This window comes from Galleria mellonella, unplaced genomic scaffold, assembly GCF_026898425.1.
Source record: "Galleria mellonella isolate WM207_F2 unplaced genomic scaffold, CSIRO_AGI_GalMel_v1 utg33, whole genome shotgun sequence".
NCBI lineage: Eukaryota > Metazoa > Arthropoda > Insecta > Lepidoptera > Pyralidae > Galleria > Galleria mellonella.
The window spans coordinates 7,483,486-7,627,664 of NW_026442079.1; the positions used below are offsets into that span (position 1 = coordinate 7,483,486).

General features: G+C 32.3%; 4 protein-coding genes across 4 annotated transcripts; 1 reads left to right on the forward strand and 3 right to left on the reverse strand.

Annotated features, from left to right (window-relative positions):
- The first annotated feature begins 1,962 nt into the window (after positions 1–1,962).
- LOC113518174 (trypsin delta-like) lies at positions 1,963–13,150 on the forward strand. Its single transcript, XM_031911333.2, has 8 exons — positions 1,963–2,031; positions 6,151–6,278; positions 6,974–7,107; positions 7,610–7,771; positions 8,159–8,252; positions 9,545–9,667; positions 11,485–11,681; positions 12,700–13,150. Exons 1-8 carry the CDS (start codon positions 1,989–1,991, stop codon positions 13,148–13,150), a joined length of 1,332 nt encoding a protein of 443 aa, XP_031767193.2. The 5' UTR covers positions 1,963–1,988.
- Positions 13,151–13,939: 789 nt separating this feature from the next.
- LOC128201066 (uncharacterized protein K02A2.6-like) lies at positions 13,940–18,212 on the reverse strand. Its single transcript, XM_052896666.1, has 3 exons — positions 17,644–18,212; positions 14,656–17,013; positions 13,940–14,186 (listed from the first exon to the last, which is right to left on the reverse strand). Exons 1-3 carry the CDS (start codon positions 18,210–18,212, stop codon positions 13,940–13,942), a joined length of 3,174 nt encoding a protein of 1,057 aa, XP_052752626.1.
- A 1,268-nt stretch (positions 18,213–19,480) lies between these two features.
- Positions 19,481–71,516, reverse strand: LOC113520293 (protein scabrous). The gene is made up of 6 exons (XM_026905582.3): positions 71,266–71,516; positions 50,926–51,091; positions 46,890–47,057; positions 23,627–24,088; positions 22,765–22,965; positions 19,481–21,745 (listed from the first exon to the last, which is right to left on the reverse strand). The coding sequence occupies exons 1-6, from the start codon at positions 71,433–71,435 to the stop codon at positions 21,029–21,031; spliced, it is 1,884 nt and encodes a 627-aa protein (XP_026761383.1). The 5' UTR covers positions 71,436–71,516; the 3' UTR covers positions 19,481–21,028.
- A 24,237-nt stretch (positions 71,517–95,753) lies between these two features.
- Positions 95,754–123,914, reverse strand: LOC113518178 (intraflagellar transport protein 122 homolog). The gene is made up of 23 exons (XM_052896643.1): positions 122,870–123,914; positions 120,989–121,219; positions 112,222–112,432; positions 111,912–112,059; positions 111,376–111,530; positions 110,850–111,047; positions 110,110–110,247; positions 109,281–109,409; positions 108,322–108,486; positions 107,875–108,015; positions 107,312–107,409; positions 106,594–106,747; positions 105,659–105,817; positions 104,456–104,616; positions 103,385–103,513; positions 103,146–103,291; positions 102,607–102,760; positions 101,977–102,165; positions 101,659–101,767; positions 100,680–100,848; positions 99,581–99,762; positions 98,585–98,740; positions 95,754–98,006 (listed from the first exon to the last, which is right to left on the reverse strand). Exons 1-23 carry the CDS (start codon positions 122,929–122,931, stop codon positions 97,833–97,835), a joined length of 3,558 nt encoding a protein of 1,185 aa, XP_052752603.1. The 5' UTR covers positions 122,932–123,914; the 3' UTR covers positions 95,754–97,832.
- Positions 123,915–144,179: the final 20,265 nt, after the last annotated feature.

Genomic DNA, 144,179 nt, shown 5'->3' on the forward strand with positions numbered 1-144,179 from the left:
CCCCATAGATTGTCATAAGAAACGGTCCTGAGCCACCTGCATCCACTCCCTGCAATGCATTTGAGGTCGTCACTCCATTTAATGGAGAGAGGAGGGGTCGTCTTACACTGCGTTTGCCCGTACGGGGTCACCACTCAAGAAACTTTCTTCCCGTCGGTGATCTATATGACCAGCTCATACTTTAGCTTTGCTTATTTTATAATCAATTATTTTAAATTTTAAACAGTAATAATTGGTTTTGATATATAGATATAATTTAATTATTTATATACTAAATTGACAACTAAGGGGACACAATGTGAGTAATGTAGGCAGTTAATCTTAAGAATGAAGAATGTTTTGGAAATGATAGAAATCTGAAAAAGGAACGGTAACGGGTAGACCCGCCTACGTTATTGGTTTTCGCTGGCAGGGTAACCAGTGAGGGATAATAGGTAAGGATGAAGGTCAATTGGCCCATCGCATCGAATTCACTGTGATGAGAATTAACTACAATATTTTCCAGTGGGGTCGTGTGGAGCCCTATTGGTAGCAATATACCAGATAGGGTATTTTGCTGATAGGCCAGTATTTTCCTGTATAGTTCCCTTTACATTATAGTGCTCCGAATTTTTTCAGTATTTGAAGCACTAGTTCTATTATACAGTGCTATTACTAGAATGGACGTGCAGTACCGGCATAGAAAAGAAACACTTCGTCTGCCAATTTCTCTGCCAAGCATTGCAACTACTGGCAAAACCCCCTAAGGGGAGGCTTATTTTCAGCAATAGACAGTTAAAGGCTAATATGATAATGATGAATACTAAGAATGATTGTCAAATCATTTGTATGAATACTGTCTGTACAATCTAATATTGATTCGAACAGGTATCTTTTAAAATACGTGCTAGTACGACAATCTTATTAAACAACTAACCACGTTCTCGACTAGGAAAGACTGTTATAAATCAGTTGTATTTGCGTGATGTGTACACCGATACGGTCTATTTATGTATAGTATTATTATTTGAATTAGTATATGCAATTTATTTGGTGTATGTTATTTTCAATATAACAAACAAAAGAATGAAGACAAGCTTGTCATTGTATCAGGTAAATTATGTATACCCTTATTTGTGACAATTCTGTCTCACTAGGTACTTAATTACCAAGTACAAAAGCGTAGGTACATATGTCTTTGGCATAAAATAAAATATATTATGACTACGAGAATAATATTTTATCTCTGTTAGAAGCAAACTTCTAAATTAATTATTTATTTAATTAATGTTTTGCAGCAAAAGTACTTGTATTTTTGTGTATAGAAAATTAAAAGTTTATATGATCTTAAGACAGCGATATATGCGGAAAAGGGGGATGGTCGGATTGGTGACGACCGCAGCTAAATCACAGGCTAAGTACCGATAATTCGAAGCGTTGTGTTCCTATTAAGATGAACAATATTACCGAAGCTCTTGGGTATTAGGGAAGATAACAGATCGGCTATACACAGCTGAGACCTCTATTGTTGTTAAGGGATAATCGCTTACTATAATAATGTGGAATACAACCTCAATATAAATTAATATATACTAATATAAAATACAAGTACTTATCTACAAACAATTATTATATACACAGATACTTACACGCACGTAGACGTCTGTTCGAGGTTTAAACTTTTAAAGGATGTGTTCACTTTGTTCATGCGAACTCCAGTACACACAGGAATTTAATTACTCCACCTTCAATTGGAATCAAACGATTTTCTGTACAATTCTCTTACTTAGTTTATTTGTAAAGTTAAATTTCAAAAAATCCTAGTAAGTTTTTTAATATCTGTTACTAACATGTTAGTAGGTAGTTACTAAAACAATTCGATATGTAATATGTACTATGAGTACCTGGAATATATATGTATAATATTAAAAATCAGTATATATAGGTCGTAGCCACATTGATTTTTGATTTTTTAAAACGTACTGATACTGCATTCATAAGTTTGAATTATGAAATTTGGATCCACAATGAAGTCAATAATTTTTATATTATGTAAGTATTATAGTATTATATAGTATTTATTTATATAAGTATTGATTTTTATAGACATTTACATGCTTAATATTACCTGATTTTCTGGATTCAATATCTAGTCATTTCAGCCGTTACTTATTACATTATTATTTTATAATAAATAATAATGTAATAAGTAATTGGTAATTGAATTAACAGAAATTTTGACCAATATAGAATTGTTTTTTCCATTCTTTAGAAATCTTAAACGAATTAGGTACTACGTACACGAAAGAAAAATAAAACAAATTGTTCCAGTTGTTTCTACGTGATATCTTTACCGACCAACTAAATATGTAGTTATTTTATTGTTAGAAAATATATTATCAAGTAGAAAATAGAGATATACTTTTTAGATTACGTAGATCCTTACTAGTAGTAAGAATGACAGCACTAAACAATTGTTTCACCACTCACCAGAGGGAGATTTTCTACAAAAGTCATTTGCTTGGGCACCTCTGTCCCATTCGTTTTTCTACCGTGAAGCGGTTGTGTTTGCATGGCTGTGTTTTGATTTGAAATGGTTGGCATATAACACATGAGTCCTCAGGAATGGCAACGCATCATCATCAAGGGGGGTATCATGGGTGAAACAGTGTATTATGTTATGTCCATGGTACTACTCATGTCTTTAGGCGAGGGTTACTACTTTCCAACAGGTGGACCGTTAGCTTGTTTGCCATTCTAAATTGCATGAAAAAAAATTTGATATGAATAGTATAAGAAGATAATCTGATGATATTATTAATTATTATTGTATCGAGGAGTAATGATACAGTCAGATGCAAAATAGTCACACAAGTCATTTATAGACTAAGTGGAGTGTAGGATAGCATTACCAGATTGGGTATATTTTCTCAATTCTGTATAACAATTTTTTTTTTCGCGAAATTTTGGAAAAATTAATTTGCAAGAAAAATGTTTGGAAAGAAATAAAATAGGTGTGTAGATATTTGGATATTTTTTTTTTATAGTTTTGGTATGTATAAACCGTATAGCAATATAACGAATAACAATAGCAATTAGTAAATTTGAGGTCATATTTAGTATTAAGGAAGAGAGACAAATTAGAAAAACTATTGAAGTGAGAAGGGAGAAAATGCTATTACTTGATACGATACGACGAACTTATAAACTTTATAATAGAAGGTATGATAGAAGAAAGGAGGGAAATAGGGAGACCAAGGCATAGTTATATCAGGTAAATTAAGGAAAAAGTTAATGTCGTGTCATATGAAGAAGTGAAGAGAAACACTGAAAATTGTAGTAATGTATATATATATATATATATATATATATATATATATATATATATATATATATATATATATATATATATATATATAATTGCACGCCAAAAGAACTTTTTGGTAGAGGTAGGTTTAGTAGTAACCATAATTATGTGACTTCGAAAAAGCGAATCAGTTTAATTTACTTAGGGCCTTTCATTTTAAGATAGGGCATAGGGTCTTTCAAAGTGGGGCATTGCTCTCAATTCCCTCCCTCCCTCTTCTCAACTACGGCTATGTGGTTGGATATTATTCTTTTAAACAAAAATTACAAATCGGATTATGTAACATATTTATATTTCTGAAAATATATTTTATGTTATTTGGTACTTATTTTTATTAAATACTCTTTTTACTTTATGACTAACTTGTAGGTTATGTAATTGTGTTAAAAACTTACGACTAAATAAATATTTCGAATAAAATAAATAAACAAAAATCGTACAGAGTAGCATTATAACATTTATTTTATTTATGAACGCTTACATTTAGTTGAGCTTTTAAAATAATCATCCTCGTTAAAATGTTTACTACATATTCGTGCATTATTCATCAAGTTCCAATTTCATTTTGTAGCTAAAAATAAGATCTATCCATTTCTATTTTTAAAAAATCTTTTTTAAGAAATCTGAAAATAAGTATATAATTTATTTTTTACGTTAAAATGTAACGGAAAAAATAAAATGTTTACAAAAATATTATAGATAATTAAATAATATACCTAGTCGAATGGTGCAACACAGCACCATATCGAACAAATTTTACATAACTAAATTCTTTTGTCGATCTTGTTTATGCAAAAAGTATGCAAACAGCTTATATTTGAATTTGGTAGGGTTATACAGTCAACAAAACCAAGTTGGATATATGGTGATGAATTTGACTGTTCTGCCTATTCAAAAGGCAGATGCATTTTTATATTGCACTATTACATCGGCAATGTCATAAACACAATGAGCAAGACACTATATGAATTATGCATTCCATATGTTCTATTTCGAAATGTTTGATAAAATCAACAGAATATACCAAAGATTTTTATAATCCTGTTAGTGGTTACGCGGTAAAACCGTATAATAGTGAAAACTAATACAAGTTTGTGACCAATGCAAGCGAATGAAATCGTATCAATTTTGAAAAAAAAATTGACAATAGTTATAAATAAAAACAGTATTTGATAGATAATAAGATAAATCAATCAAAATAGTGGGGTAATCAAGTATTAATTATTTCGCTCCTTATATATCTACATATTAGTTATTTCGTTCATTTTCATAAATATGTCTCAAGTATGCTTGTTGATTTTGACCCATGAGAAATTAATATCTCAAGAGTCTTCCTGCTTACTATTATTATTTTTAGTGCGCTATCATTTTATAGGTTTATCCTAGTAGTTATATAATATACAAAACACTTTAATAGTAAATTATCTAGTGAATTGACTAAAACTATATTTTATGTTAGAACCGTTGATATATAATACGAGTTTACCAAATTTTATAGTGATTGGTTAAGTTAAGGCGTGCACTTTTACTTTTATAATACATACATACATATATATATATATATATATATATATATATATATATATAATATTATAAAGAGAAAAGATTTGATTGTTTGTTTATAATAGATAAACTCTAAAACTACATAACCGATTTTAAAAATTCATTTACAAATAAAAAGCTATATTATCAGCGAATAACATAAGTTAGGTATATGTAATATTATATCAAAGTATAAAAAATTTGCCAATTAAAGTCATTATTTGGCGTACGCTGCGAGAGCTGTTTGTAATACATAAAAAATTGTACTACATGTTTATAATACTCATCATTACTCACAAAAAGGCCTGCGTGGCTATATATATCCAACTATTATAACCGATTTTTTGTTTAAAGTCTATCAAAATGACTCTTATTTTGTTTTAGAATCAGAAATTAATAACATTCTTATTATGATATTAATCCTTATTCAATTAAATAGTTTGTAATCAAGTTTATTTATGTACATGTAAACTTTTTTTTTTTAATTATTCGAATTAGACCCTTTATTTTGATGTTACAATGGGTATAATTTTTATAAATAATTTTATAAATAATTAGCTAAAAGTAAAAAACTGCCACGGTGTAAGTAAACAGCCTCACTTTTATTATTTATTAGTGTTATCCAATGTCCAAGTACCAGCTTAAAACACTAATATGTATATCTTTCAATCAATCTACTTGTGCAAGGTTGGGGTAGTCAGTAATAATAAAATAACTAAAAAAATTAAAACGATAATATGGCATTTCTGTTATTCTCTTTAGAAGAGTAGAGAAACTATTTATAATAAAAATTATATAAATCTGATTAATTCATCTGAAATTCGCCGAAAATCTAATAACTCTGAGAGACGGATGTGTTTGCTTTTGAAATGTTGATGCCAAAGACTAAAGTTTATTTAAATTCACGAAATGAACACAATTGTTAAAATTATTACTTTTTCTGGTGATGAAACTAGTCACATTTTTATTTATAAGTTTTTTATATAGAGTTTGCGTTAAATATGAGAGGACAATAAATAATAGGAATCGAGTGATGTTTTTAGCAGCAAGATAATTTTATTAAGATGACAATTCAATAACAGATAGGTATAATAAAAAAACGAACTACCAAGAACTATTTACACTATATCAGTAAGTAAGCTAAAAAAAGTAAACAAGCGTAGAGCCCACGATATGGTTATCGATTAAATTCATAGATACTCTACCAGCAAACAAAACATATAATCTTAGATCATATAATTAAATTTATAATGTGCTTACAGTTGTAACAACTTTAGGATGTCTAAATCAAAACATATTATCACCGGAGGCAGATCCAGAATTTGAAGCTGAAACATTTCAGGGAGTTGGATATCCAAAAATTGGAGATATACCATTGCTTAATCGTAAGGTATTATTATATTAAAACTAGTCTTGAAAATTATATAAAAAAGAGCTATATCTATCCTATCTTTTTCAAGAGATGTGTTGTCAACAATTTTTATTCATCTATATTTTTTTATACCACTGCGGTGACAACAAGCATACGGCCCATCTGATGGTAAGCGGTTACCATAGCCTATGAATACCTGCAATACCATATATATTTTACTAGTTTTCCGTTCCGGCTTTGCACAGGTATACAAATGAAGATGATAAGACCAATTTTTCCCTCTTATTTACTCACTCTTTTATGTCGAGGTCTTTTAACAAAAAATTTTACATTTCCGTACTATTTATCAAATATTTTATTTCATATTAACGTTTTTCTGACAGTTACATGTATAACAAAAAAGAATTGGCCAAATAGGTGCAACCGTTAAGAAGTGACACGGTTATGCAAGTACATACATTCGACAATAGATTTTATTTAATATTTATATTATAATAATATAAATATTATAATAAATGTTTAGATTATAATAATATTTATCAATATTTATAATATTGGTAAGTATTATTAGTAGGCTTAGTTCTTTCCGGCATCAAAATAGCTACTGTTTTGATATTTACCAAATTGTGTCTAAAATTCACACAGTCAATATTTGAAATTAGCAAAATAGTTTATATCCTGGATATTGATGATTTAAATAACAATCTTTACAGGTATTCAAAGGTAGTCGAGTAACAATAAGGGAACACCCTTACATTGTCAGCATTCGCAGGAAATATGCTCACTACTTGACGGGCACCTTACTCACGAGGAACCTTGTCATATCCGTGGCACATCCTTTGCATCTGTGAGTTACCGGAGATTGTCACTTATATATGTCATATTTAACACATATACGATGAATAGTTGTAATCAGCTGCTTTGCCTCCATTAATTAGCATAAAATATATCATGTGCTCATCATTTTGGATTAACATATCTACAGACGGACTATATCGTTATAGTCTATCTTTGTCACCAAAGCGCGTTTAAGCGTGATTGAGTAAAAAACAAATCTTTATAAATTTTCTAATATTATTATATTATATATTCAAGTATTATAAATACTGGTAGGATAGTAGAATTACTGAACGATAATTTTAGCCTGTAAAGGTAATAAAAGCAATGTCAGTAGTGACTTCGAACCAAAAATTATGGGGAATTATTATTATTAAATTTAATGAATCCGGGAAATGTAGATGATAAAAGTTCTAATATAGAGTGTTTTGTTCATCATAACAACAAATGTCTGTCTATTCCAGTAAGTACATATATATACCTAATATTGTAAATATTATTTTTGGCTTCAGAGTACCAGTAACCGAGCTAGGAGTTGTATCTGGACAGAATTATGCGGATCGCGGTACAAACATTATGACGGTACTGTTTGTCATCATCCACGAAAACTTCGATCCCAATACTCTGGCCGCTGATATCGCACTGCTAAGATTATATGAGGATATACCACTTAAGTAAACAAAATAATTATAAGCGCTTTTTTCATTCTTCTGTTTGAGATAATGTAAGAATGTGTTATCATTTCAGATCTTTTTTATAACTAGAATATCGAAGTTAATAGTTTAATTTAAAATATAGATCGATCTGAAGAGTACAAGACTAGGGCATAATCTCCAAAGGCACAAGCATGAACGATATGCATCAAAATATATTCTGTAAGCCGATGATGTAAACATTATCTGTATTGTCTATAGGCAACGGAATTGAAAACGTTTTCTTTTCGAGTCGATGAATAAAAATACGGCTCTTTTGAATTCAGTATTGGTTATCAAATACGGAAAGAAATCTCAAAGATATTGCGATAGGTTTAATAATATTTAATCAACATTGAATCGTTTCAGGATAGCTATAAAAGCTATTATGTTGGTATCACCTTTAACAAAACTGGAAGGATTTCGAGCCTTCGTTACCGGGTGGGGCCGATGTGATCTAACGGTTAATATAATTTTGTCCAATCATTTTACAATTTACCCAATATGTTATGTGTAGTGATCACAAATAGAATATATGTTTTTGTTAATTAAAATTGAAACATGGAATAGTATTACATTCCAATATTGAATTTAGAGGTTCTATTTAGAAATGATATCGTTCTCAATAAATTGTATATGAATCGTTTGAATTTCATGTTCGCATTCAATATTATTTCCTAGAAGAGATTCTTTGAGTGATTGTCGATCTCTGTAAGTAGGTATGAGATACTGGTATGCTATACGGATACGTAGTATATGTCGTTTGAAATCCCATGGGCACCGTAAAGTTAACGTATAAGTATAAAAATGGTCTATTCTTTTTCTTGAGATACTCAAAATTTTATGGCATGGACTGATAACTATTTTTAGAAGGCAAAGATTCTTCAGAAAATACTCTTAATATAATTTAATTTTTATTATACAGAACTTTTTATATTTAATTATTTGAAAGAAATATAAATATTTATATTTGTGTAGGGGTACCTACTCATACAATCGTGATTCGAGAGGCGCTAATGGACGTCACACTATAATTTGTGACGTTCATCTCTTTGGCATTCATGTATTCCTGTCTTCTCTATTATGCACCAAACAAATCCTATTAAAGTTCTCACCTATTAGCGACGTGTGGATTGACAGTCTCAGAGAAAGACCATATAGTAGGGAACTATAAGACTGGCTACGTTAGCAAAACTTTCAAACAAAATTAAACATTTACCTCAATTATTACTTATATACAATTGGCTCCGTAATACATTAAAACGTTAATCACGTGCCTAATGAGATTCTTATAAAGTAATTGCTGAAATTTTAACGTTTAATGAGAAGTAAATTCGGAAATTTCAAAATTAAAATGTGATGTGAATATTTAATTTGAACGGCTATTCTTTTATTTATTTATTATATTCTCTGAACAGCGCTTTAGTGTAAATGTAAAAGTATTTAATAATTTAAAAGTACGTACATTTCAGAAATAATAATTGTCTTTTGAAGGTTGTAACTTTGAACCTGACTGACACTAATAGCTGTGTTTCAATTCAAATTATCTAGTTACTAATTTTCCGATGACGGTAAAGACCTTTGATAACACCAATTTAATTATAGTGATAGCGTCGGACGCTTTGAATCTAATAAGCAATGTGGATATATCGAGTATTATATTCATAAACACTGTATTAGGCGAAAAATGCCTCCAACTACTTTATCAGGGATTATCAGAGGATATTTATTTATTGTATTTAATTTTTATTACAGGGAAGAGAGCTGTGTTTGCCACGGTCGAGCATATATTTCCCGGACGAGAAGTTAGATCCAATGTTGAGGACAGTAAACTTCATGGTATCGTCGACGAAAGTACATTGCGACACATACGAACGTGTAAGCGATTTACATATTGTTCCCAAACTATTCCTTAGAGACCGACTTTGCGTCGTACGCTATCCACCCAAATAGGTTGTCAAGATTGTTGGTATCACAATCACGTTGAACAATTTCGATTAAGCATGTTTAAAAGGGATGTTACACATATTCCAATAACTCGTATGTTACTTTTGAGAACTATCGTGGGCACTATAAGAAATTAGCATCTTCTTATTACGTTCCTTATATATATATCTGAGTAAGTAGTTAGTTACTAAGAAAATATTTCTCAAAATTCTCATGTTAACGAAAAAGAAGTGTATATATATATTGTGAGGTTGCATGTCGTAGAAATGAAATAAAAACTGATGAATTCATGAGGAACATTTTTATTTTTTATCCATGTTTTTTACCTCTAAGTATGTATTCTTTTATCGGTTGGTATTTACTATAAGTTTAAATATACCCATAGAATTAATATAACGTACTTTATAATCCAAGAATATAGTTAATAACTTTCAACTTTGGTAACAGTACTAAAGACTAATATTTATATTATTATGTATTTAATATTTAACTAGTAGTAATTGTACTTATAACTTAGTTGACGTTGTAGGTACAACTACCTTGGTGTAAGAGATTTAATAGGAGGTGACTGCCTAAATGTTACGACTGAATTATAGGGCTGTCTTTTTCTTGATTCTGTCATCATTACCTTGTCTTTATTCTGTATTGTTCGGGATCGGCGGAGTATATATAATTCTTCTTACAATTTTCCTTTCTGTTTGTCCTGCATTGATAAATATAACATTGTTTATGATAGAAATACCTAGAACTGTGGTTAATGAACTCCTTTATAACAATTCCTTTATATTTTAGAAGATAAAATAGCTATTATAAAGGATCTATTCCTCTTATTTATTATTACTTTACTTAAATGTATTTTCATACAAATAAATATCCTATACTTATAGTCATACACTATAAGTACAGGATATTCACTCAAAAATGAATGAGTTAGTAATAGGATTAATTATTGTTCCCTTTTAAAGATTACATAATATACGACAAAGAAAAGGTTTCTTACAACAATAATAAATAATTTTTGTTTTGTTAGGGTATTTAATAATTTTTGTTTTGATGGTTTCCAGGGGGAACCACGTGGAGGTCGACCTAATAGGGCATATTGCTAGCAATGGGGCTGTCAAACTCCATTGTTAACAATCCCTTTCCCCCCAGTAAATTAGGTTAGGTTAGGTTAGGACTTTTTAAGAGTTTTAACTAACCATTCAAAACTACTTTTGACGGAATCACTTAGTCAAAAGTACTTTTAAATGATTTTGCTAGTCAATAGTACTTTTGACTGGTTTAGAGTTTTGACTGCCACATATATATAAAAATGAATTGCTGTTCGTTAGTCTCGCAAAAACACAAAAAACAGCTTGATTGATTTCAATATTTCTTTTTTGTTGGTACACGGGTGCTTTAAAAAAATCTGAAAAATCCTAAAGTTCAACTAAAAAATCGGAAATGAAAAATAGATAATTTTGTACGGAAATCGCTGCTTCGGTTATTTTTAATAGATGGCGTTGTAAGTTGTAAGTAATAAGAAGCTCACTGGGTCATCTAGTAATTTATATTTTATTAGCGGCCTCCTACAGCTTTCGTTGTGTAAATTAGGTCAAATATGTATTACATGTTAGCCCTTAATAATCTGTAAGTGTTAAATTGAATTCAAATTCGTTTATGCGTGATTGAGTAACAAACTTCTTTATACATTTTCATATTTGTAATATTAGAAGTATTTCTTATCTATACAATTTATATGTTAATAGCATCAAACATATATTCGGCAAGGCATGCTGTGCCTGGGACAATCTCGGCGCGAGGATCCCATGTGCCCTTGCTTAGCAGTGCCGGGCGCTCCGCTCGTCGTGAACTCTCGCTTGGCAGGTCTACAGTCTTGGGGATTTGGATGCGGTTATAAACACGACCTGCCTCTCGTCTATACTGACATACGATATTACTTATCGTTAGTATTTTATATAAATAAACGCAAATTTTGTTTGTAAAATTATAAAACCTATCTTAATGAAGTAGATATTAATGGTTTTTTTTAACTAAATTCTAATTTGAAAAATATTGTAATAGTAAAAAACAGGTTTGAAAAGGTTTTATTTTGTATCAGCCAGCGGGTTAGTCGGTAAGAGGATACCGGAGGTATACCCGAGAGATAGTATTCATGAAATTGAACAAAATTCCCTAAGGAAAGTTATCGATATACCTATAAATATAATTTTTGTACAAACCGCGAAAGTGTTTTCGACTATATATATCCCTTGGGGAAAGTTGTTTGTTTTTAAGCAAACTATAATGGAGGAGGTTCTTAATTCGACTATATTTATTGTATGTTAATAATTATTCTGAATCTATTTTAGTTTATTTTGAAATCAATACGGTTTACTTCCTTTTTACTATTTTTTCACAATTTAAACCTTTATTTTATTTGTCATAAAATCTTAAATTTATTATAGACATATACTACGTTGACATTATAAAGACAGAATTACCGTCATAATTGGGACGTTCCGTGTATTAATTAATGTATCATGTAACAACGTCTCCTATTTTACGTGTCAAGTGCTATACCCTACTTAGTATTACAAACCACACACATTTAATTAAAAAAATATATTTATTTATTTATATTTTATTGTACATAAAGATTATATTGTTATAATTTATTCTGAATAAAGAAGAAGTCTCTTTCTGAAAATTTACAATGGAAGTGGAGAGCACTTATTTATCACCAGCGAGTAGCATGTATGGTTAATAAAAAACATTATAAGGGTTCCTTTCTACTTTTTTCGTACGGAACTCTAAAAAAATAATGTAATAACATTATCTCCAATATCATTACCTAATTATATACTAATTTATATTCAATTTACAATTGTATATAACATATATATATAATTTATATATAACAATTTAATTTGACTACTCGAATATACTCGTATATGAAATAATCATAAAATCTTTTTTCATAGATGGTTACTAACCAATATTCCAATTCTACGGAAAATAACCAGATCAGATTTGACTCCATTTTTTGAAGCTACTAAAGGTTATATTTTCATACAGTGGTTGGAACAAGCGAGGTACTCGAAAACGTTAAACTTCGAATTGACCCATAATGATTTGCAACCCCGGGAAATCGATAAGTTACTTGCGAACATGAAAGGTACAATTTTCGAGATCAGAGACTTCATAAACAATGGTACATTTCGTGAATCAAAACAGAAAATGTACATGTTGCTTAGGAACTCCTCTGAAAGGATCAGGAGAATAGAAACACTGAAATTGACTACAAACGTCGCTGAACCGTTTATTAGTAACAATACACTGAACAAAATTGGACTGTATTTGAATCACGGCTTATTGGGCGATGTACACGACAACAATCCCGATTCAAGTACTGCTTTCGACGATTATGAATAATAATTATTATAGTATAAATATAATAAAATATGTAAAATATAATTACAAGTGTTTTATCGCACTACCTTACTCGATAGTGTATTATTATTCAATAAGTATCTATTGTTTCGAATAATAAATATGCTACCTATCAGAGCCTAGATTTTACAATCGTCGCTACGTCGCGTCGTTCAAACGTTGTATGAGTATTTCACAATAACGAGGTATGTGGATATAATATTACATTATAGTAGCTGTATTCCACAGTTTCATTCACCTGAATCAGTATATAACGTATAATATCTTCCAAGTTAGGATAGCTTTGGTTAGTTATCCTAGATTACTTTATATACCTATCCGTGAGTATTCATATAAATCATTTCAATAGTTTTTTTGTGAAATAATAACAAATATCCATCCATCCAAGCATCCTTACAAACTTTTATGTTTATAGTAGTAGTAGAATTTTTTTATAACACAGGACAAACGAGCATGCGGCCCACCTGATGGTAAATGACTACCACTGCCCATGATCACCCGCAACACCAGAGGTATTGCAAAAGTGCTGTCGGCCTTTAAAAAAGGAATATGCTCTATTGTTGAAGGTTACGATTTCGTATCGCTTCGGAAATACTGCTGCTGGAAGTTGATTCCAATAAGTGGTTGTTCGTGGAAAAAAGCATTGAAACGCACGGCGCAGGATTATAAATAATATAACAAAACATATAGGTATTGTTGTGTTTGTGGGTTTCTATATTGGGTGTAGTATTTAAATGCTATTATTATAAACAACAGATTTATTATATGTAATTAATTTTGTAAAAGCAAGCGATAGCAGACAGCGCAAATCTGACAGAACATTTTGACATTTCGTGTTGAGGTGCGTTCCGAGCGTACGTAACACTCCCCCACGTTGTAACTTAAAGGTTCAATCTGTTTGTAGGTTTTCTGATTCTCGTACTTCGGCGAAGCACAACTGGTTGCTCGACACCACTCGGAGATGCCGGCGTAGCTACTGGTGCGAGCTGTGGCTGTGTCACATTCTCTGTAATAGAACCTGGAACAAATAAAGATTTTCTTTTCGAAACAGGCTTATTATTCTCCGTTCCTGTTTCATGGCAGGGTGAAGTTTCCAGTACAGGTGAGTCAGGTAAGTATTCTCTCCCATCAGGTGTATAATTCAATCTTCTTTCTTTTTCAGGTGATGATACAGATGTCGCAGCTGGCGTGGCTATCAACTTAGGTAAGTAAGGTAAGTATGTAACATCATTTCCTTGAGTACACATAGTTCTTCTTATCTGATCTATATTTGCCTTGTATGTATTTTTCCATCCACTTCCACATTGTAGTGTAGTTTTCCTTTCTTTTGTATTACTTTCCCAATTTTCCATTTATTACTGTCATAGAATCTAATCTGCACTCTGTCTCCTTCTCTATATATTTTATTAAATCCTTCTGTATTTTGTTTCATATTCATTTCTGTAGTTAGATCTCTTTTTACTAAGTCTATTTTTGTTCTATATAACCTTTTAAACATCATTTCCGCTGGACTTAATCCTGTAGTATTATTAGGAGTTTTTCTGTACATCATTAAAAATCTTGATAACTTTTCCATTAATGTGCCTTTCTCATGGATCATGCTTTTAATTTTATTTTTAAAAGTTTGTACATATCTTTCAGCCTGTCCATTTGTAGATGGATGAAACGGTGCTGTAAACTTGGACTGAATTCCATTTTCTTTCAGAAATGTCATCATTTCTTCTGAACGGAACTGTCTTCCATTATCTGATACTATAGTTATAGGTAGTCCAAATGTAGTAAATAAGTTTTTTAATATTTTAATAGTAGCTGTAGTTGTTATGTATGTAGTAGGTATTATTTCTAGCCATTTGGTGTATGCATCCACAACAATCAGAAAATATTGATCAAAAAATGGTCCTGCATAATCAATGTGAATTCTACTCCATGGTTCTTTTGGGTATTCCCAACTGTGTATAGGTATTTTTGTAGGATTTTTCTGTAATAAACAACATGGTTTACATTCATTTACCATTCTTTCTATATCTGCATCTATATTTTTCCACCAGACATAGCTTCTTGCTAGTGCCTTCATTTTTACAATACCAGTATGAGCTGTATGTAATTCTTGTAGAATTGCAGGTTGTAATTGTTTTGGAATGACTATTCTTATTCCATAGAAAATGCAGTTACTTTGTATAGAAAATTCATGTAGTCCTTTTGTATAATTTGTACCTGATTGAATATCCTGATATAATTTCTGTAATTCTAAATCTTTAGCTGTAGCTTCTTTAATTTTCTGGAATGTAACTGGTAGTACTGTAAGTTGATTCAAGTAGAATACATCATCATCTGTTAGTTGGTTATATTTTACTGTAGGGTGTTCTAACCTTGAGAAATAATCTGCATTTGCATGTTCCATAGATTTCCGTACTTTTATATTGTAGTCAAATCCAGCAAGAAAATTTGCATAGTGTAATAGTCTTACAGCGGTAGTTGTAGGCATAGGCTTTTCCGGATGAAGTATTCTTGCTAGTGGTTGATTGTCAATTATTAATGTAATCTTGCGTCCATAGCAATAATGAAAGAACTTTTTCAAACCCCATATCAATGCTGCTGCTTCTTTATCCAGCTGGCTGTAGCCTTTTTCTGCACTGGTAAGTGATCTCGATGCAAATGCTATCGGTCTCTCCTTATTATCTGGCATAATGTGTGACAACACTGCACCAAATCCAACAGGTGATGCATCAGTAGCTAATGTAATTGGTAAGTGTGTATGAAAGGGTGTAAGTACCTTTTCGCTACATATTTCCTTCTTTAATTCTTGAAATGAAGTTTCACATTCTTTTGACCATATAAATTTTATATTTTTCTGTAGAAGTGTATATAGAGGATTTAGTTTTGAAGCTAGATTAGGAATGAATTGTTGGTAATAATTAACCATTCCCAGAAATGTTCTTAATGTAGATACATCAGTGGGACGTGGACTATTCTTAATATCATTTACTTTTTCTTCAGTAGGATGCAAGCCGTTCTCATTTATTTTATGTCCCAAGTATGTAATAGATTTCTTCAAGAATTGGCATTTATTTTTATTTAAATGTAGTCCACACTCTTTTAACTTTTGAAAGATAGTTTGTATTCTTTTTAATAATTCTATGTATGTCTGTCCTTGAATAGCTATATCATCGAAGAAACAGGCTGTACCTGGTAGTCCCTGGAGGGTCTGATCCATGTATCTTTGCCATTGATTTGGAGCGACTTTGACACCAAACATTAGTCTATTGACTTTAAATGTACCTTTGCATGTACTGATGGCTTGCATTTCAGCTGTGGCTGGGTCAGTTTTCATGTGTAAATATGCCTGATTTATATCCAAGGTACAGAAATATCTACCACCACTTAGTTTGGAGAAAACTTCTTCCACTCTTGGGATTGGGTACTTATCATCAAGTAAATTTTTATTTAATGTGGCTCTGTAATCAGCACACAACCGTACACTGCCATTCTGCTTCACGACTGGTACTACAGGCGTTCCCCATTGTGAATATGTAACTTTCTCTAATATCCCAGCCTTCTCTAATCGATCAATTTCGTTTTCAACTTTTTCTTTTAGTGCAAACGGTACTGGTCTTGCCTTGATGAAAATTGGTGTAACATTTTCTTTTAAACTGAATTTCACTGTGTAGTTCCTTATTTCTCCAATTTCTTCTGAAAATATCTCTCTATATTGATCTATTAATTTTTCTAAATTTTTCTTGTATTGTTCTTCAGTTATATCATTTCTCCCTATCTCTATTTTATTTATTTCCAAACGTACTCCTAATTTTCTTAACCATTCTCTTCCCACTACTGGGTCGACTTTCCTATTAAGAACAAATAATCTTCCTGTAATTTTCTTATTTTTGTATTGTATTTTTATGTTACAAATTCCTATTGGGTTTATAATTTCACCAGTATAAGTTCTCAATTTTATTTTTGAATTTTCAAGTTTTAAATCACTGAAATATTTATTATAATATTCTGTAGAACAGGTGGTGACTGCGGCTCCTGTATCCAATTCCCATATATGTCTCTCTTTGCTATGTAATTGTAATGTAATTTTAAACTTTTCATCCTTTTCGCTGTTTTCTATTTTATGTATTTCATAAATTTCATCTTGACTTGAATATTCTTCATCTTCAATTGTTGTAATTTGTTTTTGCGACTTAAAGCAAACTGATTGGATGTGTCCTTTTCGGTTGCACTTTTTACAATATAATTTATTCTTCAAGTAACATTTATTTGCCTTGTGGTTTGATTTTCCACATCTATAACAGCTGCCTTTCTTACCTGTATTTTTGTAAATTTTTGGTATAGGTTTTTGTGAAATTTTATTAATATTGGGCATATGAACATCTGGCCCCATTTGTTGGGTTTCACTTTTGGATGTTTCGATTGCCATTGCAATCCTTATTATTTCATCAAATGATGTTTGTGATGATTCTTGTAATAACCTTTCTTTAATTTCTGAACTGCGAAGACCTCGTATGAATTGTACACGTAAATGTGTATCAAATGTTGTAGATTTACATGAATTGCAGATAAAATTGCATTTTCCTCCTATTTCCTTTAGTCCCGCTACGTAGTTAGCGATAGATTCATTTTCATTTTGAATCCTTAAACAGAATTTGTGTTGTTGAGCAACTTCTCCTGGTTCTGGCGCAATATGGTTCTTTAATATCTCAACAAGTTGTTCATATGTTTTATTTTCCAGTGTATCTGGAGCAGTAATATTTTTGAGGACTTGGTAATATTTAGCACCAATACAATTTAAGAAGATTTGCAACTTTGTAACAGGGCTTGTAACCCCTTTAAGATTAATATAATTGTTCAATCTTTGTATGTATGATCCAAAAGATTCGTGGAGTTCGTCATAAGGTTGTAAAACAATACCACTTACTGTGTTATTACTTGTAGTTTGCTGTTGCTGCATAAACATGGTTTGCATCTGTGCTTGTTGGTTCTGCACCGTACGTAGTGTCTCGGCGAGTGACGCCATAAGTTGCGTAAATTGTACTTCCATTGTAATGGATACAGGAATTTGTGAAGCGGGCTATCATCACAGGGAAAGGAGCCCCTGGATTGGAAGGAAGGGTATGTATGTAGGAACAATTGGGTTATTGAACACGTGGCTGTCCCGCCATTTCACTTTAGGTCTACCGATTAATGCTGCTGTACCAGTTAATCTTCGATCCTCGTCGCCAGTCTGTTGTGTTTGTGGGTTTCTATATTGGGTATAGTATTTAAATGCTATTATTATAAACAACAGATTTATTATATGTAATTAATTTTGTAAAAGCAAGCGATAGCAGACAGCGCAAATCTGACAGAACATTTTGACATTTCGTGTTGAGGTGCGTTCCGAGCGTACGTAACAGGTATTATTGTCTATCTCTCCCATTTGTGCTGGGCCAACCCTCATTAGATAACAGACGATGTTATCGTTCTCAATGTGCAGATTATCGAGCAAAGGTAATTAAAGAGAGTTAATCAATACAATTATTTAGTAGAGAAAGCCTATCTTTGGATGATAGAGGTAATAATAATTATATTAGAGGGAGACTGTAGGAATGTCGTTTGTTTCGGTACCTCTGTCCCATTCGTGTTTCTACTGTGATGCAGTTGTATTTGCGTGGCTATTTTTCGGTTTAAAGGGTTTGATATGGCAGTCAATTTACTGGGTACAGAAGAATTACACCTTAGCCTTCAGGAATGGCAACGGAAGGAGGATATCATGGGCGAAACAGTATACTCTGTTATGCCCATGGTACTGCTCATGTCTATAGGCGACGGTTACCACTTATACATCTAAACACTCATAACAATTTTGAAGCATATGTTTTTGGCTAATATATGTGTATTTTGTAGCTTATAATCATTTTGTGCCTTTAAAATATCAGATTTAATATTTTATTTTTATTATATGTATGTATATTAAGGTATTAAATACTACAATGGAAATTATAAACACATGGAAGTTATATTAAGCATTTACGAGTAACGAGAACTTGACCCTACGCCCTTTTGCAAACTCTATTGTAATGGAATAAGACATACAGAACCTATATAAATAAGTGCAAATGAGCGTCATATTCATTTCCTGTTAAATTGTCCTCTCGAATTGTTCAAAATTCCACACAGCAGATATTACAAAGTTAAGAACCTATTTACTCAACAAGAAAATATATGGTTGCTTCCTAATGTGCAGAGATAGTGCAGAGAATATGAAATTATGAACAATAAATATAATAAATAAATAATAGAGATAATAAATAAATGAAACAAGCGTAATCCATGCTTTTATAGATTTATTTGGTTTGAATCCATTGGTACAATGTTTTAAGACAGAGAACATTAACATTGATTGATTTGTGTAATTTCCTTACTGATTTTGACTTAAAATTACTAATCTGTAACACTGACGTTAGAAATAATTAAGAATGACAGCAACAACAAGTCTACGGAATATTATATGGATATAGCAATACAGAATAGATTTGCCTATTGAATTTACTTAATTTAATTTGAGAAAATCAACCTTAGTGGTGCCTCCAATCTCTTCTCAGATTTCCGGTAAAGGCTTTTATTTTGGTCTACTAAGAATACACGTAATTAGTAAAACCTTACTAGCTTAACGGACAAACAGTGACTAACATTATGACACAGTTACAACATTAAAATTAAAGTTATCAATTTTAAATTTAGAATATCTATTACTAATTTTGTAAGAAATTGATGCCACAGAAACTTTTTTTCACTACAACTGAATGCCATATTTTTATTTTAGTATTAAATTGATTGAAACACTTGGCGCAAACAGTCTTATATATTTTTGATACCTATACTAAAGTAAATTCTTTAAGTTATATGTTTTAATATTAACCTATATTAATAGTTACTAAATCACCAAAAATTATATATACACTATTAAGAACTATTGATGACACAAATTTTATATTAATATAAAGACAAATGGAATGTAATTGCATATTTAGACTGTAAATATTATATTAATTTATATGTTGAATGACTGAAAGTGACATTCCAAAATGCCGTGATAGGTAGATCGCATCTAATACGATTTACCTAAAATACTTATATTTAAAGTAAATAAAAACTATGGAAAAGCCAACAATTACAAATGACTCAAACATAAACCCAAATTGAGAAAAGAGCAAATTATAAATTATATATATAGCAAATTATATATTTGCTTAAAACTGTTAAGGGAAAATGGACAACATTATAATTTTTAATAGTCTATTAAATTTAAATTTCACCTTATCTTAAAATAGTACCTATCTAAAGAATAAAAGGTATACATATAGATGTTTATTATACCTAGAATAATAATCACGACATAGATACTAATAATGAACATTGACAAAGAATAAACTTGAAGTCAACAATATTATTATAGGATTGAATACCTTATTGGCAAGTCCCCAAATGAGCATTATAAAAACTCAGTCTGAAAAGGTTCTAAATAACAAATTACATAACTACAATACTTAGAAATTATATTCATGACTTATAGCAAGTCTAAGTTAACAAAACAAAATTATAAAAAAGCTGTAATTTTCAATTTTCATAAAATGTAATGTATATTATAGAAATATACTTATATCAGAAACTACATTGATATATACTACACAAATCAAATTACAATATCTACTACTAATACTACTGAACCCCGTCTATCCAAACAATATAAGTAAGTACCATAGCTTACTATTGTTATCTTTGGTATGATTAAAACATAATACAACTCTCAGGAATAATATGATTTTTATAAGCTATTAGACATATTTCAACATTTAGAGTAAATTAATTTTTAATTTAAGAACACCCTGGTCGGCGGAATACTCGCATTTCGCTGGTAGCGACTGCGATCCATTCATTCCTTGCCGAATCAAACCAGGTCAAACCGAGGGTGTATTTACCATTGATGTTTACGTGTTGGCAATGAGAGAACCACCATCCGCCTTCGTAATTCGCCGCACAGTGGGTGTTGGAAATGTCCCTGTCGCGATCGATAGCTGAAAACTCCATATGGTTCTGGTATTCGAAAGCATCACTAGCATTACCTTTAAATCCGCTGACTTCCAGCACATATCCGGTGTCGGCGCTTCCCACTGTAAAGTGTTCATATTGAGCATACCAGCCGCCTCCGTAGATGTCAGTCATGTCTATTCTCATTGAAGAGCAGTTGTCGGCAGTCAACAGATGCATGGACTCTAGACCGAGCCAGTACTCAGAGGTTGGATCACCGAAACCGTGAACGTACTCAGAAAACTTTCTGTTGAATTCGATGGAACCGTTGTAGCGGCGTTGTAATAGAGTGCTTCCGTTGACGCACCAGGTATCGAAAGGAGCCTGACCGGGCCGGATCAAATAAGTGCCCGCAGGGCCCGAAATGCTCGAGCAATCCCTAGGGAGTTGACTTACTAGGTCTTCGTACTCCCGCTGTACAGGTTGCAACTCCTTCACTTCACCCATCAATTCGGGAAGTGGGATAATCTCTGTTTGATTGGAGTCGTGACTATTGGCCTCGCTCTGTAACAATATACATTAATTACATACAATGCCTAATAACTATCTTTATCTTAATAATGCCATAATATTATAGAAAAATTAATACAGTGTATTTATCACAACGCTTACGCAAATTACCTGTCAAAAATCAGCAATCAAATTACTACCGACTGGTGGTGAAAGGTGATATTTTTTTATCTGTATGTTATGTTTCGTCACTGATTTTGATAATTATTTTTATAATCGATAAGGCTTACTTCAGTATTGGTCTCATACTAATTTTAAATCGTGTATATTAAATTTGGAATTTATTGCTTGATTTATATTTTATTAATTATATACCTACTTATGGAATTAAGAGCATAAATAAACTATATAGAGCAAATATATAATTTATTATCAACGGAAAAATGTTGAAATATTTAACCATTAAAATAGATATCATTCTGTATATAACAATAGCTTTTGCAAATAGTAAAAAATAGGTATATTCATAAAAAGACTGTAATAGACAAGAGATCGGCATCTTGTTGACATGAGTAATAAAAAGTGACACGAACTATTTTAAATAAAAAATGGACATAATATAAAGTAAAAAGAGATTGGAAATATTTCAGTTTTTCCTTTTGATCACTGTTTTAAACTGAATAAAATAATGGATTGATAAAATAATAAATCCGTATTATTTTACGTAACTTCACATATAGAATTCGTGGAATATTACCATTTTTTATATATTTAATGTTATTTATAACGTTAAAATTGTCGTGTGGTCTCGGCATAGACTAGACTACTCCTTTCATTCCTGTGGGAGTTGTAAGAGGCGGCTAAAGGAACTTAATGGTAGAGGCATGAGTAGCGACATCCCTCTTAGAACATCTCTAAAAGCCTAACTGCGGTTGCCAACCCGTCTGCCAAGCATGGCAACTACTAGCAAAGCTTCTCTTATGGGAAAGGCTTATGTTTAGCAGTGGACAGTTAACGGCTGAAATGATGATGACGTTAAAATTAATTAAGTAAGTAATTAATATATTTTTTACCTTAAGAATATGATCATTGAGACGGTAGAAATGCTGCTTAGACCTAGTTTCCAGGTCGCTGACAGAGTCATTGATCCTCTTCATCATGAGGCGGTCTAATTCCGCACGGTCTATGGTGTTGCTCACACTGACTGCGATAGCCTTCACCGATTGCCGCAAGTTCTCTTGGTCTTCTTTCAGATACGATGTTTGAGCATTCACCTAGAAAATAACATTCCGATTTTATTCAGATTCATTAATTACTTCGTATTTGTTTTCTTATTCTTATATAAGATAAACTTTGATTTATAACACAAAACAAGCCGATCAAGATAAAATAAAATTTTGTTTTAATTTATTTTCAACATTTCTACTGGCGATGTATCTAATATTTGTATTGGTATGTTATATTGGTATGTAAAATTATCATAATTATTATAGATTCTAAAACTTTTACTTTGTAATATCCAATTAAAGTATTTTTAGTTTTAGTCAATGTCTAATATGTATGTATAAAGAAACAAATATGAATATCGTAACTTATAGTGACAATTTTAGTATTTAAATAATATAATTGTATGAAAGTATATATCTGTATATACATATATATGTTAATTTACAAAAAGAGAACAAATTAACGATGATAATCATGAAAACGTCTTTTTCTATATAAGACCATTATTGTTCTTTTTTTTTTAAGTTAAAACCAAATTATTATATGCCTTCGAGGACAATTCAGATCACAAGTCAAACACAAGTGAATTTAGCCCGTGGGACCAATTTAGAAAAAAAATATTGCACTCAAAGTTATTGTCAGACATACTAACTTCACGAGTAACTTTTTAACTAAGTACCTACCTATATAAATTATTAAAATACTTACTTGAGCAAAACTGACATCTAATTTGGAAATTTCTTTTCTGAATTCCGGGATGGTCTTATCGACTTTATTCTCAATGCCCTCAACATCTTCTCTCAATTCTAACATTGAAGCGTGTACTTTGTCCAAGTCTGACACTTTATTAGAGATGTTTTTGAGCTCGTCCCGCAACACTTTTGTTTCAAGTTCAAGAAATTCCACTTTTGCCGATAGAAGGTTCCAGTTGGGCTCCTCGAAACGGTCCAGTCGTCTTTGCACGTCCAAAATCTGTGTCTGCAAGTTTTGCTGATACTCATCAAGCTGGTCTTGGCTACGAGCCAAACGTGATATTTGTGCGTGCACCATCTTATTATGTCTATATTTGTGATTGTGTTCAAACTTCAGATCTCCGGAACGGCTTTCATGTGGCTCTAACACTTCATTATAGCTATCAGGATTCAAATCGCCCAGCTGTTTCGTCTTTAGCTACAAAAAAATTTGTAATTTTAAGTAAAGTATTTATATAAAATTTGTTATACGGACAGACAGTTATTATAGTAACTAAAAGTATTATGTACTATCAGAAAAGACGATTGGGTGGATCACCTGCTGCTTTACTATTTCCAGTACCGCCTTAGGGATGACTCAGTGAGGGTTAGGGGAGACTCATACCTCACTGAGCTCATGCGATTAGTTATTTTCAGTAATATTATGCATAAACACTTTATTCGTAATGTATATGTTCATTAAAAATATTAATCAAATCGCTCATCTATAAAAACATCAGCTATTTAGTAATAGGGTCGGTTTACCGTAATTGGACAAGCACTTTGATTGGAATAGTTATGACTTATTTTAAAAATCCTTCGTTACGTTATAACGCTACATTACTCCCCCCATTTGGCAGCTACATCACATCACTATAGGCGCTAGATTTCGTAAAACAGTAAAGTACGTAGTTATGTTTTACTCAGCTAAAGCTTTACGAAGTTTAATATGCAAATATAAATCATATGTGTAGTAATAAAATATAAAGCAATTCTTTTGTGTCATAATATTTAAATATATGTTTTTTTAAACAAATATTCTAGTGAGATAGTATTAAATTGTTATCAAAGAACCAGTGCAAGGCTCTTTGATTGCATTGGATCAGTTATACTTTTTAGCTGTTATTTTCAGTATTTTTCTTTTTGTATTAGCGTGGCAAATAGAGGGTGACATTATTATTGGATTGGAATGAAACCAATGCAAAATGTGCCTTATGGGCTTAGGCACAAAAGAGGAATTATTGCAGAAATCTAAAAGTAAAAGGTGAAAAACAAATTGTTGTTCAGTAAAGGCGTCTAATCGTTATTTTTATTAAAGAAATTATTAAAAGGAGAAAAATATTTAACAAGGGGATTTTTATATTGTTTGATTTTTTTCATAAGTATTATCAGCAACTACAAGTGCCCAGTCTAAATAGAACAAAAACAATAATATATATATTAAATTTAAAAAATTAATTTAAATTAATAAAGAAACATAATTTTAACGAAATACTTAAATATTTTTGTTTAGAATTAAAGCTCAACCCTTGAACAACTAATTGTAAGCAACTGTCAAATTATACAAATCTGTCGACAATAATATAACGCGTCAATTGGTACCGACTTCAAACAGATTTTGTCCTTTAAATTAAAGTCTAATATTAGTTTATTTTAGATTTTTGATTTTTATTTCACCTTTTTTTGAAGTTGGTTTATAGTTAAAAAAAAACCCTTGAAGAGTTTTGTCACTTTCAAATAAAGCAAAAGAATAAGATAAAATAATGAAATAGCTAAAATAGGTTAAAGAAAGATTTGATGTTTTTATAATATTATAATTTTGTTATAATATTATCTATAGTATCTCCACGTCTGTTCCAAGATAGGTAGAGATTAAATAGTAGAATCCTTATGTTAACTATCAAACATATTATACTTTGATGTAACTACTTACTACAGCATAATACATGACATGAACTATCTACCTATTAAAATATATGATTTGGAGTGTGAAATTTTCTCGCAAGAGTAGGCGAGAACTATTTCAATACTAGTGCCTGACACTGTTGTTCATCGAATTGTCCAATATAAGTTTAAAGTCAGTATAATAGATACAGTTAGGTATAATTCAATATGCCTAATCATTATTGATTTCCGAATGTGTACGTTACGCCCAAATTTCGCATAAAGCTTATCATTTAATCATTATTGTGGTATACAAGTAGCAATTTTAAAAGCCAAAAAAAATTTGTTTGAATGATCACCAGTTATATAAACATACTGTGAGTATTAATGGAAAGAGATATTGCAGGCAACTGTAGAAATTAGTTTTCTCGATTTGCATGGAGCAAAAACTAATTTCTGCAGTATAGTATTATTTTCTACAGTTTCTGTATGTAACTTTATACAGAATTATTATAATTGACATTCAGGATAACACAAAAATGCCACATACTATATAATAAATATACAATACTATATTCAGTTTTAACGACGAATACCTGTATTGAGGTGACTAGTATTTATATTAAATAATATAAAATCAAAAACAGGTAAATATGTATAAATGATTGCACATATTAACCGAAACCTGAATATCTGTAACCCTTACCGCGAATACTCGAGCTTGTCTGGCTTTTGAGTTTTCTATATTAAACTTTTTATTGTATACAAATAGGGTTTAAAATCGTATACAGCTTATTAAGAGGGTTGGTAGTCCCCGTAAAGCGCGCTGTACAAAGATTTGCAGAAGAGATGCCATATGACAAGGTACAACGTACGTTTGTGCTTGAATAATGCAAGTTTTGCTCAGCTACTCCTATATTGGAAACAGAGACGCGACTTACGGATCCTGTTACTATTAATGATAACAAGTCTCACGTTACGACGTAATATCCGTTCTTACAATTATGTAAATTAATACTTAAACATAATTCTAGAATAGGACATCGTTAAGTGATTATAAAATTATAATTGATATTAGTTTATTAATTAGTGAGATTTTGTTATTATATTTAGAAGTTTATTAGTGTCTACATCTACATTAAAAGCAGGAAATTTAATAACTTATAACTAATAATAGATACAATATTGGATTTTAATCAATAAATGGTAACATCTCATGTTACCATTTTACTGGCAAATATATTATTATAATATTTTGACTTAGCGTGGAACGAAATAAAATTATCGAAACAAATTTCTTGAAATATTGATTACGTAAGGTATGCAATTGATTTATCTTATAAATTTGTTCTATGTTACTTGTATGCTTATATCTAATATCTTATTATTTTGATATCAGTACAAGACTTCTTGTTAGGTTGTATTCACACGAATTTATAATATATAAAAAACAAGATTTTGAAAAAAGTATCAACTAAATTACTTGCCTGATATTCTTAGCTGAAATTACATTCCAAATGGGCGGTAGAATTATAAAAAAAAAATACTATTTAAAAATGTTTAAATTTAAGTTTATTTGAATAAAAATTATTTCTTTCTTTCTTTCATGGGTAGTGTATTTGTAAAATAAGTAGGCATAAAACGGGATTTTAATCAAAATTGCTTATCAAAGTAGCGATGTCAACAGACGAAAGTCAGAAAGAGACGAAAATAGGTAAAATAAAACAATAGAAGGGTGGCGTTGGAATTGTCGGTTCTCTTGTAGGCAAACGAAATGAATTTTAAATGAAAGAGGGATCAAACAATCTGAAGTCGGTGGGTAATCGGCGCGCATTCTGTGCAATAATGGTATGCCACCATGGTTTGATCCGTCAACTGATATAACATGGTTCATAAGAAGAAATACAGTAAGGTGAGTTAGTATATTTATAAATACGTTGAGTAAATTTTAATACAAGTAGGTACATTTAATACTCGCCAAATTTAATAATTATAGATTACTAGAAAAATGACAAAATATATGCTACAAAAAGCTGTATCTTTTGATTGCATTGACTTAAAAGTTTGATTCTTTCTATAGTTTCAAGAAATTGCAAACTTGAGTATTAGATATTAATTTTAGCTTTATATTTGCACGTGTTCCTGAGAAAAAGTATCTAGATAAATGGACAGCCAAATGGGCAATAAAGTGAAGGATCACTTTAAAGGAAAATTGAGAAATTCTAGGATAAATTCTCCAATTTTCCTTAAGAGGTACAGAACCCCAAAACGTCCTATAAAATATTTGTATTCTAACAATTTTACTTCAAAATACAAATCGTAAATAAACCGGAAACAAACATGACATCAGACTGTAAAATCTTAACATTCCGCCATATAACCTTCTTCAGGGAATATTGTTTAGAGATATTTTGTTCACATAATCAAATTTCGTTTCTTTATGAAGGATGCATGAACAATTCAGAAAGAATAGGTAAGTGTTCCGAATTGTTAAGGAGATGAAATGTATGAAGACAAAGGGAAAACAGAATGGCGGCATGTTAATGAAGATCGTGCTGGGTCGCATCGAGCTCGGGGAATATTCATAGGTGGACGTGTATACTGACGTCACAGGTTTGAAAAAAAAAACAAGATGTGTAGTGATTGAAAAGCGACGCAAAAACAAGCACCGGCACCCAAATTATTCATCATATAATTTTAATCTTTATTATTACAACAAATAAAACAGTTTCCTCTGTCTGTACACTTAGATCTTTTAAACTACGCAACGAATTTTAATGTGGTTTTCTTCAATAGAGAGGCTGATTAAAAAGGAAGCTTTATATGTATATTTTAATGTTCTTTTGTTTTGTTAAAATATGACAATAATTGATCAAGATATCGGAAGGAATCAAGTCGACTGAGAATTTTTATCGAATATAATAGAATTATCTTTATTAGATCTACAAAGTCAGCGTTTCCACATTCCATATTATATAGACAGCTTTTTATAACTATTTTAATGTTTAAAAAATTTATACAAGTTATGTGAAGTTTGGAAAGCTATTAAGACGGATACAATAGTAATATTGAGGGATGAGCAGCAGCGTCCCTCTTAAAACATTACTAAAGCCTAACAGCGGTTGCCAACCCGCCTGCCAAGCGCGACAACTACTGATCCCCAAAGGGAAGGTCTATGTTCAGCAGTGAACAGTTAACGACTGATATGATGAACTTACACCACATTATTTCTACACTGCACAAGTGTGAAGCCGGAGGGAGGGGGGGGGGAGGGTCGTTAGTATATTATATATATTTTTTTTAATTTAACGTCCGTAACCCACTAACAAAAAACGATATTTTTTTCATAAAATTAATTATCATCAAGAGCGATAAAATTAGTATAGCGACACGAGAGAAAACATTATCATATTTAATGCGAAAAAGTGTAAAAAAAAAAACAAACGAGGACACAGACTTTGTTTTATACTATTTAAAGATAAAACAGATTCCACATGGTCACTCTGAACTAGGTAGGTGCCGCTATTTTTTTTTTTATTTTAGCTAGTAACTTTGTACAGGAATATAAATAATGAGATTTTTTAATATGTAACTGACATCAATATAAGTGCAAAATTAAAGAGATCTAGAGTAGTACTGCCAAACGGTCGTAACATTTTATACCACAGAAAACTAAATCTAGTAGAAAGCTTTATGGGACCGTTAAGACTGGCCTTTCTTCAATAAAACTAGATAAAATGTTTGCAGCACCTGTAGCTGTACCTACAATTACGATGTTATACGAAAATACTTCGTCTATTTGTAAATGAAATTGAATGAATTTATTTGCATTTAAACAAAGAGATGGATTACAAATTAAAAAAGAAAAGAAAACTAAAAATACGAAAATTGGATCTATATGGCAGTATTACGTAATTATATTAATATACTGATATATTTCTCAAGAAAAGTTCCACGTCACCAGGCTCTTAGATAATGTTTTAAAGAAGCCAAAATTATAGATGCGATTTTTTATTTTCATCCAAATGTCAATTTTTTCTCTAAATCGATATAATTACTTTTTTTTTTACTTGGACGACTTTAACTACGAGTACGTTTTGCCATGTTGCAATTAAGCTCTTAAGTCCTTAAACCTGACTTTTTAACCTCATGTTGGACCTCATTTTCCACCTTTATTGATATTCTTTAAATCTACGTACTGTTTAACTGTTGATTTTCAAATACATGAGATGTTAAAAATTTTGCCAATGTTTTCTCACGCCCATTTAATTTTTCTCCGAAAATTTCGATTCTCCAAAATTTTCCAATAAGAAAAAAAATGTACATCAACATTGCGAAAAATTAGGCAATTAGTCAACGCTGAAAGAAGTTGTACGCACAAAAATTTTATGAACCAGTTACGATTGTATTTGTCAAATAAACACAAACCCCCTAAAACAAATTATTGAATAGATCCCAATCATTGAAATTGCTGTCATTATTTTGTGGCTATCAAAGGTACTTCAGTATTTAATAATGCTATACATATGAGAAATTATTTTCATTTATTTCAACAAATACTCAATATATCTATAATATTATTTTATTGAAAGATAATGAAACACGTGCTTATTAATATTAAGAGGTATGTAAACGACTGAGTATTGATTATCATAATTTTTAAGCAACTTTAAAAAGGAGGAGGTCCTGTATTCCTAGTGTCTTTATTAATTTAAAATGTGTAATGATTACTAATTTTAGTATTAAAAAAAATGTGTAGTAAGTAGTACTTTTACACGGGATTTTCAGAGGCATTTTGTCAGTTGTTGTCGTTATAGAAGACGTAATATTCAACATGTAAACAAAGGAAACAGAATAATTGGGTTCATGTTAAGGCGTACATTATTCAATCAATTATATAGAATCGTACACATACCATATCAGTCATAAATTCAGCATAAAAATGTTAAATAAGATAGCATTATAAAGTGTAAAATAATTAAACATAATTAAACATTCTCTATTTATCGATCTCATTACGATCCTATATATTTCTTAATGTAATATAACCAAGTTATCTATGGTGAAAATATATGGTATGATATAATTGACCTGTCACGTCAATAATTTAAAACATTATTCGATAAATAAAAAAATCTGATGTTTTTCATTGTGCAGGATATTATTGCCTTCCGTTATTGTTTTGGTTCAGTCTATTATATTGGAAAATTTCTGGTAATATTGTCCATTGTTTCTAAGTGTATGTTCTATTTTAACGCATAATATACGAGTATAAGTGTAGTATCCGCGTTTCGTGCGACATTAATCAACAAAGACGTAACAGGGAATCCGTGGGCGCCTCGAGTCTTTGTCAGTAATAAAAGCATACTCGTAGAATACGCATACAAAGGTGGTCTTTAATCCCTGTGCGAATTGCAATGAAGATAGGATGTCGCCCAATTATTAATTTATAATTTAGTAGTTAACCTATAGAATAGCGGTAGACGAAATAGAAATAAATAAAAGAAAACAAAATCAAGAGTAAAGATTATTTAATAATTAATTCAACCTCCCGTTTCTACTAAAATATATGTCGCAATATAAGTGCTTGTGACATGTACCTATTACAATAGAGCATTTTAAGTGTATCGTGACATATATACAAGTAAAATAATGTTTTATACATAATGAATTACAACATTATAAAACTTAAAAGTATTAAAACAGAGATAATAATGAATTACGTTTGGTGCAAACACGGTGCCATGTCTATAGGCGTCACGCGACATATAATTTATATTTATAAATTTAAATTTACCTTTATGACCTATATGACTTCCTTCCAATAATTGCATACATACGAGTAATCAATGTCGGAGTAAAAATACTTCTAATGTTTAATTAGATTTTTTAATAATTAAATTCACATGAACAGTAGTAATAATAAATAGAAATATAAAATTTTATTAGGGAAAATTTGTACAATATAGTTTTGTTTCTTCATCTCTTAAATATCCAGCTAACAACCAGCCAAATTACAGCGGTAATTTTATTTGCCATGTGCTATAAATCGTTAGGTACATAATCCTAATTAGTGTGGAATATAACTGGTTTTCCGAATGCTGCTACGATCCAACGGTTTTGTCTATTAATGGCAACATTGCTAGGGGCGCACACTATTCGGATTCTGTGTGGTAAATGCTTTATTTTCTTGCGTTTCACACACTTTCTGTTACACAAGTTCTTTGTGGATTTGTAGACAGCGCTGATTTCCCCTGGGTCGGCTAAATTTCAGTCGTAACTTTTAGTGAGCAACTAGTTGTGCGAATCGTCGGCCAGAATTACAAGGCCTCAAGATGTGATTCGTTTAAAATCCAGGATTTTATCATAACATCGCATTACATTCACTTCACGGAAGTGCTCACGCCGAGAATAGAAATTATGTTAGTACAGACAGCTGTAGGTACAAAGTACAAACAGGCGTTATAAGTACCTTCACTTTTCATAAAGATTTTCAGTTGTAATTTTTACATATTAAAAATAATTTTTAGTGTGCTTATTAATATACTGTATACAATTATCGAAAGTATAATGTATTTTTCAACCAACTTCGAAATGGAATAGATTCTCAATTCAATTATATTTTTTAAATTATGTACTGTTATGTTTGTTTAAATATATGCGGTGTCTCCATTGATTAAGGATAAATTTTGAGTAGAAGAACTACTTTTTTAATGAGTTTATATAATCAATGTAAGATATTCTACATGATTCTGTTGTATTAGAAATAATTATAACGTACTTAACACAATACCGAAGAACAGATAATAGTTTTAGTAATCCTATTCAAATTGATAAATAAACCAATTTTCCTGCCCATAGCAGCTTTCCAGAGAATCTAATTTCGAAATGGATATCGATGATAAATAATTCATATCCAATTTAATATTTCGTACCGAATAAAAAAGTATTTCATTTAGATGCTCTGAAGTAGTCTCGAAGTATACTCTACTGGGTAAGTTTGTTATTTCTCTAACTATAACAGGCTTGTGACCAGGTGTTTAGAGACACTTGCTGTACGCGTTGTACCTATAGTACAGTGTGCTTAATAGCACGAAGCAGGTGGGCAGTATTCCATTTTTAGTGCAATAACATATGCATATAGGTAAAGCAAAAGATATAATGTTGAAATAAAACCAAATTGACGCCATTCACCAGTCTCCACTTACTTACTTAGTAAGGCGTAACTATAATAACAATAATTAGAAAAATTAGGTAGATAAATCCTATTGAAAAAAATCTAATAACAAATTTATCGATACGGCGTAGTAGGTATAGGTTTCTTTGAAAACTTCAAAAGTTCATTTAAAAATACATAAAATATGTAAATATACTTAATTTCTTTTTTCTTTAGAAAAATAAAATCAATCGACACATACACGTGTGATTATTAGATGTTTATCAAACTATCTTTTGATTATGGAATATTATTAATTTATTTTCAATGTTACAAAATTTCATTATCAGATTTCAGATGAATATAATACGTATCAAATTTCTTTTATCCCTTAACTTATTAATGAAGCTGACAGAATCAAGTTTTAGTTAATTAATAATCAAACGGATTATATCTACTAATTCTTCGACTTACTTACTACGTATTAGACTTACGTTTACTTAAGTACAAATTAAAAAAAAAAAACTGTATTTTTTATACTTTATTTATTCGGATATTTAGACGACATTAATAATTTATAATTTGTAGTACTTGAATCCGACAATGCTCGTAACTGAAATCGGCTATATTTGGTAGAGAACCCGACAAAGCACAAGGGAAATTTGGGCACTTTGGTTACATAGATCACTGGCCAGTAGAAAGTCAAATATACTAGTATTCGACATACCGCGGTTCCACTAGGGATTTATGGAACTCTATATACCTTTATAAGTTTTGTTATATATTCCATTCCATTTCATTTTCTTTCATTGTACCTATTATATATTTTTACAATTACATAGTAGTAGTAATAGTCCGTACCGTAACTCATAGACCACTGAACAAATACCTGAGTATTACTAAAGTATAAAATTTGTTACACAATTTTACTCTGAAAGAATTATAGTCGTAATATATAAAAATAATAACAATCTTAGTATTTTAATTTTATATTTTTAATGATCTCTTTATACTACATGTTGAGATCCGTGCATTTAACACAGTCAATAAGCAAAATAAAACTACATCATTGTGTAGACTTCAATGACACGGAAACACGACCAGTTCGTGCGCCTTACTGGCACAAAGGCAGCTGCAAGATATTTTTAGTATTACAACAAATATACGATCTGTAATTTTAGTCTGTATAGAGTATAATATTAATTATACTAAATGATTAAAATTTTAGGGTTGTAGTGGTTTAGCACATGTGTTCATAATATAAAGTACTTAGGTAACATACATGTATGTAATAATATATATATAATCTTTATAGGTCCGTCATTATTGTATGTACCTAATTATTTATAATATTTTCAAAACTCACATTTCATATATTATTTCAATATTATTATTTTGAAGAAAATAAAGATTGAATGAATGCTTTAACTTTAATTAAAATTATTAATATTAACTATGTTATGTTTATTTGTATAGCAGATATAGCATAAAGCGAAATTGGTCAATTCTAAAGCATACTTATGAAGACTTCCAATTTCATCTTGTCATTGATTCATAATTGAAATTTTGTTCTACAAAAAACAGCGACATCAATCGTAATAAAATTAATAGGGTATCAACACAAGAACACCTATTGATGACAAAAGAAACTATTATAATCGATTTCCAATTGGCGAAGTAGGATTTTTTTTAAAAAGATTTCCATATTTATTTTGTATTGATTAACATTTTTCTGTTTTTTGCTTTGGCTAGTATAAAAAAAAATCCTATATTGAATTTAATTGTATTTATAAAAGCTTAGAATAAGGATAAATAAAGTAATTAAATATACACACATAATATATTATAATTATAACATGTATTCGGAATACGCAAGGATAACGGAAAATAAAAAAATAAGCACTAGATTTACTTTAATATAAATATGCATGTACCGCCTTTTTCAAGACTCGCATGCGAGTACAAATGTGGGTCATATATCAAGATTCAAGGCTGGTGGTCCCAGTTTTTGCATAGGTAGGCCAGGCCGCCGCACAGCGCTGGATTCCCACAGGAATTCGGCACTTTGTTTCTCACGGCACTCGCCTTTACAAATTGAGTGTGTCACAACTCAACTCAGGCCACATTTACAAACAAATTGAATTAAACCGTTATTAGTACAGTAAGTAAACGGATTATATTGTATGACGTGAAAAGGTTGTATTATGAACACAAATGTGTTATAGTGCCGTCAGTGAGTTCACTGTATATAATATTCATAAATGTTTCAAGCTGAAATTCTTGCTCACTAAAAGATTCTTAAGAGCATCCATTTAATTTAAACTAAGTTTATAACTCGCGTTACTTGAATTTGTAGAGTAAAATTTATGTAGTACATTACATAAATAATTATATATAATACAATCGTTCATAACATATCACTTTTAAACATTTCTATTATAATTATAATAAGAGCGACACAGTAGTTTACTATAACATTGTATATCCCAAAGTTCATGAGTACAGTGCTGGTTGACACTAAAACTTCGTCAATTTAAATTTACGACTAATTGTCTGGTGATGAGAGGCTTTGTTAACAAAGTAATCTCAAGAGGCCGTGGTACAATACGGGTGTAGATGACTTCGAAGCACAAAGCAAGTGACAATATTCTTACAAATAATATTAATTAAAATTCAGTGGTGGTTGAAATTTGATCTTAGGGCCTCCGGCTGGAGTCAAGTATTTTCCAATTGAATTGTAGTGCGTTACTTACTACTTAGATATCGATATGAAAAATTTTACACATTGATTTACGTTTACGATGATTTAATCTTTTCATATCTACTTATAGCTCATTAGGTATATAATTTCATTGAACACAATAGAATCGCAATTTGTGTGCAATGCATGGATAGCCATTCAATACCCCACCACGCCCGTCCCGACGCCATACCGTGTATGTATGGACCCACACTTGCGGCTATTGTATGAATATCCATTCAAGCGGACGCACAAAGGCTTTGGACGGATGGAATACTTCCATCAACAATTTTTTCGGAGTTATTCTGTTATATTCCAGGAATTTGATATAAGTTTGTTACTTAGCTAACTGTAGTGATTTGAATATGACACTGAAAAAGGATTTTTTTGGAATCTAGCAACAAAGATATTTGATTGATGTATTGCTTAGTGATTCTAAGTAATTTGCATTTTTATTGTAATGTAACAATGGCTTCCATGATACATATTTGTAGAATACATGACAAATAAGTTCCTTTGTTATATTTTGACGAATGTTAACTTTATTATTGGACGATGAGTTAACTCATTATGTAATTCTATATATTATTATTCGTAACAGACGGGTAAGTCCCACCACCCTAGAAATGTGGGATAAAAAGTAACATCTATAAATATGTTTTCATTACGGCATGCAACATAAAGAATAAGGTGTCCGATTTTGCTGTTACATTGTTATGTTAGGGGGAAAGGGGTTGTTAATAATGGAACTGACAGCCCCAATGTTAGAAATTTACCCTATCAGGTCGACCTCCACGCGCTTCCCCTTGAAAACAATAGTAATTAATTCTTGTTAGATTCGTCGTGATGTGTTAACTGTCTTGCTTTCAGCTTCACTTACATTTCAATTTAACATTTCTCACTATTGCTCTGTCAACGCATACCGATAGTGCAGGCGGGGTTACCATTCCATTATCTTATCATCTATTAAAAAAAAATAGCTGTCACGTTCTAATATTTCATGCATGTGGCAACGATAACTTATCTATTCGTAGATTCGTTTGCTACTTGTCTAGCTAGGGTGGCTAGTATGACGTTTGATAGGGGTTAGTGGACGAGGGAAAGTTACTGCGCCGACCATAAATATAATGAGACAATGATGATTCGTCATAAATATTTAAGTAACTCTGTTTACTTGGTTTTTCAGATAAACAGTTAAATCGATTTTAATGAAACTATACCCATAGTTTCACCTTTCTATAGTATATGTATATTCTTGGGTATAGAAAATTATCTATAAATACTGTACTGTAGTAAAGTAATATTAATATAAAAGATAGACTGTTTTTTAAACGGTCTCATACAATAAACAATTTGTTTAGAAGTCACAGAACAGTTTGGTTTTTATTGTATTTTTTTTTATTAAACTTGGATGGCTGCTATACTGACGATTCACCTGATGAAAAGAAGTAGCCGTAACAACATACATATATTATATTATATATACAATGTATTTACTCTATTTAGTGTAACGATTGACGGTAGAGAATGCCATTAGGCATTAATTCCGCCCCATATACACAATTTAATGTGCTGAAAAGAATAATTAAATAAATGTAAACTATATAATAAGTCAATGCAAATACACTTCATTATTATTAAAATAAACAAATTACTACAGAATCGTTATATTTTTACAAATTTGTTGACTTTGTTCAGGGACAGGTTACGGTTACCAAATTTTACGAAGTTACAGTGAAGTAGCAACCGTCGATGTTGCCAGTTAAATTAGATCAACAAAACTCTGTCGGCACAACAAAAGTCCAATTTCAGTAGGATGGTATTCATCTAAGTAAAATTCATTCATTCCATCAATATTTTCCCATCTCAAAATGTAACTTCAAATGTTAGCAATGCAGATACTAAATAATTTCAAATTTTGTTCCACAAAAACCGACCTCAATATTCACGAATTCCATATGAAATCAATAGGGAAAAAAACTTTTGAATTTTATACTCGAACAAAATTCTTTTATAATTGGCGAAGACTTTGTTTTATATACACATACAATCATATCTTAAAAAAACATATATACACATGTAGTACCAAGACCACCTTTTGTACTTTATAAATATTATATATGTATATATGGCTGTGTGATCCCGGCATAGAATAGGTCACCCCTTCCTTCCCGTGGGTATCGTAAGAATCGACTAAGAGAGAGCGAGGGATGAGCAGCAGCATGCCTCCTAAAACATCTCCTAACTGCGGTTGCTAATCCGCCTGCCAATGAGGCAATTACTGGGAAAACTCCCCTTACGGGGAAGCTATGCAGGCTATGTTACCCATATGATAAATTTTAAACCTTTCAAGGTCCTTTGCAAATATTTGGATTAATATTAAATTAATCTTATTAAATGAGAAATTCTTGTTTTAATTAAACAAATAATTTTAATTTACCATCAAATTCGGTAGATGAAAGCTTAATGAAATATTTATAAATTAATTTATTACTACTGTTATTTTCAGAATTGACTTAACCACCAAATTTATTAATATGTTATGAATTAATTGGATATTCCAGCATGTTGGTGAGTATTATAATTGTGTATTATACTATGCTACGCACTTTTGTATTCTGTACCCGATTTCATCAGAATTTTTAACAAAGAACTTATTAATGTTTATTGATGTTATAGATTCTATTTAATATTCAAGATATTCGAAAATTCTTCTTTCTAGAACTAGATATTTAGAATATCTTATTATTAATGAATTAAATTTCGTAGAAATCAACTATTTTCGTAGCGCAACAAAAGGAATAAATATTAATTTTAAAAGTTAGTATTCTCTTATTTATTTCTTACCTTTTTAGCAAATTTACACAAATAATAGGATAATGTGAATACAAAATTTCGAATTTTATAATTTTATTATAGTATAGGATATTGCTTTTCGATATGGTTATTATTCGAAGTGTTAGATAATTTTATTGGTGCAAATATTTAAATTTGAACATGTTATATAAAACATTGTGTGTTAAATTAAATTATAAAATAATTGAAACGCGCAGGCATATTTATAATTAATTCAATTTTATTTTAAAGTGAAAAGAATCCACATATTATATTACAAAAGTTACTTTGATCACAATACTAAGATAATAGTACTAAGCTTGGCTATTACTGGCAATACCCCTCCCCCTTATGGAGGAGGCCTATGTTCAGCAGTGGGCAAATAACGGCTGATATAATGAAGATGATTTTGAAACCGAAATAAATATGAGAAAAAGGCAGAGAAAGAATTCCTGCTCTTTTCTCATATTTATTTCGAAGTAGCTTAATATGTATTTTACTGTATAAGCAATACATTAAAATTCGAAAAAATTAACTTCTTCAGTAACTTATTGTTTTGGTAAATATATTTTGTGTTTAGATAAGTATTCTGTATTATGTTGTCTAATATATTGTATTGTATGTATATTAATAATATTTATTCTTGATATTTTAATTAATGTTATTTTATTATTATATTATTTCGTAATGTTTAAATACTACAAAATTTTTTAAAACTAAGTTATTATAATTTTTGTATTCAATATTTGCACGCTTGATCTAAGTATATTTTTAAGGTACTTTTAATTTATAAGATCTAATGTTTTATATTATTATTATTATTAATACTTATTATAAATATACATACACCTCCTACTTAGAAAGCTTTTGATATATCTATATTTATACCACTATATCTTCCTTCACACCTCATGTAATATCCAGCTGTATTGATCTCTCACTCATACTACGTAAATAATGCACTTTGACAGCATTCATGCATTTTTTATCATACCATAACATTGTAGATATACTTTAGTGAAAAGCCCAAACGCGTATTGAGACATTCCAACTTTTAACAAAGAAATGTGGAACTCCATTCCAATACTCCTGCTTTCAATTTTATAGCAATAACTTCACCGTCTTTCCTTTTTCTTATAAACATACTGCCAAGATGCACGAATTATTTCACCAACTCCGGCTTTTCATATTAATATTGCTTCAAGCTTACTCAACCTTTGCTTTTAGTTTACTTAGCTTGCTTTATTTCCTTAAGTAAGTTAATTATAATATTAATTATTCTATACTTTAAGTTTAATATCAAAATTGTGAAATACTTTTAATGGCAGTAAAAAGATTTAGAATATTTTGTGCATATACGCAAATCTAACTATGAACGATGATAGTTTAACTCAACAAAGCTTAACTGTGATCCAGTGACCCCAAGTCGAATATCAGCCTAAACCACAAAAAATAGGGAAGAAAGGGATAATTAGTAATGGGGTTTAACAGCTGCATTAACAGCAATATACCCTATCAAGTCGACTTCCACGCGGTTTCCCCTTGAAATCATTGTGGTTAATTCTTGTGGAATTTACCACGATGAGATAACTGATCTGCTTTCATGAGGATGAATGAATAATGAAATGATAGGCGAGAACCTATGATTTCTCACGAGTGCCCTGCCAGCGTATACTGAGAGCGCAAGCGGGGATACTATTCAACGGGTGAGACCAATTAAAGAAATACCACAATTTTATTCAAAATCACGTTTAGTTTATTTAAAAATGATTGCCATTTACTGACTCACTGCGCTACTAAACTATCGTTCGATAAGCTACGTCAGAAGCTTTAATGTACAATAAAGGCGAACGACCTCCATAGGAATAGTAGTAATGGATTACTTATTACTTCTACTCTATATATCTAGTATTAGCTAGGACCTAACAACTAAACAACATTCTAAATAAAAAAAGCATTGACCAGTAAAAAGTTGCGAGCACAACGGACGCCGACGCGACGGTTACGACCACGAAGCGTGAAGTTAGTAGCTCACCTGTTATTATCGAGTTTCAGTTGAATTTGAGTCTTATATCAATACAAGTGAGAGCAAAATAAAATGAGCGCCGATTATGATTTAATCAAGCTTACTTTAACGTATGCCGTGTCAATAAAAGCGATGTCCTATTGAAATCGTCAATAGCGATACGTCTTTGTTGTCCAATTCCGATACAATAACAAATACGAGCTGCGGTTTGTGCATAGTCTAAAGGAAAAAAGCCACGAGTTTATAAAAATTGTAAAATTAGCTAATAATAAAACATAGAACTTGCAAAAGGGATAATTCAAAACTAAATAGGCCAATATTAATTACAGACATAATTTAATAATGTAATAAATACAGTTTAGTAGATATAGAACGTTGGTAGCTTGAAAATGTTTTGCCTGGTTATCCATTCTCCTGTTAATGACAGTACGACTATTTTTAAAATATGTTTTAATTTGTAAACATGGCGTATTTAAAATTTTATTTCATAAATGCTACAAATTGGCACGACCTTTAAAAAAATATTTAAATAATAGCGATTCTACTAGACAAATTTCTTTTCGAAAATCAATACATATGATAAAAATAGTTTCAAACAATTCTACTGATCGGTTATTATATAGCATTTTATATGTGATTGTTTAGATTGATATATCTTTTTTATTTATCAACCAATAATAATAAAATAAATACTAAATGTTAAGTGGAGTAAATCACAACACATTAGTGTAACCGCATTAAAGTCGATTAAACCATTTCTAAAATTAGCGTCCCCAAACGTACAGACAAACAGAAAAAAATTCTAGAAACCCTTTTTTTTATTACCCTTTTGATTATATTGCGTTCATAAAGCCCCCTAATAGTTTTTCTTATATATCTTTTATGTACAGACAGCGACCAGTTACGACTTTATTATATGTATTGACAATGTATTATTAAAAAAAAAGTTTTAATATTCTCTTCACAAAGGTGGACATCATTTGTAAATATACCTAATTTAAATCAATCTTACTAATATAACAATTTTGTAACCGGGCGATGTTTGTACATGGGAGATATTTAAGAAAAAATATTGTTAGGAATCTTAATAAGACCAATAGATGAAAAACAATAATTTAGTATTTTTTTTTTGTATCTATATGTTTGTTCCAGCATCACGCAAAAACTGCCGCATCAAATTTAATGCGTTTTTCAAAATTGTGGTCTATTAGAAGCAGAAAATGTAATTAAAAGGTTAGTGTATTTTTTATCTTGGTATACCCTATAGAAGTGTTTGCTTACAGAATCCACGTGTTTGCTTACAGAATCCACGCATATGAAGTAGTGGCAAAACATTAAACTATAATAGATTAAATATAAATATAAAATAATACAAAATTGAAAATAAATTAAAATAATACAAACCTACTTCAACTTCCAAGTTCTAATTTTACGTAAGAGTATAGGTAAATAAACTTTATGGTATTATGTACGAGTGCGTACGTATGTACACGTCAATTAAGGACTAATTGTACACATTTTTTTAGCAATAATGGGTATAAATTTGACAAACTGATTTGAAAATGTTAAATTATTTGCATAAATAAATTAAGAATAAATAAATCCTTTTTTCGCTCGGTAGGTATATTAAAAAACTTCCTAAAAAGGAAAAGACAAAATAATTTAATAGCTAAAATAGGTTTATTAGACGTATGAAAATATAGCTAACAGAGCTGTCTAGAAAATATGAAAGCAGATATCTATATAGAGATTGTTCTATATTCATCCTGTACCGACTGTAAAGGCAGAAGGTCTTGTTTCTTTTCTTACTTTGTTGTCATCATTAGACTCATTTCAGCGTTATCTATTTATTGAGTCCAAATGAAATACTAGAAGAGCAAAATATAGTCATTTGCAACCTCCGTAATTAAATTTAATTATAAATTTAAAGAGATGAAATTAATCAAAATTCCACAATTTCTGACACGCCAATCTTACCTATAATAAAATGAGGAGCAATGCGTTCGTTCCTAACATTGAGGTGTTATCGAAAGAGTTTTCTGATAGAGTACATAAAAAAATCCTTACATAATATAAAGGCTGTCGAGATGGGACGGGCACTGGCGGGCGGCGGCCTCTCGGACCGTGAATCATCATAAGGGTTCCGATAAATTTGGAAGGGAATAACGAAAACAATGTTCTCTTGGGAAGTCAGCCCGGCCGCTTCACGGCTGCTCCACAAAACTATGGTGGACTTTGAATATATTTCATATGCGGTAACTAGTTACATACATAGTTATCGAGAAAAAAAAATCACATTATATTAGCTGTATTCGCAATGTTATTCACAATTACTAAGTCAAATATTATAACGATTGGTCTAATCAATTAGACACCATTAGGTATTATTATACAGACTCACTTTCATATTTATAGAATATTTATATAATAGTAACGATACAGTAACATATTATTTCAAAAGTTAATTGTTCATTGCTAAACATAGATCTCCCATGTGGACTGCTATTAGGAACTATGCTAAACCACTTGCATCTACTGCCTGCATAATACAATACACGACAGTAACGTATTCGTAGTTACTATTTATTAATAGATTTAGCAACATTTATAATTGACACCCACTAAATGTCTAGGCACTATGTAAAAATGTATCTACATTTTAGTCAGTTTCATATCTATACAGTATACCCGTACGAAGTACTTATACATAAGTTAATATATAAGACAATTATAAACATAATTGTCTTATATATTAATTTATGTATAAGTTCATAAATATTTTATTTTCAAATATTTATTCTCGGAAGCATCACTAAGGAATTTCTATCAGATATCAAAAAGCATATAAAACTTTAAAGTCATTAAGAAAGACAATACAGTTACCCGTATATTGACTGGACACAAAGGAAAGATTTAAATTTAATAAATCTCCGATTTATACTTACGACAAACTTCGCAAAATATTAGATATACATGCACCTTCTCACATAATGCTCCATTGCTTATAAAAAAAAAAAAATAAAAGCTAGGTGTTCAATCGCAACAGAATTAATATGAGTTCAATACGCAAGTAAATTATCATTGGCAAAATATTATCAAAATCGGCTTATAAATAAGATGTCGCGTAACCTACACACAAAATATTCAAGGGAATTGAAAAAATGTAAATTCACGAAACTGACTGCCAACCTCCAGTAATGTGAGAAGAAAAACAGAAATAAATGATGTTTGTTGCAAGTGTGGGTGTAGGTGCCAGTTTCATTCATTTCATCCTCACGGCGCTTTATACCGCCTTTATTTCACCCACTGCAATATTACTACTTAAACATGTAACGATACGACTTGACGTTATGGCAGCATTTGAATGTTATTAATTTTTTCGTAGCTCTTTTTCTGTATTATATAACTTTAAAATTATTTTATTTTACTGTTTATAGCGACTTGATTTTTATTCGACTCTTACCTTTGAGAGGTTCTTGTTCTGAGCGGTTAGGCAAGAAAAATTTCGTCTGTTTTTTGTCTATGTTATGCCATATGCAATTATTAATGATATATATAGATTAATTATAATCCGATTTATATGATTTTTTTTCTTATCCCTATGGTTTGCTGCCCGTTTAGTTTTTATGTTAACTTTTTCGATATTAATAAACATTAAAATATTTTTCAAAAAAAGAAATGCTTGGACAATAAATGACACTGAATTTTATAATTAAAAACATAAACCATAAATTTTACATTCCTAGGTTCAATATCGTTTTCTAATTCATCTACAAAACTTTAATGCTTAGTAAACGTCTAATTTTAGCGTCGTGATCCATTATTAAACCACTTGAGTCGACTTATAGAATCCAATTGTTATAATTTTACATTTAGCTTGTAAAACAAACTCGTGTCAAAAAAATTCCAATTAACAATCGTCATATCTCATTTCCATATTGTAATTCAGCAAGTTTCGCTTGGCTAGCTGTGTCTTTTTATGGTCTCATCGTCTCTCACTTTGTTTTAAATAAAGCTTCCTGTTCATTTAAAATATACTACAATGTTGGCAACACATCAATTTTGCATTTTGTTCGTTCGACTTTTAAATAATTCTAAATGTAAAATAATGTTCATAAAAATAACTGTTGTTATTTATAACGGATCTATAATAACGCAAATAAAAACGATTTATTCAAATTCACTCAACCCTTTGTGTAGTTTTAAATGAATTGATTTCATTTTAAAAACAACAAAGGATAACACAAAGCATTGACATCTTTTGTATTTTTGAATGGAAATACTAAAAATCTAATATAAGCACAGAATACTTAATAGTACCTAATGTAAGCTGACTGGGATTATATAAAATCATGTCGAAAGCACAATATCACTACTTTGTAAGGTTATAAACACATATCACCGTCGACTTCCCTAAAATATTCTTACCTAACAAAATATCCGAAGCAACATAACTTCCACTAAGAATACTTAGGTACCTACAGTCTACAGTAACGTTATCTTTTACGCAAGCAAACGAGGAGGGTAGAGAGAAAAATAAATTGGGAAAACATTTTTACATAAGTGAGGGGTTGAAATAGTTATTAGGGCCGGGTCTTCATGCTTCATTACTTGGTGCGTTAAGCAAAATACCGGTTGCTACTATTTCAAGAACAAGAAAAACTATTAGGATTTATTATCACCTATTCTTATAATATAAGTCTATTACCTATTCTTTTATTATAATATTTATACACTAAGTACATTTTTGTACTACCGTTATCTCTATTTATACTATTTGTTTACAATTTTCTTCTTCATTTTATTATTTGACCCTACCTTTTATTTGATGTCGTTCATTCTGTTTAGATGTTTAGGTTGGATGTAATCAGATTAAAATATGTACGGTTTTTTTTGTATATTCTTGTTAATAACCGGATAAAAATTAAACACTAGCGAATGTTCAAATATATAAATACGGTTACAATTATTACGTCATATGAACGTGACATACCTGACCTCTTTCTTTTTAAAATATAATTTGTAATTTATGGGAAACTCGACGTCAAAACAAAGGGGCGTTTAAGTGTGTTTATAATTTGATTATAAACCAACTTTAAAAATTATGATAATACTGAATGTAGTAATATTTTTGTGTGTATACGATGCCTTCGTCAATTGTGAAACAATTTGAAATAATGATTGATCTTTTTAATAGAAATACATATTTTGTTCCGATTATGATAAAAAGCTTCAAAGACAATTTTTCTTTTATTAAAAACATTTTAATAAAAGTGGAATATTAAAATATAAAACGATCATTGACTATTTAAATAGCTTTTTCAAATGACTTTAGCCCGTGGCATTGGTAGATATTTATTTATCTGTGAATTTCAAGCCTCAATCTTATTTCACTCTGAGGAGATAGAAGCCTGTGAAAGACAGATGATGTTGGCATAACAAAAGAGTTCTACGGAAACCACAAAACGGTTAAATGTACTCGTTTACCGATTATACAATGGTATATACGTTTAAATGGGATCACAATCTTTAATCTGATAAAAATGCTGTAAACACATATACTACACATATCATATATTAGGAGAATATACAAAAATTTATTGTATGGGTCACCTCTGTTCTAATTATATTTCTGCCATGCAGCAGCTGTGCTCACATGGCTGTCTTTCGGTTTGTAAAATAGAATATGGTAGTAAAATTATAGGGTACGGAGATATAACACCATAGTCCGGGAGGAAAGGGATTATTAGTAATGCGGATTACCAGTCCCATTGCTTATAATATACCCTAACAGGTCGACCTCTCCGTGGTCCCCACTCGAAACCGTGGAATTCATACTTAATTCCAAGAGTATTCGTTACGATGGACTAATTTTGCCTTTTCATTCTCAAGTATCATCCCTCACTGGTGCTCTGGCAGCGTATACCGTTGGCGCAGGCGGGGTTACCATTTCATTATTATCGATTAAAAAAAAACACCATAGTCCTCAGAAATAGAAACGCATGAGGGGTACCATGGGCGGTATTGTGTATTGTATAAAAAAGTCATGCCATTTGATATATTGGTTCCTTCACTGGTCGAGGGATTAGTTAATAATCACAATCGCGAGAGGCATTAGTAGATATTAATAAACTAGCCTAAGTGACGCTATTCGGATCACTGTCTAAACACATGCACGTATAAGACAAAATTGTACATAAACATTTTATAAAGCTTATGAGTATATATTCGTATGTTATATTGAACTAAAAACAATGTTTTATATTTTTCTGTGACAAAATTTTCAAAGTATATTAGTTGAATATGAGTAAACTTAGTATATTTAGTTAATATACTTTGAGAATGCCGTGTGGTCCCGGCATAGAATAGACTACCCTTTCCTGGGTGTCTTAAAAGGCGGATAAATAAACAAAACGGTCGAAGGATGGATAGCAGCGTCCCTTTTAAAACATCACCAAACCTAACTGCAGTTGTAAACCTGCCTGCCAAGGGTGGCAAACACTGGCAAAATCCCCTTATGGGGGAGGCCTATGTTTAGCAGTAAACAGTTAAGGACTGATATATAATTATAATAAACTACTTAAATTATGTGGACTTACCTCTTTAGTCAGTTTCGCAACGTGAGACCTGATTTCAGCCATTGTATTCCTCATCTGCTGACCTTCATACTTCAGCCGGCTAACTTCGCTATCTAGTTTATCCAGCCTCGTTTCTTGAGTGCGCGCCAGTTGGGCTAGGTCAGAAGTCTCCATTAAAGCTTGTTTTAGCTGAAAACAACGATATTGTTACTATCAGATCATGGAGATGAAAGTTAGAAAACGTTAATAATTCGAGCACCTAAATACTATTTTATGAATTATTTTTATTGTGAAACTATAATATTTACTTGGTTTATATAATATTATTTCTAATTACATATTTGTAGTATCTATATGTATTAATTTTTTTGTTGTGTAGCTGGTAAGAGTTTACTTTGTGTATACACTTACCAGCTAGCTACCGTAAGAGAAAATGCTACCTTTATGTCTGATTTATGAAAAACGACGTGCCAAAAAAACACATCTAATATATATTTTTTTTATTTACATATATGCACATTATGTTCCATCGTCAATTATGTTTTCTGTCATTGCTATACAGCAACAACAGCAAGCTATGTATAAACCGTGTAAACGGTTGAATGGTAGATAACGCCATACGGTATTAAATCTGACTTTTACACTGTCTAGGTGTACTGAAGTTCAATAAATAAATACATTAATAGAGCGAACTGCACGCAATACAATTATAACTAAGCGATCGAAGCGTGCAAGAAGGTCCTTATTTCGGTACGTATTCTGGAAGTAAATCCAGTGTAAATCTGATAAGTCCTATAGAACTTTAGTTTGTTGTATCTGTATTGAAGTTAGTAAACGTTTTGAACAATCTAGTTTGCTAGTTTCACAACCCTCTGAGGTTGTTATTTAAATGTATATATTTGTATGTACTGTATGTTGCCTCGTGTCCACCTATCTACATTACTATCTCGACTAATCTTAATAGTATATATAAATACAGTTACAGTATAATACGTCTAAGTTAGATTATTTCTTGTTAAATTGAACCATAGTCGTAACTTAGGGGGGGGGGGGCTGCAAGGCAATAACCCACCTTAAAAGGTCTAATGCCACTATACCTTAAAATGAAAAGCCCCAAAAAAATTAGACTAATTCGCTTTTTCGATGTCACTTAATTATGGTTTCTGCCCTAGCAAAAAGTTCTTTTGCTCTACCTCAAAGTTGGGTCTAGCTACAGTCTTGAATTGGATTAAAATTTTTAAACCTAAATTTGACACAAAATATTATATTGGTCTCGACAAAATTTTTATGATGAAGATCTCTCGCTATTATTTTCCATCTGAAAAATTGTAACGTTTCAGTCAGATAGGGAAAAAGTAACAATACCTCGGGTTTATCGATACAATAATGTATAGTTTAAAATAGAAATAAAGTGCTGCCTTTCTTTATCTAGTAGGTAAGAAGTCACCTTCTAGTACAATATTTTTTATACATCATTTATATTATATTACGATCTACACAACGCAGTGGTAGGTACATTCTTTTATATATGAGGTTCCAGATTCAATTTCCGGCAGGGATAATTTAGAAAACAGATTTTTCTTAATCGATTATAAAATGTTCCTTGTAGTTTCTAGTACGAGTAATGTGAAGTATCTTAGAATAAAGTTTATATAAATATAATAATTGTTTGGCAGGTATATAAAAATTATGTAAAATAAAATATGTACACTAACATTTGGATAATCTAAATCGGTCAATCAGATGCATATAAACTGCTATATTGGTGGTATGATGAATGTGATGATTACGTTCTAATGAAACGTTAATTATATATAGGTATATATATATATATATATATATATATATATATATATATATATATATATATATATATATACCAGACGAGTAAGGTATAACTTCGGATTAACCTCCTTCAATAAGGAGAAACTAGAGAGCTATATTCAAAGTAGTGCATTAATGTGACATGGTAGCGTCATCGGCGAGTTTAAATTCAATTCGTACATGTTTAATGTGAATGAGTTAAGCCTATAACAACTGGGCAACAGTTTCAACGTAGGTTACTAAGGACAGGTACACACACAAAATTCCTTACCATGACATTTGCATTTTCGCATATTCAATCACATAAAGTAAGGCTCAAATAGAATTTCCATAATTTATGATGACCTCAACTTATCAAAGGTTGAGGCTGAAGTTAAGTTAATAAGTGTACAGCAGTTATGCTAATTCCGCGTAACGATCCCCTATAATCTGATTCTAGTCCGTTTAATTTTAGACTGATGTAGGTATATATAGAAAAGATCAATGGTACACAGTTTGTTTATTTAGGAACGAAGCCCAGAATTGAACTTAAGATTAACAATCAGTCGTGTAAACTTAGCGATGGAACCGTGTAAGTATATTCACGACTAATGGACTTTCTTGTAAACCATCTCATTTAGACGTTATTTTAATTTCAATAGTATATAGATATAAATTATTATTGTCTTTACTATTAATATAAATGTAAAAAGGAGAATAAAAAAACCGGCCAAGTGCGAATCGGATCCGCGTGCTGAGGATTCTGTACAAATTATAATGAAAAAAAATTTTCTTATGATTTAATTACTGATTTACAGCTTTTGGATTTTTCCTTTTAATTCTACTGTGTAACATTGCTTATTGCAAAATTTTATAATTCTTGGTTAACGGAAAGTACCCTATAGGTTTAAATTACCTTGTAAATATTGAAACATATATATTTATTGATTGCGTTAACTTTGAGAAATTTGATTTTTCGCAGCTTCAAAGGATTGCGGACTTGAGTATTTCATATTAATTTCAGTTTGATATCTACACGCGTTCCTGAGAAAGAGGGTCTTAACAAACAGACGAACAACTTAATGACCCCATCAAGGTTCAGTTTTTCTAAAAGTTGCCTATAACTATTTGCAAACGTATTAACTAAATTTAAGACAATTGATCGCTTAGATGCCCAAAGATAAATAACAGATAAATGAATAAAGTTACATATAATTCTCTATTCTATAGAATATTTTACGAAATAATAAGAGAATCAAAGAATACAAACATATTATGTATTCACATCGAAGTATTCAAACATAATAATAATATAAATATTTATATTTATCGCACAATTTTTTTGGTCTATATTCAGATATATATGTACGTATAGATAAAAAGAAGTACCTACTTAACTAACTTCAACACTCAAACCTTTTTCGTTTCAATACTTTGCATGCAAAAATTCGTCTGGAACCGATTGCTCGATTTCGTTTTATTGAATTGAAACTGACAAAAAAGCAATACACATGCATTTAGATCAGAATACATTGGAATATTTATCTATGTATTTAATAGGTATACATATTCGTCATGTGGTCTCGGCATAGAATGTACCACCACTTGCTATCCCGTAGTTGTGGTAAAAAGTGACTAAGGGAACTTAATGAATTGGCAACAGCGTCTCTCTTAAAACATCCACAAAGCCTAACTGTGGTTGCCAACCCGCCTGCCAAATTTGGCAACTACTGGCAAACCCCTCCTTATGAGGGAGGCCTATGTTCAGTAGTGGACAGTTGACGGCTGATGGATGATGATGATGGTGATAATATGTTATACATTTGTTGCATTTAGAACAGTATCAATAAAGACGAACTAAAATAAGTTGAAACACAACCAATTAAATCCATATTTTTTGCTAAACCGAAGTGTTAACTTTGCTTACAAGTGAATCCTACACAAATGAATTGAATTTGGATATTAACCTTTAAAAGCCTGATTTTTTTAAATCAAATTAAAAAATATATAAGTGTACCCTTTACTGTGTTACTAATAGGGAAAAATAGTAAAAAAAAAATTAAAAACGATATTTTTCTATATTTATTTAAAAAAAAAATATTTGGTAACATGTAAACAGCCAAATATTAAAATAAAATTGATTGTAAGCGTTTAATGCGATTTATAACCCCGGTATCAAATTTGAAACTTCGATATTTAAAGGTTAACAAGATGTAATTTTATTTACTAAACGGTAAAGTATAGTATTGCTCACCTCGTTGCGTATGGTGTGTAACTGTCGTAAAAGCACAGAATTGTTGATGCTCTTGCTGAGTTCTCGCATTTCGGCGCGTAACTCATTCATAGACGTTTGGGCCCACTGCAGTGTCATTTGCTCGTTTCGATCACGGTTACCAGAAGAGTGCATTGCCGAATTTTGCCTGCAAAAGAAGTCTATTTTCAACACCTGTCTTTACAAATTTCCCGTTACTTAATTACAACGTGAGAATTCTTCTCTCCTCTTTCACTTTTCTCGTGAGAATTTATTATGGCAGCGGCTAATAATGGTCTTTTTCCATTACAGGAATAAGGTTACATTAGGACAGTAATAGCAAATTAAAAAAGTAACCTGTTTTTGGACCACAGTAGTACAATATTTCTGGAAACATACTACTGAGGTGGTATTTAAATATTATATAAAATTATTTCCAATCATCAATTGCTGGATTATATATTATAACTATTAACACACTATATGAATTATCATTTATAAAGAAATTTATTGTCATATTTAGTATAATCAATGAAATCAAGATTTGTTGTATACCTAATCATTTTTACTAACTGAATGATATTGTGTTGACAAAAATTATATTAATGGTCGATAGGTAAATTTTTTTAAGCTACTAGGGATATTTTAATTGTTTCTTATGCATCTTAGAACAGTTAACGACCCACCACGACCACCTGATAAAAAGTTGTAACTATTGCCTATATAGGAGAAAAGGGATTGTTAGTAATAGGGACTGGTAGCCCTATTGCTAGCAACACGCCCCGTCAGGTCGACCTCCTCGCGGTTCCCACTGGAAATCATCATTCAATTCTAAGTGAAATCATCACGATGAGCTAAGTGACCTGACCTTTTCATCCTCAATTCTATCCGAATTAGGTTTAGAACTTATTCCTGGAAGGGTAAGAATTTGTATTCGGCTTTAAGCGTTACATGTACATATAATGCTGATAATATCTATTTATATAGGGGTAGTTGAACAGCCTTTGAGGCGTAAAAACCAACTCATAAAGTATAATAGATGCAGGATGCATCGTTATGCAACGGCGCGCGATCACCACCGTGTCTCCTGCATTCGCGACCCTTCCGGTTTTATTTAGTAATGCCATTATATAATTACTGCATACGAACATTTGATTATTATGTATAATTATTCTATATACGTATCTACTATGTAAAAGCGTACTCAGATGTAATAAAATAGCAAGAAGTACAGAACGGAACGAAGCCGCATAGCATGAAATTTGACACAAATTCGTTTAGTGAATCTGCAGGTAAGGAGGACAACTAAGGGGGATAATAATCATTAAGAAGAGGCATTACGTAACTTTAATCATGAATCAATGATTCATTTTCTAATTTATGAAAGCAAAAATGACGAGGCACTTAGTAATTCATAGATGTCAATGTAAACTTACAACTCGAATATAATTAAGTAATCGATTCACAAGTAAAGTCTGTTTAAAGCATTTTCTTTGTATTTCGACTCAAATTTAGTACATTAAGTTCATAGATAAAATAAGACAAGATATAGATAGGTTGGTGGCGCTAAAATATAGTTAGAAGCACCGTAATGTCTAGAAACTGTAACTACCTTAGTCTTCAATATTACATTATCTGTAATACACCGTATGCGATAGAAGATAAGTAAATAGGCGGCGTCTTGCGGCGGTATCAGTGATGAGTTTTTTGTTAGTGTCTCTGTTTATAACTCTTTTTGTTTGATATCGCAAGTCATGACTTACAAAAGTGGGCAAAGTTGCGATCAGAGTTTGAAACAAAACCATAATGAGCGTTATTTGTCTTCAAGTAACATCAAGATGGGGAGGAAATTGTCAGTAATGGGGATTGGTGACACCATTATTAATATTATACCCGGTAAGGTCAACTTTCACGCAGTTCCCCTGGAAACCATCGTAGTTAATTTCTAACGAATTCGCAACGATGGGACAACTGACCTGATTCCATTTTCCCCCATTATCACTCACTGGTACCCAGCCGACGTAATCCAATAGCGCTGACTGGGTTACCGTTTCATTTTCATTAATTTGAAAAACAAGTAGTAGGAGGATCTGCACTACACTAAAATGTATGTTTATATGTCATACAGTATCTTAATAATGTGGAATTTTTATCAAAATAGTTTACCGTGTGTCTGTATAATATTTTTTAACAGTCAAATTTATTTTTCTAGAACAAAATTATAAACTATAGAGAAAAAACCACATTATTGTAGACGAGTTAGATATAGAAATTATAGATAATGTTTGCGGTAGCTCAATAAATTATTATAATTAAATCATTCACCATAATCAAGTTATATATATATATATATATATATATATATATATATATATATATATATATATATATATACATACAATACATATACAATATGCGAGATAAGTATGTGGTCGGACGTAAATAATCTTTAAGTATGGATGAAACTTCCTCGAAACGAAAACAAAGCTGAGTCTGCACCAAAGATTAAAGGCATCATTCTTAGTATTAAACGTTAAATAAATAACATCGATGTATAACCGGTGAGTTTAAAATAGAGCATCAAGAATTTCAATTAATATCGATTTATTTGTGCTTATATTAGATGTTATATTGGTTAGTCCCAATATTTAAATAAATATTTACTACATTTTTCTAATCACTTCGTATTTTATCGCTTCCACTGACTAAAGATATCGGGAATGATATTTTATCAGCCCATTAGTACCGTGCCCTGATCAATATTTATTTTGATACCAATATTAACAACTGATAGGTATTTTAAAAATATGACTTTTTCATTTTGTAATATCTTGTTTGTCTTATGGGACTAACTTAACGTTTTTAAGTAAAAAAATTAAAGAACCTCTAATTAATATTCAAAGGAAAATCGATTTTAACTTAATACAATTTTAGTATAATCTAAAGGTATCCCCAAACTAATTATTCTAATAATTAATGTAGAATACCATTAAATTAAAACTAATAAATTTATAGAAATAAATTCATAATCGACATGACAAAGATATTCTATAAAAAATGCACAACAAACTTACTTTTTTTTTTAAATCGGTAAACAATAAGTTTAGTTATTCATGTTTATTGGTGACCGTCACCACTTTCTATCAGGTGAGCCGTCGACTCCTTTTCAAGTTGCAACGAAAAAATAAAAACTATTATCACTTTAGGTATGCTATAATATATTTGTTTTAGACATATTTAACTCTGTATGTTTTATAACTTATATAGGTATATCTATTAAGGGATAGGCAATAATATTTTAAAATTTGTTATGTTGCTTTGCGTCTGACTGCCTGCATGTTATCTCGATGACATTTTAAATGTGAATCGTTCTCTCAGATTACTCGTAATTAGGTTCCACTGCCGGAAGATATAAAAACCATCTGTAAAAATTTTCACAGCTTTTTTTTATATAAGAATTTTAAGTCAGAGAAAATAAAAGTCATAGTTGAATTCTATGCTTTCATTAGTTATACTTAACAAGTTAAAGGGTGTAAGGTATTCATATTTTTTATCGTCATAAAACATATTCTTTCTTGTGTTAATTTAGCTTATAGTCTAAATACATAAGAATATGAAATTTCATTACAATTCATCCAGCTATTTTAAATTGAGTAAACAAGCATCCAAAATATTAGTGAACTTAAAAGAGTCAAATCGGGGTAATTTAATAAATATATCTATATAAGTTATAAACCATACAGAGTTACATATGTCTGAAACAAATATATCAATTACTAAGCTAGTGGCATTCCTCACATTTTACTGTATTGAAAATGCATACCTTAGCGTACAGTTTCAATGTCAGCAAAGCGTTCTACAATATCTTGTATTGTCTGTTCCAAGATATATTCATTATTATTTAACTTTCAATGGCACCTGAGATTACTATCTATCTCAATATATCTTATATATCTAAGATTTAATATCTAAGATATACACATCCTTATTTGATAGTGTAATATGATGTTAAAATTAGAGAAATGGGAAGGATGTGGTTAGCATACCAAAATATTTGTATACAAACCGAGCATGCTAAATTATCCGCGAGTTGGTTGCTGTATGGAAACGGATGGTATGCCAGATTTCTGAGAGGGAATTCTATGTTACGTCATACAAAATATACAGGAAAGGAATAAATTATTTTCGTGGTCCAGCTCCGCTACCTTAACTTTGCGAAAATGGTGTTCTATTTTCGATTTTTGGTTTAAACAATTTAAAATACGAACATAGATCAATTAGGTGGTCATTTATTACTACGAGATCTCCATTCTTGTATCGTTTCTCAAAATATAAAGATGTTAGCATGTTGGCCAGGTAGTTATCAGTTATGTATTTGAACTCATAATCTTGATGTAAATTAAAAAAAATCAGCTCTTTCTAAATTCTCAAATTATAATATTATTCCTAAAACTTTTGCTGGTTGGTGTGTATGCAAAAATATGTTATTATAATTGCACATGTAAAATATGCAATTATTCTCTTCGTTATATCAAAAATATAATGACTAAAACTTCCTCTATAATATTTTTTTACGGAGTATTATCAAAATATTTTAAAAATATGCAATTAATAGTACAAAAACTACAGAAATAAGAAATATATTAAAATTTGCTCATTCGCGTTTTCTAATAAAATAGCCTTCGTTTATTGCTTCTTTTTTTCCTTGATTATTTAATAGACATTTTTATTGTATTTTTTATATTTTCTGAAGAAACGACGCCCTTAAACCCTACTTCGGCCCATCTTTATTTCTTTTTGTACCACAAGCTACTCAGATTACTCTCGGGCTTCTTAAACTTTTTAATAGGAAAGTAAATGATATCCCTGTGCTTCAAATCATTAACATGTTGTTTATTGGATAAATTACTAAGCGTAGTCTGTAATAAACATTGTGACGTAATCATCAGTACAGATAAATGTAGGGTGTAGGATTGCCAGATGATCAGGAAATGTAGGTAAATTTCGAAACTGGGTGTAATTACGCAATTACTGTTTTGTGTACATTGCAGCACGTTTGATTTTTATGCCCTAGAATCTGTAAAGAATCAAAACTGTAAAAGACCTCGCTTTTTGTCATTTTTGACATGTCGTTTTGAAATGATAACGCATGTCACATGACATTGATATGTTTTGTAATATCTTTACTAATCTAAGTCGATTTTGATGATTATTTTTGCAATAAGTATTTGCTCTCGTTTTGTCTCATAATTAGCCACAATTAAAGTTATTTTATTTTTGATGAGTAATATCTTAAATTATAAATGTATTTACCCAACTCATTATACCTATTGTTATATATTTTATAATACTAACTTTGGGTTACGTTCGCGGAAGTTTAGATACTTATTACCCGACAGACTTTCGTATTGTTAGTTCAGTGAATTTAGAAATTGTTTCATCTGAAAGTTGAGCTCCTTTAACGTTATTTTAACTTTAGCTTTATTTGTTAACTCGCTTATACCTACTTCGCCTGAAGCGTATAGTCGGTGTATGGTAAACGTTTGCAGGTTAACTGTTCTTTGTACAGGTTCTTGCTGAGGAAAATATTGTTGTCGACGTCGACGACACGAGAATAATCTTTAAAACTTATCTTGTTTATATTATATTAGTTCTTATCCGCAATTTTATCTACGTAATCAGAATATATCTATTAATCAGAACAGAAATTAGGCTATGTATTTATTTACAACTTGGGATGAACAAGGGTTTATCACGAGTTTATGTAACATAACGTATATTATTTAACGTACACCAAGTTTTATGATAATTGGTTAAGCCGTTATTACGCTAAGAGGTAGCGGACAAATAAACATACTCACTTTCATATTTATAATATTAATAAAGATTTGGCATATCATATAAGGGAGTTAGGTAGATGCAGTAGCTCAGGACAGTTCTTTATTACAGTCTGTGGGGGAGGCCTATATTCAGAAATGGACGGATAATAGCTGAGATGATGATGATAATCTATCGATCTTGTTCTAGTCGTATTAAGGTAAGAAGAAAATATTGAAATACCGTTCATGTATAAACGTAAGTCGTATAGACTGCATTGAGTATCTATTAAAAAGATTTTCACTTACAAAAGTATCAAATTTTTGCTTACACATAATTTTAAGTCTGACTATACATATAATACTAACTACATATCTTGTTTGTAACATAAATTGATCCGAGATATTTTTATATAATTCAATTGATATTGTAAAATCAATTAACGGCCGAGTTGATGATAAATACCTGAATAATGTAATGCTGTTATGCCTCCCCCGTAAAATATGATTTAAATTTCAGCTTTACAGCAGGAATGAGTAACACATTAGTATATACTACCGCGAGGTTATAATTAATATCAATAGGGGGGAAAGGGGTTGTTAGCAATGGAGTTTGACAGCCCCATTGCTAGCAATATGCCCGATCAGGTCGACCTCCACGTGGTACTCCCTGGAAACCATCGTGAACAATTCTTGTTGAATTCGTCACGATGGGCTAACTGACCTACTTCATCCTCACCCATCATCTTTCACTGGTGCCCCGCCGGTGTATACCGATAGCGCGGGTAGGGTCACCATTCCATTATCACCCATAAAAAAAAATAATATCAATAAGACCTCGTATATACAAATTATTCTATTCTCAAGATGAGGCGTTTGATATCAGTAGTTAGATAACGAACTTCTGGATATAGGTACGAACTAGAATACTCAGCGGACCTGACATAATTTGGAAAAGTTCATTTCCTCATTGGCGCGTCCGATTCAAAACCGGGATCTCATTTCCGCAAAGCAATGTAATGCTCTAGAAAAACTAATAACTTCAAGATTGCTGCAACTAGGGACACTGGAACATGGAGTTACACAGACATAAATGACATTTGAATAGTTCTTTTGGTCGGTTGTAACAAATTTCTGGTGTATTAATATTTGGTGCATCAAAGAAGTCAAACTGGTATTATTTATAAAACACTTCCACTAATTGTTGGGTTGTGATAAGTTACGTCCTTTTTGTTCTATTTCTGTCTATTTTTTTCTACTAATTAGATACTACCTATTTATATTTATTTAGCTTTTATATCAAACGCCTTTGAAAATGCCTTGAAAGAGGGCAATCAGTTTAGTAGTTAATTTGCATAATATACCTAAGTATTAACAAGTTTTCAACGTTTAGGTACCTACTTCGCAATGACAAGAAGGATACCTCATTATTACTTAACTCTTTGTCAATTAACTTTATTACAGTTAGGCACAATTTACTGTGTAAAGACGATAATTTACTTTCTACGAACATTAAATGGAATTGTAAAACAGCAGTTTTTTTACAGCGGCAGTAATCCGGCCGCGAGGAGGCTCCGCTGCGGTAGCATTATTAAAATTAACAATTTTGGGGAGACGCCGAATTGCTTTTTTCAGAAAGTTTAAGTATATAAATTATATTTTATTAGACTACTTATTCGGTTCGAGAAAATAATGAGTGGGTTGGGGTAAATTTGACAATTGTGTCGACGAACCGTGCTTTGTTCTATATTGAAATCTATTAAATATCCATTACTATTTTAACCAAATAAAAATAACAGCCGAATTAAAAATTTTCATTCATATTGTTCAGTTTATATTTTCCAATTTGAATTGCGATGCTCATTACATATCTACTTTTTAAATTTTATGTATATTTTTCTCTTCAGAGAGATTAATTTTACAAATTAATCCCTCAAATAATTAAAATAAAATGTAATAAATTTTTTTTTAGCTAAGCGGTTTTATTTTACATTATAAATGTACTAAAAGCATTTTTGTTGATTTTCCATTGATGTTATAAATATAATTGATTATTCTGTTTCAATATTGTAACATAACTATTAGTACAGTTTACTACTGTAGAAAATAATTAGAAAACTTAAAAGAATATATATATCAACATTTACTTGTAACCTTATGTAATATATATATATATATATATATATATATATATATATATATATATATATATATATATATATATATATATATATATATATATATATATATATATATATATTCTTTATTGCACTAAAAAATATTACTATTATTATTTTACTATTACAATTTTGACAAATATAACTGGGAAGGAGGTCAATACAGGAGTAAGACATCAAATTCGATTCAGCACAAAGATACCACAAAAATACAGTTCACTTCCAAATCTTTTTGTTTTCGCAATTGATTAAAGAAGAAAGAGTATTTTTCGCGTTATCAGAAGTACTGTTGTATTAATATGAAGATAAAACTTTATAAACGTATTAACCACCAAAACCAAGCCATTATATTAATTGAAACCCACTCGGTTGCACTGTGTCGGCAGATGTGAACGTGCCACGTTTTTGTGACTTATATGGTATTTAAAAAATAGCAACAGGAAGATTGAATATTGATTCTTATTCTAACATCATTAAAGATTCTATTCGATGTTGTTATAAACTTAAAAAAATATTTGTTGGCCATATGCCGTCGAAATGGAACGACCGTCATTAGGAATAGCACCTGCCTTTTGTGATAGGCATTAGGGAGGTTGAATAATGTTTCGGACAGTGATATTTTGTCCCGCTCTAGACCCTTACATACGGCTCTCGTCCGGTGTATATTAGAAAATATTCATTTAAATAATACATATAGTAGTAGTCGATAAAGTAGCCAATATTAATATTTTGAATTCATCGTATGTAATAAATAAATTAAAAAGTTTCCTTTATTTGTTACATTAAGATAAATAGGTACATTAATATTTATCATTTTTTTTTATATGATTACTATTATCAACGTATAACCAGGATACAATTTAAATTTAAATAAAATAATTTTTTTCGCTAATTAAACCTATATAACATATTGCAAAGGTTTAATTAAGTATAATTATTTCTTCGTAAGCTGGGCAGTAATGTTCCTCTGATGATGTTTTATCATCAAAGCCTTACTGCGGTTGCTAACCCACCTGTCAAACATGGCAACTACTGACAAATCTCCCCTTATGGGGAAAGCCTGCTTATGCTTATGCTTATGTTCAGCAGTGGAGAGTTAAGGGCCGATATAATAATAATATAATAAACCTATATAATTTATCATTAAAATAGTAGAGTATATTATTTTAATGATAAATTAGTTATTGTAAGAAAAAATATAACTTCTTTACCAATACAAGTATATTCTTCTGTATACCCAATTGCATAAAGACGAGAAGGCAGAAGGTGGCAAAGATAACAAACAAATACTACAACATTTATAATATAAGGATAGATTTTTGTACATTTCTATTCATGTTTCTTGAGGAAAGTTGTTGAATTTCATGAATACTGTCTCCGGATTTCTCCTTGTTATATCTTTTTCGTCACACCTTGTATATTTATAAATCGAAATTCCATAATTGAATGACTCAACAAAATTCTAAACTACTCTATTGTACATAACTTGAAGTATTCGTGTAAACAAATATTCTGCCAATCCTAATGCTGCTGAAGTCCAAGTCAAAATGCTTCAGTCTATAACTTAGCTTGTTATCAGGAAGAGGTGTACTCACTGTAACTTGATTTTTATACCGATACTAACGTTACTGAGATAACGATCTCTGCTTAAACTTTAAAATACTTATTTGTACAATTCGCGCCATAAAAACTCCACAACAAACACGTATAAAGGAATTTATGTTTTTCTCGCCCAACTTTAGTAGTTTGATGTAGATTTTTCTACAGCAAACACTAAAGGTGAAGTTAAACCAGATAATGGAATAATTGTTAGCAAATGCAATTGAGCAACGAGAGAATATACACGGAAAGTTCATAAAATACTGTCAGCACGTTTACTTACAGTAATCATAAAAATTAAAGGAAATATTCGATAATTTAAACTACCGTTACTGTATATACAATATGTACTTAATACATTTTCATTTTATGTTAGTTAAAAAAACAAGTTACATATTTAAATGTACGTCATCCTATTTTTCGCCATTCACAGAATCGTAACTTCATAAGCTTATGTCAAATTGTATGGTTTTTAGGGTTCCGTATGAAAAAGATACAAAGGAATCCTTAAGTCTGTCCGTCTGCCACAGCGCTGTATTTCAATAACTTCTAAAGTTATTGATTTGAAATTTGGAATAGTTTTACATATATTGCAATGAACTTAATGAAATAAGATCATTATTTTTAAAATGGGCATTCATAATTTGACCTACCAGTCCAAATAGGGTTTTATGTAAAAGGGCTTCATTTGTACAATTTAAACTTAATTTGTATTTATTTTTATGTTATGCAATATTTTACTTATGACCGAAATTTTGCGAAATAATCGTTCTTTCTTCTTATATCTCCGAAGTTTGTTAAACGACAAATTTGAAATAATTATTATTTAGTAAATATTATAGAAAAAATAAAACGAAGTCTAACTAGTACCGTTTTAAGAAATTATCATTAAATATACAAAAATAAACGTAGTTATATGGTAGAGTTTTTTACCACATTTATGGCCAATAGATAATCTCTTATAGATTACGAATTGTAGTATCAATAATAATTATTAGGTGTCTATTTCGTAAAGGAAAGGTAATAAAGGTAATTTTATCTCATATTTATCTATTTATGTACGGATGTTTGATGTGTGAGTTCAACTGGCACCTGACTGATTTTTATGTATTAGTATAATTTTACAATGTCAACGTAATGAAACATTAATGACTTCCGTGACGCAATGGTAGAAAGGTTTTTTTGCGTACATGAAATTTTAGGTTCGATTCTTGTACAGTTAATTTACGGAGTGAATTGTTTAAAATTGACTCTTTAAATCTTGGTCTTTTGTTTGTTGTATCTTCAGATATTATTTGTATAATTTGTCATAAAATAAGATCATTGATAGTGGATCAAACTATTGAGGTAATTTGAAAGAAACTGTATATTGAAAATAGTACAATAAATATAGATATGGATTATAAGATAATGAAGTAATTAATTAGAATTAAAAACTAAAATATAATATTTGTCGGGAAATAAGTTTTCTGTATAAAGGTACGGTTTTTTATAATCTCTAATAAGCTCCTGATTAATTATTTTCTCCGTTATTTTAGAAAAAATAATGCTTAGAGGAATAACGTAAGTACTTAAACCTATTATGCTGCTATAAATAATATAAACAAAGGCTAAGAAACATATAATATAACTATCAGAAGACATGTTATAATTATATATATATATATATATAATTATAACATGTCTTCTGATAGTTATATTATATGTATATATATTACACCTAAGAGATCTAGCGTAAAGATAAATATTTTTAAAAATATTTGATGTCTTTGATGATGTTGCGATATAAAATATTACCTCAAATTCTGTTGCGAACTTGATTCCAGTAATATAAATATATTTAAACCAATGTTATACGGAATAAGTGAGGTCCTATTTACATATAATACTACAATATTTATTACTTCAGCTACTACTACGTTACAAAGTAATGTGACGATCACTTGAGAACCAATGCATTTAACTATTTCGAAACTTTACATAGTTGATTGCTAACTTAATAGTTTAACGGACACAGTATCTAATCCACTAAACCAATTCGCCATAAAACTTACAGTGTTACGTACCTACATTTCACATACTTTACAAATTGAATAAAATAAAAAATTGAGTGGGCACTCTATATTGTATGGGACGATACACGAAATTTTAATAATCATATAACGTGGAAAAATGAATTCAACCAAATCTATATGATACTTGTTGTTCACGGAACCCTAAAAGGGTTAAAAAGACATGGGTCTAGTTCCGGTCAAAGATTTCTTTCACTATTGCTACAAAATGTAAGAAAGTTTAAGGCAAAGATACTCATAGATATTTCAAAACGAGGAAAAGAAGTAAATGAAACATTAGGCTAATCAATCAGACAGCGTTGGCTACGCTCCTTGGTATGGTGATGTGGAGATAGCAGTTTTGTTAAGTCAGAGACTTTTAGAAAGTCTTGACACTACCTCTCTAGTAGTACATTCATGTCCTAGATAATAAAAGCTACCGAAGATAGTTACGGCGCCACATTGTCGTCAAGCAGCCACGGAGTAAATTAAATGAAAACAAATCGACTGTTCCACGTAATAACTTTATAAATAAGTATAGAATATTGGAATTTGAATGAGATATCAGTAATTCGATATAATTCGGTACGACAATTCTTTTACAAGATCGTTTTAATAATCACTAGTCGTCAGTCCTGTTTACCATTATAGTTCAGTAAGTTCGGTAAAGAAAAAGACCGAATTGTAGTTACCTACTTAAATAATAAATGTTTTGTACCTCAGTTGTTATGCTGACGTATTTTTTCATGTGCATTAGAAACGGCAGCGCACGCGCGTGTTTAGCCGGGCCGGATGTGGGTCCGCATGAGCTCGGGTTGTTCCGCTGCGCGTAAACATCTCATTACGAACAGATGTTCGCATAAGAACCCTCACGCTTCACACGTGTTAGTCGAGTTTTGTGATATCGTTCTAATATTGTTTTGTATTATTTAAAATATCCTAGATATATTTTGTCTTAATCACAATATAAGGGACCTATACCATAGACACTAGTTCAATACAAAAATAAACCTTGTCTTTATAAAAAAACAATTAATAAAACCTAAACTACCAGCTGGCACAGTTGCATTTCAAGAATGCAAACTCATCTTGCACGAGCCTGGTTTTGTATCTTTACAATCTTACGTACAATAATATAAAATTATACTGTAATCGATCTTACTGCGTGGAATTTAGGTTTAAAATTAATATATCTTTATTTCTTAGTATGCAAAGATACAGTTGTGAAGTCGGAGACTGCAGCCAGTTTTAAGAGCGTCGCACTTGGACCGAGCAGGTGTTAGCCAACCGTCTATAGGTACTACATTACCATCAATTCGTAAATTCCAGTAAAAAACTGCCACACAATCGGTCCGTTCAATCCTTCATTAAATGAATATAAATGAAAAAAATAACATCAAGTGCAATAGATATTATTTTTTGTATTTTTACGAAATTGTATGTTTTATTTTTATTGATATTATTACTAAAAAAAACTATATAATTTAGTGTAACAGTCCTGGCCTGTTTCAATAGATTAATTTTTTATCCTAAAATAAGTAATAACTAGAATTAATAAATAATTTGGGCAACATTTTGAAATTAATATCTAGTACATTTTGTTGGTAATACGAGTATGTATTTGATGTAATTGAATAATTATTAGTATCTAAGTTTCATACCTAGCTTGCAGTAATAAATTATAACTTTAAATCATTCATAAAGTATGCAGTCACAACTAAAGTTCTTAATGAAGAATATGAAAAAGACATCTTTTGTGTTACTTTCAAGAGGTAGAAAGTTGAGGGCTAAAATAATCGTGTCGATCAGATGGCCTGGTTTTTCTCAACAAGCCATTGTTCGTGTCATCTCGAAACATCACGTCTTGTAAATCTTTTAAAGATTTTCTTTCATATTATCATTATAGCCTTCGTCTGTATGATCGGGATATTGTTAATTAACAATAAGATATGGTTGTAGCTATTACATGTATGCCAAATTTCATGATGATTGGTTAAACAGTATACTCTGTTATGTCCATGGTACTGCTCATGTCTATAGGCGACGGTTACCACTTTCCATCAGGTGGGCCGTCAGGTTGTTTGCCATTCTAAGTCGTATAAAAAAAAGTGTTACATTGCTAAGAAAAAAGTAGGTATAACACAAAAAAAAACTTCAGATTAATAATATTATAGCAAGAAAGTAAGGTAAGTATTCAGTATTAGATTCTAGATATTAACAACCTAATTTATTTGAAAGTTTGTATTGTATGAAGGGGAATACAATTTGGTAGCGCAAATATAATTGTAAGTATGACGGTTGATTAGTGGTGGAATAATAAATTACGAATGAGCAATTATGTATTCCAATATTTTAGACTGCAACTTTCCACTTTGCTATTTAGTTAATTACATCCCACATTATTACCAAATTAATATTCTATAACAAAACTGTAACTTAATAAAAAAAAATATAATTATAATCATCATTAGAATCTAACAACCTGCGACTCACCAACGACAGATATATTGCGTCGTTATAAAATTTATATTTACATACACATTATATGTTAATTAAATAAAAAAAAAGTTAAGAAATCAATATGACTACTAACTTCAAAAGGTTTATTCCAAAAATCATATAATTCCCGTTACAATGAAACACTGACCTAAAACACTACAGTTCGGTAGAGCGATCATTCTTTGTCCCGTTGACTTAAGGGTCTCTTGACTTGTCCCGACTCGGTGCTTATACTTTTAGGGATTTTTGTTGCCAAATTTGATTCAAAGTACAGACTTATCTCTTGTATAAAACCTCTCTCTCTTATTCTAACATGTAAACAATAAATATAACATTAAAAAGGCATGAGGGGTGCAAAATTAAATCAAAGAAAAACACAATAAAGACGGCCTAAAATTGTGAAGGGACGTTGGAAAAATGTCGTCACGCGTCCCTCATATGTTATCACGTCATTTATACCACCTGCGCAAAAGTAATTCCAGTTTAGAGTTCCGTAAATAAACTCTTTTAACGTAGCTGATAGCATCTTATGTGGATTGAGCGCTCAATCAATACGTATGTACACTACTCACCAATAAACGTTAAGCAAATAACTTTCCTGTAAAGTGTCCATTTACAGTCATCGCCAACATTTGTGTTTATTTTCGTTCTATTTTATTTTAGTTCTGTTATTTTATTTTGCATCACCAATATCATGTGATATTTAAGGAAAAACAATAGGTTAGCCACTGGTATACACCATCGCCACACCGTGAAATATCCAAACAAGAAGATCGAAGACAGCCAATGTAACGCTACCTATGTACCTACTCAGTTTATTAGAATCCCCCTATTATTTCGTTTGTACAAATACTGCTTATAATTGCTTTGATCTACTCATAACTCTATTATCCTTTTCAAACGTAGGCTGTCTTAAATAATTTCAAATTGGTTAAAGCTAATATTGTAAATGGGAAAGTAAACGTCTGAATCAATTAGATTTGGCAGAGATATGGTTTGAAGCTCGCCTTAAGCTATTTATAAGGAATGAGAAGTCATTAAAAATTTCAGGTAAACGATATCACAGTATCAGGTACCAGAGTACATGGGTATTTTACACATTTTATAAAATTATTTATTTCTTTTATTCGTGTGTTGTGTTGTTATTCTTACGGTTGATATTTTTCTTTATATGTAATTGTATATAAATCAATAAATCTTTTTTATTTTATAAATTTCACCTCATATCTTTTGTATTTTGAATTTTGGTATTTTGGTTCGATTGAAACATTAAGCTGTATTCTTATTATCTCGATTTTATTATATTTACGAAACTAAAAGTCATTAGTAATAACATGTACAAATAATTTTATTAATTTTATATTTATATGGAATTATATGGAGTGAAAACTATTTATTTGTTACTTAATGCGCCGCCTATGTCCGCGGTCAATGGTTTAATCCTTACTAATCTTGTTTTCTACTACTATGTAATATAAATGCGAAAGTTTGTGAGAATGTTTCTGTTGATTAATGTTAGTAGCTTGTGCGTGAATGAGTTACACGCAAAAACTAGTAAACGAACTTGAATGAAATTGGTACGCGGTTAGGTCATATCCTTACTTAGAACATGGGATAGCTTATTACATATTGAAAGGTATAAACGTTTAATTTGGAATAAAGAAAAGTATTGGGTTATTTTACACTATTTATCTCGGTTAGCAACATATATCTGATACACAAATAAAGTCAAAAGTAGTAGTATTAGTATTATAAATATTGATAATATTAAAAGGTTTCCTTTTCATTTTGCTGGTTTGAATGTCCGTAACGCAGACCGTGAACACCGTTTTGAAATTTTTTGGTGCGTAATTTTGATATTCTATTTAAATTATAATTATAAATTATCATTGTATATTATTTTTAAAAATACAGAATGAAAACTACCAATAGAACTAAACATTTTCCCAAAAGGATCACGAATCGATTAATGAAGAAAAATTTAAAAACTAACTTGATATTTGGATTGTTAAGAATTAAAAAAAAAAATTGTATTAAAAGTTTCTACGATCTATATAAATAAAAATTAACTGTAACGTAAACACGTCAATTCAAAATGGCTGCGTTTGTTTGGCTAATTCTTTTTTGTTATGTTTGTAGTCATATAGGTACTTGAAAAATCATACAGAAAAGGTACACACGTGAAAAGTATGTATTTTCATTCTTCTTAAAATATTTATATAAAATATTTTATGAAGAATAAATGACAATGGTATACGTAATATCGAGTATATTATATACAGTATATGTAATGCCAGCTATACTTTGTCATGTACATAAACCTCACTCACTCGTCGCTCTGTTAAAATTACAAGTACCTTTTATATGAGTTAGATGAGACAGGGGATCCCAAATTAACCGTGATAACGCCAATGAGAAATTGAGAATACGAAAACCTACATACAACCATTATCACGATGTGAATAAGTTATGAAGGCACTTTGTACTCAGATGAAGTGTTATACGTTCCATGATTCCGAATCAAAAGAGAAACAATTAAGTAGAATGTAATTTCTTTAGTGTAGCCATTCTTGTTGATTCTTATCTATTGATAATAATCAATGTAATCATTCGACTAATCCGTAAATATATCCACTGAAATTAGGCAATGACTTTCGAATGTTTTGTTCATAATAGGCTTTATACCTGTATATAACATAGCACTTAAATAACATACCTAAGAAAAAGAAACAATTAATATAATTTTGATTAACTTCAATTATCTACTGCTATTATTAATTAATAAAATACAATAATAGTCCTAATAATAAAAGTTTGTAATGATGTTTGCATATTTGTTAACCACGCTCCAAGTGCTAAACTGATATGAATGAAATTTGATACATAAGTAGGTTATATCACATAGTACACATTCTGATTCGCGTGAATTAACCGCGGATAACAATTATCATGTTATTTGTATTATTTTTCAGCATAAACAATGATCAAGAATTATATATACTTTTCCCTACGTAATTATTTGAGAACGTATTGACGATAAAACTGATCATTTCATAGAACGCACTAACTTAATGATTAAACTTGAACTTAAAAAAATATATAAATGAAATCAATATCAATGTCATCAATCATATTAAAGCTGTATTGATGTTACTGATACGAGTTCAATACAGATATTGAAATCTATTCACATTATCACTATTGAACTAAGTATCGGTATCACTGTCTTGTCACGATGGAACAAAGTTAGTAAAAATCAGTATCAGTGTACGAGTAGCTACATCAAGGGGGCACGTTTCGGTAATGTAATTGCCAAGTCATTATAATTATTATAGAAATAAATACGTCTTATATTGATACGGTCTTCCATAGACACTAATTAATATAACTGTACTTGGGTTTACATGAGATTAAATGATTGGTTATATATACTGATACCATATTGATTCCGATTGTAATATGATTTGGGAAATGCTATGTGATCAGAAGATGCAGATCAATTAGTTTCGACCCTTGTTTAATTTCGATTAAATTAAAATAATGCTAACATAATAATGTTAATAATAATACCATATTTGACGGCATCCATAGCACAGTGAGCTGTTACGTTGCTTCGCGTGATGAGGTCTCATATTCGATTCCCGGTCGAGCTAATTTAGAAAACGATTTTTTCAGAATTGGCTCCGTTTTAGGTCAAAATGGAATGGTACCCTCGCTTGTGCTATCAGTATATGGTACACTGGCGAAGCACAGTGCGACACAATAGTGAGAATAACAGAATACAGGTCAGATAACCCATTGTTACGAATTCAAAATAAATTTAAGCACGTTGTTTTCCAGGGGGAACCGTATGGAGGTTCACCTGACAGAGAGCAATGGGGCTTCTAGACCCCATTACTAACAATCCTTTTTTGATACCCATATACTCTGTCCGGGCGATTTCCCCATGGTCCCTCCTGGAAACCATTGTATTTATTTCCTGATAAATTCGCTACAATGGGTCAATTTATCTGGGTTCTTCATTCTCATCGCTTCTTCCTTTACTGGAGCCCTGCTATTGTATACCGCTAGGAACTTAGTATAGGCGGGTATACCATTTAATTTTTATCCATTATTATAAAACCCCACCCAGAGTTATTCACTAAGAATTTATCTCGATGGTTTCCATGGAGTCTACGTGAAGATCGACTTGATCGGTAATATTTCTAACAACGGGGATTACCGTCCCCATTAATAATAATCCTTTTCTCGAGCTCTTTAATAGCAGTCTTTAATGGCATTGGAGCACGCGCGTATATACGTACCACACAATTACACCAATCGCCTGAGCCTAAAACTAGGATCGTTGCAACGAACCCCTGCCCCTTGAGCACCACTCAGAACATCCAAAGGCGAGCAAAATCTGAAAAGTTCGTTTCCTAAACGGACTTTCCTTTCGAGAACTGAGTCTGGGACTTCATTTACGGATAGCAACTCAACTCAAATTAGATCTGCTAGCCCATCATGGCTTAGTCGCTAAGAATTATTCACGATGGTTTCCATAGGGAATGCATGGAGGTCGACTTGACCGGCAATATTGCTAGCAACGGAGATTGGCGTTTCCATTATTAGTAATCCTCCTTCCTCGAACACGTTAATAGCATATTATACACTCCAACAAAGTTTCGTACATGATATGCAAACACATAATTCTCTTTTCATAAACAGTCGAATAAACAGGTAAAATAAGACTAATACAAAAATTTGTGTATGATTTAATACGCAGTAAGTGACATCGGTTTCCACTAAAATAGATAAGCGTAACATGTAAAATTCGTTTACATTAGTGTCATGTAATAAGTAAAAATAATGCTTTATGCAAGTATAAAAACATGTATAGAACTTGGCACTTATCTATATTATAATATCTATATCTATAGGTACTATATTATAGAGAGGAAAGATTTGATTGTTTCTTTGTTTGTAATGAATAATCTCAAAAACTACTCATTTTAACTTTCGACTGCATTATCAGCGAGTAACATAGGCTATGTGTTATTTTCAATCATTCTGTCTACCCATAGAAACCGGGCCAGATTGTATTAGATCGAACCATAATCTAGGTAGTTTATTAGGCCTAATAATTTATATTTTGAATAACTACAGTGCACATTTCAGCAAATTTACTAGTAATGTAACTTTAACTTCTGTGGCCAACCGTACTCAACGTCTCCGAAATATTTACTTTGAGAAAGACCGACTTCACTCCGTTTGGCAAATATCGAACAGTAAACGCTAACTAGGTTCAATTATATTCTGGTTTGATCGAAAATTTCATGATATATATTTGTACTAGGTATATATACTTCCTACATATTTTCCAGTACATTTATAGGTACATGCCTATACTTAAACACGATTGGATAGGTAAGATGAATACAATACGTACTTATCCAATCGTGTCTAAGTACACACAGTAAGTAATTATGTTTAAAAAAACGTAATACTAATTAAAACGATATCACAGTAATTAAGATATAAATTTTAAATGTTATATTGTGAAAAACAAACGAACGTCTAGAGTAAGTTTTAAGGAAAACCACAGAACAGAGCATTGGCATATATAAAATTATTTTTCAGGGAGGGCCTGGCTCCTTAAAAAAGTATATACGTACTCTTAAATTCTGAAGTGGACACAGCCCAACTCATCACCGTCAAATCCATCAACCCCCCCCACTAATACCCTATTTACTTAGATCGTGGTAAAGTATACTTTCGCACTAGCATTATATATAATACGTAGCTGAGTACTATATGAGTACAATATGAGCACCATATGATGAGTATTTACATACCCTTATATAATATATGTATGTATATGCCCTTGAATTTAAAAATAATAAAAATAAGTAATAATATTTAAAATAAATGGCATTCTTTTACTATTTTAACACATAAATCTAAACCATTAAAATAAACATATAAGTAACCCTGCTATTATATTAAGGAAAGCAGAATAATGATGATAAAAAATGAGGATAACAAATGCACAGCAAATTTTAATAGACAAGTTAAAGGCTCAGTCGACCGCGCTATGCCAAAGTATAGTTTTTTATAATTTTAATTTCCTCTTTAAAAATAAAATCATATTATAAACTCAATTCGCGATAAAATAATATTTATCATATATATATAATCGTGCAAAAATAAATCATATCTTACTTGAGCTCTTCAAGATCTCTCCGAAGACGCGTGACATCTGTTAAATGCAAAGTTTTCAAGATATCTATCTGCTCGGCCATAGCTTGAAGTTCTTCTTTAATTTTAAGTTCGGCACCGTCCACAATTAAACAATATAAAGTCAGGAGAACACATATTTTGAAACACTTCATTTTCGCGATCGTAAAAGATTGCGCGCGTATCGCGACACTGGTACGGGCGGCAGGTTAGGACGTCTGCCTGGAACCGCGACTGGGGTGGGAATGATCGCGCGGGCAGTCCCTCACCTTAATATAGAGAACGCAGGCTGTACGAAAACAGCGCAGATGTGCTCAACCGCTCAACAGTTGTCACGAAGCCTATAGCCTAAGGGTAGATGCGTTTTCCAACACCATATTTTGATTAAAACACCCTTACAAAGAAGACTAATAATGACAAAAACGTACGTAGAAATAATATTAACGCATTGATTCCCAGATTTTATATCAGTGTATATAATTTTACCAGTTTTTTTTTTTTTGTATTTCTTTATAGGAACACAACATTGTTATTATATTTAATTTAAGAACGTGTAAATTTATATTAATTACATAGATATCTGTATTCTACATTTTCCTATATTCGTATTATAATTTAATGAGTGGAATTATGCATTGTTTAAAAAAAAAAGACTGTCAATTATCAACTAGGTGTTTTTGATCGAGAGACTTAATTTCAAATAAATTATGATCCATTATATTGGTTAGTAAGAAATTAACAACAAATGACTTTAGCTAGGTCTTTTTATTTGAGATACTTAACTATCTGATAAAAAAATAGCATCAATAAACGAATTTTTGTTAAAAAAAATTTAAAACATTTAACTATTTTAAAATGAGTATGTTATAGTCTATAAACATGAGCAGTACCATGGACATAACAGAGTATATTGTTTCGCCCATGATACCCCTCATGCGTTGCCATTCCTGAGGACTCAGGTGTTATTCCTTTGTACCCAGTAAATTCACGCCATATCCCTTTCTTCAAACCGAAACACAGCCATGCAAACACAGCTGCTTTACGGTTGAAACACGAATGGGTCAGAGGTACCCAAGCAATCGACTTTTATAAAAAGTCTCCTTCTAAGAGTAAGATACTTAATTCAAACACACTTTTAAAAGTAAAATTACCTAATTATTCTTTTTTTATTTATTTGTTTACCATGTACATGACATCACAGGAAACACATGGAACATGACACCCTTAATACTCATGCCATGACTTTATTTCTAATAGCTAATAATGAGTTTCACTTCAAATTATTATAATTCATATTGTTTATTAAGCAAGTGACTTAATCTTTATTAACGTCTTTCTTCACGTGACCGGGGAAAAAACAGTCTTTCCTTCTTTGTCCTAAATAAGAATACGCATGTTAAACTTCGTGACTTGATTACGTCATTAAAGCGCCAAAAGGTAACAAACAAACACACTCACTTTTATATTTATAATATTAGAGACTTTTATCCACGACTTCATCCGCCTTATCGAGCTATGTTTACTGATCGTAATAAAAAGTAAATAAATACTTCTCAATCCCAAATAGTATGTGTATACCAAATTGTATAATAATTTGTTAATATGATAAGGCGCTAAGAAGCAATCTCACTTTCACCAGCTGTAAGACGCAGAGCTATAAGTCTACCTGAACTAGTACATAAAATATCCCATCTGCTAAGTCAGAATATATGTAACCTATCCATAGACCAAATGTCATTCCAATTGGTTTAGCAGTTATTTTAGTAAAAGAGTAACAAAAATCCAGCGATGTAAACATTCTCACGTAGTTTCAAATTTATAACAGTAAAAGAAGAACCTATATATATCCCTTGCTTCGCACGCGTGAATCGATATACATTTAAAATATTTATTTATTTCAAATTTAGGAGCTAGATTTATTTATTTTTTAAGGGCGGCAATGCACTTGCAATTCCTCTAATGCTGCGTGTGCGTATGGACTTAAGTCATTTAGTCATTTAGCATCAAGGAAGTCTTTGCACGTTTGCGCTCTGTGTTAAAAAATCTCAAATTAGAATATAACCTATCCGTGTACCAAATTTCATTTGTCCATTCAAGAGGTTTTGTGTAAAAGAATAACAAATATTTATTTATAGATTTACACAAATGTTTGCATTTATAATAAAACTAGTAGGTATTATATCAGTAAGGACTCAGTAGATCAAGTTACCATACTTATTATACAAGTTTAGTTTAGTTTTTACAGTACTGTTACTGCTGCCGCGCAGTATAAGATAATTAACACAATTGCTATTCTTCTTTGAAATAGATTGTAACTGTTATATTGTGTTCGAACTTTGAGTAACGTACACGTATCCTCCTTGTTCTTCTGAATATAGTCGTTAAAATTGTGTGTGTTTTAAAGTATCTACACAATTATGGTGTTGAAAAAGTGCTTAAGCTGTAATAAAAATATCACCCAAAAATTTTCAGGACTTGATTGCAGCAAGCGCACCAAGCGCGTACATGCCGCAGCAATATATGCAAAACTATCTAATAAACAAATAACAGCTCTTTGTAACTCTGAAGGTCTTAAATGGAATTGTGATGTGTGGATCTCCAAGTTAGGATGCGATCAAAATCGTAGACATTAATATTGTAACCAATAAAATATCCGTTGCCATTACTAACCTAATTAATAACAAGCCTTTATATTAATTATTTTCTTTTTAAGACCAAAACAGGAAAATATCCCGACTATCTTAAAAGAGACTGCATAGGCTCTGTTCATAAAGGAGGGAGACACGATGATTTATTTAATTAACATCCCATTACACTTTTATAGTCCATTAATAAAACCGTAGAAAAATATTTTAGTAAACAAATTCGTAAATTATATTAAAAACATAATATTATTTCGAGAAATCAATTTGAATTTCAACCACGTAAACATACAACTTCTCTTTTATCCTTATTTACTGATGAAATAAATATATGCTTAAATTGTAAGCATGCTCTGGCCTTTTTTATTGACGTTTCATATGCATTTGATACTTAAATCATAACACATTGGTCAATAGGCTCGAGAATTCTGATATAGAGAGGTCGAGTACGGATATAGTGCGAAAACCATCTCCAAAATAGATCTTACAGTGTTAATGTAAACAACACTAATAGTGACGTAGTAACAGCGAAAGAAAGAATGACTCAAAGCTCTGTGCTCGGTGCTCTGAATTTAATTATTTATGTTAATGATATGTACAATATAGTCGGTTTTTGTACTTCCAACCAATATGCTAATACCTGTCTTCTGATAGCTGATCGAGAATCGAAATGTTGAAATCTGTCTAAATTGCAATCAGATTTAGTTATATCAGTAAGTGGTGTCGTAATAATGGATTAGTCCTTAATATTAATAGAACCAAAATTATTCATATTTGTTCTCCATTTATTAGGATTCAATACATCATGTGAATAAGAACCCTCGAACTACTATTAAATGTAATTGGCCCTCTATCGAAAATGTTGTAAAATATACCTAGTTTTTTTTTAATGGATGATAATGGAATGATAACCTCACCCGCGCTATCGGTATACACCGGCGGGGCACCAGTGAAGGATGATAGGTGAGGATGAAGCAGGTCAGTTAGCCCATTGTGACGAATTCAACAATAATTGTTCACGATGGTTTCCAGGGGGAACCACGTGGAGGTCGACCTAATAAGGCATATTGCTAGCAATAGGGCTGTCAACCTCTATTGCTAACAATTCCTTTCCCCCCAAATATACCTAGTTGGGTCTTATATTTGATAAAAAATTTAACTGGTTGCACTATATCACTTGTACCTACATGTGGTAAACTTAGCTGTCTCCTGAGTAACTTATATATTATTAAGGACAGATTGCCTTTCAAAGTTAAACCGACGGTATATAACACACTTGTCGACTCAATAATCGTATAGAACATATAAGTAGTTTCGAATGTTTTGCTATAATTCGAAACTTACTTTAATCGTATATTCTATTTACAAACCAGAATACAAAAAAAATGTTTCATGTAGCATAAAAAAAAACAATGATTTTAAATTATTCAAATAACTGTAAGGTACTTCCGATTCATACTAAAGTCATATACAGTATTATAAAAGAGCAATTTATTAATAAAAAAATATATAAAACACAATCATCCATAATATTGAAACCCGGCAAAAAATTAATAATAAACTTTTAACAGTTAGGGCATCCAGTACTTATGGCGAGGGAACCGCTCTGTATCTTGTTTCACGTATTATAAATAATTTAGATTCACGTTTCATACAAAGTATCACACAGTCCAATATAAAACATAAATTTAAAAAGTATTTTTAAACAATCTGTAGTATATCATTTCGTGTAATTAGGTATAAACAATATTTTTTATTCGAATGTCTTGGCAAGTACAAAATAAGCAGAATGTATGCCATTCCAGACAAACCTCTATGGGTTTTGGTATGCCTGTTGGTTATTTTGATTTTATAGTGAAATATATGAAAAAACCCGATAGTTTTACCCCTTTATACGGTATGTAATTAAAATTGTCAGGTACGTCCAAATCAAAATATCAGTTTCAAAGAGTAAATAATTGTTAGCAACAGGGTTAACAACATTATGGCGCCCTTCAACCTTTAGCCTACATGGTCACTTATGATCAGTGAAACAAAAACCCTTGTAAACAATTAATATTATTAATGTAATGTGAGTTTGTTTGTTACCTTTTGGCCCCTTAACGGCTTAAATGATCATCATGAAACTTAGTACACACATACTTTATGGGATGGAGAAAGGCATAGACTCGTCAAAATAAAAAATAGCCACTGATCGGATAAGAAGTACTGTCCTAGTAAACTATGTCCTACATATCACACACACGCGAACGAAGTCACGAGTGACAGATAGTTTACTATACTCTTCATAATTAATTAATTAAATGCACGATTTCGAAGGTAAAAACTTAATTCGTAACTCAAATTCAGTCAGTCCCTCCACCCATCCCGTTCTCTAGGATGTTCTTGGTTTGCAACTGAGATACATATTCTCAACCTAGTTCAGTTGGGGGGAAAAGGATTGTTGGTAATGGGATCTAACAGTTCTAATACTAGCAATGTAGCCTATCAGGTCGACCTCCACGCAGATCCTCCTGGAAACCATTGTGGTTATTTTTATCGGAATTTTTCACGATGGGCTAACTGACCTGCTTTCATCCTCACCTATCACCTCTCACTGATGCCCCGCCAGCGTATACCGTTAGCGCAGGCGGGGATACCATTCCATTTTCACCCATTAAAAAAAACCTAGTTCAGTTAGAGGAAAAGGGATCGATAGTGAAGGGGTTACTGTCCCATTGCTAGCAAAATGCCCCTATCAGTTCGACCTTCTCGGAATTTTCTTTGGAAACCGTCATGGTTAATTATTGTAGAATTCGACATGAGGGGCCCACTGTCATCCTTCACTGATGCCCTGCCAATGTCGGGCTATCGGCATGAACATGTATGACAGCGCAAGCGGGGTCAACATTTCATTTTCATCCGTAAAAAAACCTAGTTCACTTGCATTTACAACTAATAGCAAATGTGCACTGCAGATGCGTTCCAGAAATTCAAAACCCGCAAATTTCTGAAAACATCATTAAATTGAATTGTATTGAGTACACGTTCAGTCAACATGTATTTAAAGTTATCGGATTCATTCCAATGTTTTTGTTTCTCTCTGTATAGGCACGTAGCAAAATCGTTAATATAAACATATCCTGTATTGAAATAATATCGTTGATATATTATACTTTTTGCAAGAACGTTTACTCAGTGAAATTAGAATTATTGTATAAGTTTATAGGTACCTACCTACTGTATACGTATTTACATTATGTGCATACCGCGAATATATACAAACGACGATTTACGAGTATGATTATGCAGTGCCAACACAAACTTTTTTTTTTATACCACTTTTGAAGAACCTAATATTGTGTTCTTTAGAATTTTTTTTTAATTATAAAATACGAGTATGGAACAATATTTACAAAATAATAAAAGAGAAAATTGCAGACTATAAATTTATATCTTATATTTATATATGAATATTTGCTATGCGGTTGTTTTGGTTTTCTTCCACATGAAGATATCTCCAGCTGATGGCAATTAAATTGCCTTCATTATACCCAAAGGTCGCTGACATGGTTTAATAGACCATCTACAAAATAAACACATTTGAAAATATCACCTTTCTCTTGTGACAGTCTGGTACAAATATGAAATGAATACTTCTGTATTTACGTAGTACATTTTTATAAATAATTTGTTAGTTTCATGTAGGGTTACTGGCGTCCTTTCAGAACTCATGCAAATTAGTTTGCGGTATAATGTAACCCTTTAAAGCCGTATACAGATATTTCGAGGAAAAGCGGACAGAGTAAATGGAATAAATTCAGAGTGAGTTTTGTAAACTTGACGATATATATGATTGTAGTGATAAGTAAAATTCACTTACACTATCTAACAAAGAGAAATTTCGGAAAATATTTCATGGTAGGCCCTCTGATCAGAAAATTTCATTTGAAACCACGATGATTTCCAAGAGGGCAAGACCGCAAGAAGGTCGATCTAACAGGTTATATTAATAACAGTAGAGTCACTAAACCTCTTGCTGACACTCTCCTCTCGGCTGGACTATATATTGCGCAAAAGATGTTTTCATGCATACTTGCATCTGAAACACATTAACCTACTTTCTTTGACATTCAAGTAAAAAGTAAGGTGCAAAACCTTGCACGTAGATATGAAAATGTCCATTCTGTTTACTATTCGCACAATGCAGTGTCAACGAAGTACAATCTCTTTGTTCCTATATTGCTTTTCAGTCCCGCGTCGAATATCAAAAGGTATATATTCGTATGAGATAACTACCTATATCCCGCCGCTTCACCCGTGTGAATTGGTATATAAGGTATTCAGTATACTAAGTTAAGATATAACCTTTTCTTGTACTAAATTTTAATCAAATCCGCTCAGTAATTTTTGTGTGAAGAAGTAACAAACATTCATCGTTACAAACTCTCGCATTAATTATATAATTAGAGTATACATCAAATTATATTAATTACAGTTAGTTGGTGGTAAAACCTTGTATACTTTGTCACTCATCACTTATTTGATACTAGCTGAATTCCACGGAGTTTCCCGTTTAAATTATTATAAAACATTTTAAGTATTTGTAACGGTAATCTATATATTTTTCATTTAATTTTTATTACACCAAGGCATGAGAAAAAAGCAAGTATCCGCTACTTTCCGAGCTAAAATTTGATCCTAAGTCTCGCATCAAAAGATTCTAAGGTCTTTTGTAGTAAAGCTCATATAGAAAACGATTTTTTTTTTGTAGTAAGCACCTATCTACCTAGTAAATAAACGAAACAGTGGTATTAAATTTTAGATGGGATTAAATTTTGTTTATGTAATATTTATTTATATATTAAAAGATAATCTTTAAATAATAATACAGATTTATATCCATAGGCACTCTTAATTTCCGTTATTTCTTATGATGTAACGGAAATTAAAGGTACCTTTCTATATCAATCTGAATTCCAGTACAAAATTGGACGAAATTCTACTTGGTTATGGACGTTTGATATTTTGGAAGATTGTTACTCGATCAAGATTAAACGGATTTGATTGGAATTTAGTACAGGAAATAGATCAGTTCCTACATAACACATAGGTTATTTTATATTTTAATTCGCATCGATAAAAATAACAAAAAATAATTTTTGCTCTATAAATACTATGTATAGATAGTAAATAAGTTGCAATTTATCTTACTAATATGTATATTACAATAAATTTATAATATAATTGTAACCAGACATTTTCTGTACATATCGCTCATATTTAAGAAAAATTAAATTGAGGGATTGTAATTAGAAAAATAAAGGCCAAGAACAATATTTTTTTGAAATTTTGTTTGGCAATTAATTTGTTAGCTTGTTCCGTTATCATGCAAAAAATACTGCACCAAATTGGGAACGGAAATAACGAAAACAACTACTTGACAATATAGCAATATAAATATAAAAAATAACCGTTAACGGCTGATATGATGATGATGATTGAAATACATTTATTGATCAAATCAAATTCCTTTACCTCATATACCAAATTCCATGATGATTATATGCGCTATTATACTAGTACCAAGAGGTAACGTACAAACTTACTTTCACATTTAAAATATAAATAATGATTTACTTATTTTGATAACGACTTTTTGTGTTTGTTACCTCAGAATCCTGTCATTTATAAACCGAATTGGATTTTTTTAATATATTTGGAGATGTTTTAAGTGGGACGCTACTGCCCATCCCTCGCCTTCCCTTAGTCGCCTCTCACGACACCCATGGGAACAAAAGAGGTAGTCTATTCTATGTTGGGACCACATGAAAAAGAATATACAAGATGTTTCAGTTTAAATTGAAAATATTTGAATTTAGAATATAGAATCGAGTGTCTACAAGTAGATATTGCTTCGCAAAGTGAAATCGTAAATAATATCAGACATGCAATTTGGGACTAACACGAAAGTAACCTCGACCAAAAACAATTTTAATAATACTATAAACATTTAATAAATATGAAATTCCATTTTTTTTAACTTGTATACTAAACTTTTATTTGAAAAAAGCTACAGTTGAATTTCTTACACAGGGACAGAGGTACCCAAGCAATTAACTTTTGTACAAAATCTCCCTCTGGTATATACAGAATAGTAGCAAAGTCAAAAATAATAATATAATACTTTAACTAACTTTAAATTACTTTAATAACTTTGTAATATTTCTTCCACCAAGAATAGAGGGTGTTTATTTGATATGGTTGACAAATTAGATTTGATTCATTACATATTCTAACAGCTATGAAAATAGTAATCGACTAAATTTGAAGTATAATTAAATGTCTAATAGCTATTAATGGACTGGACGAGCCCACATGGCTATACCTTCGTCCGTTTGTTATTGAAAATCAATATAATTTCAAATTGTAAGGTTTGTTTTTATACATATGACTAACCAAATCAGACTTTATGTTCTATTTTTTATATAATACGGGGTCCACCATGCTACTCACCTGATGGTAAGAGCCTACCGCCTATATAATACGTTTGCACGCAAAACCAGAGGAATTTCAGCTGTTTTTTTTAAAAAGGAGGTACTTTGCGAGTTTTGCGATAGCATACAATGAATATAGGTCTTGTTGTATCTCACAATTGGCTTGATCGATTCAGATTAAACATTATCATCTATTTACATTTATATATATATATATATATATATATATATATATATATATATATATATATATATATGTATATATATATATAGTGAGCTTTTAATTTAAATTTATATAATTAATATTTTTAATTTTTATATCTAATTTTTATTAACTATCTAATTAAGTTGGTGACGAATCGTATTATAATATCAACTATTGTAGTGTTATTTGTATTTCTTGTTTAATGTTTTATATATAAATTTAATTAAAAGAGGAATATTATAGAATTCCCATAACAATGGAATTGTTATGGGAAAAGTGACCCGTGTCCAGCAGAGGATTATGATAACATACATTGCACGGTACAAAGTCTAGTTCAGTTGATAGCATGAATGGAAATATTTAAATTGTGGTTATTCTACGAACCAAATCTAAATTATTGATATATTTGACTGATATAGTCAAATATATCAATCATCATCATCATCATATTATATCATCCGTCAACTGTCCACCGCTGAACATAAGCCTCCCACTATTTGGGGATGTCGCCAGTAGTAGCGACGCATGGTAGGCGAATTGGCAAACGCAGTTAAGCTTTGATGATGTTTTAAAAGAAACGCTGCTGCCCATCCCTCGAGCATTACATTTATTTATTTAAATTTTATTGACCAGTAAAAGGTGGTGCAAAAAGTGGACTTAACGTTGCTTTGGAGATCTTTTAAGAGGGATTCTGCTGCCTATCTCTCGCCTTCCCTTAGTCACATCTTACGAGACCCACGGGAAAGGGAGAGGTGGCCTGTTCCATGACGGGCATTTGACTATGTAATACCCGAGAAAAATTTTGCATACCGTGAGAAGTAATATATAATATAGTTATATCTAAGTTATATGCAAACAACACCTATGTAATATTCATATTTTTGTACAATAAATGCAAAAATATAGATATTACATAGATGCGGTCAAATCAATTAGGTAATAATTAAAAAAATAATTATAATTAAAACAAAATCTAACTCTTATAAAATATTATCTCGAAGTTTAAATATTGGATGGATAATTGAATTATGATAGCGTCAGCAACTTGATAGGAAGCCAATAAAGCCACGTGTGTTTAACACTTGGTTTCACACGACATCTGCTTAGTGACTTCAAATCGCACAACAATACCAAAGTGTATTGTTACACATTCCATGCAGTAGAGTGAATTCTACAATATGGCGATTCCCATAAAACAATATGTACCTATCGGTGTCATGTTCATCCTTATTAATATGAATTTAAAAGTGTCTTTATTTGTCTGCTACCTGTTAGTAGCTTAAAGGCTTAACCAATTATTGTTAAATTTGGTATATGTACTATATGGCATGGAGAAAGTTACGTCTCGGTCACGTAGATGAAGTCGCGAGTAAAAGCTAGTTAATTTATTTATATATAATGAAGGCTTGATAGAGTAACGACCTCAAATGCATTGCAGAGCGTCGATGGATGCAGGTGGGTCAGGACCAATCCTTATAGCAGTCTATGGGGGAGGACTATGTCACGCAGTGGACGGATAAACTGAAATGATGATAATGCATTAAGGCTTTGTCAGTATAGCGGTTTAACCCGCCGCCTCTTTACCTTAAAAAGGCACAGGTACGAACTCGGCACAAAACAAACATACGTATTCATGAAAATCTCTGTTTGTAAGTAATTTCTATGTATAATATGCATTTACAAAAAAAAGTATTCCAATGTGTGTCAGTTGTCTAGTAGCCATAGTTTAAAAGTCTATTTAGTTTGGGACTAGAAATCGCTGCGCAACGTGTTAGTTTTCAAATTCAATTTCAACAATTCCTATATACATTTATCATACATTAACTAACTCGACAAACGTCATCGTATCTAGATTCAAATTCTTTTCATTATATGTTTAAAAAATAGCCAAAATATATTTAGACCTCTAGTGACTAGTGTATAAATTTATTATTATAAAGATTTAGATATCTTTGCATTGGGCATTCTAGTAAGCATAACTTTGAGCTCAACTTTTATTAATAATTAAAAATTTTGTGTTCCACAAATAAAAGACTTCATTTCTGGCAAAACCAGTTATTTTGGTTTGAATACTAAAATGTTAATAAAATTTCCATAAAACCAATCTAAAAGTACATCCTTTCAGATAAAAAAAGAATTTTCACATCGATTTATAACTAATCTACGAAGAAGTAACATACATAAAAAATACAACAAAATTGAGAACCTTCTTCTTTTTGAAGTCGGTTAAAAAGAAATTACCTCTATGCAGAAATTATACAACCAGTTTTGTCGAATAAATTCTGTACTATAATAGTAGATAAAAACCTAGATAACTTATTCATTCCCACCCATTCCCCTTTCTCTCTCCACCTATTCGATAATTAACCTAATAGTTAATATCCATTTCCCAATAGTTAATAAAGCCATGAAAGCTGTCTACTGTTATGATTAAAATTTGAAAATGTCATGCAATATTTTTCTATTTCACTCGTATTAAGATTAATTTATGCGGTTCTTAATAAAAAATCTGAAGGAAAATCCGCTTTGTTCATTTACTGTATGAATTTCTCGGTATAATCAGTACAGAATCCTTGAATGTGAATGTGCTGAATAAGGGCAAATACTTAGAATAATAATACCGAACGAAAAAGAAAGGAGTGAGTCGTGAAAAGAGCAAATATCAACTGTAGCTCTACCTATTCTTGAAATTTGCAGAGATGTCAAATGAAATAAACAGTATACTCTGTTATGTCCATGGTACTGCTCATGTCTATAAGCGACGGTTACCACTTTCAATCAGGTGGGCCCTCAGCTTTACGGACTAACAGCCGTTAGTCCACGTTACTAACAAATACTAAATAAATAGAACTCCATTACTAGCAATATATTATCGACAGCTACGTGATGCCCTAGAAACTATTGTAATGAATTCTTAGTAAATTTATATATCACGATAGTTATACTTCATGGTTACATTACATTTCTCACACAGAACAGTATCTGTACCAACTCAAACACAAAAGCTCGAGTAAGGTTATGGGATATTAAAGTAAACTTAGTCCTTGTAGAATTATTTACTTCCCAGGTTGAATTCAATTGTTGTAATTAATAATATGAATATAAATAAGACCCCTCTTAAATATGAGACTTAGATATGCAGGGTTTTTGGAGATCATTTGCATGGCTTTTTCACAAACACATTGTCTCCAAGCGGCACTCACGAGATGAGCTTCGCGTTCCCCCTCGCCGAAGTAGATATGTCATTCGCACGCTGAATAAGAAAAATGCGACAGGGCAATCTTTTTGAGGGACGTAAAATGTTGAAATTGGTATTCAAGCATATTGAGAAGTTTATCCTCTTTGACATAATATTAAAATTGACAGTTTCGCCTATACGATGCGATTGAAATATATTTATATAAGAAATAGTGACCACCCCGACTTCGTACTGGTGCAAGATTTTGATAACAGTGACTACCCTACAATATGTTACATATAACTTTTTTTATAAAATCAGATGAACGGTTTCAGTTAATAGCATGAATTAAATCGTATTACGGGATTTTTATTTATTTAGATATTACTCAAAATAATCTATTATACCTACAATACCTTATAATATACTTTGATTAAGTAAAGATCGAATCATGAGATTTGGTTACAAATCGCAGAAAAGCGAAGGCGAGAATTAAATCGATTAAATCAATAGGAGAACGTATTATTTAAGTATTAATTACAGTTATAATAAAATTTTCAAATTCATAATAGAATAAAACATGTATATTTAAAGGAAAAACGTTCCAAATATTCAAAATGTAAGAATTTAATCAATGAACAAACTCTAGATGCAAATGTAATTGAAAATTAATGATCTTATATTTCTTAAATTTATTGAAAAATACCACTAAGAATATGAATATGGAACTGAATGCATCAAGTACCATAGAAAACACATAAAATATTTATATTAAAAAACAAAAGTAAAGTTTCAAATTTAAACTTGAGCTAAGGTTTTAAGCCATGAAAACACGAAACTGTTTCGTAAGTTAATTCATTATTAAAGAAAGATTACAGATTTCCATACAATTTTTATTTATGGTCGTGACTCAAATCCAGACTATGAATATACTAATAATAATATTATAAAAAGGAAATATTTGTTTGTTTGTGGATAAACTTAAAAACTACTCAACCTATATTAAAAATTCTATAGAAAGAACATACAACAAGCTATATACATAATCAATAAGTAAAATAGGCTACGTATCATTTTCACAATAATTAGAGACCCCAACGAACAGTACATATAACAAGTACATATAACAAGAACATATAACAAGTTATCAAAAATTTGCTTTTGAAACTAAATATAAAATACTAATTTATCTTTCTATATCTACTCGTATCTACCCGTGCAAAGTCGGAAAAAAGCGCAAGTATGTTATAAATATAGTATGCAGATGAAATTATTGGTTTTAATCCGCAACTTTGTCAGCGTGACCAGGATAAGCATATTAATTGACAAGGGTTTTTACACATGTGGCAAACAAATCCATTGATCGAATCGTTATTGCTAGCAAATCCGAATAAGATAGCAACTTTCGATGTCTCTTTCTTTCTCATGTGAGCATTGATTAAAATGATTCTATTGATAGAATCCTTTGCTATATGTCTGAGGAAGAGAGGGTGGGAGATCTTTATAGAAAGTTGCCTATGTCCTTCTCCATTCTAAATTGTGCGTTTATAGTAAACTTTGTGATGTTCGGTTGAACCGTTAAAGCGCAACAAGTAACAAACAAACTCACTTTTCCATTTTTAATATTTATCATCAAATCAACCGTTAGTTTACTGCTGCTGTTAAGGGATGTTTTGCTAGTAGTTGCTACGCTTGGCAAGCGAGTTGGCAACCGCAGTTAGTCTTTAGTGACATTGTAAGAAAGACGCTGCTGCCTAAATCTCGACCATTATGCTCCGTTTAGTCACCTCTTACGACACCTATGGATAAAAAAGGGATGGCGCATTCTATGCCGGGACCACACGACTCATTTACAATATTACGAAGAATATACTAAACAAATAAACTTTTTTGCTATATTGTTATTACTCTAACAGCGATGTTACATATATAGTTGTAAGCAGAGAACACTCGGACTAGACGGACTAGCTTCCGATACCAAATCCATTCTCCAGGATAAGGACCATTTGTTATTATCGTTTTACAGTAGAAAATAAGTATAGATGGGGCAGCAATTGGAATCAGGAGAATTAACACAGAAATAAATGATGAGAGGATGAAATTATCATTAATTATTGAACACACTACAAGTACATTTAAGCAATAAATAGCAGATATGCATTAAGTATGTTTCCATGACTCTCAATTTATTTTATATATATATTCATTGAATTTCACACCAAGTTGCCGATTTTGATAAATTAATATTGACGTCAATGTTAAATTTTGCTAATAATTACGTATATTGAATTGTTATTGCTTCTCGCTGTAACCCTCAGATATAGAATATCCGAATAAATAACCAAATCTTTTAATCAACGTGACGCGAGACTGATCACGTGGTTGTAAATATTGACTCGGAATAATATTGACTTTGATTTTATAAATGTGAAATTGAATTTGTTTGTTATCTCTCGGCGCTTCAAAACTTTAACCAATCGTAATAAAATTTGGTATTCACTTAGTAATTTGGATGGAGAAGGAGATTACTTTTTTTCCGGTTAAAAAAATTATAAAGGGAATGCATTGATTAATTTAACAGTAAATTACAATTACTTAAAAATTAAAATTAATTAAATTACAATTAGTAGGAAACATATCCTAGTAACGCGGGTAAAAACTTACTATATAATATTATTATTAAAGAATTAATAATAATATTTTAAAGTTTACAAGCTACATATAAACTTATATTTCTTATATTCGTTAATTAAAAATATATAGTAATCCATTATAAAAATCATATAACAAAAATAGTATTATTAATTTTGAAAATGACATTTCATAATACTGTCTCCCAAATCTCAATGTCGAAATGTTATCTTTGAAATTAATTACAGAGATAGACATCGAAATTGGATCCGTTTAGATATAAATTGTGGATATTATTAAATTTATTAATTGGAAAAATAATACGTCTCTTGGGAAATAGAGTAGATGATGTACTCGTAGATAGTACGAATAAAAAATATCCAAGAAAAAAAAAATATGAATACCAATTTTAACGTGTCGCTTATAATAGATGCAGAGATCTTCACTTTAATCTTCCACAGCATGAACATGTCTTTTCTAAGGACACAAAGGATTGCTCTTCCAATCCCACCACAGACTAAATTTATAAACAAAACAGAAGCCTTGATTTCTATTACATATAAGTGGAATTTAGTTTGATAGAAATTGGTTTTACTGATAGGAAGAACTTATTTTTTCAAATCTAAATCAGTAGTTACCGACTATTGTTTATATAAAAATAATCCTTCGTTTAAATAGAACATCTTTAGCAACATAAAACCGTTATAACCTATATACATGTAAAGGGTATACAAATTCACAGACATTAACATTCTAGGTATGCTGTATTGACAGCAGAATATAATTGTACCTCCTACATTTCCATGAAAAATGAGTTATTTAAAATATATGCTAATATTTCAAAAAATCATTATTTCCGAGTATAGCACGTGGACACAATAGATGCTATAATAATTATGATACTATAATTATAGGTAAAATAACTAATAATTTAAATGTAATTCTTCACAGCATCTCAAATCCTCGAGCAGATGTTCAAACAGGTGCAGCACTCGACTTTCAGTTAGATAACCGGCAATTTACTTACAAATAACTATAAAATACCGGTTATACATTGTGCACCATATGTCTGCGAACACCAGTCATAAAGAAGACGTTATCAAAGCTGTTCTTTCTGAGGAAAAAAATCAAACAATAATTAGCAGCTAAAGTGTTATTATTAAATTTTTCATTGCAGTACTTTTCTTTTCATACCAGCCGTCAAATGACGACCTCTCCTTTCAGAGATGAAAAAACAGACCGCCATTTGTCGAATTTTACAAACCTTGTACGATCAAAGTTTGTAATATTCTTATTAAAAATCTTTAGTGGATTATAAATTATCATTACAGATACTTTAAGGTACAAGTAGGTATATTTAAGTATCATGTAAGCAGCATATAACTACTGGATAAATCCATCTTTATTGAATAATAAGTAATACCTATCCGATCTTGTAAATTGTGACATTTATAAAGGCGATTATAAGATGTTGTTGCGAGGCTGATTATAGAATTTCTCAGTGGTTCTATTCTACCTGCTACCGACATAACTTGATAGGGCAATATAGAGTCCAGAGAGTTCAATATAGGGAAACTTTAGCTTTATAGTATCGTCTTAATGAGTATTCTGCGGCTTGTTTGTATACTGGGTTCCGGTTCTGGTATTGAAGGACATACCCGCATGCAATATGACTGTTAAATTACTGAGTGGGTACTGAAACTTAAATTTTCTTTTGATAATGGTTAACAAAATGCGAATGAGACCTTTGTTATTGCATAATTCACTAAAAAGGCTGTTGTATTCTCTTGCCATTAGGCGAAGTGTATAATATTAATTAATAGAGATAATAATTAAGAGAGAGAGAGAGATTTATAAGTAAGTAAACTAAGTATATTATTTATGTTAACTTCTGATTCTTGTTGTATAAATGTCACTTGTTACCTAAAAGATTATCAACTGCTCCACTAGTATCCCTGGCAAAGGCCCCTTCTTGTCCATATTTTAACCTAAATAGTTAGCCGTGCAAACAAACGGGAAAGATTAATTTTCGTTTATAATATTGGGCAGGGTTGAATGGAAGCTCAGTCGAGTAAGTGCACAATTAGAACAGGTAATTGAATAAATATCTAGCTCGAAATCACTTAGACGAGGTATAAGATAAAATGACGTAAAATATATACACTTATAAAAAGGAAGTTAAAGAAAAATAGATAAACATTAAAGATCATTATTGTTTTTTTTTTTTTTTGCTTGGACTGACTATACTCATAGTTTGAGGATTTATAACTCATAAAAACTGCATCCCTTTATATTGTTACATAAATCCTCTAATATTATGTTTAAGTGGGATTGTTAGCACGGGGACCAGCGTCTCTAACAGTATCCTCCAAGCAGTTTCTCTTAAAAGCCATCGTGGTTACTTCTTGATAAATTCATCACGATGAGTCAACTGACAAGCTTTCATCCTCACCTATCATCCCTCACTGATAGCTGGCCAGTATCTATAAATTACGTAAATACCGCAGGGTTAACATTCTATTATCATCCGTTTAAAAAAAACATTATATTTAGAAGCTTTACGTTTAGGATCGTGTTTACAGATAGTGTTGAAACTAAAAAGCTGAACTGTTGGCAGCTGTCGTTATAATTTGAAGCAGTAAGATTAGTGTATGCACGTGCCGCGTGCACACGCTTGCACTTTTGGGGCTCGACGCATTATTAAGAAAGACAGCTGCAAGACACAATCGCCCACGAATATGACGGACAAGAAAAAACTTTTTCTATCAAAATGGGTCCGTATATGTTACAGCCAATAAGTACCTACCTTTACCTTTGACGTTTCTTCAACATTAATAAAAAAAAATATTAATCATTTTTTAAAGCAGGTCCTGTATCTTATTTTTAAAAAATATTTTTAGCACAGGCATTATTCCTTATCTACATGTTATATAAATAATTACTTCTATAATTGAATAAAATGTTATTGCATCTATTTTTGTCCCGTTACAAATTTTATTATTACAGTACGATGTATTTATTCAGAGATTAAAGAAAGATAAAAAATTCACCAATTCGAATTAAAACTTTAAAAGTAAAAATATGCATGATCAAAAAACGAACCACGTGAGGAAAAATTACAATAAAATGTCAATATTAAAGTAAGCAGTAAGTATTAAAATTAGTCCTTAGTAGCATCAGATATTAATAAATATAATAACACTTTAAATAACAATTATTTCATCTATGAGCCATTTTATATAAACGAATCCTTTTTTAAGCTTATATAATATTAATACATTTAGGTATTTATAGATATTATAAATAAATATTCGAAATATGTCAATATCGTATCAAATCTAAATAAATGTATGAGTGTACAAGTTTCTTCAGAGAACCCTAAACCCAAGCCCCAAGCAAAACTGAAAGCTGTTTTTACCTGACCTGAACAACACTTTTTTGGTTATAAAGTATATTACCTATACGTATCAAGACAACATTCATAATACTTACCTTTAATAATAACTTTATAATTAATAACCAGCTTGTAAGGCATGAATTTACTTACTGATAGCATATGCATACATACATATGAATGAATAGGTACTTTTTAGCTGTTAAATTAGTAATAATAATTAGATCTTAATAAAATATATATGTATATTAAATATTTTACTAGCTGAATCAACAGACGTTGTCCTGACCAAATTCAATATAAGTTTCTTCTTCTTAAAACCTTTAATAATGTTTGATAAATAATTACAAATCAAAATCTATTCTACTACCTCTACCAGTTCGCAACTAATGCGTTTGCACTTGATCCCCATTTTCTCATCAGTTTTAATTTTATGCAATTTGGCAGTATCTGCGTTTTATATCTGCTTACATACTTACTTTGTTCATAGGCAGGTACTTACGATACAAATATGTTTTTATTACAACTGATAAGAATATTAGCTGGCTGGCAAACGTTGTTTTGCCCATTTACCGGGTCCATTTTTTTCTTATTGATATAAAAACTATCCTATCTTTTAAGTTACAGCAAACAAAGGATATTTCCAATATTTCATTAAAATCGATTGAACACTTTTGGCGAGTGAATAAACATCGTGACACGGAACTTTTATACGAGTATATTTCGATATCATACGCCCCAATGAGTGTAGATATCTAGGTACAATTTCAAACTCAAAATGTTATAGCATTGTAATATATTATTAGTTAACACTCTGGAGAAATAGGTATGTAATTAACTCAATGATAGTTCTATGTAGATACTTTATTATGTACATACTTTATATATGTTATAACCTATTTATGGGTGTCGCACGGAGATGCCAGGTGGTGCATTTTGCGCTCTTTGGAAATCCTGGCATCAGTATATTCTATGGTAGTATATATGTAGGTATCTGCTTCCATATACATAAAAAAACTCAAAGCCTAACTCTTATGCCAACATCTACGGCTATATTTCTTTATAATACAACAATTCCCATTAACGTATAGGTGAAAGTGTTGTAATAACAATATAATATTAAAACATAGAATAGACGTAGATAATTTATTGTTAATGTAATCGTGACAGATGTTAATCATGACAAGTTATTTAGATGATAAAAGCCTATGATGGTAAGAGGTATCATACCACAGTAAGTTAATCAGTCTGTCTTAAGAAATCTGTCGATATAAGATTAAATATTTTCGTATGTACATGTATATAGCTACTACATATATACATACGAGAGTACTTATTCTATATAGAAATAATAATCAAATCTATAGTAATTAAGGATATAGGGTACTATAGAGAACTCCACCTATCCTACTATCCTGTTATGTCCTCTTAAATCACTATCCACTAGTTAAGTCTAGATCTTAAGATGGGGTATCTCAATACAAACGTTTTGCCAAAACAGGCCATTTGTTTTTTTTGTTTCAACAGGAATATTACAATGCATATATATTTATCCTACTAATATTATAAATTTAAAAGATTGTAAAGATGTTTGTTACTTAATTACGCTTAAAAGGCTAAACGGAATTTGAAAAAATTTTATACATTAGTACTTATATACCTACTAAATCAATACATATAATGATTTTTAAATATTTTTATTTTTAAATAACTATTTTAATTTTTTATTGTTTTTGTATTTCTATTTATTTGCTCATCACGTCGCACCGTCAATTATATATTCTGTTATTTTGTCTATGGTCGCCTGGTAGAAAACGACATATGGTGTTAAGTCCGCCTTTTACACTATCTAAGTATATTAAAGTTTAATAAATAAATAAATACTTTATATACAGTCAGAAACAGTTAATATTGTAAATGTAAAAATTTGTAAAGATTTTTTAATGTATGTATGTTACGCAATCACGCTTAAACGATGAACACATGTCATTTTAATAAAATACTTGAGTAAGCTACAGCCTATTCGTTTGATATATCCAAACTTAACATTTACGAAGCCTTGGAATATAGCTAGTTAGCTAGCTAGTACACATAAGTAAGAAATATATATATAATGTAAAGTTAAGATGTAAAATAAAATGATACAACGTTCTTACATCTTTATTTGAATGAACGAAGTAAACAAAGCGTAATAATTCATATTGATTGATATCTGAGAATAGACTTAAAATATGTATTCGTTTTTAGAAACATTGGAAGTGGCAGCTACTTTGATTAATATACATGTACAAAATATGTAAGCAGTTTATATGGGTACATATTTTTAGGTTCAATTTCCGTACAATATAAATATTTTGTATTAGTGAGCCCCCATATTTGTATTAGCTGATATTGGAATGTTATATATATATATATATATATATATATATATATATATATATATATATATATATATATATATATATATATAAAATATGTATGTACTAACCTATATATTTACAATAAAAAAATTCAGTACTTATTTCTATTACTTGTCTATTTCTCATCATCATCATTCTCTGCTAGGTGTGGGACTAGATGGCTCTGTGAATAAGAACAAGGGTATTTATTTCCTTAAATTACATTAATGTAAAATATCATGTAAATAGTATCTATTTGTTTTTCCCAATATTAATAAAATATGTTTATAAGCATTTCTATTTATCTGTATACGAAACAAAAAAATCATATTGTGCCACAAACAACCACTTCAATTGATCTAGTGATATTAAATTATAGTTTTATTTTGTGTCTATAGTGAGGCGGCAAGAGCGCATATGTCGTGCACATCTGTCCCAAGCCAAGGCAAGGCAGCCAGCTATCTCGCATGCTTATTATACAAAGTAGCGCACGGGCCGGCCACTACTCACAGGATGTTATATTTTAAACAGGTAAATATTGCGTAACGATGGAATAAGACAACAATATGTCGAATTTTGTTCATTCCCAGATTACCGGTAAAAGGAAATCTGGAAAAGATTTTAAACTAAGCCTATTTTTTACGGGATCAAAATGTAATAGTAACCCCACCTGCACTATTGTTATATATTGGAAAAGTAGCAGTGAGCTATAAAATGAAGTGAGGTCAGTTACCGCGTGGAAGTCGACCAGACAGGATAGACTGCTAGCAATGGGACTGGACTTTATTACGGTCAATCATCTTACCTCCTTATCAAGCTCATGTGGTAATAAGTGGTAGGCACATCTTTTTGGTACTTTAAAAGCATGAATATTAATAAATTATTATAAAAAATATAGACTTCATCATCTTCCTACCCTATCCCAACTATCATTTGGGGTCGGCGTAATATGTTTTCCTCTTCCATTCTTTTCTATTCCCAGTCATTTCCGCATTCACTCCCATTCTGGCCATATCGTCCCTCACACAATCCATCCATGTCTTTTTAGGTCTTCCTCTCCTCTTATAGCCATCTACTTTCATTCTTAATACTTTTTTTAAAATATGCTCCTCATTCCTGCGCATCACGTACCCATACCAGGATAAACGGTTACTTCTTAACTTTTCTATCACTGGCGCTACTTTCATACTTCCTCTGATATAATCATTCTTAATTTTGCCCATTCTTGTCACTCCGCACATCCATCTCAACATCCGCATCTCAGCTACAATAAATATACAAAAAATATATAGAATTATAGTAAGTATATTAGTCTTGTAGGTAATTCGTAGATAAGATTCGTTAATTTCTTCAAATACCTATCTTATATGGACTTTCAATCAAACAAAAAGATGTCAATATATCTCACAGTAAAAAAAAATGTTATGATATTTGTCCGGCCATTTACCTAAGATTTATTACACAAAAGTTATGGAACAAATTTTAGCGAGATTTTCACGGTTCACCACAACTTAATTACTTTGGCAATTAAGTTTACATGAAACATATAAAAACAGGAACAGGAATTAAAAGAACCATAAGGATACCTCTTATGCATAGACGTTACAGTATATCTTGTGATGTTTATAAAAAAATATCTAAATAATACAAATAATACAAATGAATACAAACGAATTGAGAGCCTCCTTTTTGCAGTCGATCAAAAACGAAGTAAGAATACACATGAAATTGTAATAATGTAAAGATAAATACCTTCAAGTGTTATAATTTATATTATGCATTATAAACAAATACATATTCTATTATAGCATATAATATTTACATTATTATTTATTATGCACAAGGGGAATTTTAAGAACTTACTGTGTTTGTCGTTTCCAACAATTGACCAGACGTCATACGGCGCTTTTAAAAAAATGAACATGAGTTTTAAAAATAAAAATAATATAACATTATTATTTATTATTATAAGCTTAATACAACGATTATTTCTCCAATCGACAACACGCTGTGTATCGATATCGGCTGAGATCGCGGCGACACCTGCGCCGGCGCACCTGCCCGCCTCTGATTCGCCAAAACTGAACAGTGGGATGAATCACCTGCCACACCGAATCACCTATAGATAGTACTTATAATAAAACCTAATTTATGATAAATCTAAATATGTCAAATTAATATTTTAATGTTATTTTAACTGAAAATACTTAATTGATTAACTCAACTTCAGTTAGACTTAACTGAAGCTCAAAATTAAATTCCACACATAAAGCACCTTCGAGAATCATTCTAATCAACTTCGTTTACTACCTACTAGAGATTAGTTAGATTAAATATTTACTGGTTTGATAGGTATCTTGTTTCAGTTACATCAAGCTACGAGATGTCAGTTTGTGTAGTATTTCTAAAAGCATCCTTAATATAACTATTATACTTTGGATAAATACCTATATTTTATATCTCATACAAAAATATTCTGTAAGTTAGAATATAACCTATCCATGTACCAAATTTTATTCAAATCTGTTCGGTCGTTTTAATATGAAAACATATTTACAAACTGCCACATTTATATTAGTAGGACTATTAAGCACTAGCTATTTTTCCGCTGTTTCGTACGCATGATTTCAAAAGTAGCAAAACCAATTAATTAGATCACTTCTTGACTTATCAAGATAAAATATACGCCAGATTCAAAGTTAGACCTTAGGTTCGGCCCACCTGATGATAAGCAGTTACTGTAGCCTATACCCATCTGTTCGTGTTTTTTTACCTACACAATTGTAATTTACTAGAGAAACTGTACAAAATTGACTGTATCGGCACATCTTTCATCATTTTTGCCGCCAAGCTGAAGCAGCTATACGTGTACTTGTTCATTATCTCCCCAAACAAGATAATTATTTGAAACGAAGACAAGACATTAGTGCTTAGGGTCAGTAATAGTAGTAATAATATTTATTAATAATTGTTGTTGACAAAATTTTTGCCATTTATAGAACGTTATACCCGAGGCAGACTTTATACAAAATCTTCTGCTTGGATACCTCTGTCCCATTGGTGGTGCCGTGAGCAATTGTTTGCATGACTGCGTTTCGGTTGCTATATGGGAATATTATTACTGTATACAGATGTATAGCACCTTATCTTCAGGAACAGCAATGCATGAAGGATATCAAGAGCAACACTGTATACTGTTATGTCCATGGTACTGCTCATGCCTATGGGCGACGGTCACTACTTTCCATCAGGTGGGATGTTAGCTTATTCGCCATTCTAAGTTGTATTAAAAAAAGTATAATTATGTAGATATATAGTACGGATAGTTTATCGATTACTGCAAAGACTGGTAATAACAGTCAACTTGTTTGAGTTAATTAAATCGGATAAAATGACTTCGGCAATACAGAGGGCGTACCAACTTTACGAGACCTTTTAATACAATGTCTCGTCTCGAAGTAATTATCAATTCTGAAGCAACATTGTTGTAGGTACAGTAAGATTTAAATGAAAAGGATTCGTATTAATGATACGCTATTCAGGTTTTTGTTTATTTTATTTTCAATGGACGGTGGTTTTATCACATCTGTTACAGTGTTAATAATATAATACTACATTTTTTCCAGAGATCAATTTCTTATCCATTATCTCTTAAAACATAAAATTTAAGTACTACTAGTGTCGGCAAATATATATATATATATTGTACATTAAAATTTAAAAATTAATTAAGACAGTGGAACAAAGTACAAACAATTTAAATGATGTTTTTTTATAATCAACAAAATGCATTCGTTTTGATACAATTTAACAAATTTAAACACTACATATCTACTATAACGTACACTGTGCAATATAATAATTTATAAACTAATTACTATGGGTCGAATTTAACTTAAATTATATATTATGTATCTCGCTACAAATACTGCTTTGTGCAGTTTTATCTCTCAGTGGGATTGTTTTTTGACCGAAGGCCAGCAGTGGTGGGTTCAATGTGCCACGGCATATCATATAATAGACAAACTTAAAGCTAAACTAAATAATGATCCTATTATAACACCAATATTAAATCACACCGATGAAAATGTTATTTAATTAACCATCTATTATAATAAAAATATAATTTGTTTTGATCCTATAAAGTGGTAAAATCATAAATCACTCTATAGGCGAGTTAAAGAGATATCATTCCACCAGTACGTGTCAGTTGACATATCATTTTTTTACATTACATTTATAGATGTATTTAATTCGTTTGTAGAAAAATTTATGTCGAACAGAATGGTGATAGGTGTTACAAATCGACATATAAAAAAGTTCACTACTGAATATGTATAACCTATAAGTTTATATATCTTACATTATCCTTTATTATTAATATAAACTACAGGACGGACAAAGTTTCGTTATAAACTACGGACGGACAAAGTTTCGTGTAACAACAACTAGTTTCCTATTTACTATTATTATTAAGTGAACAGCTTTGTATGATGATGACATTAGAATTATTCACAAACACACTTCTACTATACTTCAAATTCTGTTTTGTATTATATGTGTTTTATTTTATAAAATATACATGCATATTTGTAATAAAATGTGTTTATGTGTAATATTCACACCACCATCACCGCAATCATTAGTATTAACATCATAACAGCTTTTAACTTATCCGTTTAATAATATTACAACCTAAATTAATTTAATATTTTATAAATAGAATTATTTATCGATACGCGATAAATTCTAAATTCCGTAACGTGAACAAAATTGGCGAATACTAAAAAACTACTTAGAAACAACCTCTACTCTGTTAAGATTTCATTTATGATGATTATCTATTTTGCGATGAGGAACGATAAATATTTAATTGGTCAGTTCAGATTTCCTAAAACATTTTATAATGCTAAATTTATAATTGTAAAAGTTATGAAAATGTGGAGAATTTATATATACAAATGTCAAAAACTCACTAAGTAAAATCTCTGTCTCGATTACAAAATGTCCAACGAAATATTCATATTTATCTGTAATATATATAAAACGATATTTTTTTTATAAATATGTACATATAAGACTTTTAATCCATCTCATTCACTTGGCGTCTACCAAGAGAAGCTAAATATCTCTTACACAGTATTTACATATTTATTGTACGTATTATTTATTATTATAACTTTTATTATTTTCTTATATTGTTAAATATCAAATAAACATTGTTAAAGAGATTGATATATTTTCGACTTCGACAATATCGTACGATATTACTTGATGAATCTTGTCACTATAGAATAACAAACCGAATCCAAATATAATCATTACTAGGCAAATTTAAAATTCCTTGTGAACAATTTTAATTAAACAGACATTATTTTTATTTATTTATTTTATCCATAAAATGTCACGTACCGTAGCTCTTTTAGTTTGGGACTAGATTGCATCTAGTAATATCAGAATTATGAAATTATTTATTTTACCTATTGTGACTACTTTCATACCAGGTCTCCTACAAAACAGATATTACTGAGTGTCAAAGGTCTCTATCCTTACATATTATTACCTATTTTAAACAAGTGTATTTTAAAATTCACTTAAATCGATATGTGACAGGGGCAATTGTAATATTAACGCCACGAGCCATGTCCATTGCTGGGGCTACCGGGTGTGGAAGCTGAACCGTTGAATAGCGAGTCATCACCGGCCTCATCTTCCGAGCGCACCTCTTCGGCAGTGTGGCGACAGAACGGACAATGGCCTTTCGTTACCAGTTGTATCTCATAGTCCTCCGCGTAAAACAGCTGTAAACAGAATTCATATTAACTTATTTAATTTAGTATTGATTTTTACAATGATTATTTATTCTTATTTCACATTTTAAGAGTGTCCAAGCTAATCTGACAAAATCAGTGGTAACTGTCAATTTTCAAAAACCATGGCATCTTTTTAAATATTTCTAAATTGTGTACGTTGCATATATGACTAAAAAATTTGGCAAATTAATCCTTATTTTACTTCCAAGGTATAATAATTGGGTATTACAAATACCATACTCTATAAATATAATTAAATATAGAGAGCTTTTAAATTAATACTGAAAATGTTTGAATTTTAAAGACGTTGTCAGACTTGCAATATAGACAATTATAGAAATACCATACAAAGAAAAATAAGAAATTAAATAAATAAAAATGCTGGTATTAGTGTTGTCGATATTTTATATCAAAATACTAGCATTTTTTTATTTAATTTCTTAGTGATAAGTTCCGTAAGTTTGTGAATCAATCTGAATAGTGGAATATAATATTGAAAGTACTTATGACTACGCATCGACACTTCTTACCTAAGAAAATATAAACAAGCTATAAATAATACACACATTTTGGCAGTGGGAACAAGCGATGGCGGGTAGTTCTGGCAGCATGTTGCGATAGTAAAGAGTGGGCAGCAACGGTCGTTTAACCACCACTACGCTGACCGGGTTTAGCTGCAACAGCGCTTGGCGGCTGCACCACACGACACCGCTTTCATCGTCCTAACAATAAAATACGTAAGGCAATTTGTTAAATCACTACACCACAAGGTCGTTAATATAATAGGTATAATTAATGATTGTGGGGGAGGAAAGGTATTGTTAGTGATGCGGACTACCAGTCCCATTGCTAGCAATGTACCCTGTCAGGTCGACCACGTAGTCACTCGCGAAAACCAGGCTTTGAATTTCAGGCGTATTCATCACAGTGGGCTAACTGACCTGCCTTTTCATTCTCACCTATTATCCTTCACTGATGCCCCGCCAGCGTATACCGTTAACGCAGGCGGGGTTGCCATTTCATTATCATCCATAAAAAAAATAGTTGTGTCCTACAAAAAAAACCGACTTCAATTGTCACAAAACCAGTTATTTTTATTTAAAACTAAACTATTAAACTGTATTAGATAAAATTTCAATAGAACTAATCTGCAAGTATATCCCTTGCAGACAGGGGGGGGGGAAGGGATTGTTAGTAATGAGGTCTAATGAACACATTGCTAGCAATACACTCTATCAGGTCGACCTCCACGCAGTTTCCCCTGAAAACCATCTTGGTTATTTCTAGTCGAATTCGTCACGATGGGCTAACTGACCTACTTTCATCGTCACCTATCATCTCTCACTGGTGCTTCGCCAACGTGTAACGTTAACGAAAGCGGGGTTATCATTTTATTATGACGTATTAAATAAAATCCCTTGCAGATAAAAAAAAATTCCAAATCGATTTAGATCTGATGGAGTTATGAGATAACATACATAAAACAATACAATATCTCTATATATCTAATATACAAATACAATATAGTATACATTAATTTATTACATAAATAAAGAACAAACCTCATCAACTTTGTCTAGAAACGGATCACCAGAGTCATCGACGTGATCTATCCTGAGCACCTCGGCACCGCCCGTATCCTCTTTGTTATTTGTATCTGGGAGAGGAGTCCGTTCTATCAACTCTAACGCTTCATCCTCTGAGATCCCTTCCGACGGCATGAATTGTACTAAAGGTAAGACTTCTGTAAATAAAGGTGACAATACATGAAAATAAAGGACAAAAGCTTGACTATACTGGCTAATAGATAATAATTGTAATTTTTTTTTATTTAACTTAGAATGGCAAATAAGCTGACGGCCCACCTGATGGAAAGTGGTAACCGTTACCTATAGACATGAGCAGTACCATGAACATAACAGAGCATACTATTTCGCCCATGATACTCCCCATGCGTTGCCATTCCTGAGGACTTAGATGTTATTCCTCTGTACCCAGTAAATTCACGCCATATCCCACCCTTCAAACCAAAACACAGCCATGCAAACACAACTGCTTCACGGTTGAAACACGAATGGGATAGAGGTACCCAAGCAATCGACTTTTGTACAAAGTCAAATAAATATAAGTGTATTATTAGGCTTACGTCCAGCAGTAGACGAATAATGGTTGCAATGATGATGAAGTGTATTATTGTTGTATATTTATATAACTATATGAATGTATGTTGTCTCATAAGAAACCAACAGATAAAACAAAACTAAAAGATTAACAAGCTCGATGAAAATCACTCCAAGTTATTTGTAGATAGATACTTTTTATTTTTGCCTCCAAAAGATTACAATAGTAAACATATTATAAATAGATACAAACAATTACAAAAAACGTTCACACTGAGAAAACAATGGACGGCCTTATTGCTAAAAGCAATCTCTTGCAGGCAACCTTTGGATGGAAAGGAGTAGTTATAAACAGTTTTATCAGAGGCACGACGAAAATTTTGTTATTTTAAATACATATAGAGATGAAATATATGCAATAATATAAATGTATATCCCTACTTTCTATTCAATATACATACATATATCTACTTAAATACATATATAAAAATAAAAAAAATATTTAATTTGAATTAAGTCTATTTATCATAAAATTTATTACCGTGTGTCGCAAGTGAATGCGCTAGGACATGCTTGCAGTGCGGACAGTGGGTAGCGCAAAGCGGTGGCACGTGGCGCCTACAACGCCAGCATAACGGAGCCACCTCTTCATCACGACCCTCGCCGCCACCAGATGCACGAGTCTTCAGAATCAATAGCTCCACACTCTCCTAACGACCATAGATAAGCAAAGTATAAATTAACAAATATAATAAAGTGAAATCCAGTAATAGTATTAATATTTATGAAACTAAATAGCTTTTTCTCAAACATGCTTGGAAATGTAAGCATTATTTTGACAATCTTCTTCGAGATAAATCAAAATTGCCGTACTGTCCAGATACATGCCGGCAGCGACCGGCAAAAGTTGTATGAAAATCCACATCTGTCGTGTTTTGCGGCCAGATAAATTACTATGTAAACTCATATCTGTCCTGTAATTTAAAAATGGAATGACCATTTACTTCGAAACATGGCTACCAAGGAGGTAACTAATATAAGGTTTTATTTAAATTTCGAACTGGCTTGCAAATAGAAAGCTGTTTATTGAAAAAAAAAAAAACAAAGGAACATTATGGCGCGTGAAAAATTATTATTGTTCGTTATTCGTCATTGAATTTAAAAAGTAAAATTGTGTTTTTGATTTCCGCGCATTGTTTGAGAAAAGTACTTTACAAGCCTTGGCGACAACTAGGCATTGATGGACTCACGTATGTGTGCCTCGGTTACACCTCGGCCCACATTTGTACGTTCGTCCATCAATGCCTCAGTTGCTGGCCGCTGCAGTAATGTACTATTACCAGATTTTTACAATAAATTTTATAAAATCCAGTTTTATAAATTAGTAAATACTTAATACCTAAGCAAAACTTCAAATTATATCTGTTGGGTCAGAAAAAATTTAATATAATTTTACTTTTAGTTCACCTAATTAATGCTTATTTTCAAAAATTGTTATGATAACATTATTATTATCTTACCTGGAATTTCTGTGGCACCAAAAGCCCCAGAAGTTTATCTAGCATTTGTCGAGCTAACGCATTGGCATTTAGTGCCTTGGCTTGCTTTGCTAAACAAAGATATAAGCAACTGGATTATAAAATTAAGGATAATATCCGGTAAACATATACAACTTTTCATTCCTCTTTCTATTATAATTACATCACCACACACTTATAGTGTTAACTATTTTTTTTTTATTGAACTAAAAAAATATGTCTTACAAATAATGTATATGGTAAAACAACGTTTTCCAGGTCAGCTAGTAAACATATAAATATTAAAATATAAAAGGATACAATTTTGCAACTCCAGGGGGCGGTTCACCATCCAGCATTGCCAGGACATACCGCGCCGCATTCAGGAGCGAGTCGGGCTGACTGAGTGAGAACGGCTCGTGCACGCATCTATGTACTGCGTCGTATGCGTTGTATATGCGGGCCAGGCGTTCGTTATGCGCGTACTGACGTAAACTGTTCTCTTTCTCCCTATTACATAATATTATCATAAACAAATGAAGGAAACAAAAATTGGTATTTTTGCTGATTATAATCTAAGAGTTTTCTAATTACAAAGCTTGTCAGTTTATAAATTATAACTTAGTTAAAATACAACCCATTGTCTATACTATGGACTTTTCTCAAGAAACTTTAATAGTTCTAGGCTAATAATAAGTCAATACATTATAATTTACCTAATAATTTTTAACGATGATAACTTGCTTTGGCACCTTTCTACATTTTCTCTTATTCTAAAGTGGATTCAAAACTATTGCAACTAACTCAATGCTATTAAGTGGGTCTCATTCAAAGCTCTTAGAAAATCTTCAATAATATTTACTTGAATAATAAATATAAATTGTTTTGGATTTTATTACAAATCACCAAAGTAGCGTAAGTATTTTGTGTACCTAAATATATGAAACTAACTTATTATTAGAATTTGCCGCTGTGTCTAAGCACTGCATTGCTAGTAGATGGTGCAAGTATCCAGCATCGCTGAACCTCTCCTCGGCGACAGCGTTCCCCACCAATATTGTGAACACACGCATCGCCGTACCCGTCTCACCCGCCATATGGTAAGCTGTAAGAATATTATATTTATAAATTGATAATTTTATAATTTCACACCAGTCTAATCATTTTGACCAAGAAATGGTCACGAAATGCGAGTATTGCTATCTAGTTTCTTATAAACTATGATTGTACAACAATATTTCTTTAATGGCCTCCCGATTGATTGTCATTATATATTGCTATCTATTACTTTTTTAATTATATAAGAGATACAAAGATTTATGCACCTCATTTATTGAAGTCTAATTTGATAAGAAAGCCCATTGCCAAAAATTATCACAATACAATCTTGTTAAATTAATGGAGTTTATTATAATAAAGTCCTTTAATTTAATCCTCTTTAAGTTGCCTATCTCTAGTATTGCCAAATGTATAAATGTATTACGCTTTACCTTTTTGCGCGTCGACGAATTTATTCTCTTGTGCCATACGGTGTGCATAAGGCAAGTACACATCCCGCCTACATTCAGCGTGTTCACGAGCCAGCGTGAAAGCTCGCGACCACTCACCCGCCGACACTGCCAGTTGCGCTACTTTTCTGGAAAATAATAATAGTGAAGAGAGAGAAAGAGGGATGAGACACTGTCTGTGGTTGTCCACTAGGTAGTCAATTTATTTCTTTTAATTATACCTATAGTCTCCAAGCCTTTGGTACACGTCAGCGGCTGTAACTGGCTCGCCTGCAGTAACCAGCGCCTCTGCCACGCAGCGCAATGACTCGCTTGAACCTTTATCCAGCTTACGGGCCAATTCTATTAACCTGTAGATAGATATAATTTATGATCGTGTTCTTTAAAAAATCTGACTTCAATTGTGGAAAAAACAATTATTTGGATTAAAAAAATAAACTACTAAAGTAATTTAGTTAAAATTTCTATGGACTAATCTGTAAGTATATCCTTTTAGATAGATTTTTTTTAAAGTAATTACTATCGGTTTAACTTACTTGTATTTTAATTGAGAAAGCTCGACTAATTTCGGGACCATCTGGGACCCTTAGTTACAATAAAATGCGTACTCAGGATACTTTTTATCTATCATTCAATATTTCACATAATACAATCTTGACATATCTTTTTTCCTGATTTAGTCGTTTTAAAGAGATCAAAAGTAAAACGCGCAGACACTATTTACAACTTTAATACTTTAACAACACAATAATATAAAACTTTGCCTAATAGGCAAAGTTTTATTTATTTGTAATCAAAATACCGCGAAACAATTCATAACAAAAACATCAATAATAATAATCAATAGCAATTTGATTGTCATTGAAATAATGACAGATGTCAAAACTGTCATTTATTCTAAAGACATTAAAAATATGATGTTTCAGCTTTGGCTTCCCGTTCAATAGTCATATTAAGCCGATTCAAGATACAAGATAATCCTCAAGTTATTACATATTATATAAATAATCTTAAAATAAAATTTAGTAGTTAACAGTTATTTAAAATAAACAAAATAGCATCAACATACAATATATATATGTACGAATATATTTTAAAGCATGTTCAAACTGAAATATATCCTGTTTTACGGCCTACATATCAGTGGGACAAAGGAGCATACATTTATACAGACCAAATAGACCAAAAGACTTTTGGAATATCCAGTTGTTAAGACAGTGATCATACTGTAAATAGTATATATCGTGGATAAAAATTTTTATGTCATTGTTTGCCCAAACCAAAACACTCACATATCCCTCCGGCCACTCTCCGCCATAAGCTGCGCCGCTCGCTTCACGTCGCCGGCCGCTAAGTACATCTCAGCAGCCGCGCGAGGTTCGTTCACGTGCCGCGCCCATTCTGCCCGACGACGTGCTAGCGCAGCGAGACCTTCCCCTTCGCCGACATACTCCTAAATTTAATTAAAACTATATCTGTATTTTAACTAACGTGCAGCAGATGAAACATCTATACTTATATCTTCTATACTTATAATAAATCAGTAGAGAGGTCAATTCTGTACATGAAATATATTTCCAAAATAACTATCAGAGAGTGATTAGTGATCGATACTGATTCCAAAAACGCAATCAGTAAAAATTTTGTCGGTCTGTCTATCTGTCTGTATGTTCGTTATAGAAACAAAAACTACTCGACGGATTTTAACGAAACTTGGTACAATTATTCTTCATACTACTGGACAGGTTCTAGTATACTTTTCATCACGCTACGATCAATAGGAGCAGAGTCGTGAAGGGAAATGTGTCTGTTACATCAAAACCACTGAACCGTGAGGAAGGACATAGGCTACTTATTTTACGAAAAACGACGGCAACGCAAACAAAGTCACGGGCAACAGCTAGTATGTAATATTATTTTAGATGTCATAATTGATAAATGTTTGTAAATTGTATATAATTACTGGCTGACACGACAAACATTGTTATGCGTTCTAGGAACACCTAACTGGTCAATGTTAGGAGTTCTGTACCTTCTTAAAAGAAAAAAACGATTACTAATAGTATTACACCGTAATCTCTCTATTCATCTATCAAGACACTTTTTTCTAGAAACATATAGAAATATCAAACTGAAATTAATATAAAAAATCAACTCTTAAGTTAACGCAATGAAAAAATATTTACAGTATACATTTTAACATTTACAAAGAAATTAAAAACTATCCTATCTGTCAAGTTGGAGGAAACAAAACACATTAACGAAATTTCATGAATATCTGTTGAGAGAATTTGGAAATGAATGAAAAGAGAATGAACTGTACGGCACGGGATTTTTTTATAATATATAGGGACAATAATAATATAAATATATTATTATTGTCCCTTTAGGTGTACATGAAAGGTGTGTTATTTATAAATCCATAATTATTTATTTATATGTATAATATAATGATAAAGTGAAATAATTCTAAATAATAACAAACAAGCACCTACCTGCGCTTTATTGAACATCCTTAAGTCTACGTATAAATTGAGGGCGCGCTCATCTCGTCCCGCGGTGTGGAAAGCTCGCGCCGCGTCAGCGTAACGACCGCGATAAGCTAGCACTTCACCTGTAATTACTGCACGCTTTTCCCCAGCCTCGAAGCGCTCCTGCGACACAACAGTAGCATTATTTATTTATAGGATTACCAACATAAGATACAGCGAAACATTTCAATACAATACACTGGTAGATTAGATCTAAATGTTCTTATGCCTTGTGTTTGATAAACATTAAAATAGAATTAAATTAATAAATGTCATTAAATAAGCAAAGATATTAACAATATGAATAATAATATAAATAATGAGAATTGTAATTAAATTATATTAAATTATAGATAAATATGCAATGGCGAGGTGCAGCAACATTTTAATTTTAATATTTAATAATAAGGATGTAAAAGTAAATATTATTAATAAGTGCTCATTTAAGAGAACACTTTTTTATGCAACTTAGAATGGTATAAACGCTGACGGCTCACCTGATGGAAAGTGGTAACCGTCGTCTATAGACATTAGCAGTACCAAAGACAACAGAGTATATTGTTTCGCCCATGATAGCCCCCATGCGTTGCCATTCCAGAGGACTCAAGTGTTAATCCTCTTACCCTGTAAATCCACTGCTATTACTACTGTGGACTATCAGTACCATTGCTAGCAATACACTATCAGGACGACCTTCCCGCGATCCCCCCTGGAAACCATCGTGCTGAATTCTAGGTGTATTCATCACGATAGACTAACTGACCTGTCTTTTTATCCTCACCTATCATTCCTCACTGGTGCCCCGCCAGCGTATGCCGTTAGCACAGGCAGAGTTGGCATTCCATTTTCATCATAAAAAAATATTATCTTGTTTTACGAAGTTATATATATAAACATACCTGCAAATGATCAATGAGAGATAAAAATATGATATTCTCGCTCCGCTGAAAAGCCTTCCTAGCAACTTCAAAGCTGAGTTCTTCTAACGCCGCCATTCCGAGTCGTTCCCAATCTAACGCTGTCACGCCGAGGCACGCCACCGCATATGCTTCACTGTAACGTGCAACAATAATACATATTTATTTATTTCTAAGTGTCACATTATATTACCAAAGGGAGACTTTGTACAAAAGTCGTTTGCTTGAGCACCTCTGTCCCGTTCGTGTTTCTACCGTGAAGCAGTTGTGTTTCCATGGCTGCGTTTCGGTTTGAAGGGTGAGATATAGCAGTGAATTTACAGAGTACAGATAAATAACAGAAATATAACAAATTGTATACACAATATGTTTTAGTCATGTTATAAAAAAAATACGAAAACTATATGTACATATTGTGACTTATTATAAATGTTTATACATTTAATTTGTACTATACTAGATGTCGCCCGCAGCTTTGCACGAGTACTAAATACTTATAAAATAAATCTAAGTTCCAAATTTAAATTTTTATCAGTTTTGTAAATCAGGACAAATGATTTTATAAATATAAACTGTTGATGCAAACCACATACTATAAAATTAAAATCTAAATAAAGTGATTAACTTTTAAATTATTGTACACATTTCATTTATTTATATTTTTATTTATAATATTCTGAAAATAGAAATATATACTAACTTGAATAACTTTTGTTGGACATTTTGGTGTACTGCGTGAGATAACGGCACATTTATAGTTTGCATTGAATTGGCTTGTAGACAAAACACTCGACCGCCCTGTAAAAAAAAAGTATTACTAAAACACTGTATAACAAGATCTTTTATATTGTAACAATTACTTTGTTTGATATAATAGACATAGAAAGAAAGCGTTAAAGTGTATGATCGCTACAAGAGTAATTTATTGATAGCTAACATACTCTTTACACTGCCGAGTTGTAAACTACTATGAGGCCCACGGGTGGTGGATAGAGGAGTGACCACCAGATATAGTCGTTTAAGCGCACCGAATAGAGGCAGGTAGTGAGTTCCACAGGCGGGCTGCTTGAACAATAATGGATTTAGAGTAAAGGGAAGAAGAATAAGTGGGAAATTTGAGGCGGAGGTTATTGACACTACGTAAAGTATGATCATTAGCCTCACTGAGGTGTTTGGTTCCGGTATTTAAGCATGATTGAGTAACAATTATCCACATTTCCTGACAATTTATGATACATTTATAATATTAGTTGAATTTATTACCTGAAACCCTACAACAGAGCCGACCAGTGGCTGAGTGGCAGGTGGAAAGTGGCCAGCCTTTATAGACAGCAAGCCACCTCCGGATAGACTCAACAGTTCGTCACACCAAGAGTTCCATGACACTGAGGAGACATTCTCTTCCTGTTTATAAATTGAATATTTTCAATTAGCTTACATAATTTAGATCAATCATATAGCTCTAGAGAATTTTGATATAAATACATTGCTAAAAACAACATCACTTTTTAAGATTATTAGATAGGTAAATTAAAACACATAATAAATAAAAGTAGTGCTTCATAGGTAAAGATTCTTGTTTTAATAATATTTAATAGTGACCACTAATTTACGGCATATCATGAGTGGGATGTCGGTAGATTCCTTTACCACTTATCTAGGGGGGTTTATTCTTCTTTCAATTAAGATCAATTGAATACCAAGACTGACCGTGTACAACAATTCTCCTGTGGGCAAACTGTAGACACGACAGACGGACGCGTCATCGACGACCGCGAGACGACTCCGTGACGCGCTTACGTCAAGACAACGCACGCTGCCCGGCGTTTGCAGTACCATTTTCGAATCCCCATCGGTAGGTTCCACTTGCCAGATCTAAAATAAAGTTTTATTTTAAATAAGAATTTTCTTTATGATAATATTATTAAATGATATTATAAGCCGTTTTCCGCGGCGTTGCCAGCTTCTAATTATGTAGTTTCCATATATCATTCCCATTGGAACCCTTCATAAATCCGGTCTTATATTGTATTATATGATTAAATGATAATTAATATTCTAACCTATAACCGATAACCTAACCTTATAACCTAATATCTTTATAAAGCTTCAACTGATCGTTTATTTTATACCATTTTATGTGATTCTTTAGATTGATATAACTTTTTTATTTATGTACCGTTTGAAATAAAACAAACACTAAATAACAAAAATTCTAAAAATAATTGTTTTAGGTCCTACTGCGTTCCGAAAACCCCCCTATAATAGTTTTTCTTATATATCTTCCATATACACACACCGACCAATTAAAATTTTATTGACATCCACATGGTCTCCCTGGAAACCACTGCGTTGAATTCCATTCATCACGATGGGCTAACTGACCTGTACTTTCATCCTCACCTATCATCCCTCACTGTGTATACCACCACGCCAGTGCATACCGTTAGCGCAGGCATGGTTACCATTCCATCATCACCTATTAAAAAAATATGGGGACTGATGGGTAATGTTGACTTTTCATAATGTAACTTGATATAAATTCTGATATAAGTGATATTCTTGTTCTTTTATAAATCTCATTTTCTTTCTATTTTCTTTTTGGTAATAAACGCATCTTATTTTAATTTTAAATGTATAGTCTGCTATGTGCTGCGTGTATAATTCACCTGTCCATTAAGAAGGCCTAGCAACAGCACCTCCTCAAAATACAAAGTGGTAACTTTAACGTAACGTATCGGCGCTGGCACAGTCCACGACTTTGGTATCTGTCGTCCTATCATTACTAATTTCGTGTCCTGAAAAGAATGTAAATCATTATATACTAATATAACCGATAACACTCGATTCTATATACTCTGTAGAATATTCAAACAATATAGTGTAATACAATAAGTAATTTTTTTTATACGACTTAGAATGGCAAACAAGCTGACGGCCCACCTGATGGAGAGTGATAACCGTAACCTATAGACATGAGCAGTACCATGGACATAACAGAGTATACTGATTTGCCCATGATACCCCCCATGCGTTGCCATTCCTGAGGATTCAGGTGTTATTCCTCTGTACCCTGTAAATTCACATATATCCCACCTGTAATATCCCACCCTTCAAACCGAAACACAGGCATGCAAACACAACTGCTTCATGGTTGAAACACGAATGGGACAGAGGTACCCAAGCAAACGACTTTTGTACAAAGTCTCCCTCTGGTAATAATAATACTACAATACTATATAAGTATAACCACAATCTGTCCCTCTTTTAAGGCAACCTCACGTCCTCCTTCCTGCGACACATACAACGTTCGTAAAAAGAATACACTTACTTGTAATAAATATATTGTAATATTATAATAAAATAATATTTTACAATTTCCTAATGAAGTCTTTAGGATAATTAAAAAATAATAATTAGGGCATCAAAACTGTAATATATTATATAATGCTGATTTGCTCAAAATATCATAATCACTAATAAAAGGTATTGTTTTACCTGACATAAAAGCAAAGCATCACTCGTGGCTACAAGGAGCGAACACTCCGTCTTTTGAGACAATTTTTCCTTCACTCGATACAGCATGCCCTCGACATCCCCTTGTTCGTACACTACCACGCGTTCCGGTAATTGGACCTATTTATGTAATTTTTATAAGTAATTAGTTGCCACTATGTGATTAAGTTCACTTAAGATAAAAAAAAAAGAAATTCTTGCTTAGTCACATGCAAGCTATATTTAGTATAATCATTTGTATATTATATACAACATGTAACAATATATATATGTACTAATATATATTTTAAGACTGACATAATTATATTATTATAATCATATTTGTCCACTTAAAACAATAACAACAATTCTAAAAATTTATACCCTTCTGACAAAATCTTTTTAATATATATTCCAACCATATTTGATTATTTGCAAATTGGTGATCATGATATTTCACAATTTTTTTTATGTAATTTTATGCATAGAAATAAAGATATGAGCCTACAATAACCTCCTTATTCATAAAAACTAAAATGTCCTGTAAACCTATTTTATCTATTGGAGTGTTTTGTCACTGTCTTTCAAATTGAAAAAATTGCATTAAAAGAAAAAGACAGAATATTTTAACAGCTACAAAAAGTCTGTAGGAGGTCTTAGTTTTTATTAATATATCTTTACTTCTATGTCAAGTTTTATATATAGACAATTAACAGGTAATAAATGTACAAACCAATACTAACCGCTAATCGATGTTTATAAATAGCAATCTTTTGCACTCTGTCATGACATTTAATCCGAACTTTGTTCCCAGTAGTCAAATGCTGTACAATGACATCAGTCATATTCTCCCTATATGCATAGCGCTCCCTATATAAACCATGAACTGTACTGAATACCACTTGGTAACACCATAGAGTACCATCTTGGCACGCCACAGCCTGAAAATAAAATTACTTGTACTGATAGGAAGTAACTCTTTTAAGTCAATTTGTTCTACGATTCGAGTCTTCAACATGAGCAGCTATAATCTATATAGAAATCGCTTCACAGGCTTCAAATCTGTAAATTCAGATCAAAAGAACCTTTCTCGAACTCTTGGGTTGCAACGACGTATTAATATCTTGCTGTTGCAAAAGTTATGCTCTTAATACTCTTTATATAAAACTCTTTATAATGGCATGACGCTTTGCTTTGCATACGCTTAGTCAAAAACATCTATACACAAATTTTATAGATATTATTTGATATATATAATAAATAACCTACCATCGTATTAAATGTAGGCGATGGTATGATAGACCATACCCATTCCTGTGGTGTATTCAATATTGGCACACCTTCAGCTGTGAGCACAGCCCAGCCACCTACGCCGCCCACTAACACTAAAGCGCCTAACAGTGATATTGAAAGAGCCGCTAAGCCTAAAACAAAAATTTTATATTATTTAAGATCCCGTCCCATAAAAAAAATATTTTTTTATTGAAACAAAATTTATAAGTAGCCTATAGAAGAGTAAATCCAATCGAATGCAACAGTAATTATCGAAATTGGCAAAATATCTCATAACATAAATAAAATAAAAAAGCGAATTGATCGGAATTTCCTTTTTTTAAATTGCGTAAATGAATTACGACGCAGTTTCAATAAGACTTCAACAATTTACTTGCATCTCCATTTCCCGCATAAACCATTCATAGTTGATGACTATATAACTCTAAGATGTTTTTGTGTAAAATTACATATTTTTAAATCTTTACTTTTTCAGAGATTTCATGGCTGTATGTTTATATGCAAATTATTACCAATATTTCTTTCTTTGTGTATTTGTTGGCCCTGTACATTATAAAAAGATAAAGTATCATTCCAATCAGTAACAAGAAGTGTTGATTTCGAGAAAGCTACTGCCCACACTGCAGCATCCCGTGTTATACGTTGAGTCTCGTCACCTAACTGGAATTAGAAAACATATGATTAGATTTCAGCATAACAATACAATATTTAGGAAAAGCAAAAGTTAGAAAATATAGATCACAGAGAGAAGACGAGAAGTGCCCTTATTGCTAAAAAAGACTAAACTAAAATTGGATAAATATGGAATAAACACATACTAACCCTATCTCTAATAGACACTGCACCACTGGCCAAACCTATTGCCAAATGTTGCCCATTAGATGACCAAGCACAGGAGGTAATACGGCCAGATACTCGATACTTCTGTACAGCTTTAACATCAGCCGACCAAAATGCGAAATCTGTAAGGGCACATGACGCGAGGTGCATTGTCACCGGATTATAGGCCAAACACTGAATTGCTTCGCTGTGCCTGTAACATAATAATTTTGTTTAGGTTTAAAATGCGAAATTACTATTTGAGGCTGCTGCCACTGATGACCTGCAAACACTGAAACTGAAAACCCTTTGATGGCATAAATCAACCTTACTTAACTTAGTCGAAATTGATATCCATATCGAAAAAATGAAAATGTTTCATATCTGATACTATATTTTTTATGCAACTTAGAATGGCAAAAAAGCTGACGGCCCACCTGATAGAAAGTGTAACCATCGCTTATAGACATGAGCAGTACCATGAACATAACAAAGTACACTGTTTCGCCCATGATACCTCCCATGCGTTGCCATTCCTGAGGACTCAGGTGTTATTCCTCTGTACCTTATATTTGTATCTGTATTTATATAGTGGATATTTATATTTATATCTGTATTTTATAACATATTAGCGAATCGTCCTTATACGTCTAAATCAAAAAATTGCAAGATTATTAAAGACGTCCCTCACAGGACTTGTGCTCATTAATTTTTGAACGATAATGTTAACTCGTTTTATTTAAATATCGATGATCTGGAGTCGAAAATATCTGGTACCAACCCGGCTTCAGACTTATTTGGAAGAGGAAGCTGGTTATACAGACGACACAATCTAAGTAAGGGTTGTTATTGTGATATACAAACATTTTGGGCCTATAAAATAAATATCTTTGGATTACGTAAATTATAATCTGTATTTATATTCAGTGAACCAAGCATCCCTGGGGACACTACAATTGAGTGAACTATCTTATATAAAAATACTAGATCAAAGATACTAGATAAGGAAACGTAATATTAAGCATCTTTGATTATAAGATTGCAGTGTTCTACCGAAACCATGCATGTATGCTAAAGTTTACAAAAAACGCTTATGAGTTTTTTAATTCTCTTAAAATATTTGTACAGTGTAAAATGCGGACTAAATTGAAGAACCATATTCGAGAGTATTTCAGTCTAAACTATTGAAGAGAGTAATGTAACTATCTCGATTAAGATTAAGATCTTAAGAACTCTAGTTCATCTGTATATGAAACCTAAGAGTTTATTCGCTTTTTTTGCTAATATAATCGTAGTAATTACGATCCGATAATTTTTCATGAAATGAAATCCCTAAATCCTTAACGAGATTATTACGTACTAGTATTACACCATAGAATTGGTGATTATATAAAACTTTGTGCTTTTATAAGTAAATGTAACAACAAAACATTTCTTAATATTGAGAAACATCCGGTTCATCTGACACCAAGCTGAAAGTGTGTTTAAGTCCTGTTGAATTAGAGCACATTCTTGATAATTATAAACAATTATATATAACAATTATAATTATATATAGCATAAAAAAGTTTTAGATCGTCTGCGTACATCAGACAAGGACAGCATAACTGCACGATGTGTATGTGGATTGGAAACAAATGTAACACAATGTTCAGCCCACTGGGAGTACTTTTAATGTATTTTATTTCTAATCATGTCAATTTTTTTCATAAAAATTTATTTCATTAGCTCTTTGGTACGTGCTGGTATCTTCAACAGATGATAACGTGGTTATTTAATTAAAAAGAAGCTTAATTTCTTTATTTTATTTAATTAATCTCATAAACAACAATTGTTAATAAAAAAGCCATTTGTTCGATCTAATACAATTTTAAAAGTAGTCCATTAACACTTAAAAAAAGAAATGTTTAGTTTTTTAAAGTAACTTGACTAATCCTTGGGCACCTCCGGTGTTACTATCTTTCACTTCATGCTATACGCGACGCTGTTCATTAGTGAGTAATAGTACATAGTACCCATTCATGGGGGGAAAGGGATTGTTAGTAATGGAGACTGAGAATCCCATTGCTAGCAATATACCCAACCAGGTCGACCTCCTCGCGGTTCCCCCTGGAAACTATTATGTTTAATTCCTGATGAATTCATCATGATGGACTAACTGGTCTGTTTTCATTCTCATCTATCACCCCTCACTGGTGCTCCGCCAACGTATCTCGTTAGTACACCATTTTCACACATCAAAAAAAAAAATACCCATTCATGAAACCAATTTAGTGTCTTAGTGGAAACGGAATTTTTACTACCTAAGTACCCACATTGAAACCAATCATCACCTAACCTAATTGTAAAAAAAACTAACGATTGTAACCTAACCACTTGTTTTGAATGTCGAACTGTACTGTGTAACGAGCAATAATAATATCTTTATTACAGGCTACAACGGGCCAATTTGTTAGTAACACAATCTTAGTCTAATGTTAGTACACCTTACAATAAAATAAATAAATGAAAGAAACAATTTGACAAATTTGGTCATCGTTGAGGGATCCCATTTGAGATCCCACAACAGTGACCAACGTTAGGACAGTCCAACCTGCTTGCAATCATATTATAATGGGCATAAAATGCTTAAGGTAACTAACGTATTTAAATTGATAAGAAGTAACATCGTATCTGTCTAAATAACTTTCCAATTACCATCTTATAAATGACCTTCTTTAAAGAGATTAAAATAGATATAGTAAGCTATCCTTAAAAGATAGACATATGCTATCGCAAACGACCTATAAGAAAGGAACAATTCCACTGAACATTGTTTTGTTACATCTCCAACGGTTTCTTTTAATAGATGATAATGAAATGGTACCCCTCCCCATTGCTTTAATGGTATACGCTGGCGAGGCACTTGTGAGGAATAATAGGTGAGAATAAAAAGGCAGGTCAGTTAGCCCATCATGATGAATACACCCGGAATTCAGTACAACGGTTTCCATGAGGCCAAGTGGAGGTCGATCTGACTGTGTATATTACTAGCAATGGGACTGGTAGTTCGCATTTCTAACAATAGCTTATACCCACTCCCCTCTAAAATAGATTAGGCACTGTAGACAGACAGACAGACGCAGCGGGCGGACTTTGTTTTATAATGTCATAATATTATTGTCATAAGATTATAGTTCTATTTCAAATTTCGTCTTTTGTAACAAAATTAGGTAATTGTAACTTTTACACGTTCTACACGGGGTTACCGTTTCATTATCACCCATTTAAAAAAAAAGCTTGAGGGGCTACCATGAAACAGTTAGCCCGAACTTTGTAGTCGAAGCGAAACGCGACCGAAATAATGTAAACGAACCTATAGAAATATTTTTTTAAAAGATGTACAGTCGTTTGGTTTAAACGTATAATAATAATATTATGAACTTAGGAATTTCCGTACAGAATTTTTAAAGACCTTTATTATTGGGACTATTTCATAAAATGAATAAATTAAAAATATCTATAACTTACCAATATATTTATGACTGGAAAATTAAATATACAAATAATTAAACAAGGACATCCATCTCAAAACAATAAACATTTTTATATACCACCTTTAACGTTTCATTCCAAAATTCATAAATCCTAAAATATTAAATTGCATCTTGAGCTTTCGTGGGTAATATTACGAAAAAAAGTACTATCTGTTTCATTCATTCGATATTTTCAAGTTATGTTGGTAACGAAATAAACGTCACTGCACGTTTTCAAGACCGATTTTGGAATGAAAGTGACGTACTATGAACGATTTGCACACACTTGTAATCTCAATCCAAAACATCGCTATTACCGATCGCTAGTACCCCCACATCGGTTGTGTTTCTTTTTTTTTTTCTTTAAGTTGTTGAAATCATTGAATTAAAAAATGGGTAAAAGAAAACTCAATCGTCAGGATGAATATAATCAAATGAAAATAAAAATAAAAAAACTTAATAATGTGAAATCACTGAGAAAGAAAAGCAGTTCTCCTAAACTCCCAACAGTATATGAAGGTCAGTAATAATATTTTTTCACCACAATTTTTTTTTACGTTAATTCAGATAATGATTGCAGATTTATTTAAATTAAAGGTTGTCACTTCTAGTGAATTATTTTGTTTTTGTAAATGTTTATGACTTATTTACAAGACTTTTAAATTATGTTCCGTCTCACGTGTCTTTCGGTAAGGTGGGCCGTCTGAGGGTAGTGATTTTACTATGTAACATGCACCTACCTATAACCGTGTTGCAGTTAATCTACTAGGTTCTATACGATTTTACTAATATGAATGCAAATTAATGATTATATATTAAACATCATTGTTCGCATCATTTTTTATATTCTTATGAGTTCATTAGGAAAAAAATACTGTGAAAATTAAGATTTCCTAAAAAAACTTTTAACGCGTACTCTTTCGTAAAAGTGTTATGTAATTTTAACGTTTGTTTATATGGTGTCAAAACAATCTTAAATATAATTAAATGAATTAAATCTTAAATAAAATGTACATAGGACCACGACAACTCGTGGCGACTAGCTTTAATACATGTCAGTAATTGTGATCTAAGGCAAAAGTGAGATAATATGTTGATATGCTGGTTTTTGTTCTTTGTTAGCTACAATGTTATCAATAAATGTATTATTTTTAAGCAGCTAACATGTCAGTGGAATTATGCATTTTAACAAAGATCACTTATGTTTTCAATGAAGGACGGTAATTATAACGGGGTCAAAACTACTTTTCAACGGCTATTTTAGGTATATTCGTTAATTGAATTTAACTATCAAAAGCGAAAATCTGACTGTTCGCAAATATATTTATTATCTACTAACTGTTTCCCACAGCGTTGCCTGCTTCTAACTATGTATATCATTCCCATTAGAACTCTTCATAAATTTGATCTTATATTGTATTATATACTTAAATGATAATTACGTACTACTAATACCTTCATAACTTGTTTCAGCCATTTTAACTGCTCGAATATTTTATAGTATTTTATATATGATTCTTTAAATCGACATACCTTTATTTATGAACCGATTAAACTACAACAAACACTAAATGTTAAGTAAAGTTAACCGCAACGCATTAGTGAATACCGCATTCAAATTGGTTAAGCCGTCTCTGAGATTAGCGTGCACAAACGTACAGACAAACAAACAAAAATTTTATATTGTTTTGGGTTCTATTGCGTTTACAAAGCCCCCCTATAATAGTGTTTTCTTATATATCTTCCATGTACAGGCAGCGACCAGTTACGATTTTATTATATTTATTGATTGATTGATAGGAAAAAACGTTTAGAAAATAGTAGTAGTATTATTGCAATTTAGTTTGTTCCTATAGTTGATGAAGGCTTACAAAAACAAAATAGACAAAAGCATCTCGAAAGTAGCTTTACATCAGCTTAAGCATCAATTACTGTAGTAGTACTGTAGGTATGTGATTGATGAAATAATTGTCTTGTCATTGCCTGACAATGACATAGGAAGATGATAGAAGATAACGAATCCTAGATAAAAATAGTTGCGTATTTTTTACAAATGAAAATTTTTCAATTCCCAATAAACCTTACGTTAAAGTGATGGAAGAACTTTATGCTCCGTCATATGAACACAAAAATGGCAAATAAGCATACAGCCTGTCTGATAATAACGGTTATCAGGATGCATGTATAATTAGAAATGTCACACGCATGTTGCCGACTCTAAATAATAATAGTAATACTTTTATTTGCTATAATTTTAGGTATAAAACATTAGATCCTATAAATTAAAAGTACTTTACGAAATCTACTTAGATCAAGCAAATATTGAAAACAAGTTAACAATAATTTTATTTCAAATTGTTAGTAACATTAGAAAACTAAGCACTTATGAGTAAATATTACATAATAATTAAAATATGAAAGAATGTAATCCATGGGGCACTGTATACGTTTTTATAATAAACTTCCAGATGAGGTTTCAAATTTAATAGAAAATTTAAGACACATACAAAAAAGACTCTCTGTACTTAAGCGAGACTGTAAGCCTCTCTTTCGAACTCGAAATCATTAGAACCAAAAGCAAAATGATGATTGTGGACAGAGCTGAATATAATAGACCTGATGTAATGACAATACGAGTTACGTATACCTTGGTTCCACTATCACAAATACTGGAGGGTGTGAGGGATGTGCTATCACAAAAATAGCTGTAAGTAAACTGCATAAAATGTGAAAGAAACGTAACATCACAAAGAATACCAAAATACATACAATGAGGAGTTTGGTTTTTCCAATTTTCCTGTATGGTACAAAACTTGAACGATCAAGCAACAAGAACGCCGAAAAATTTATGCTCTTGAGATATGGTGCTAGTGACGACTGTTGCAAATACCTTGGACTGCCTTCCGAACTAATGTTTCCAGTCTAAAGGAACTATTCTGAATTGACGGTACAAGGCAAACGTTCTCGGAGTAGATCACCAATACGATAGACTGACCTCATCAAAACGGCCACACAGCAGTCTATTGTGGAATGCTCTCATTTGGCTGTGAGCAGAAAAGTAAATGGAGACGCATTGCGAGAACCTCAATCGCGAAGAAGGGCCTCATCGACAATTCTCTATTATCATAAAAACCACGACCACTCTGTCAAGAGTATACGACTGAAGAGAAAGTACTAAAACATATTATAAAATAAATGACTAGGTATTTAAATGTCAATAATCCATGGGCATTGTATTAATGTGAAGTGTACAGCAATTGTAATTGTTTTTCTGTTCTATTCTACTTTTGATGACTATTAATTAAATCAATATTATTTTATATAGGAATTATTATAATTATAAAATGACGTATCATAACAGTCTGTAAGAGATGTATATGAATAAAGATGTTTTGATTGATTGATTTATTTTATTTTGTCAATTAGTAAGTTTAAGTAGTCAAAGTAAGTAATATAATAGTGAATGTCAAATGGTCGACAATAAAAATGAAATGTTCTAATAAAAAAATCCATAAGAAAGAGTTATAGGCTCTTTTCAACCAACTTCAAAAAGAAGGAGGTTCTCCACTCGTTTGTATTTTTTTATTTTCGTTACATCATAACTATACACCGTTTTGAAAATTCTTCTTTTAACTGAAAAGTTAGATACTTAGAGATTGGTCCCATAGAAATTTTATAAAAAGTAGTAGCTTTAGATGCTGATAATCCTAATTTGCTGTCACTTTTTTATAGGCAACCCAATGCTATCAGACTACCAGTCCCATTGCTAGCAATATACCTTGTCAGGTCGACCTCCATGTGGTTCCTCCTGGAAACTATCATGTTGAATGCGCGTATTTTTCACAGTGGGCTAACTGACCTGACTTTACATCTCATCTATTATCCCTCACTGATGCCCCACAGTTAGCACAAGCGGGATTACTGCTTCATTATCATCCATTTAAAAAAAAACCTTCAAAACCGAAATACAGCCATGCGAACACAAGTACTTCATGGTGGAAACACGAATACGACAGATACCCAAGCAAACGACTTTTATACAAAGTCTCCCTCTAGTACATTAAAATGTTTATACCTGCAGAAATCAGCAGCGAGATCTCAGGCTGTCTTTTGTATTACCTGTATTAAATATGAAGACGATTACTAGATATATCATATTATTGCAAACTGTTTTAAATATTAAAACAAATTATGTTCATTATTAAACATAAAAGTTAATAAAACAAAATAAACAAACCGTTTAATCATTGTAAGTGCTACTAATTTGCATTATATAACAGTATGTTCATTGTTGCAGTTGCGGAAAATGAAGACATGGAAATCACCACAACAAACAACACATCTTCCTTAACTTCTATGAGCAACATGAAGATGCATGTCACCTGATGGTTGTAACCCACAACTATAGATAAGAACAGTATCATGGGTATAATAAACTATAATGTTGCCCATGATTCTGTTCATGCGTTGCACTTCCGAAGAAATAAGGCCTTATTATTATGCCTTATTATTATACCTTATTATTATGTTTTCTTATTATGCCTTATTATAATAATAATTAAATATAAATACTTATTTATTATATATCTTTGGTGCATACTTAAAAAGTGAATCGTAAATGAAAAGCAACTCGACATCTCGGAACCGAAACACAAGGACGAAAACACAACCACGCAAACACAAACAGTAAAATGTGTGAGTAGAATGTCACATACATTCGTGAATTTGTTGTAAAATAGTTTTGTTTGCAACACAAGTATTTTACAACAAATTCACGAATGTATCCAATCAAATAACTATTTGAATGACACACTTGCATGGTCTTACTTGAGCATGCATAGACTTTTTAATGATCATGTACAGAATTGTTAAATATTGATATTGTTTATTTATTAAAATGTTAACATTTTCATTTTAATGATTAGTAGTATGTAAAAAAAATTTACATAAAATTAATGAATTAATTATATAAATGAGATTTTAATTTTGTAATAAAAGCATTCATTGTCATTGTCTAGGACGGGTGCTTCTAACAGGGATTGTAAGTTTTTTCTGTTTATAACTATAAAGTTTGTGATAATCATTTTATCCATTAGGAGAAGAAAGCAGCATATGTAAATAATTTATTAAATGAATGAAACTGTAAAAAAATGTCAGGTGTTAATCTCTTCAGATAAAACAACTTAAATAATTATGATAGAACTTAAGTTTGTTGAATCATTATTTATATTAAAAATATTTTTGACTATACTTACGAATACTTTAAAACACCTTCCATTTTTGAGGTCCAAATAATAACATTCTTATCAGCGCTGCCACTTGCAAATTTTTTGCCATCCCCACAGTATGCCACTGCATGCACAGCACCCTTATGCGCTTGGAGTAACTGCACCAGAGCCCCATCACGAGGGTCATACACCATCACCTTTTCTCCTGCACCTACTACTAACTGTGTGCCATCTGGACTGAAGCATGTAGTATGAACACTGAAAGAACACAAAAAAATATTACATGCATGATAAGATATAAAATACCTAAACTCTTCATCATATATTTTGAATAGTGGCAGTTTAATTTTTACAAAAACAATAGTTACCAAAATTCACATTACTGTAAATAAATATTTGGTGAATATCACCTACAAGCCATTAGGAAAATGGACATCCTAATTTTGTGTAAAAATACTTACTATTTTATTACTTGATTATTTCATCATCATCGATTTTGCTATTATTCATTCACTGCTGAACATAAGCCTACCCCATAGACTGCCATAAAGAACAATCCTGAGCCACCTGCATCCACTGACTGCAACGCATTTCAGGTAGTCACTCCATATAGTACGATTTGTCCTACACTGTGTTTACCCGTATGTGGTCACCACTCAAGAACCTTTCTTCCCCATTGGTTGTCGGTTCTTGGAGCTATGCGACCAGCCCATTGCCACTTCAGCTTGCTTATCCTTCGGGCTATGTCTGTTATTTTGGTTCTTTTGTAGATATACTCATTTCGGATTATATCACATAAAGAGACTCGGATCATAGCTCACTAAATAACTTGTAACTTTTGCATACAGGCAATTGTGTAGGACCATGTTTCGGTTGCTTAAGTTATCACTGGCAATACGCACTGGTTAAATTGATTGCACTTGATTATTTATTAATTATTATTTCTTGTAATTATTTATATTTATAATAAGTTTACTATTGTAATCTTTTGGAGGAAACAATAAAGAGTATCTATCTATCTATCTATTTATCCTAATTACTATAAATTATTGTTAGTTAGCTTAAATCTTGGTGTTTTAATGGCTTCACTAATTATAATAAAATTTAATTTAATCACTTGTAGTTACTGCCATTGGAGTTTAATGCACGCTAGTTTTATCCTAGTCAATCAATATGTTGTATGTTTCTAATTATGTCACAAATATGTTTGTTACTCTTGACTTGAGTGGAAACAACTTAAACTTATAGTGAAGAAAGAGCTTGTTAGTAATAAGGGTATAATAGCCCCACTGCTAGCAATATACCTGTATCAGGTTGACTGTCATGCGGTTTCCCCTGATAACCATTGAGACTCTTTTTGAATTTGTCACAATAGACAAACTGGCCTGAGTGCACCATCACCTATTATCCAATACTGGAGCCCTGACAGTGTATACTGATAGCACAATGTGGAATTACCATCATTTAAAAAATATTGCATCTGCATGGCCAGTGCAGTAAATATTTAATATATGTCCATATAACATATCATTACATCAAATACTGTAATGATATGTTTAAAGCATTGAAGCATCAATAGATAATAAATAAACATACAAACTCAAATTTATAATATTTTATTATTAATAATAATAGTGACACAATCACATGAATCACTGTCTCTAAGCAAGCATACCCTATCTTATAAAGAACCAGGCATCAATCATTTAGAGACACAATCCAATATTAATAACAATTCTTGCAAGTACATATACTACTCTTATAAACTACCATGAGAAGTTTACAGGAAGCTTAACAATAAATAAGCATAGAACAAGGCAGCAAGAACACTCACATTTATAATATTAGTAAAGATAAATAAATATATTCTTATCTACATCGCAATTGAATAATACCATAGTAACGCACCTGGAAAACTCAACTTTATCAGCTTCATGGATTTTATTCACCCATTTTGGTACAGTTCTCATTTTGAACTATTACAAACTATACAGGTCGCAAACTACAATTAACATTGTAATATTCATACAATTGAGGCACAAGGCTAATGTGTGAGTCGAATTGTATTGATAGTATTAGCAACGCAGAATCATTTCTGTGATGATTTCGGTTGACAACGGGTTTCGAAAAAATGTAAACAAAAGGTTAACCTTCACAGCAAAGCGCGGTGTAATTAGTGTTTGTCTAATCCAAACATTACACTCTGTCTGTGATATTAATTAAAAAAAATAGTTGCATATAAAAGAATTTCTTATGAAACGAAATAACATATAATGAAAGCTCCAATACTTTCTAATAAATTTAAATATTACAAACAAATTCGAAACTTTGACGTAAATACGTCACAGTCAAAGAGAAATGACAATTGAGTACATTGAATGACACAGGACTGACACTGATTAAGGTCAGAATGACTCATTAACAATTTCACCTACAATGTCGACGATAATTAACGACATCTATCCTCTTTTATTTGTAATTATATAATATCGGCGCATCATGCTAGCTGTTAGAACCATCTTTGCGATAGATGTCGCTTAAAGAATCAAAAATCAAATTAATGATAAACAAATTAAAGGTCTTCGCCACTTGGAAATACAAAATAGAACTAAAAAGCTATATTAGCGTCTTTAGTCAATATAAAAAAATTGTGTTACATCATTCCTTAAAAAAAAATGTTATTTTTGATCGTCCTTTAATTATAAAAAGAAAATATTTATAAAATAAACTGTGTCAAAAATTTATAATTTACAAGAAAATAAAAGGAATATTTAAGAACAGAAAAAAAGACAACGACTTATTAATCTAATTTTTTACACTGCAGTCAGATATCTAGATCCTTAAGCTAAAATCAAGAGCTGGCTGTCAGATTAACCACGAATGTTGCCATTGGAAATCTATACTTTAAATTTACGAGAGCGCGAAAATGATAAAGTGGAATAATTATTATTTTAATTAGTCGGTATCGAAAAATAATAATATTTTATTAAGAGAGAGATAGAGCATCGAGCCTCAAAAGCGGGGCAACTTTTTGTCATTAACAAATTTACTGACAAAAAGTAAAAAAATTATAATATTTGAGTATTATTTGTTTTATAATTTTTGCATCTTTTTAATGAGTATTTCACTCATTTTATTTATTAAATTATTAAATTTAGATAAGTTAAGATTATGTGCGTAAGTATATAGAACAGAAATAAAAAAAAAACAAGTCAGCTAATTTGAAAATTAGCTGACAAAAAATTTAAAGTAGTAATAAACAAAAATCTAAATAGATTTGTATTATTGTGACATAACAGAAAGAACAAACGTTTTTAGCATTACCTTTAATAGAAATCTTAATACTAGGTATGAAATCTAATAAATCTATTAAATCTAAAAAACTAACGAGTAAAAAATAAAATTAGTATGGTCAAATATAAATATAGTTTGCGTTTATTATTTAATTCATTGATGTACTTGTAATGTACACAGTAATGGTGAATGTAGTTGTTCATGTACGAAGTGAAGATAAAATATTTAAAATTATGTATCAATAATTAGTTTGTTATATTTTTAATACGACGATTTACTGAAAACCATCTTGTAAATTGCCAGCTTTTAAAATAATAATATTTTTACGGCTATTCCTTTTATATGTATATAACTAAGTATATTATCTTAAAACATGAATACGCCTTTTTCAGATGCGGATAAAAGATCTCCGCGATGGAAGTTTTATCTGGAAGATGAAAATTTGTCAAACTAAATGAAATTAAGTTAGTTTAATCGAATATAGAATTAGATTTTATTTCATATTATCAGTCCCCATCCTCTCAGCCATTATACGTCTACTGCTGAAGATAGACCTCCCTCATAGACTGCCATAGAGAACGATTCTGAGCCACCTGCATCTACTGACTCTCTGCAATGCACTTGAGGTCACCACTCCATCTAGTGGGGTGTCGTCCTACACTGCGTTTGCCCGTACGGGGTCGTCTCTCAAGAGCCTTTCTTCCCCCTCGGCTGTCGGTTCTTAAAAATGTGACCAGTCCGAAACTTCAGCTTGTTTATCCTTTGGGCTATATGGGTTTTAGTATTAGTATAATGGGGGAAAGGGATTGTTAGTAATGGGGGTCTAATTTCCCTATTACTAGCAATACACCCTGTCAGGTCGACCTCCATGCGGTTCCACCTAGAAACTATAGATAGATAGATACTCTTTATTGTTTCCTCCAAAAGATTACAATAGTAAACTTATTATAAATATAAATAATTACAAGAAATAATCACAATGAGAACTATCGTGGTTAATTCTAGTGGAATTCGTCAGGATGGGCCAACGGACCTGCTTTCATCATCACCTATCACCCTTCATCACTGGTGCCCCGCCAGTGTATACCGATAGCGCAGACAGGATTACCATTATCACCCATTAAAAAAAACAGTATCCAAATATTCAAACAAAAAGCTTCAACAGGTACATCCACTTATCAAATTTGTGGTGGTACGCAATCTAAACATATGTTGTTTAAATATATTTTATTAGGTATTGTTATAAATATATTTTAATTCATAATCAAACAATATTATGTAACTATCTGACTCGGTAAACGTTGTTTTACCATATAAATTATTCGTAGAAAATATGTTATTAATTTATTAAAAAAAATAGCTAACACTATATGCGTGTGGGGATGTAATTATAATTGAAAGAGGAATGAAGCCTTATAGACAATATTTTTTTCCCTGTTAGCTTTTTATCTGTAGAATTAGCGCATATTTGAGATCGTCATATGAACGGTGCGTATCAGCTATGAACTGAACATTATTATTTCTTCTTCGAATAAGCCATGCAATGGCTCAGGTGGTTCTAATATTATATAATTATTTAGTGAACTTTTTAGGACAATTAAAGAAAGATATCTATTTTTAGTTTCTTTTTTACTATTGTTCTTGCACACTGTATGGTGCTTTAAAAGTAAGCAACCCTCGATTTGTGGCACTGAACGAGTCAACGTAAACCGAATTATTCGAATGCGGCGTATCGTGACGAACGAGTAGTGATCTAGGCTACACAAGCATCACTTGCTTATAGCAGTGGTCTTGGTAATTATTTATATAATATGTTGGAATATCAATAAATATCTTTTTTTATCACGACTATCGTGATTGCAACACTACGACTCTGCTGTTTAATGTCTATGTCAATTGTCTATAATTTCACAAAAAATGCAATTTAGCAATGTATAAAAACGTGATCATTAAAATAAATAAAAAAAAAACAATATACTAAGAATTCTTCTTTAACTTTCGAACGCAATCACAAATAAACTAGAACAGTAACCCCAATTTAGCAGAAAACGACACCTGTACCTATATTGAAAAAATGAATATTTTTGTAATCCTTCATCTTTTTTACAAAACGCAAAAACACATTAATTTTAGAAATTAGCAATCCTCATATGTTAGTCGAAAATGACACTTATATCGAAAAATAAACATTTTTGATATTACCCATTTTTTTTAAATCTACACACATAAATTTTTGAAATCAGCAACCCCAAAATAGTCGATTACGATACCTATATCAATAAAAGAAACATTTTAGACATCCGACATCTTTCTGTTTTCTTAAATTTAAAAAGATTGCATAGATGAAGGAAACGCATAAAAAGAATCATTATTATTGAAAATTAAGGTATTAAAGCAAACACCAAATTCCGGAAAACCAAGTCGTAATGAATTCAACTTTTAACGGATAAAATATACGATAACATAATGTATATATTCTTTTCTTGTTTTTATGCCATTTAGAATAGCAAACAAGCTGGGGACCCACCCGATGGAAAGTGGTAACTGTCGCCTATACCCATGAACAACACCACGAACAAAATAAGGTATACTGTGTCGTCAATGATATCTCATATATAATCTCATGCGTTGCTATTTCTGAATACTGCCTCTGTACCCTGTAGGTAATTTCACTGCAATATCCTACCATTCAAATTAAACACACACACACACAGACACACACACACGGCCATGTAAATGCAACTCCTTCAGATAAAAAAAAAATGGGACAGAAATATCTAAGCAAACGATCTTTGTACAGAGTGTTCTTCTGGTAAATTTTTACGCCCTTATTCATAAAAATTAAACCTATTTAAACTATTACGTTGTCTTGTTTATTTGCCTTTATTCAACAAACGATTAAATTAATAATTATTACTTAATAATTATTACTAAATTTTGCCTATAGCTGTGTCACCTATGGACTGAGTTAAAAAGCTTTTGCTATATCAAACATGATCGGACGGATCACCTCAAAGTTAATGTCCAAAAATCATAGATGGCGCCTACTTTTGTTAATAAAACGAATTTTGATATCCATCTATTTTTTATCGATTTCTCTAAATCTATCTCTAAACTTAAAATTTCAAATTATTATCACAGCAATATTTTCATTCTAAAAACCAAAATAAACATAATTTCTAATAGATTTAGGTCTAAATTATTATAATTTTAAATAGTAACATTCCATATTCGTTTTTTTTATATTTTTTTTTATAGATGATAATGGAATGGTAGCACCGCTTGCGCTAACGGTATACGCTGGTGGAGCACCAGTGAGGAATGATAAGTAAGAATAAAAAGGCAGGTTAGTTAGCCTATCGTGATGAATAAGTACATCTGGAATTCAACACGATGGTTTCCAGGGGAGACCACGTGGAGGTCGAACTAACAGAGTATATTACTAGCAATGGGACTGGTAGTCCATATTACTGAGAATCCCTTCTGCCCTTTCTTCTTTGAAAAAAAAAAACTTAAATAGCAATATTGGATCATCTAACTTTTTTTAATTTTAAGGGTTTTGTCTTTTTTCAAGTATATCAGTCGTATACTGAACTGATTTCTCAAGACTTATCTACTTTCTGTACTCACGGAAAGAGAGGAATTAATTATTATCTATAATTTATTTGTTACTGCGGTGAGGATCGAACTTGATATAATTGGATTAATAGGTTATAGCCAAGCATACGATCTCAATTCGGACGTTTACCGCCAGCTATGACAACTAGTGCGGCTACTTTTAGCCGGTACCCACGGTAGCTGCTGTAGCTGGCGACTGAACATATTACTTAGTTATAAGTAGATTTGATATATTTACGATTAGCAAGTGAAATGATATATAAAGAACGAGTCAAACGTCACTCACGCTTTGTCACTTCCAAAGATTTTGGAATAGAATGTGCTTAGGTCACTTCACATCGCCTGTTACAATATCACTCCAAATGAAAATCACTCATGAATCGTCAGTATCATTCGGTGAATAAATACGTAATAAAATGAAATCGCAGTATGTCAGAGGTGTTCTTGTCATCGTGTCTTCTAGGAATCTGTCTGATTCTAAAAGAAGAGCATACAAGTATACAAGCCCGGCTTCCCGAGCCGCTGTAGTATTCCAGTCTCGTAACTGCAGCGTCCTCTCTTTCCTTTTTCACATAAATTCTTTATTTCTACTTTTTTTAACAATTTCGTTTACTCATTTGTAACGTTTCCTTCCTTTTTCCTCGATTCTTTCCTCCATAATGTTAGGTAGCGAAAAGCACAAATAAATGCATTTTCAAAGAAGGTTTTTTACTGGATGAAAATGGATCAGTAATCCCGCTTGCGCTATCGGTATACGCTGAGGGGGCACCAGTAATGGATAATATGATATGAGGATGAAGCAAATCAGTTGGCCCATCGTGATGAATTCATCAAAAATTAACCACGATGATTTCCAGGAGGAACCGCGTGGAGATTGACCTGTTAGAGTATATTTCTAGTAACGACTCTGTCAGATCTCAATAGTAACAATGAAGGTTGATGTCAGGCAGGCTGCCGGTCGTAACACTATAAGCCAAATCTGTTTGTATACGATTCGTCCGGTTTCAGGCGACACTTAAAATCGAAAAATCATAACGCGAAACTGTTCTCGACGCAAATCCATTTTTCAATAAGATTAATTAGCTTGCAAAAAATGTGGAGGGAAGTTTTGAATTTAGAATGTACCTATTTTTATTTATAAGTAATTATATTTTTAAATAAATTATAACTGGCCAGTCTCATATAAAATTTTTTTTCGCAATACTTTCTGAGTGACCTGGTATATATGGTGCATGGCAGAAATCACCGAATGCTCTTGGAGATTTTTATGACCTTTTAAAAGCATTTAATTACGTGGACCAAGCACTCTTGCTCAAATTAGACATTATGAAATTGGAGAGAACGCCTTAGACTTAATTTAATCCTACTTAACTAATAGATTACAAATTAATGAAATAGAATCGAAAGGAGCGAACTTGAGGTACAAGGCTCAATCATTAGTCCTTTTCTCTTTCTAGTTTACATAAACGACTTACCTTACCTGGTTGATCTAATAGCGGACAGAGTGCTGTTTGCCGATGGTATCTTTATTATTTAAACTAAACCGTAAAAAACAATTTTAAAATGGTTTACAACTAATAATATATTATTGAATGTAAAATGAAAAAATTACTATTCAAAAATGCTTATTATTAAGTTTATTTGAATAAAAAATATTTTATTCATTTATTATTTATATTATCTATTTATTTATGTTTTATATACTATTATAAGTACTTAGGTGTATGTATGGTATCCATATGATTATTTGCATATGTGTTTTTAACTCGAGCTCTTTTTTTATTACATATACTTAATACGCCAAATAGCTACCATCTTTATCTTTTTTCCTGTACCCAAAACTTATCTAGAAGAGATTGCTATACCAATAAAACTATCTTTTGTATTACATATGTGTAATATGTATATATTGTTTTGTATTATTCTTTAAGAGGTGCAATAAAGAGCAAATAAATAAATAAGCCGATAAGAGTAGAAAGATGATGATTAAATGAAATCGCAGTGATATCGTAGCGGGCGATGCGAAATCCGTCGTAAAGAAAGAACAAGAAGGGTCGAAGTAGACACAAAAGATATGTGCCGAATTCAAGGCACAGTCTGTTAAATTGAAAAGCCCTGTGATTAATCGAAATATTACTAAAATTAATTATCGACACTATTCATTCGACTTCATTGCATAAGGCTTTCAAATTGTATTATACTGAATTTTAGTAATAGATAACGTGTAAAATTGAATGGCACTAGTTTTAGAGACTACCACGGTTAGTTTGGATGAATCTGAAAAAAAATGTCGTTAATGTAACAGAAGTGACTAATAATTAATGACGTGTGACATTCGAAGCGCTACCGGCCGCCCCTTCCTTCTTTCAGCCTCGCCCGTCGTCGTGTTTTCTCCATAAATTATATAGACCAAGCATATTTGTAGCAGCTCTCAACGGAGCTTTTAACACTTAAACTTTAGAGCTGTTTTTGGTGTGTGCTCACTCAATAGTTAATTTAGTTTTCTCATTAAGATGACATCAATAGTTTGCTTGAAAGTAGAGTAGTTTGCGTTTGGTGACTTTTTTTATGGAGCGTGAGGCAGACAGCCTGCCGCCGATACCGGATGTAACGTAGGCAATGAGTGCCATTTTAGTGACAGGAGTTTTATTTATTATATACCTATTAGCTACCTATTTAAACTTTTTATTTTCTTAAATATTTAAAAAACATACGTGCTTTTTCTAAGTTCGAATAATTTGAAGTTATTAACTGACTAACTTCATAATACATATTTCATTACTTTTGGCGAAATATTTTTTTAACAATAAAAACCTAATGCTAACTACGTTTGCGTTATATACACTGGAAGGGTACTAATGAGGGTTTTTTTTTAATATTGGATGAGAATGGAATGATACCTCCATCTGCGTTGTCGATATACACTACAGGGCATCAGTGAAGAATGATAGGTAAGGATATAGCAGGTCAGTCGGCCCATCGTGACGAATTCAATAATAAATTAACCAAGACGGTTTCCAGGGGAAACCCCGTAGATAGGGTTACTAATCCCCATTACTAACAATCCCTTCTCTCCCGATACTAATGAGGGATTATTGGTAAGGATGAATTCAGGTCAGACAGACGGCCTATCGTGCGGTTTCATTAGGATTTAAACATGATAATTTTCAGGGAGCGTGAAAAGCGATTTGCTACAGCATTTTATGTAAGTCTTTTTAAAAAGCGGTATGTACCATTGAGGTACGAGGTCTGTCCGGAAAGTTCGTATAAAAGTGTTCTGGAATGCGAGAAAGAGGAGTGGGGAGGCCAGGTAAGCGCAGGACCCCTTCCTTATGTCCCTAACAATGCTTCAGTTCTGGTCTGACCGCCGTGCGGTGCGAACTGGCTTGTCACGCCATCTGTGAAGTTACCTCTTAACGAAACCCCGTCGGCATGGAGCCCGCTTCCGTTGAAGAGCAGCGCGTCGTAATCAAGTTTCTCTCGAAACTCGGCAAGAATGGCCGTGAAATTTTTGCCGATCTAATTCGATAAGACATCCGGGGAACCACGAACAAAAAAATCAAGAAAATCCCGCTCAAATGTCAAGACAATGTTGATTGTTTTTTTCGATGTTCGGGGGATTGTCCATCAAGAATTCGTCCCTCCAGGCCAGACAGTTGATGGAAAATTCTACGTCGATGTGCTCAGACGCCTCAAAGCTCGTGTGGCACGAGTTCGTCCAGAATTGGCGCGAGAGGGGCGTTGGATTCTTCACCACGACAATGCCCCTGCCCACACCTCTCTTGTTGTCCGTGAGTTTTTGAGTAAAAATTCCATTACGGTGACCGAACACCCCCCCTATTCGCCGGATTTGGCCCCGTGTGACTTCTTCTTGTTCCCAAAAACCAAATTGGTACTTCGGGGGCGGCATTTGGGGGACATAAATGAGATAAAAAAAGCTACGACGGGGCAGCTGAGAAACCTACAACCAGAGGACTTTCAAGGAGCCTTCTCACAGTGGAAACGGCGTTGGCACAAGTGCATTATGTCACAGGGGGAGTACTTTGAAGGGGATAAAATTGATTTACCTGAATAATTGTAAAATAAAATTTTTAAAAAACTTTTATACGTACTTTCCGGACAAACCTCGTATTGCACATTTAGGAGTGTTGATTCCCTAAACTTCTAACGTAGTACGTGGAACGTATAGGCGGAAGAGATACCATTATCATATCAGCCCGGTCACTGCGGAAAATAAAAATTAATTTTATTTATTAAGTATAGACAAAAGCGCAAATGTAGCTTACATTGTATGCCTAAGTATATAGAACACTAATTAAAAAAAAAACAGTCAGCTAATTTGACAATTAGATGAAAAACAGTTGACCCGTTTAAGAAACTCGATGCTCTAAATTACTTATAGAAGTTATAAAAGAGTCCCTTATAACTATTTCTTATGCAAAATTGAATGAAAAAGTTGAACCGCTTTTCTCGAAACATGTGTATGGAGACATTCTATCTATATAATCTAAGGTGCGATGTTTTAGTGGTAGATTTATATGCAGCGTATTCTACGATTATTGAGTTTTGAGTTTGCTAGCTGAGAAAATCTCTTTGGGGGTTTTGCTAGTACGCCACGCTTGACCTGCGGATTGGCAACCGCAGTTATGCTTTGGAGATGTTATAAAAGAGACGCTGCTGCCCATACCACATTAATACAATTGTATTCACAAATAAAGAAAAACCGTATTGAAATCACAATATAATTGAAGAAACGAATCTACCGATAGATACGTTACCACATTTTTGAATGTACAAGATAAGGCGCGAAAGTAACGTTCGGTGTAGGTATTGTTTCTTATTCTGCAGTAACGGAAACAAATCTATCGATCGATTACATTTGCCACTTGTCTAATTGCACTAGCAAGCCCCCAAATCGCAAAGTAAATCTAACATCGGATTAAATTAACATTATACGAGACAAAAATATCAGCGTCTTATTCTTTCTTATAAGGTAACGAAAACGAAATCATATCTACCGATGATTTTGTTCAGAGCTTGCTTAGGGGTGTAAATTCTATTAAATAAGTTTGTATATCACATGATAGCTATTATTATCTGATCTTTATTGGGTATCCCAAGTTCTTATTCTGTCTTATCAAATAGGTTCTCAAAAAGGTTTATTGTTGATTTTTCATCACCCATGCAATTGGAGAAAAAATTAAAATAAAGACATTAATGGATGTTTTGATAATTTGTATTTCTAAGCGTTTATCTTCAATTTAATTAAAAATGACGAGGAATTTTCTTAAAAACATTTCACCGAGCATTTTGCCAGAGCGTCTACTTTCAATTTGCCTCTAAAAACAATTTTAGCGTAGCCTTTACAAGAAATATATGGTCGGTTAAGTTGATCTAACATCCCCCTCACGTCACCAGCCGGCGGGAACACAATTAATCCATTTGGAAATTATCCGGTGCAGTCTCCCCTCGGGAATTCAATTAAAATGTAAATGTCCGCCGTGCTCTCTTTAGCTGTAGATAACGCCGCCGGTGTGCGGTGCGCACTGCCGCTATCACGTGATACCGACCTCTTCATATTCACTGGAAATGTAAGAGAAATTGAAAAAATTCTGGAGTATTTTTAAATAGATCTCTACGGATATGTTATTATTATTACTCGACCCAATAAGGAGTCCCATATACTATGTTTCTTAACACTACATTGGTTATTAGCTATTACTATTTTTAATATCCGACGCGAAAAACGTTTGAATCCTTCTTAGTATCTTACTATAGTGTTAACTCTGCATGTGGTAATGCAGTATTTTATAAATTAATAAATATAAAAGTGGTTGTTTTATTAAAAGGGTAATTTTATCAAAAAAATACTTAACTAAACTTTGTTACAAATTAATTCACTGTCTGCGACCAGGGTCAAAGGCGCTTGATTTAACATTGCAACTAAAACATTGCGTTAAAAATACTATATTTTAGTAGTATTTCCAAAAATATCTACCATCAATGCTCTACTTAAATATTGACTCATAACTATGTCAACCTATGATATTACTATAATTATGATAACCCTAACCTGTGTTGCTGATAGCTTGCAGGATGTTGGTGCAGAAAGGTGATCAAAGAAACTTTTTTAATGGTACAGCAATCCTAATACATAATCACTAGCTGACCTGGCGGACTTCGTATCGTCTATCTTTCTAAAATATTTTTTTCTTTATTTTTTACGTGAATATTTCCGATATTTTAATAGTTATTCTGCTATTCGGGGCGGAGACGAATCGAACAAATCATAGATAATCAAAATGTCCACAGCCATTTTAGAGTTGTAAATGGTGTAACTAACCCAACTTTGTGTTATTTTTATGAATTAAATAAGCACATACCTATATTGGTTTATATAGATAAAAATGTCAGTATATATCTAATTTGAGTCATCGAATATCTTTATATATTTAAACCTTTATTACACATGACTATATAAATGTGGTAGTATATGATTTATATTTTCATTAATAATAAAATGAAGGCAAAGAAAATACTTCATGTGTATACTTATTCGGGTGAAACAAATAACAAGCTCCATGTTTCTGTTTGAACTTCTTTAGGGTACTTTATATCATCTTTTGTGAGCAAATTGGAAAGTATGCCGGAAGTCCCAAATCAATAATCTTAACGCGAGAGAGAGACGAAAGAGGCTTAAAGGGGCGCGGTTGCTCCGCCCTCCTCGCTCCCCATCCTACCATCCCCTAGCTTAACCACAATGGGATTCATCAACTCAACTTAGGGGACTTGAAAGCATGTATATACTTATTATATATACTTGCCATCAAAGATAGGTAACAGGCATATACACCTTTTAGAAATAATACGTTTATACTAAAGTGCGTGTGACTGAAAAGGAATGAATTACTATATAATTAAATAATTCAGAATTTATTGATTTTATTAGTATGTCGTCTTTAAAGTACCCAATGAAATGAAAAATGGATTATTAATAATATTATTTACAGCTGGTAGTGTGTCCTAGTGAGAACACCGTGTTTTCGCTAATAAATTTGTTTTTCAATTCAAACGCAATGAAATTAATATCATGTTCATAATTTCATTAATACCTATCTAAGTAATAAAACTGTATGCTTTAATAAATTTTTTAATGAAACATAATACAAAACTAGAAGTTTTAGTACTCGTTACAATGTTTCTAATGTATTTATTTTTTATATCTATACAAATTTTATGTAAGTAGTAAGTAAGCAGATAATTCATATTATGCAAATCGTTATTTGCTTAAAGTAGTTACTAACACTTCTCGGTACTTTAACTAGTTAAACGCATACAGATTGTAGCCAAAAATTCCAGTGCTTTTTTAAGTCTTATACACGCAGAAGTTACCAGCGGGTTCTTATTCTAACCTATGACTTGTATTTATCTTTAGGATTTGTATTTGTTATAATGATTAGTTCCAATAATTCCTCCCTACAGATACTTAGGAGTATATTTAGTAAAGTTTTCAATTTATACAAAAAAAAAATCTGACCTGATACTACATATAATACAATCAGATAGATTGCTGTTGTTTTTTATTAGGATTATTCAAAAGTGGCAATGTAAGTACGGGTATGAGGAAAACCATAAGCATTACAGTTTATTCTGAAATCTTTGGTTTGCATCTAGGAGGCCGTCAAGTTTATTTGCTGTACTTTTTATAAAAAAAATACCTACTTATTTCATATTTATTCTACGATTGCTCTTTCTGCTCTTATTAATTCAATAGATTAGTTTTTTTTTTAAGAAATTTTACGGTTATATATGTATGTCTTAATTTACATGTACCTATTCGTAGTTATATCTAATTGTGTATTTCTGTAATAAAATAAAATTATAATATAATATTTCCACTTTATTATCAGTTTTTAGTCTGAAAAATGAAGCTCGCTACGCTGGTTACGTACAAGGTAGAATGAAATTTAAGTTGTGGATGATGCATAACGAGATTGTCCTGAATGGAATTAGACAAGTAGAAAGGATTCAACATTTTAAAAAATATTATTACAAGGCCAGAGCATACCAAGTAGGTGAAATGGTATATATAATACGGCAAAAGTATGCAAGAATGATATTCATATTTAACAAATGTCTTAGCGAAGTCGCCAGAGAAGAAGAGAATCATAACTTTGTAAGTCATGTGCTAGGATCGGAATGTAGTATGTAGTATCTATACTGCATGGCGTGGCACCAATCAATAATCATAGATGAGGAAACACATACGTTGTTTGGCCAATTGTGACAAATTCACTCAGAATTAACTACTTGAAAGTCGACCTGACAATAAATATTGCTAGCAATGCGATTCGTAGCCCTCATTAGGTTCTGATTGTTATTCATATGAAATGCTATCCATGATAACAATCTAGTACGATAAGTCACAGATATATAAAAGGTATAGGTATTTGATGGAAATAGGTAACCTTCGCCTATAGACATGAACGGCATTAGGATTTTTAACTATTTATTTCGACTTTACTCACATATTAAATTATTATTATTTTAAATTAATATTTTATTTATTATTCTGTGATGTGCATGATACCCCGTTCGATGATTCGTTGCTTTTCCTGAGAATATATAATGTTATGCCTCGGTGTACTTTAATTGTATTGAATTCTTCAAAATCCATATTTAAGTAGGGCCATGCATAGTGGTTTTGAAGACAGCTTCTGACTTATATTATTTTTAGCATTTACTTGTGGTTATTATATTCCAAAACCATTATTTTTCAATCACGATATTTGCAACAACTGAACAGCCTACCATTTAGCATCAGGTAAGTCACATGCTCGTTTGTCTTGTAAAAACGCCTAAGTCAATTTAATTTTCATCGGGGCAGCGACGGGTAAATTATAATTATAAATATATCCCAACTATGCACTTAAAATAGTTATTAAATTTTAATTAATCTTTAGAATCACTCAATCTTAAATGACAAATACAAAAACCTTCAACTTTTGAAAAGATCTAACTTACGTTACGAGCAAGAAAACTAGATAAGACAAACATAGCATTTCCATGTTTAAATTTGAGTAATCTAGCCTGAATAAATTATTATAATTTCCTACAACACAAACATAAGAAAGTATTAGTATAAATTATTAACTTTACAGTACATAAAATTTTTGGTGGAAATGCAACAGCTGTCATTTGAAATTAGTAACCACATAGAGATCATAGAAAGCTATGAAAAGCGTCCAACTGAGAAACAATGGTTATTAAATAATGAAAATAGCACAGACGTCAATAAAACAGTAGTTCATAGTTTTTTAAAAAGCAATGAAGAATCTTTGCTTACAGAAAAAGAGAAGCAAAAAGCGTACATGATAAGAAAGAAGGCAGCTTGGGTTATGTCAAAGGGGCTGGTTGACAGAAATAATTTAACGAAATATAATTTTATGAAGAAGGATATTAATGTAGATGGTTTCGATTCGGATTTTTAATAAATGTATAAATCTTCGTTAGGTAGTCTACTATCTACAAAGAAACCATCTAGCCTACCACATATTTACAGATTTAATTAGGATTAAAAAAAAAGTAAGATAATTAGGTAATATGAAAAAATAAATCATTTGTGAACGGTGTGGACTGCCGTTCGGTGAGCGTGGACTGTAGGGGCGTTGGTTCAGGCTGGAGTGAAACACAGGGATTACTATTCTGAAGCCTCCAGTACCGTCTGAAGAGAGTATTTTTTCTTCTTGTCCTATTTCTTCTCGAGTGTAGTGCGTCGCTGCCCGGAAGCGAATGCCGCTCGACGAGAGGCGGCCTATCTTTATACCCGCCCGCTCGCACGATAACATTTCCAACTCGCGTTAGCGATCTGTGCGAGCGGGACGGGGCGAGAATGAACGAGACGCGTGTCTCTTCAGATCGGTACTCTATAGCGTTTATTTATTTATTGCAATTTACAATTTCTTAATTCTATTTATTGTTACAATTTCTATTTCTATTCGTAGGTAATAATGACAACACACAAAGAAATACTTTATTTAACTTACACTATCTTAAATCTATGTAAATCTATATAAAATAACAGAATACAAAACGATTAACTAGGACTTAACAACTATAAATTACGATATATACAAATAATGTCGCGAACATAATCTCCCGCCGCAGCTCTCGTAGCTGGAGTTAACTCGTGTTCGCGTCGCTCGATGTCGATGTGGGCAGTATGATCAGCTTCTTAGTGGGTCGCCGTAGGATGCCCTTGTTCGTCCGCACGTCGACCGCTCGAACCTCGCCGTCTGGTCCAGGGTAGGTCGCCACCACCACGCCTCGCGGCCACGTGTTGCGAGGCAAGGTCCCATCAGCTATCAGGACCAGGTCGTCCATTTTGATGGCTCCGTGTGTAGCTCGGGGCTCCCGCCGGTGTTGCAACTCGGGTAGGTACTCCTTCACCCACCGGTTCCAGAAGCAATCAGCTAGCCTCTGGCTGGCACGCCACTCCTTGTGTCCCGCCGCGTCGCTCTCGGTGAAGCTGCCTGGCAGTGGGACGCGCGATGGACCGCCCAATATGAAGTGATTGGGGGTTAGGGCGCTGTCGTCGTCTGCCGATGTTGACACGTGGGTTAGCGGTCGACTATTGAGGGTATGCTCGACCTCGACCAGCAGAGTGTGGAGGACCTCTTCCTTGGGCGCCCGTTCGTTCAACGTAGCGGCTAGTGCGGTCTTCACGCTACGCACCAACCGTTCCCACGCACCTCCCATGAAGGGTGCGCTCGGGGGAATGTAGCGCCACCGGATGAAATGGACTGATGACTCTTCTTGGATGGCTTCCTCGGCTGCTTTCTTCAGTTCGACGTCAGCACCTTTGAGGTTGGTGCCTTGGTCGGACCATAGCTCAGTGGGACACCCTCTGCGGCTTATGAAGCGCCGCAGGGCCATTATGGCGGAGTCCGTGCTGAGGCTGCCGGCGATTTCTAGGTGGACTGCGCGCGTCGTTAGGCAGGTGAAGAGCACTCCGTACCGCTTCTGGTGAGTGCGGCCCACTGTCACGGTCATAGGCCCGAAGTAGTCTAGGCCGGTGAACGTGAACGGTCGTTGATGATGCGCCAGCCTGCTCTGTGGATGGTTGCCCGTTGACGGCTGCGCCGGTCTTGCTCTTCGTAGGCGGCTCAGCTGACACCTCTTCAGTTCACTGCGGACGGCGTGTCGTAGGCGCAACACCCACAAGTGTTGTCGCACCTCGTTCGTGGTGATCTCGAAGCCGCCGTGGTGAAGTTTCCGATGCACCCATGCGATGTATAGGCGCACCCAGGCGTGGTTTCCGTCGACGATGGGGGCTCTCGTTGCTCGGCTGACAGATCGGCGGCGGCTGCTATTCTCGATCGAAGTCGCAGAATGTCGTCGTTGTCTATGACGACTGACAGCTGTATGAGTCGACTGGATGACGGCAGCTGTTTCCCTCGTTTCAATACTGCGATTTCGTCGCCGAACGCCTCTTGTTGTATCGCGCGAATCCATAGCCGTCGCGCGCGATCTAGGTAGTGTGTGTCTATGGGGATGAAACACACAGATGGACTATTGCTGTTCTTGATTTTCATCTTTGTCTTCTCTCTATCGACTTTCTTCGTGCGGGTCCAAGTGGGGTCGGTGCTCTCTTTCTTCTTGTTCCTCTTTCGGATGGCGGTACAGCGTTGACTGGTCGGTCGCAGGAGGTCGATGAACTGCAACACCCGTGCTGAACTGCGAACAAGTTTCAACCAATTAGAAAAACGTGACGGATCGGGTAATGCTATAGACAACTGCGTCGCGTTCTGTAGCTTGTGTACGCGTTCTTCTCCCGTTTTCGCTTGACTATCGTCGCTTGAACTATCTTCACGCGGCCACTGTTCTTCGTTTTTGTCGAATTTCCTTTCGACCAGTTGGAGACGTCGCATTGCCGATTCATAGTTGTCCGGCGGCACAGGGTCGTCCTTCTTCCACAGTAACCCCGTCTCGTATCCTCCCGCCGGTAACGGACGAGTTTTTTCTTCTAAAATGCGCAGGGCGCGACGTTCTTCTTCATTGTAAGACCTCTTCGGTGCGATTCCCAGCGATTCGAGCGCGAAATGTTGCTTCATCATTTCTTCCATCGATTGTTCCTCTTCATGTGTCGTCACTATGTGGCTGATTCTGTGCACCTGCTGTCTTGTCCTGCCGCGACTCGTACCGTGCAGTACCCATCCCAGGTCGGTGAGTGATGCGACCGGCTGCGTGTCGGATCCTCTTCTGATTTCGTGGGCCAGCAGTAGGTGCCAGTTGTCTTGCCCCAACAGTACCGTCGGTTTGCCCTCTTCATAGACCAGTTCCCTCTCTATGTCCCGCAGATGTGGACAGCCCTTGATGACGCTGCGCGGTACCGACTGCGGTGATAACTGCAGTCTGTCCATCGTCCGTGCCCCCACTGTGTATTCTTGTGAATTCCGCCCGCGGATCTTGAAGTGAACACGCGTCGATTGAGCTGCGTTGATCCGTGCCCCGGCCACACCTTCCATGTAGAATGGTGCGGGGGGACCCGTAGCACCGATTCGCTCCGCCACCGTCGTCTCGATGATGGTGCAAGTCGACCCGTCGTCCAGTAGCGCGTAGGTGTCGCACGTTCCCGTGGGACCGGTGACTCGTATCGGCAGGATTTTCAGGAACGCGATCTTGTCGTTTTCCCTTGCCGATGCGGTGACTGCGGCGGACTTGTCCTCGACGACGTGTGTCGTTACTTCATTCTCCGGCTGTTGTCGCGTGGTGTGCAGCAGAGGGTGATGAGTCTGCGTGCACTCATCTACTCCACATCTCTTGCTCTTGCAGGCGTGGCGAAATCTTCTCACTTTGAGGCAACGGAAACACAGCCTATGAGTCTTCGCTAACTCCCATCTCGCCGATGTGTCTGCTTCCTTCATCGTCTTGCAGTCCGATGGAGCGTGTCCCTCTCGTCGACACATCGGGCACGGTGGTGTAGCGGGTTTCTCCTGCGTCGTGTATGTCTTCGCCGTCTTCCTAGGAGCGGACTCCCGCCGGTCTTCGGACGGTATCTCCTCGGCGGGGGCGAAGTTTCCACATCGTGCGGCGGTCCTTTGCAGGAACTGAGAGAGTGTTATGAGGTCCGGTTGTCCCTCCGGTTGGTCGTTGGCGAAATCGTAGTACTTGAAGCGTAGTACCGACGGCATCTTCTCTGTGACGTTTCTCACTATTTCTTCGTTGTAGAGGTAGTGACTCTTGTTCAGCGCTCGTATCGTGGCGACGACGTTCTGCACCTTGCTTGCGAAGAGGCAGACGTCTCTTGCGTTGTCCGAGAGTCGTGGTAGCGCGCGGAGTTTGTTCAGTTCGGCTGTGACGAGTGCTCCAGGGCGGCCGAACCTCGCGGCTACCATCTTCATCACTTCTTCTGCGGTCGTAGACCCGACGAATAGGGAGCGTGCCGCGTCCTTTGCGGCCCCCTTCAAACTTCTGCGCAGTCTTGCTAGGTTCTCCTGTTCTGTATGTTGACTTGCGCTTTCTTCATAGGCCATCTTCCATGGTAACCACTCGCTCGACGATCCATTGAAGACTGGCAACTCGGTGACTCTTGACGCTGTGGAGGGCAGTATGTTGCGAGCGGCCATCTGTATGGCGATCGCAAACTCATTACAATCGATGCCCACTTTCAGCACCGGTTCTTCCTTCTTCATCGACTGCATCGCTGCTGCTATCGTAGGCATGGCGGCATGTGGGTCAACGTGGCGTGCGTGGTCCCGGTGAAGTGCGTCGCTGCTCGGCTGTGGCGGCGGCGCTCTCGAATCCTCTTCAACGGGTCTCGATGGGACGAACCCCTGACGCTTGCCGGTGACTTCTTCTATCTCTGGTACATGCGGCTCCATTGTGAGTGCCAGCGTGCTTCGATGAACCCAATCCGACGTTCGTTCTCTTCTGACGGTAGCGTCGTCGTCTTCTATTTCCTCGTCGTCTTCTGATTCGGCTTCCAGGGCGGCGACACGTGCAGCAGCCAATTCCACCTCCTTTCGAAGTAGCTCCTCCCATGCCTTGGCCAGAGCCTTCTTTTTCTGCGAGGCCGTGGTGCGAACCGTGCGTGCCGTGCCGTGCTTCGGTTCCTTCTTCCTTGCTGTCTCCTCTGTCGTTCCTGTGGCTTCGGTAGTCTCCGTGGCTCCTGTGGTCGTCGTATCGCCGGACGTGTTCGTAGTCGATGTGGTGGCGGCGGTAGACGACGTGGCAGCGACAGATGACGTTCTGACAGCCGCAGACGACGTGGTGGCAGCAACGGACGGCGTGGCAGCGACGGACAGCGTTCCGGCGGCCGTAGTCGACGTGGTGGCGGCGGACGTTGTGGCTTCGGTGACGGCGATTTTTTGTTGCGATGACTTCATGTTTCTCGTAGTCGGCATTTCAGTGATCCGGCTTCAGAATGGTCTTCCTCCAGCGATCCGGCTTCTCGATGTACCAACGGTGTTCCTCCAGCAATCCGGCTTCTCGAAGGACCACGATGAACGGTGTGGACTGCCGTTCGGTGAGCGTGGACTGTAGGGGCGTTGGTTCAGGCTGGAGTGAAACACAGGGATTACTATTCTGAAGCCTCCGGTACCGTCTGAAGAGAGTATTTTTTCTTCTTGTCCTATTTCTTCTCGAGTGTAGTGCGTCGCTGCCCGGAAGCGAATGCCGCTCGACGAGAGGCGGCCTATCTTTATACCCGCCCGCTCGCACGATAACATTTCCAACTCGCGTTAGCGATCTGTGCGAGCGGGACGGGGCGAGAATGAACGAGACGCGTGTCTCTTCAGATCGGTACTCTATAGCGTTTATTTATTTATTGCAATTTACAATTTCTTAATTCTATTTATTGTTACAATTTCTATTTCTATTCGTAGGTAATAATGACAACACACAAAGAAATACTTTATTTAACTTACACTATCTTAAATCTATGTAAATCTATATAAAATAACAGAATACAAAACGATTAACTAGGACTTAACAACTATAAATTACGATATATACAAATAATGTCGCGAACAATTTGTAATTGCTGTCAACGCTTTATTTTTCAACCGCTTGAACTATTAAAAAACATTTTGAAATGTTGGATTATATTATTATACTCCACAAAATGTTCACAAATATTTTCTTATCCAATACTAGCTATTATGCATTAATATATAAATTATTCTGTATGTTGAATTTGAATTTAGTCGTGTAGCAAACTTCATTCAAAATCGTTTAACCATTTAAGCATTATTGAATAACAAACATATATTCTCACAAACTTTCTTATTTATATTAATAGTACTCGTAGGATGAAGTAGAAAATAGAATTTCATTTAACTCTCCGTCTAATAAGCCTGTTTTGCCTGTTGCATTGTAGTCTTTTTGTTTCTTATATTCAGGCCGATATGAATGTTATTAGCATCCTATGAAAGGAGTATTATATCAGCAACACTGACCATTTTTAGAAATATAACGTGGGTCGAAAAACGATATTGTCCCCTATTGAATAGAATTATGGACTGAATTTTGAGAACAGCTGAAAATAAGTTTCGAAAAATTATTACTTGTGTAAGTTATAAAAGTAATCTATTGTCTAAATTTCTAGCTTTAGTAGTTTTAGCTGTCAGAAAGTTAGTTAGGATATTCCTCTTTACTTTCATCTTTTTTAACACACTTCGGGATTAAATTTTTAAAAATGCAGAAGTTTTATAATTTCTAATTAATTAAGAGTATTTATAGTAAATTTCAAAAAATTATTGGTAGAAAAAATTAATCCATACAAACCCTTATTTTTTATACAGTTAGGGGCTAAATTTCGATAACTATCCTATCTTATTATTTGTATAGATTATAAAAGAAACCTACTTTCAAATTTGGTAATTCTAACATTAGTAGTATTATTTCTGTGTTGATGATTTAGTCAATCAAGATTTTGCTCTTTATAATATAATACTTATAGATATAGATAAGGGCGGTACCCGAAGTAGAAAATATTGCCTCTAAACTGAAATTTTATTACCACTATCTCCCTCTCCCTTTTTCCCACGCAATGCATTTGCCTCCCAAAACTAGGTTTCAATAACAACATATATGAAGGGCATTAATAAATACCTCTAAATACTGCTTCCGGAATTGTTAAATTGGTTCTCATTTTATTTTTTCTCCTAATGACTTTGACTATCCTAGATAGATAGAAACATCTCTTATATATATTGGGCCCATACCTAGTTGTAGTACCGTTTGTTATTGAACTAGTTATTAAATCATTTTCATAAATTTAGAATACATATACATACATATGTGT

Bases quoted from the DNA above. Each gene is read 5' to 3' on its own strand.
- LOC113518174 (XM_031911333.2), top strand. From the start codon at position 1,989: ATGAAATTTGGATCCACAATGAAGTCAATAATTTTTATATTAT. The intron at 2,032-6,150 runs GTAAGTATTATA...ATGTGCTTACAG, and splicing joins GTCAATAATTTTTATATTAT to TTGTAACAACTTTAGGATGT. The intron at 9,668-11,484 runs GTAAGCGATTTA...ATATGTTAATAG, and splicing joins ATTGCGACACATACGAACGT to CATCAAACATATATTCGGCA.
- LOC128201066 (XM_052896666.1), bottom strand. From the start codon at position 18,212: ATGGAAGTACAATTTACGCAACTTATGGCGTCACTCGCCGAGACACTA. The intron at 17,014-17,643 runs GTTATTACAAGA...TGTTCTTAATAG, and splicing joins AGTTCAGAAATTAAAGAAAG to GAAAGTCGACCCAGTAGTGG. The intron at 14,187-14,655 runs GTTATATAGAAC...TATTTGTTCCAG, and splicing joins GCGGAAATGATGTTTAAAAG to GTTCTATTACAGAGAATGTG.
- LOC113520293 (XM_026905582.3), bottom strand. From the start codon at position 71,435: ATGAAGTGTTTCAAAATATGTGTTCTCCTGACTTTATATTGTTTAATT. The intron at 51,092-71,265 runs GTAAGATATGAT...CTTCTTTTGCAG, and splicing joins AGAGATCTTGAAGAGCTCAA to GCAAAATTCGGCAATGCACT. The intron at 24,089-46,889 runs GTAAGTCCACAT...ATTTTTTTGTAG, and splicing joins TTGCGAAACTGACTAAAGAG to CTAAAGACGAAACAGCTGGG.
- LOC113518178 (XM_052896643.1), bottom strand. From the start codon at position 122,931: ATGAGAACTGTACCAAAATGGGTGAATAAAATCCATGAAGCTGATAAA. The intron at 112,433-120,988 runs GTAAGTATAGTC...ATTATGTTACAG, and splicing joins GAAGGTGTTTTAAAGTATTC to GCACAGCGAAGCAATTCAGT. The intron at 111,048-111,375 runs GTAGGTTATTTA...TTTTATTTTCAG, and splicing joins CGCCTACATTTAATACGATG to GCTGTGGCGTGCCAAGATGG.